Source organism: Carcharhinus amblyrhynchos, chromosome 24 (genome assembly GCF_965287045.1).
Source record: "Carcharhinus amblyrhynchos chromosome 24, sCarAmb.v2.hapA, whole genome shotgun sequence".
In the NCBI taxonomy this organism is placed as follows: domain Eukaryota; kingdom Metazoa; phylum Chordata; class Chondrichthyes; order Carcharhiniformes; family Carcharhinidae; genus Carcharhinus; species Carcharhinus amblyrhynchos.
In genome coordinates, this window is record NC_137347.1 from 35,177,270 (window position 1) to 35,321,448 (window position 144,179).

The 144,179-nt window shown below is 43.2% G+C and overlaps 3 protein-coding genes and 5 non-coding genes across 11 annotated transcripts; 7 read left to right on the forward strand and 1 right to left on the reverse strand.

The window, feature by feature from the left end:
* The first annotated feature begins 13,355 nt into the window (after positions 1 to 13,355).
* On the forward strand, positions 13,356 to 23,431 carry atp5if1b (ATP synthase inhibitory factor subunit 1b). The gene is made up of 3 exons (XM_080211348.1): positions 13,356 to 13,498; positions 18,047 to 18,159; positions 23,152 to 23,431. Exons 1-3 carry the CDS (start codon positions 13,430 to 13,432, stop codon positions 23,306 to 23,308), a joined length of 339 nt encoding a protein of 112 aa, XP_080067474.1. The 5' UTR covers positions 13,356 to 13,429; the 3' UTR covers positions 23,309 to 23,431.
* Positions 23,432 to 27,478: 4,047 nt separating this feature from the next.
* trnaw-cca (transfer RNA tryptophan (anticodon CCA)) lies at positions 27,479 to 27,550 on the reverse strand. Its single transcript has one exon. It is a non-coding gene; the product is annotated as a tRNA-Trp (tRNA).
* Positions 27,551 to 27,998: 448 nt separating this feature from the next.
* On the forward strand, positions 27,999 to 35,704 carry rpl13a (ribosomal protein L13a). Its single transcript, XM_080211311.1, has 8 exons — positions 27,999 to 28,111; positions 28,599 to 28,671; positions 28,858 to 28,923; positions 29,330 to 29,431; positions 31,632 to 31,717; positions 31,900 to 31,959; positions 34,387 to 34,509; positions 35,569 to 35,704. Exons 1-8 carry the CDS (start codon positions 28,091 to 28,093, stop codon positions 35,653 to 35,655), a joined length of 618 nt encoding a protein of 205 aa, XP_080067437.1. The 5' UTR covers positions 27,999 to 28,090; the 3' UTR covers positions 35,656 to 35,704.
* Positions 28,715 to 28,787, forward strand: LOC145358070 (small nucleolar RNA Z195/SNORD33/SNORD32 family). The gene has a single exon (XR_013889438.1). It is a non-coding gene; the product is annotated as a small nucleolar RNA Z195/SNORD33/SNORD32 family (small nucleolar RNA).
* Positions 29,067 to 29,143, forward strand: LOC145358068 (small nucleolar RNA Z195/SNORD33/SNORD32 family). The gene has a single exon (XR_013889436.1). It is a non-coding gene; the product is annotated as a small nucleolar RNA Z195/SNORD33/SNORD32 family (small nucleolar RNA).
* Positions 31,758 to 31,832, forward strand: LOC145358072 (small nucleolar RNA SNORD34). The gene has a single exon (XR_013889439.1). It is a non-coding gene; the product is annotated as a small nucleolar RNA SNORD34 (small nucleolar RNA).
* A 14,581-nt stretch (positions 35,705 to 50,285) lies between the features above and the next one.
* LOC145357952 (heterogeneous nuclear ribonucleoprotein R) lies at positions 50,286 to 83,193 on the forward strand. Of its 4 annotated transcripts, XR_013889394.1 has the most exons (15): positions 50,286 to 50,475; positions 55,083 to 55,254; positions 56,812 to 56,930; positions 57,170 to 57,277; positions 57,818 to 57,931; positions 60,614 to 60,790; positions 61,021 to 61,156; positions 64,469 to 64,674; positions 65,253 to 65,402; positions 66,050 to 66,171; positions 66,255 to 66,784; positions 75,543 to 75,633; positions 79,487 to 79,542; positions 81,125 to 81,194; positions 82,761 to 83,193. XR_013889394.1 is itself a non-coding variant. In XM_080211570.1 (11 exons), the coding sequence occupies exons 2-11, from the start codon at positions 55,095 to 55,097 to the stop codon at positions 66,865 to 66,867; spliced, it is 1,905 nt and encodes a 634-aa protein (XP_080067696.1). In that variant the 5' UTR covers positions 50,286 to 50,475; positions 55,083 to 55,094; the 3' UTR covers positions 66,868 to 66,981. The 4 variants fall into 4 exon arrangements, 2 of the variants coding, with proteins under 2 accessions (XP_080067696.1, XP_080067697.1); XR_013889395.1 differs by lacking the exon at positions 79,487 to 79,542; XM_080211570.1 differs by lacking the exons at positions 75,543 to 75,633; positions 79,487 to 79,542; positions 81,125 to 81,194; positions 82,761 to 83,193 and having other exon boundaries at positions 66,255 to 66,981.
* A 1,115-nt stretch (positions 83,194 to 84,308) lies between these two features.
* LOC145358040 (U1 spliceosomal RNA) lies at positions 84,309 to 84,476 on the forward strand. The gene has a single exon (XR_013889414.1). It is a non-coding gene; the product is annotated as a U1 spliceosomal RNA (small nuclear RNA).
* The last annotated feature ends 59,703 nt before the right edge of the window (positions 84,477 to 144,179 follow it).

The window sequence follows — 144,179 nt, forward strand, 5'->3', positions numbered from 1 at the left end:
ACTCATTAGTACATCTGGATGAATAAAAATAGTTGGAAATAAATGACGCCATTAACAGAATCCTTGCAGTGCAGCAGGAGGCCATTCTGCCCATTGAGATCACAACAACTCTCTGAAAGAGCATCTTACCCAAGCCCAATGCATCCCATCCGAGTAACCCTATGAATTTACAATGCTTAATCCACCTAACCTACACATCTTAGGACTCCAATGGGCAAATTAACACGGCCAATCACCTAACCTATATATATTTGAACACTACGAGGCAATTTAGCATGGCCAATTTACCGAACCCACACATCTTTGGGCACTAAGGGGTAATTCAGTATGGCCAATCCATCTAACCTGTATCTATTTGAACATTAAGAGGCAATTCAGCATGTCCAATCCATCTAACCTGCACATCTTTGGACTGTGGGAGGAAACCAGACACCCAGAGGAAACCCACATAGACACGGCGAGGATATGCAAACTCCAGGCAGACGGCGACCCAAGCCTGGAATCAAACCCGGGTTCCTGGCACTGTGAGGCAGCAGTGCTAACCACTGTACCACCCTTTACATCTATCATCTCCACATGAACAACAAATATAAACAACCTATCAAACTTTTTCTTTATTCTTTCATGGGGTTGTGGACATCTCTGGCAAGGCCAACATTTGATGCTCCATTAATTGAAAGGCTGACGAGACCCAGAGGGCAATGAAGAATCAACTGCACAGTGCAATTGAAACTACAATCAGATCAGCCATGATTTTATTGAAAGGCACAGCACACTCAAAGGACTAAATGGCCTTACTCTTCTTCCCTTGTCCTATGTTCCTGTGGATCTGGCATCATTTGTAGACCCGATCAGGTAAGGACAGGAGATATCTTCCCGAAAGGACAAATGTCATCTTATCTGAAGCTATGCTGCTCACGTCCTCACTCACTGCCCAAAAGGCTGGTAGAGACGGGAAGCCTCGTATCATTTAAGAAGCATTTAGATGAGCACTTGGGATGCCGTAGCATACAAGGCTATGGACCAAGTGGTGGAAAATGGGATTAGGATATCTTGATGGCTGGTGCAGACAGGATGGGTTGAAGGGCCCGCCTTTCTGAGTTGTAAAACTCTATGAGTGGAGCTTTATCGGCATGTCTGCCCGAAGTTTGTACGATCCCGCCCAAGGCCAACAGAAAATGCCATTCTCCGAACCGCGCCCACCCCCGGAATCGGGGCGGGCATGCCAGTAAAATTCCGATCTATGACTCTATAACTATTTGTCACTCTGTGTGCATAACCACTCGCCATGATTTCTGCACGCCATCAAGGATTGACAGAATGGACTTGGATTTTGGTTTGGTAGCCCTCGTGGTTGAATAGCCTGCTTGGCACATATACTCGGACAAGGTATCGTTGTAAAGCCATACCCTAACAAGGTTTAACAACATCAGCACAGGAAGGGATACAAATACACTGGAACATCCAATAAAGAATGAAAGACTTCCATTTCTATCACAATATTCACAACGTGAAGATGCCCCTAAGAACTTTACAGCCAACTATGCACTACAGTTTGACGAGTAGTTGCCATTGTAATGTTGGAAATGCACAATTTCCCCCCTAACTAATAAAAAATATCAATTTGTGAAAATAAATGTGCTCTGTGTATTTAACCATAGGGGTGCGGATTCAGTTAAACACTAGATTTGCACCTCAGGTGTCCTGATCCAAATTCACTCCAGGCTGATGGACCAAAAGTTTCAAATGTGTCCCACATGAAATGTGTTTGGCAGTCTCAGTGCAAGTCCAACAGGGTATGGATCCACAAGGGAGACTGATAGTATCACAGAAGGAAATCACAGGAGGGTTGGTGTAGAAAATGTAACAAACCGGTTTATTTCACAGCACTCCTTTTTTTGTTTCTTCATGCAAAATAGCAGCATTTATTGCCCATCCCTCATTGCCCCAGAGAAAAGGATGGCGGGTGCCTTGCTGTAGCTACTGCAGTCATTATGGTGAAGGCACACCTACAGCTAGTGGGAAGTTTGAGTCAGCATTGATAAAGGAAGAGTGATACAGTTCCAAGTCAGGATAGAAACATAGAAGATAGGAGCAGGAGGAGGCCATTCAGCCCCGGTCTGCCATTCACCATCACCACGGCTGATCGTCCAACTCAAAGCCTAATCCCGCTTTCTCCCCATAACCTTTGACCCCCTTCGCCCCAAGCGCTATATCCAGCCATCTCTTGACTACATTCAATGTTTTGGCATCAACTACTTCCTGTAGCAATGCATTCCACAGACTCACCACTCTTTGGGTGAAGAAATGTCTTCTCATCTCAGCCCTAAATGATCTACCCCAAATCCTCAGACTGTGACCCACAGGATGGTGTGTGGCTGGCGGGCATTGGTGAAGCACAGCTTTGGGTAGAGGAGAGGAATCCTTACTGGATATTTGACTGTGTTATACTTTACCTATAAGCGCTTTATGCTTATACTAAGTGCCTGAATGGAAAATGTTTAATCCCATAGCAGTATCATCCTTCATTGAAATGAACAGAAAATGTCAGAGAAAAGTTTCTTTTTTCAGATACTTCAAGGTTCACAAGTAACCATTTCAAAACAAATTATATAGCTCAAGAATAAGCCCTTACTTGTATCGACATGGTCATATCTCGAGAAAACTGCACTATCAGAAAAAGATACTGTATTTCTTGGCACTGGAGTTGATTACGACTTGACCAACCGTTAATGTTCTATACAGTGCTCACCGAAATTTGGAAAGAGAATTCCACTGATTAAGTCAAACTAACTCTCGATGAAGGAATTTGATACTTGGTCAATGATACCTGGAATAGCCATTGCTCACCTGATGTAAGTGTGGGAGCGGCTGCATTTCCATGAGCTCTGACGCTATTCATCTTTTAACCTTTTTATTTATCCAAATGCACAACCCATCATTATTTAGTCCTAAAGTGTATGTACTATGGGGGCAGTACGGTGGCACAGTGGTTAGCACTGTTGCCTCACAGCGCCAGGAACCCGGGCTCGATCCCCAACTTGGGTCACTGCCTGTGCGAAGTCTGCACATTCTCCTCGTGTCTGTGTGGATTTCCTCCGGATGCTCCAGTTTCCTCCCAGTGTCTGAAACACACGCCAGTTAGGATGCATTGGCCGTGCTAAATTCTCCCGCAGAGTACCTGAGCAGGTGGTGGAGTATGGTGACCAGGGGATTTTCACAGTCACTTCATTGCAGTATTAATGTAAGCCTACTGGTGACACTGATAAATAAGCTTTAAATGTTATGTACTTCGTATTATGTTCCTGGAAGATCTTGGTTAAATTTGTGCTGATGGGGAGCCAAGTTAAGTCAAGAAAATTGTCATTTGAGGCAGTCAGCGATGCCAGTGTGAGACGGAGTTCACCATGGCAGAACGCACTGGTGAGTGGGCTCACGCTCTGGCAATGCCGCTGGCGTCGAGATACTGACAGCCATTGACAGTAATGTTGTGGAGGACAGCCTGGCTCCCTGGTACAGATTATTGGTGCTCACGTTGATGGACTACAAATATCCATAAAAAAATGAGTGAAGCGGCAAAGAGAATCATGTCGGGCTAGATGCAAGTGGCAAAAAGGATGGTGAGCTGGCTACAAAATCCTGGGATTCCTGGGTGGACACTTTGCAAGGGTACTCATTTCTAATCACTACATTTCAATCCATACTGCATGTGTGTGTCTGCATGTATCTGTGTCTGCATGTATATGTGCATGTATGTATCTGCATGTGTGTTTGTCTGCATGTATCTGTATGTGTGTCTGCATGTGTGTGTCTGTCTGCATAAGTATATGCGTCTGCATGTGTCTGTATGTGTGTGGCTGCATGTGTCTATGTGTGTGTCTGCATATCACAGAATTACAGAATAATACAGTGCAGAAGAGGCCCTCCTTCAGCCCATTGAGTCTACACTGACACATGCCCTGACCTGCCCACTTAACCCTACTTGCCAGCACTTGGCCCATAGACTTGAATGTTGTGGCTGCCAAGTACTCATTCAAGTGCTTTTTAAAGGATGTGAGACATCCTGCCTCCACCACCTTCCCAGGGAGCACATTCCAGATCATCACCACGCACTGAATAAAAAGGTTCCTCCTCAAATCCCTCCTAAACCGCACCCCCCCATCCCATTTGTGTTTGTGTCTGCATGTGTGTGTGCCTGTACGTCTGTGTCTGAGCTCTGGGTGTCTAAGCTCTTGTGCGAGTCTAGTGAGGGTGGGGTCAGGCTGGCTGGAAAGGAATTCCCCTTCCTCTCCACCACACCCAGCAACAAGGTTTGACAGTTGGATATTAACCAGCTGGTTAATATCCACACCGGTTCTCTCCAAGTGATCCAAGCCCCCATATAGTCCTGAGGTTATTTTTCTGCAGCTGTTTATCCAATTCCTCTTAGAAAGCCACGATTGAGTCAGTCTCCACCCACTCGATGTCGCTTTGTTTCTTGCCCACTGCAAAATTGAGGCACACTCTTAAAATCTCAAAGAATTGCATCCACACATCTCCCAAGCGCACGGAGAGCGAAGGTTCATTTTGAGGAAGTGGTTTAAAGACAATGATTGTCATCAGTCTGCCCGGGTAATTTATAAAAGATAATGTCCACAAACAATAGGGAAACTGCGCAGGGAATATGGATTTATAACAAACAACAGCAGAAATGACTTGCTAATGTAACTAAGGTATAAGTTTATTTATTAGTCACAAGTAGGTTTACATTAACACTGCAATGAAGTTACTGTGAAAATCCCCTAGTCGCCACATTCCAGCACCTGTTCAGGTACACTGAGGGAGAATTTAGCATGAACAATGCACCTAACCAGCACGTCTTTCAGACTGTGAGAGGAAACCCGAGCGTCCGAAGGAAACCCATGCAGACACAGAGAGAACGTGCAGACTCCACACAGACAGTGACCCACGCCAGGAATTGGACCCAGGTCCCTGACGCTGTGAGGCAGCAATGCCAACCACTGTGCCACCGTGCCACCCCACAGCCAGCCAGCAAGGGAGAAATATGAATATTTAAATCTGAGACATTGCTAGTAGCTAAGATACATCCAGCCTCATGCACGTCTAATGTCCCTGTCAGATTCCTGGAATCCTTCCTTGAATCCCTCAGTCTCAGTGGGCTGCAGAACCCCAGTTCCAAAAACCTACATTCTCAAAAAGGAAATTCTTCAATTCAGTGGGTTCCAGAAACTGAGCCTGTTCCAGAAACAATCGGAGAAATCTTATCAATAAAGCCACGACTGGGGACTGGTTTGCAGCCACTCTGACCTTGTCCTGGAGATAAATTGTTTACATTTTGCATATTCCAAGATAATGTAGGAAAGAAGAGTATGCAAAGATGTCAGATATCATTTGGATGGTTATTGTTTTCATTTTCCTGTGGGCATTGCTTTGTTACAGAGCCATATTTCCAAGAGCACTGGTCACCCACCTTTCTCTCAACCAATTTTTTTTATTCATTTATGGGACATGGGACTCACTGGCTAGCCAGCATTTACTGCCCATCCCTAGTCGCCTTTGTCCAGGGGGCAATTGAGAGTCAACCACATTGCTGTGGCTCTGGAGTCACATGTGGGCCAGACCAGGTAAGGATGGCAGATTTCCTTCCCTAAAGGACATTAGTGAACAAGATGGGTTCATCTGGAAGTGGCCATTTCCACCCCATGAGACTGGTCAGTGAGTGTTTTCAGGTGCACTCAGGTGCATTGTGTGCCACAGCACACAAAGGTCAAAACCAACCGTACAGCAAATAAACTCCAGAATGGCGGAGAGATTCCTGTGCATTGTACTTCCCTAAAGAGGAATCTGATGAAAAGTCAGTAACCTAGATGTTAAATTCGTTTCTCTCTCCACAGACGCTGCCTGACTTACTGAGTATTTCCAGCATTTTCTGTATCTGTTCCACACAAGGAACCTTTGGATAGGTTATGTGCACCGAATCGGAGGTGAAAGTCCTATCTAACTGCGGGGTCCATTCTCCCTTTAAAATAGACGCAGGTCCAAAGTCAAACTTTGTTTATTGATTATCATTAACATAACAGAAACGAGAGAGACTGCTTTACTGGAGTAAGAAGAGAGAGAAGTGAGAGAGTGAGAAGGTGGGCCCAGAAAGCTGGTCCCAATACAGACTTGAACTTGATCAGGATTCAACACAACTGAACAGAGCATTATAACTTTTTCGTTATCTGTGTTATGAAGGAGCTGGGTACAAGCAGCCTGTAACTCTCAAAAACAATTCGCAGCTGTGACCAGGAAAGCTTGTTTGTGACAAAAACCATTTCTGCTAGCATTCATCTTCAAATGTAGTCCATTTCTAAGTTCATCCCAGGATTCACAGCTGAATCTTAAAATGAGGTCAAGTTAGCTGTAAAGCTGAGCATAATTAGTTATATAGGCAAAAATATCTTAAAGCCTTTTAACTAAAACAAACCATACAAAGGATCCCACACTAACTTAACAATAATTGGATAGTGGCTTTAAGGTCTTATGGTTGGGATGTTAAGTTGAGGCTCTGTCTCTATGATGGTGAAATAAATAAACGGCACAGTAATTAGCACTGCTGCCTCACAGTGCCAGGGATCCTGGTTCAACTCCCGGCTTGGATCACTGCCTACGTGGAGTTTGCACATTCTCCCCATCTGTGTGGATTTCCACTGTGTCCTCCGGTTTCCTCCCGTATCGAAAGACACTCTGGTTAAACATTGGCCACGCTAAATTCTCCCTCAGTGTACCCAAACATGCGGCAGAATGTGGCTAGTAGGGGATTTTCACAATAACTTCATTGCAGTGCTAATGTAAGCCTACTTGTGAGACTTAGAAGTCAACTTTAAAAGAGCAGGAAGTAAACTCAATGACTTGGCCAACATTCCTTCCTCAACTAAAACACCAAAAACAAGCTGAACTCTTCACTGACCTATTTTACAGCTGTGGAGCATGGTGCATGCTTATTCACTGTGGTGTGGACCATAGTACATTTATCTTGATTCCCATAAGGTATGAGTGAGTGGTTAGACAGCCAAATCACACTCGAGAAGTCAGACTAACTATAAGCAATGGCATGGTGGACATCCACCACGAACCCAAATAAACCCTACACTTGAAAGCATTGGTGCATTAGGAATGGCAATCTTAAAATGCAGCTCAAGCCTTAGCTAATATTCAGTCACTTCTTGCCTGACCACTTGATGGTGCTGTTCACATTGGAAGAGTAAGAAGTCTCACAACACCAGCTTAAAGTCCAACAGGTTTATTTGGAATCACGAGCTTTCGGAGCACTGCTCCTTCATCAGGCAGCTGCCCAAAAGCTCATGATTCCAAAGTAAACCTGTTGGACTTTAATCTGGTGTCGTGAGACTTCTTACTATGTCCACCCCAGTCCAATACTGGTATCTCTACATCACACATTGGAAGAAGCAAGTCGAATCAGATAAGAACATAAGAACATAAGAAATAGGAGCAGGAGTAGGCCATCTGGCCCTTCGAGCCTGCCCCGCCATTCAATAAGATCATGGCTGATCTGTCGTGGCTCAGTTCCACTTTCCCACCCTCTCCCCATAACCCTTAATCCCCTCTCTTATCAAAAACCCATCAACCCGCTTCTTAAAAATATTTAGCGAGGCAGCCTCCACCACTTCAACGGGCAGAGAATTCCAGAGATTCACCACCCTTTGAGTGAAGAAGTTCCTCCTCAACTCCATTCTAAACCGCCCCCCCTTTATCTTGAGGCTGTGCCCCCTAGTCCTACTGTCTTTTTTGAGTGGGAAGAGTCTCTCCACCTCTATCCTATCCATCCCATTCATCATCTTATACGTCTCAATGAGATCTCCCCTCATTCTTCTAAACTCTAACGAGTACAAGCCTAGTTTATTCAGCCTCTCCTCATAGCTCAACCCCCTCAACTCCGGTATCAGCCTAGTAAACCTCCTCTGCACTCCCTCCAAGGCCAAAATATCCTTGCGCAGGTGCGGCGCCCAAAACTGCACACAGTACTCCAGCTGCGGCCTCACCAATGCCCTATACAGCTGCAGCAAGACCTCCCTACTTTTATATTCAATCCCCCTCACTATGAAGGCCAGCATCCCATTCGCCTTCCTGACCACCTGCTGCACCTGCAGGCTGGGTTTTTGCGACTCATGCACAAGGACCCCGAGGTCCCTCTGCACCGTCGCCTGCTGCAGTTTTTCGCCACGTAAGTAATAGTCCTTCCTACCATTCTTCCTACCAAAGTGGACCACCTCACACTTGCCAACATTAAATTCCATTTGCCATTTCCTGGCCCATTCGCCCAGCCTATCCAGATCCTTCTGCAGACTCTCCACACCCTCCGCACAATTTGCCTTTCCCCCAATCTTGGTGTCATCAGCAAATTTCGACACCCTACACTCGGTTCCCTCCTCCAGATCATCTATATAAATGGTAAATAGCTGAGGCCCCAGCACCGACCCCTGGACACACGCAAACAGCTCAAACTGATAGTATCAATTTTCAATGTTAATGTACATTCCATATTTGAAAATGAAACACATTTGGGATTTTAAATTAGCCTGCACAGATCCGCAGTTTGCTAAGTTGCACATGGAGTTTCAATTGTTCATTATTGGATCAAGTTTTGTAAAAAGCTCCAGACTCATACAAAACATAATGAAGCAATTTCATTATGATTACATATCCTGTATAACTATTTCTCTGTTACAGTAGTTTTGCAAGGAGCATAGCTGCAAACTATCTAACATGTGCAGGCAATTTCCTTTCTCTTCACTTGAAGATGCTGACTCATATTTGTTTCTGTTTCATAGATTCCCTATAGTGCAGAAGGAGGCCATTCGGCCCGTTGAGTCTGAACCAACCACAATACCGCCCAGGCCCTATTTCCCCCAACCCCGAGATTTTACCCAAGCTCATCCATCTGACAGTAAGGGGTAATTTAGAATGGCCAATCCACCTAACCTCATATTTTGTGTGTCCATAAGATGGAAACTCTGGGTCAATTCACCTAACCTGCACGTCTTTCGGACTGTGGGGGAAACCAGAGCACCTGAAGGAAAACCATGCAGACATGGGGAGAATGTGCAGACTCCACACAGACAGTGACCCAGGAATCAAACGCGGATCCCTGGCACTGCGAGGCAGCAGCATAACCACTGTCCCACTGTGCTGCCCAATCAGGTATGAGGGCTCCGGTTAGTGTGCGATCATCCATAGATCAGGATCACCCTCTGTGTGAAAAAATTGCCCCTCTGGACACTTTTGTATCTCTCTTCTCTCACCTTAAACCTATGCCGTCTAGCTTTAGACTCCCCTACCTTTGGGAAAAAGATATTGACTATCTAGCTGATCTATACCCCTCGTTATTTTATAGACCTCTATAAGATCACCCTGAAGCCTCCTATGCTCGAGGGGAAAAAGTCTCAGTCTATCCAGCCTCACCTTATAACTCAAACCATCAAGTCCTGGTAGCATCCTAATAAATCTTTTCTGCACTCTTCCTAGTTTAATAATATCCTTTCTGTAATAGGGTGACCAGAAGTGTACACAGTATTCTAAGTGCGGCCTTGCCAATGTCTTGGTTTGTTTTTACCTGAACTAATGCTGTACTGCTGATTTTAGTGATTTACTCTGGGTTTTGCAGAGTAGGACTTGATTGAATTGATTAACAAAAAAATTAAGTGACTGGGTACATTTAGGCTTACACAGAGAAATTAAGGGCTGTTTAAAGAGAAGTCACTTTCTCAGTCTCTCTTTCTCTCTCTGGATTTAGTGACTGGAATCTGCCAGATAATATGTCTCTTTCTCTGAGAGTCTGCTGTTTGGGGATGGATCTTTCTCTGGAGGTTGCAGTGTGAGAATTAGAAGACAGGTAGCTGCCTGACTTCTGTCCAGAAGTGTTAAAAGTCTGGAAATCTAGCATCCATGTGAACATAATGGTTTTTTGGTGTTAACTTGTGGGTGGCACAATGGCACAGTGGTTAACACTGCTGCCTCACAGTGCCAGGGACTCAGGCTTGATTCCCAACATGGGTCACTGTCAGTGTGGAGTTTATACATTCTCCCTGTGTCTGTGTGAGTTTTCTCCAGGTGCTCCAGTTTTCTCCAAAAGTCCAAAGATATGCGGGTTAGGTGCATTGGCCATGCTAAATTGCTTCTTAGTGTCCCAGGATGTGTAGGTTAGAAGGATTAGCAAGTAAATACGTGGGGTTATGGAGATAGGGCCTAGGTGGGATTGTTATTGGTACAGACTCGATGGGCCAAATGGCCTCCTTCTACACTGTAGGGATTCTGTGTTTCTAACTGGTTCTGAAGAAGGGATTTATGGCCACGCTGCTTACAATTGGAACTTTAAAGAAAGTTAGCGAAGAAGAATTATACCTTGTCATGTTTAAGTATTTAAATTGGTAAAAGTTATGTCAATTCTTTTTGTTATGTTCTAACTGTGTTCTGAAATAAAGTTTGTTTGGCTAAAAGCTTCCCGGTGGGTCAATTGAATCATACCTGGAGTGAAACACCTTCTGCTCATCCTAATGGCAAAATCAAAAGGAAAAGTTAAGATTCAGTCTAACTTCATAATGTACCTTTGAGTTTCTAATCTGGTCCCTAATACATCTCATTTCTGAGGACTGTGTTGTATTGGTTGTATGGTACTTGAGCTGTGCAATTTGCATCCGTCTTCCCTTTTTATAATCCTGACATTTATAATGGTGGACTTTTTCTCCTGATATCCTTTAATATCCTTGAATTAAAATTATGGTTTAAATGAGCAGTGCTGATGCATGGAGATCAGCAAGTGGTTTAAGGTGGTGGGTAGGGCCCAATGAGTTTCACAGCAGATAAGGAAAACCCCCTTTGGGACTTCTGGGCTTGTACATTTTTTGTGTGTGTTGTTTTGGGGTTATAGATTCTCTAATTAACTCCTGTTATGGTACAGGCAGACTACTTAACCCAGGAAAAGGCATTGTATTGTATCATTGGTGCCTCCAAGGTTCCTGGCGTTGGTGGAAGCATCCTCCAGTTGATTCCCAAGTATGGTGCAAAAAGGCTTGGTGGTCTAACCATCATTTTACATGTGCTAATAACGTGTATTTTTATGAATGAATAAGCTAGGGCAGTGGGATTAATGAGGAACAAGGAAGAATGGAAAGGGAGGTTGATATACCATTGCTCAGAGCTAACTGAGAGTGATGCATGGACACAAGACTACGCCTGAGTGAGACATTTGGGGATTTGTTTCACATGGGAATTAGGGGCAAAGTGGGACAGAGGTTTTTCTACTTTTCCTCCCATGGTTCATGAGTTTCTTTCCTTGCTTTCAATCTAGGAGCCTAAGCTGGGATACAGTGCATTTTCTTTTCATCTTGGATCTTATGGAGACCTTGAATTGGATTCAACTGGAATTTGAATTTGGTTTTTGGAGCAAGCAAAGAATGTATTTGGGTCCACTCAGTTCATTCTGAGCATAGGCTTTGTAATTTTAAGAATGGAGTTTTCGGAAAAAAATCTAGGTGAGTGCAACTTTCTATAACTCTCTGTGTAAATTATTAACTAACTGACTAAACGAATAAAGGCAGCATAGAGGCACTGTGGTTAGCAATGCGACCTCAGTGCCAGAGATCCAGGTTTGATTTCAGGCTTGGGTCATTGTCTGTGTGGAGCTTGCAGTTTCTCCCCTTGTCTATATGGGTTTCCTCCAGCGCTCTGGTTTCCTCCCACAGTCTGAAACACATGCTGGTTAGATACATTGGCTAAAATTCTCTCTCTGTCCCTGAACAGGTGCCAGATTATGGTGACTAGGGGATTTTCACAGTAACTTCAGTGCAGTGTTAATGTAAGCCTACATGTGACACTAGTAAATAAACTTCAAAAGCTGGTGTGCCGTGGCTGCAGAATGTGGGAATGTCTGGAATGCACTGCAGTCCCAAACAGCCATATCTGAACAAAGTGTCTGCAGCTTAGGCAATTCCTGCTCCAAGGTGAGACAGAGGTCTCAGTTGTTCACAATAGTTTGTTCCGCACAGTTGCTACACTGTTGGGCAGAGTATTCAGGAAGAAATAAATGAGGTCTGTAAAAAAGGTATCACAATAACCAAAAAATTATAAAATCATAAAAGCACTACAGAAGGAGGCTATTCAGCCCATCAAGCCTGCACCAAAAATACCTTATTCCTGTAACCCCACATTTTTACACTGCTAGTCCTCTGTTACTAAAGGGCACTTTTGCATGGCCAATCAATCTAACCTGCACATCTTTAGAGACTTTAATCGGCATACGTCTGGAAAATGAGTTCATAGAACAGAATCGTAGAAACGCTACAGTGCAGAAAGAGGCCATTCAGCCCATCGAATCTGCACCAACCACAATCCTATCTAAACCCTATTCCCAAAACCCCTCACTGCTAATTCCCTTGACACGAGGCGGCAGTTTAACATAGCCAATACACCTAACCTGCACAACTTTGGACTGTAGGAGGAAACCGGAGCACCCAGATGAAAACCATGCAGAAATGGGGAGAACATGCAGACTCTGCACAAGCAGCCACCTGAGGCCCGAATTGTCACAGTGTTTTGGGGACAATTTCTTCAGGCAGTAGGTTCTAAAGCCAACTAGGGAAAAGGCTACCCTTGCACTGGCATTGTGTAATGATGTGGAGATGCCGGCGTTGGACTGGAATAAACACGGTAAGAAGCGTCACAACATCAGGTTAAAGTCCAACAGGTTTATTTGGTAGCAAAACCACTAGCCTTCATGACACATGACAATGCAGAGTCGCTGAGACTGACTGCCAAGTTCCGCACACATGAGGACAGCCTCAACCGGAATCTTGGGTTCATGTCATACTATCTGTAACCCTCACAACTTGCCTGGACTTGCAACATCTCAGACCGTCCTGTCTGAAGACAATACATACCCTTTTAACCTGTCTTAATGCTCTTTTCACTCACATTGTCTGTACCTTGAAGACTTGATTACCCGTAAAGACTCGCATTCCAACTATTATTTTGTAAATTGAGTTTGTGTCTTTATATGCCCTGTTTGTGAACAGAACTCCCTCTTACCTGATGAAGGAGCAGTGCTCTGAAAGCTAGTGGTCTTTGCTACCAAATAAACCTGTTGGATTTTAACCTGGTGTTGTAAGACTTCTGACATTGTGCAAAGAGATATTATCCAGAACCTCACAGCAAAAGAGCCTCTCCCGGGGGCGGGGCGCCCCCGTGATTGACAGGTGGGACATCACATGGCATGGGCGGGGCGTTTCTCCCTGATTGACAGGTAGGAGATCACACGGTGTGGGCGGGACTCTGCGCCTGATTGACAGGCGCCCGGAATCACGTGACGGGGAGAGTCACATGGGGGCGGACTCCGCTTGGCCGCCATTCGGTCACCCCAAGGACGGAGGCGATGGCGCGGCTGCTTCGGAGTCAGTTTATTCTCGCCTGTCAGCTGCGGGGCTATGGCGATAGCAGCCAGGTATCGGGCCCCGAGAGGGAAGGAGAGTGGGATTGGGGAGCGGGAATGAGGGAAGGGGGTGTCGCCGCTCGGTGGGCGGGCGGAGTGATACCCTGCAGGGGGGGGCGCCGGGTGACCCGCCTTGCGGAGGATGTCGGGCCCGGTGAGTGATGGGGCAGCTAGTCCCGGGGGTGGCGGGAGAGGGAGGGTCTCCCACCCGGGGCGAGCTTCCCACCCAGGGGCTGGGCTGGCGGTCTTCTCTTCTCCCAGGCCCTACTCTCATTGCCCAAGGTGACTGGGCCGGGTGCGGCCCACCCTCCCCGCTGCAGCGCCTGGTGTCGGGCAGTGGGGTGGGGGAGGAGGGAGGGGTGAGGGTCCCCAGCCTGGTTTGGGGGGCCGGCCACAGTGTTTGAGTTTGCTCTCAGTCTGTCTCTGTAATAACTCTCAGCTCCAGCTCTTCCTCAAATGCTGTTTTTGTCTTTAAATGTTCACCTCTGTGGGTAGCTGGGTGAAAAGTGGGGATAAGAGAAGGCTGAGCAAATTCTTCTGTCATTTAATGCTATTTCTGTCTGATTGCAAAGATTAAATTATTTGTCAAGATCATTTGAAATTTTAATTTTAAAAATCATTTCAGCTTTGACGAAGGGTCACCTGGACTCTAAACGTCAGCTGTTTTCTCTCCTTATTGATGCTGCCAGATCCACTGAGAATTTTTTCTTGTTAAATTATTTCTATTTGTTAATGGGCTGGTTAATGGCCATCAAGGTGAATGTTTGATGCCCACTTCCAGTTGTCCTTAAGTAGAATGCAGACACTGCAGAAAGGCTGTTTTGGCCTGTCCAGTCTGCGCTGACTTGGCAAAACATCATCTTATCTAGACCCACCCCACTGCCCTATTCCTGTAACCCTGTGACCAGGGTTACTATGACCAGTTTCCCTAATCTGCACATCTTGTGACACTAAGGGGCAATTTAGCATGACCAATCCATGTAACCTAGACATCTTTGGACTGTGGGAGGAAACCCATACAGACATGCGGAGAACATGCAAACTCCACATAGTGACCCAAGGCTGGAATTGAACCCGGATTCCTGGTGCTGTGATGCAGCTGTACCAACCACAGTGTTGTCCCATGCAGAAGGTGGTGCTGAGCCTTAGGATGGTGTGTGACTTGGAAGGAAACTTAAATTTAATAGGATATTCCCATGCATCTGCGGCCTTTGTTTAAGATGGTGGAGGTCATTGGTTTGGAATGTGCTGTTTAACTACTGACTTGGTGAGTTAATGACATTAAAAGTGTTGGCTAAACTGAGCAGGTCTGGCAGCATCTGCGGAGAGAATAGGAGTTAATGTTGAGAGTTCTTTGTGACCTTGTTCTGAATAAGAATCGTTTTAGACTCAAAACTGTTTCTGTTTCTGCTGATGCTGCCTGACCAGAGTTTTACAGCAGTTTGTTTTTATTTGAGCTTTCCAGCATCCTGCAGCAACTTGTAAACTGAATCAGTTTTGAACAGACCTAGCAATTCAAGACTGGGCATGAATGAGGCACTGCGGGCCATCAGCAGCAGAATTGTACTCAATTGCAGCCGATGACTTCATGGCTTGGCACATCCCCCCACTCTACCATTAGCACCAAGCCAGGGGATCAATCTTGCTTCAGTGAAGTGTGTGGGAGGGCATGCCAGGTGCAGCAAGCACCAGGCATACCTAAAAGGTGTCAACCTGGTAAAGCTATGACATGTGGCTAATTGTAATCAACAGCATTAGCAGGAAGTGATTAGAGCTAGACCACCTCCCAACCAATGGATCAGATCTAAGCTTTGCAGTCCTGCCACACCGTGAATGGTGGTGAACAATTAAATAAATCTACAAGAAGGCTTCACAAATATCCTTGTCCTCAGTGATGAGGAAACCCACTGCATCAGTAAAAGATAATGTTGATGCATTTGCTGCAATTACCATAGAATAAAATTATCACCAGAGTACTTTCAATGCAGAAGGATGCTGCTAGACCCATTGAGTCAACACCGAATCTCCAAAAGAGCATCTTATCCAGACCCAACATCCCCTGCCCTGGCTCTGTAACCCTGGATATTTACCATGGCCAATCCACCTAACCTGCACATATTTGGTTAAAGGCCAACAGGTTCATTTGAAATCACAAGCATTCAGAGAGTCTGCTCCTTCGTCAGAATGACTCACCTGATGAAGGAGCAGTGCTCCAAAAGCTTGTAGTTCCAAATAAACCTGTTAGACTTTAATCCGGTGTTGAGACTTACCACCCCAGTCGAATGCTGGTATCTCCACATTATGCACATATTTGAACTGTGGGAGGAAACCCACACACAAACTTGAAGAACGTGCAAATACAACACAGACAAGGGAATTGAACATGGGTCCCAAGCACTGAGACAGTGCTAACTATTGTGTGTGTACCCACACCATGTGGGCCACAGTGGCTCAATAAGGCAGTTGACCACCATCTTCTCTAGGGCAGTTAGAAATGGGAAATAAATGCTGGCTTAGCCAGCAATGTTTACATCCCATGAAAAAATGTTAAAAGTCTCAAGAATTTTTCTTTTTAGTGTTACTGAGGTTTGTGAGGCACAACCTACCCTTCACAAAGCTGTGTTGACCATCCCTAATCAAATTATTCCTTTCTAGATGTTTATAAATCCTACCTCTTATAATCCTTTCCAAAACTTTGCCCAGAGCAGAAGTAAGGCTCGCTGGTCTATAATTGCCAGGGTTGTCTCTACTCCCCTTCTTGAACAAGGGGACAACATTTGCTATCCTCTAGTCTTCCGGCACTATTCCTGTAGACAATGATGACCTAAAGATCAAAGCCAAAGGCTCTGCGATCTCCTCCCTAGCTTCCCAAAGAATCCTAGGATAACTCCCATCTGGCCCAGGAGACTTGTCTATTTTCATACTTTCCAGAATGGCTAGCACCCCCTCCTTATGAACCTCAATCCCGCCTAGTCTAATAATCTGCATCTCAGTATTCTTGACAGCATTGTCTTTTTCCTATGTGAATAGTGACGAAACATATTCATTTAGTGCCTCTCCTATCTCTTTGGACTCTATGCACAACTTCCTACTACTGTCTTTGGCCCTAATCTTACCTAGTTATTCTTTTATTCCTGACATACCTATAGAAAGCTTTGGGGTTTTCCTTGATCCTATCTGCCAAAGATTCTCATGTCCCCTCCTGGCTCTTAGCTCTCTCTTTAGTTCCTTCCTAGGTAACTTGTAACTCTCAAGCGCCCTAACTGAGCCTTCACGTCTCATCTTGACATAAGTCTCCTTCTTCCTCTTCACAAGAGATTCAACTTTATTAAATCACGGTTCCCTCACTCGACTACTTCCTCCTTGCCTGGCAGGTACATACTTATCAAGGATACGCAGTAATTGTTCCTTGAACAAGCTCCACATTTCAATTGTGTCCGTTCCCTGCAGTTTCCTTCCACAACCTATGCATCCTAAACCTTGCTTAATCGCATCATAATTTCCTTTCCCCCAGCTATAACTCTTGCCCTGCGGTATATACCAATCCCTTTCCATTGCTAATGTAAATGTAACCACATTGTGGTCACGATCACCAAAGTGTTCACCTACCTGAAATCTAACAGCTGGCCTAGTTCATTAGCCAGTACCAAATCCAATGTGGCCTCACCTGTTGTTGGTTTATCTACATACTGTGTCAGGAAACCGTCCTGCACACATTGGACAAAAACTGACCCATCTAAAGTACTCGAACTATAGCTTTTCCAATCAATATTTGTAAAGTTAAAGTCCCCATAACAACTACCCTACTACTTTCACTCCTATCCAGAATCATCTTTGCAATCCTTTCCTCTACATCTCTGGAACTTTTTGGAGGCCTATAGAAAACTCCGAATGGGGTAACCTCTCCTTTCCTGTTTCTAACCTCAGTAGATGAGTCCTCATCAAACGTCCTTTCTGCCACTGTAATACTGTCCCTGACTAACAATGCCACGCCTTCCCTAATCTTACTGGATGGACAATTATCAAGTGTTGAGCTGCACTCCTGATTTATGCCTTGTAGCTGAACAATACCACTATGCTACTGCCTTCCTGTCAGTGATACTTCTGTCAATTTGGCGAAACAGGTATTTTGTAAAGGAGCCCGAGTAGCCAACTTTTTCTACCAAGTGGCTTATGATTTTCAAAATTGCTAGTCATCAGTGGAGGATGAAGCAAAATGTCACAATTCCCCATTTCAGATCAGTTCTGTTTGCTCCCCACTGGTGCAGGCAGTTGTGCAGGTTAGGTAGTAACTATCACCATTTGGCACATCTGTGGTGACAGAATAGGAGATTGGTATCAGGGAATAACCTGGCATCTAACTTCATTGTTAAGATGGTGCTGATTTAGGTCCCTCTGCAATCTGTGCATTGTTAGCATTGAATGTGCTGCCAAGATGTCACTCTTCCAATTTATATACCAGAGCTGTATCATTTCCTGCAAAAGGTGGTGGTTTTTCACAAACAACTTGGATAATATTGTCTGTTTCTAACACTGCTGAACATAATCACTTTGTTTCAGTTGGGTGAACTGGGCAAGGGAGCAGGGAAAGGAGGCGGTGGTGGAGGAAGCATAAGAGAAGCTGGAGGTTCGTTTGGCCGAAGAGAGGCAGCAATTGAGGAGAAATACTTCAGGTAATTCTATAAGCAGTGAATTTAGTCATTTATGGCTATGCTTTGTTTCCTTTCCTAACGCTGATCATTCTGATAACCTGAATTAATGTAAATTATTCAGCGAGGTGTTTGAAGCTATTCTGATTTGATTCGAGGGCCTCCTGAATTGAGAGGAGTTAACTCTGGAATTGACAACATCTGAAAACTACTTCGTTAGCTGGTGCTTGCTGGCAAGAATGGTTAACTTTGGTTTTGTAATATTCCAATTTGACCCAAAATGAATGTTTTCACTCTGGTTGCATACTTCTTACATTGAATGTTACAGATGTTTTGATGTTCAGCCTTTTTAATTGATTACAATATTGTTCCCTTCAAACAATCAGGTCAAGTCACAGTTCTCTGAATGGTTGCTTTAATATAAGGTATAGTGAAGATCCTGGAAAGTCACAGGTCATTGTCTGTAACTAGCCAAAGTCCAGACACAGTTTACAGAAGAGGATATAGTTTCAAATTGTATTAAAAGTAATTAATGTACACCAAACAAGGTCTGAGTTATCTCTATTCACTAACAACTATTGAGTAAGGTTACATCATGCATTAGATATGAATGTTAAGCACCAATCCCATTGCGCGTTTGCTGAATTATAATATGTAATTTGCGTGAAGACTTAATCATGATGGCTGACCTAATTCATTATTGTTACAGACTATCCTTATCCCAGCTTGTGTCTGGGTTTGTGGATTTCAATCCTACCTCCCATGTCCAGATATCTGATTTAATGACTACTTCCAGGCTAGCCCCTTGCTAGACAAACAATTGTACACTCCTGAGTCTCCCTCCCTACGTTTATCTGAAACTACATCTGTTTTCTGAATGGTCTTTTCCTGTCTCCTTACCTGAAAACTAACAGCATACCGTTTGGTGACCTGGTATACTTGTGGTTAAAGTGTGTATGCTCTTCCCTTGGTTGTCTTTTTTTAACCCTTTTACTGAACATGATTATTAATATGGCAACTGGTCTCCTTTATAATTAACATGGATACTATCTGCCATCATTGACATTGGCTGTTGTAGACTTTCCGTGACATTTGAGTCAAAAGCTGATGACTGGGTCTATTTTAGTATGATGAATAAGGACTTCCTGGCTGTAGCTTTCTGTTTGGTGTAGTGTCCTTTCCAAATGTTCTATCCAGACCAGAATGAAAGGCATGTATCGTGGAAAATGACAGGACAGGAGTGGTCCGTTGAGTCTTGCCACTCCCATCTGTAACCCCACACATTTACCCTACTAGTCTTCCTCACACCAGGGTCATTTTAGCACAGCCAATCCACCTACTCCACATAGCTTTGGAGGAAACCCATGCAGATACAGGAAGAACTTGCAAACTCCACACAGACAGTGACCCAAGCTGGGAATCGAACCTGGGTCCCTAGCGCTGTGAGGCAGTAGTACTGACCACTGTGCCACCGTGCTGTCCTGCTGATGGTGAGTGGGCGGGTGTATAATAAATAAGCAAATAAATTCATATTTGAAATAAAAGTGAAAACTTTCATCACCCAGGGTTTCCTTCAGGCCCAGGTGAGGCCTAAATCATTGTGGGTGATTTACTCAACCATTTCAATAACTGCAGTTTGTTGAGGTGGGCATTTACCACACAGATATCCAAAGGGCAAAGTGGATTCTTGCAGGCTCTGAGTAAAAACACTGACATCTGTTCTAATTTCTACAGAGCCTAACAATTTAAATCACATCATTTCATTAAAAACAGAAGATGTTGTGCTTTTTTAAAATCTGTTAATTAAATCTGGCACTCCAGATAGCATGTTTATAGATGTATTATGCTCACCCCAACTTGAGTATGCAGGGATAGTGGGGCTGGGTGACCAATTGGCAGTCAAAAACAAAACTGGTAGATAGTGTGGGAGACCCCTGAGTGTATCCAACACTCCAGTCAGTGAGAGTGATGATCCATCTGGGGAGTGAAGCCAGAGACAAAGCCATGGCACTGTGGATGGCTCATTAGGGGCTTACAACAAAAACTGAAAGAGCCGTAGTGAGAGGTGACTCAGTACTTGGGGGAGAAGGTAGCCTATTCTGTGGCCACAGAAATGAATCCAGGATCGTTGTGGCCTCCCTGGTGTCATGATGAAGAATGCCATTGAGCATCTACAGTGCACCCTGAGGAGGGAAGGTGAACAGCCAGCTGTTGTGGTCCATATTGGTCTCAGTGACGTGGGTAGGAGGGAGGGATGTGGTCCTGCAGTCAGATTTTGGGGAGCTAGGTAGGAAATTAGCAAGTAGGGACCTTTAAAAATAGTAACCTCTGAGTTACTATAGTGGCACGAACAAGTGAGCTCAGAAAATGCATGGCTGGAAAAGTAGTGCCAGGAGAAAAGGCTATAGATTCTTGGGACAATGGGACAAGCTCTGGGGGAGATGGAGAGCTGTACAAGCTGGGCAAGTTGCATCTAAGTAGAGATGGGACTGAGTTCCTTATGCCTCGGTCCCTGGCGCTGTAAGGCAGCAGTGCTCACCATTGTGTCACAAATCTAGTTTTCCACATGAAGAATGGTCACACATAGAATATAGAAAAACTAGAACACAAACAGGCCCTTCGGCCCACAAGTTGTGCCGATGATATCCATACTTACTAGGCTTACCTATAACCCTCAATTGTATTAAATTCCATGTACTCCAGAAGTCTCTTGAGAAAACCCTATTGAATTTGCCTCCACCCCCACCGATGGCAGCCGATTCCACTCACCCACCACCCTGAGTGAAAAACTCACCCCTGATATCTCCTCTGTACCTACTCCCCATCAGCTTAAACCTGTGTCCTCTCATAGCAACCATTCCAGTCCTTGGAAAAAGCCTCTGAGAATCCACCCTATCTATACCTCTCAACATCTTGTACACTTTTTTTCAGGTCACATGCTAGACCTTCATAGATACCATCAGGAGAAAGGAAGAAGTGAGAAAGCTGTTCAGTACTTTCATGTGGCAACCAATTCCCTTTGCAGAGGAAAAATATTAAAGCTCCCTTAGCATTCCCCTTAAAATTAATAATTTGGAATTAATTCTTTCATTAAAAGTTATTGCAAAATATAAATAGATTTTACGAGTGTTGTTGAGGATGATTTAAACTAATTTGAGGTGCAAGAACCAGGAGACTATCAAAGTTCACTAAGTAGTAGAACAGAGCACAAGAATACAGAATAGTAAATCACTAACTGGTTTCAGAATGAGGGGGAAAATAATAGTCTAAATCAGGATTACTGTGCATGTACATGAAGGCATGGAATGCTATAAATAAGATTGATGCCTTACAGATGCATTTTGGGGGAAGAATATGGAGACAACACTAAAGAATACAATTTTAAAGAGGCTGCAGAAGCAGAAGGACCTTGGTATATATCTGTATGTCACTAAAGATGGCAGAATGGATTGAGTGGGCAGTTAATAAAGCATACAGTGCTTTGGGTTTTATCACTAGGGACAGAGCCATCTTGCCCTTGTACTCTATGTAGAACTTGTACAAACGTGAATTTGAACTTACTTCCTGGAGTATTGCCTCCAGTTCTATGTGAAGGAATTGGAAAGATTCTTGAAAATGGTTTCAATGATGAATTTCAGTTATGAAGACTGGTTGGGGGAGTGGGAACTGTTTTTCTTGGTGTGGGTTGCAAGGGTATCTGAGATCTGCTGTTCAAAATCATAGCGTGCCTAAATAGAGTAGACAAGGAGAAACTGTTCCCACTCGTGAAAGGTGCAGAGTTAAACATAATAAACAAAAGCAATATGAGTAAAACAGTAAGTGGTTCAGGTCTGGAATACATTAGGTGTGTGGTGAAGTCAGATTCAATTGAAACATTCAAAAAGGATTTAGACTGTTATTTGAAAAGGAAGAATGTGCAAGAGGTTACGGGGAGAAGGTAAGAAAATTGCACTAATTGTTGATTTGGAGAGTTGGCCCCCACCTGCACTGTGACAATTCTGAGATTCCAGTTCTGGTAAAGTCTATGTTAGTGTCTTTGTGATGTTTCTGGGATTGGCTTTCTGCTGGAGACCAGAAAGTAGTTGATGTGTAGATTGTTTAAATTGTTTTTCTCCTTTGTACCAACGGCCACGAAAATAAGCTTTGTCCAGAAAAAACCCCAAAGCAAATGTCATCATGCACTACCAAGGTACTTCCCTCTAAAATAAAAGCAAACTACTCTGGATACTGGCAATATGACATTAAAGATGTGAGCTGGAAAGATGCAGCAATTTCCAGCAGTTTCTGTGGAGAGAGCAAAACAGGAGTTAATGTTTCAAATCCAATGTGACATGAATTTTTAAGAGCATTTTGTTCTTTTTCAGTACTTCCCTCTGATCCATTCCACATTGAGATTGCTGGTACAGTGCCATATTAGGCATGGAGTTGTTCTATTTTCTTGTTGCTTTACCACTGGAATAAAATTGTTCAAACGCTCCATGTGAAGAGCCTTGAACTCAATAAGAGGCTAAACCCCAGATTTCAGAATACCTATTGGATAAGTTCTTCACCCAGCTGATTCATAAATCCAAAGACAGTAATATGTCTGATTTTTCACTTATTGAAATATTACTTTAGACACCCAGACAGATATGTAATGCATATTAAATTGCATCTAAATGTTGCGTGCTTCGATTAAATGAAATATTAAAAAGGATTTCAAGTTTTTTTGCATCACTGGGTCTTGAAGATACTGAGGTGTTTCTTTCTCAGTGAAAATGCAATTGCTCCTTTGTAACATTTTTTTGATCTTGTTTAATGCTACACTGCCTGATGTTTTATGGTGCCTGGTTTTTGGCTCAAACCTATTGTCAAACAGAAAGGGCTTTATGTTGTCAAAACATGTTGTGGTTTAACTATGGCTCAGGAAAAGCAATGGTTTGTTGTAAATAATTATTGATGAACAGCTTAGAACACCATGCTGTTTTATTTTCAATAGCTGAGCAGGTAATTCAAGAGATTTCTGTTTCGTTGCAGGGAAAAGGAAAGTGAACAGATTGAAAATCTGAAGAAGCATCACCAAGAGGAGATCAGTCACCATGAACAGGAAATACAGCGTTTACAGAATGAGATTAAACGCCACAAGACTCAGATCAAGAAACTGAAGCACACTGATGGCTATGACAGCGACTAGGATTTCTAATGGTCCTACCTACATGCCTTTGCATATCTCAATTATGGAATTAATGATTGCTGTTTATGTAATTGTTCTTCAATGTAAACTGTGCATCATGAAATAAAAATACATCTAGGTTCACTATCTCTGCCTTATTGACAGCTTATGCAAGGTACTAAAGGTGTATGTGCATATAGGTGGTTTCTTAATTGTCCACAACCAGCTGAGTCTTAATCTGGATTAAACTGAGTTATGTAAACGTTATTTGCCATTTTGACCATTCAAACACATCATTAAATAACCTATGACTTCACCAGAATTTGGTCATAGTTGATCTAAATGAAATTATGTTTTCTAAAATGCTGCTAAGATTCAGGAGCAAATGTTGACCCTGTAAGTTTGTAATTGTACTAACAAAGTGAGACTAATTTCTTTTCTAATTCTGAAGGCTTTCGTGCTCCTGTCAGTTTGCCATAAAATATTGCATTAGTGGTCATTTTTCCAAGATCCATAAAATCCTGCAGTAGGAGGCCATTCAGACTGTCAAGTCTGCACCAACAATAATCCCACATAGGCCTGTCCCCGTAACCCCCACACATATTTATCCTGCTAATCTCTCTAACCTATGCATCCTGTGACACTAAGGGACAATTTAGCATAGCCAATCAACCTAACCTGCACATCTTTGGAGTAAACAGGAGGAGCACCTGGCAGAAACCCATGGGGAGAATGTGCACACTCCACACAGTGACCCAAGCCAGGAATTGAACCCAGGTCCCTGGAGTTGTGTGGCAGCAGTGCTAACCGTTGTGCTGCCCAGACTATAGACTGAAACAGTATATCGAATGAAGGGGAGTTGTATGTTCCCCACTATTTAAAAAGGGAGGTAGAGAGAAATTGGGGAATTATAGACCAGTAAGTCTGATGTTGATAATGGAGAAAATGCTAGAAAAATTTATCAAAGATTTTATAGCAAAGCAGTTGAAAAACAGTGATAGGATTGGATAGAATCTGCCTGAATTTATGAAGGAGAAATCATGCTTGACACATCTGAAATTCTTTGAGGATGTTACTGGAGTTGAGTGGGAGCCAGTGGATGTGGTTTATTTAGACTTTCAGAAAGCTTTTGACAAAGTCCCACATAGTGTGTAAAATTGAAGTGCATGGATTAGGATAGAGTATGGAAATGGGTGGAAAACTGGTTCACAAACAGTACAAGTAAAATAAATGGGTTCTTTCCCAAATGGCAGGCAGTGACTGGTGGGGTAGTCGAGGATTGGTGCTAGGACTCCAGCTATTTACAGTATATCTTCACAATATCCCCAAACCTGTGACTCTCATCTCCGAGAAGGCTGAAAAAGCCAGATTTAGAGTAGAAGCCTACCATATCTTTTTAAAGTGAAGAATACAATTCCAATATAAATGGCTTCAAACAGCCAGGAAACTAGATGCCTCAACGATTAAAAATGCTAAAGAAAAGTTACAGTATTTGATCATGGGAAATATGGCTAATTGCATTTCTGACCAAAGAAATAAAATTAATGGAGACAGTTCTACATATCAGAAGTATACAATCCCAATGTATGTATATTTACAATAATGATTTTGTGCATTTGTTGATAAGATTGTAATGGATAGTATTTGTTTTTTTTAATCATTACAAATCCTTTACTTTCTAATGAACAATATTGGTGCTAAATAAATGTGCTTTACATTTGCATATTTACTGGTGTTCATAGTGAACATTTAGATAGGTTTAGCAGAGCATGTTAATGGAAGAGAGGCAGGGAGGGAATTCCAGAGTTTAAAGTCTAGTGGTTGAAAGAACCTAAGTGAATGGCTGAGTGATTACAATTCACAAAGTTCCAAGGGCAGAATCAGAGGAGAGCAGAGATCACGAAGGGTTGTAGGCCTGGGGGAGTTTGCAAAGATAGGGAGGAGCGAGACTATTGAGATATTTGAATACATGGGTGGGGATTTTAAATATAGTGCAGTTTATTTAACCTGAAGCACAGCGAGCAGGAGGGTGATGAGTAAACAGAACTTGAGTTGGGAAATCGGCTGTAGAGTTCTGCATTAATTCAAGTGTATACAAGGTGAACAATTGGAGATTAAGCAGATATATGTTGGATTTTTTTACCTGTATAGCAGGTGGTAAAATTAGTGCATTGTGCTAATATGACACTCGAGAACTCCAAGTTTTTAGGTGTCCAGATCACCAACAACCTGTCCTGGTCCCCCCATGTCATCACTATAGTTGAGAAAGCCTACTAACACCTCTACTTTCTCAGAAGAGTAAGGAAATTTGGCATGTCAGCTACGACTCTTAACAACTTTTATAGATGCACCAGAGAAAGCATTCTTTCTGGTTGTATCATACCTTGATACGGCTCCTGCTCTGTCCAAGACCACAAAAAGCGATAAAAGGTCGTGAATGTAGCCCAATCCATCACGCAAGCCAGCCTCCCATCCATTGACTCTGTCTACACTTCCCGCTGCCTTGGGAAAGCAGCCAGCATAATTAAGGACCCCATGCACCCTGGACATAGTGTCTTCCACCGTCTTCTGTTGGGGAAATAGATTAAAGTCTGAGGTCACATACCAACCAAGAACAGCTTCTTCCTTGCTGCTGTCAGATTTTCGAATGGACTTACCTTGCTTTAAGTTAAACTTTCTCTACACCCTTGCTATTACTGTAACATTCTGCACCCTCTCTGTACGGTATGCTTTGTTTGTATAGCGTGCAAGAAACAATACTTTTCACTGTATGTTAATGTGACAATAAACCAAATCCAATCAAAAAATCAAACTGTTCTAGCCATATGTGGTTATAGCCCGCAATTGTACCAGATTCAAATCTCAGGTTGTATTGCAAGATAGTAAATGTAAATTTGTGAACTGTAAAATACAGTTAATTGTTGAGAAAAGTAAACATTCACGCACCATCAGCCAAAGAGACAGAAAAAAGTATCTTTTCGGCAGTATCAGGGAATGGCCAATTGTGTTGTGCAATCTAAATTTTGGTCAAATTAAGGTTATAATCGAGAAGTTCTGCTTCAGGCTGCATCAGTCTGAATTGGCAGCAAATAAGAGTGTTTTCACAATAAAAGGAAATCCGATGCTTGAAGAAGTTTAAAAAAAATCTTTGCTGGATATGTGTGTGTGTCACTGGCCAGGTCAGCAGCTGTTGCCCAAGAGGTTAGTGTCATTGGTAGTGGCTTTGATACAACTGAATGGGGTGTAAAGTTTTAAAGTAAAGTTTATTTATTAGTCACAAATAAGGCTTACATTAACACTGCAATTAAATTACTGTGAAAATCCCCCTAGTCACCACACTCCGGCACCTGTTTGGGACAATGCATCTAACCATTTTGGAGGGTAATTAAAAGTCAACCACATTGCTGTGGCCCTGGAGTCACAGGTAGACCAGACTGGGTAAGGATGGCAGATTTCCTTCCCTATAGAACCACAGGGAATATTAAAGGTTATAGGGAATGAAATGACACAAAGCAAAATTCCAGAAGGGCGTTGAGGGGAAAGGTTAGTGGTAACTTTCTGCAGAACCTTTCTAGAGTGGGATGATTGAGGCAAAGATTGTTACACGTTCCGATGGAGAAGCGGATGAATATTTCTTGGTGAACAGGGGAGGTGAGCAATGTGATTAGTTTGGGATTTCTCCAGCAGAGAGGCAGCATTCGGCTTGGGGGTGGGGGGTGTGTTTCTGGGCTGGGATGTTTATGGGGCTATGTTTCTGGGGAATATGTTTCTGGGGTTTGTGTTTGTTTCTGGGTCTGTATTTCTGGAGTCTGTGTTTCTGGGACTGTGTTTGTTTCTAGGTTTCTGTTTCTGGGGTTTGTGTTTGTTTCTGGGTCTGGTTTCTGGGGTTTGTGTTTGTCTCTGGGTCTGTGTTTCTGGGTTCTGTGTTTATTTCTGGGTCTATGTTTCTGGGGTCTTGTGTTTGTTTCTGGGTCTGTGTTTCTAGGGTCTGTGTTCCCCACACCGAAGTCAAGGTGAAGGTCTTGGGGGAAAAAGAGCAGGATGTCTCTCATTTGGAAGCAAAGACACTGTGGAAAGTTCGGCCCGCTCTGCAATTTGCAAAATGCTTCCACTTGCAACCTGTAGGAAGACCCGGGAATGTTTTGGTATTTTTAATATATTTTATTACACGAAAGCAGAAAAAAAACTCCGTGACCCCGACGTGATTTGAACACGCAGCCTTCTGATCTGGAGTCAGACGCGCTACCGTTGCGCCACGAGGTCCTGACAGTAGCAAGCTCAATCCCTGCCTCTAATCAGCGGAGGGAATGTGTCCTCCTGCGGCTGCGCGAATCCAAAAGAGGTTGTCAATCATCTCATACGTCACACGGGGCGGGGCCTACCTCCCGCGCCGACGTCCCGCAGGGTCACACGGGAGAGAGCGGCACGGTCTGAGGGGGCGGGGTCTATGCGAACAACGACATTGGGGGCGGTCTACAGTTAGAAAAATCAAGAAGGGGGTGGGGTCTATGCCGATCGACATCAGTAGGGGCGGGATTTATGTCAGCGACTCCATGGTGGGCGGGGTCTACGCCGGTAACGTCATTGGGGGCGGAGTAAACGGTTAGAACAATCACGCGGGGTGGGGTCTATGCAAGATGACGTCAGGTGGGGGTTTACGGTCAGTGACGTCGTGCTGGGCGGGGTTTATACTAAGTGACCTGTTAGGGGCGCGGCCTATGCCCTAACGTCATTAGGGGCGGGGCCAGGTGGAGCCCCTCTCTTTAGCCCAGGAAACCCCGCACCTCTTTCCTTTTGCTCGCCATGGCGGACGGCTTCAACAAGGTAGTGTCGCTTGTGGCGCCTTGAGCCGGACCCCGCGCCTGGCGCCGCTTTCGGCCCGCTTCTCCCCATCCCCAACACCGCTACCGTTTAACCGGGAGCGGGGGGGTGTGGGGAACCGGCTGATGGTCGGCGGGTCAGTCTTTCGGGCCCTGTTCCGGGTGGGGCCTAAGCGGGTAGGCCGAGCTGGAGGCCCGGTGTTAGCGAGGGGTGGGGGCGGGAAGTGGATCAGCGCGGAGCCGCTGTCCGGGATGTGTGTGACTGGGGCTGAGGATAGGGAGATCCTGCCCTTTAGTATCCCAACCCTCCGCAGTAGCAGCCGCCTGGAGACCTGCTGTACCCAGAGGGAGGCCGCACTCAGGCCCCGCCATGTGCTGGTACCGGCCTGGGTGCTGGTGGAGATGTCCTGGTCCGCACGGTACGCCTGGCAGGCGGGTTGGATTATGTCTCTGCCGCATGCATTAACACCTTGCTCTTGTCTTCTCTGCAGGTGCTGATCCTGGATGGCCGGGGCCATCTCCTGGGGCGGCTGGCTGCCATCGTGGCTAAACAGGTCTTAATAGGTAAAAATAAATTCTTTAATCTGCCTTTGTAGCAACACTAATCATTGCCCATGATGAATGATTCCGTTTTGAAGATTCCATTGAGAATACCTACATGCACTACCATCTGAGGCATAGGTACACCAATTTACTTGTTCAAGTGTTAATTGTTTCAATCCTGCTGACTGGGGTTTCTCTTTTTAAAAGGCCACAAAGTGGTGGTGGTGAGGTGTGAAGGGATTAACATCTCTGGCAACTTCTACCGAAATAAACGTAAGTGTCTTTCTCATCTTTCTTCCCCAATGACAGAATTTTACTTTTATCAGTCAAATCTATTTACGCTGGAAGTAATTCAATCAGATCTCATTTATTGCCAAATTAGTGCTCTCAGCTTGTAACTGCAATTTTTTTTTGTTTCTGTCCGTGATGACTTAATGTGTTTTGAGTTTCTCGACAATGAGAATATCTCACATGCACTACCATCTGAGACGCATCATGGTAAACTTGTATGTTTGATTTCTGATTCAGTTGAATCAAAAAAAAGTTGTAGGCAGGATATGTATGTATTGTAAATCAGATGTCTTTACACTTTTTTAATATAATTTTAACAGGTTTAAATATTGTTTGTATAGTCAGATGGTGTTGAATTTATTCTACACAAATATTCCTCTCCATGTAGTTAAGTATCTTGCTTTTTTGCGCAAGAGGATGAATACTAACCCATCTCGTGGCCCATATCACTTCAGAGCACCAAGTCGGATCTTCTGGAGAACTGTAAGAGGTAATATTTTGCTTTAAGTTGAGTTAAGTTTTGTTTTAAGGTATCAGTGCAGTGTTATAGCTGTGGAAAATTGGTTGTACTGACCAGGCATTAGAACATAAATAGGAGCAGGAGTAGGCCATCTAGCCCTGCAAGCCTGCCCTGCCATTCAATAAGATCATGGCTGATCTGAAGTGGATCAGTTCCACTTTCCCGCTTTCTCCCCATAACCCTTAATTCCCCTGTCTATCAAAAACCTATCTACCCGTGACTTAAATATATTTAGCGAGGTAGCCTTCACCAGTTCAACGGGCAGAGAATTCCAGAGATTCACCACCCTTTGAGTGAAAAAGTTCCTCCTCAACTCTGATCTAAACTGCCCCCACTTATCTTGAGGTTGTGTCTTCTAGTCCTGCTGTCCTTTCTAAGCGGGGAGAATCTCTCTACCTCTACCCTATCTATCCCTTTTGTTATCTTATGCGTCTCTATAAGATCCCCCTGCCATCCTTCTAAACTCTAACGAGTACAGACCTAGTCTATTTAGTCTTTCTTCATAGTCCAACCCCCTCATCTCCGGTATCAGCGTAGTGAACCTCCTCTGCACTCCCTCCAAGGCCAATATATCCTTCCACAAGTGCAGCAACCAAAACTGCACACACTACTGCAGCTGCGGCCTCACCAGTACCCTGTACAGTTGCAGCAAGACCTCCCTGCTTTTATATTCTATCCCCCTCGCTATAAATGCCAACATTCCATTCGTCCTCTTGATCATCTGCTACACCTGCAGACTGGGTTTTTGCAATTTGTGCACAAGGACCCCCAGGTCCCTCTGCACTGCAGCATGCTTTTTGCTTTTTAAATAATAATCCCTCCCACTATTATTTCTGCCAAAGTGGACAACCTCACACTTACTAACTTGTGTTGTTTGAGGACAGCAGATGGGATACATTGACAAAGGCTGGTCTTTATGTCTGCCTGTGTGGGCAGCATGGTGGCACAGTGGTTAGCACTGCTGCCTCACAGCGCCAGTGACCCGGGTTCAATTCGGGCCACTATCTGTGGAGATTGCACACTCTCCCCGTGTCTGCCTGGGTTTCGTCCAGGTGCTCCAGTTTCCCCTCAGTCCAAAGAAGTGTGTGTTTGATTGATTAGCCATGCTCCCCATAGTGTCGGGGGATTAGGGTAAAATGGCAATAGGGCCCAGGTTGGATCGTGGTGGGTGCAGACTCGGGCTGAGTGGTGACCTCCTGCACTGTAGGAATCGTTTAAAAAATATATTTTAAAAATCTTGTACCAATTTGCTTGTGGTTTAGGTGATAATCTAGAACCTACCATTTTTAATTTTAATTTGGACCCCTAGCTGCTCATAATCCCTAAGCAGGATTTCTTTCCCAGTCCTGTCAATGTCACTAGTTTCCATGTGGACCTTGACAACTGTGTCCTCCTCCTCCAGCTCAGTGCAAATATATAGAACCCTGGCACTGGGCAAGTAAACTGAGTGTGTGCCTTTCTATGCCCTGTTTGTGATCAGAACTCCCCACTCAGCTGCTGAAGGAGCAGTGCTCTGAAAGCTAGTGGTGTTTGCTACCAAATAAACCTGTTGGACTTTAACCTGGTGTTGTGAGACTCCTTACTGTGTTTACCCCAGTCCAACGTCAGCATCCCCTCAACCAGGGGCAAGTGACACAGTTTCTGGACACTGTGCTGCAGAGAACTGTCTATCTGCTCTAACTGGCCTGCTCCCATCATTTGAATGGCTTCCTGTACCACCACAGTGACACATTTGCTTATCTACTCTGTAGGCCACACTGTCCTTTTGTAAAAGCTGCAACAACAGTGAACCTCTTGAGCAATTGCAAAGGTTGGGTCATTTGTAGTCACATCCTCATGCCTAACTGCAGAGCAGCTCTATCCTCAGGAATGTGACTGTGACCTGGTGTACTCTTCATTTTATAATGCTTTTGTGAAACACTTTGAGGTGTTTTGCTGTCCTAAAAGGCTGTGTGTATGTGGATGCGGTTCTAATTATTGCTGGGTGTTCTAGTATTGGTTTGTAAATGCTGTACTGTTTAAACCAATGGTATATCAACCTTTCAATCTGTCTACATTTTGAGCACTGTTCACATTTTCAGGGATACGGATCCTAGTTGAAAAGTTGAATGTTGTTTTGCATCAAAACGCTGTATGCAGGAACATTTAATTGGACTGTGGTTACTTCAAGGTATGCTCCCCCACAAGACAAAGCGAGGTCAAGCTGCTTTGAACAGACTGAAGGTCTTTGATGGGATCCCTCCTCCGTATGATAAGGTGTGCAATGTTACAGTTTCTCAATAATTCATGTTTCTCTTCTATCACTGATGAATTATTATTACCTACATTGTTTGATTTTTGTAAATGAGAACAAACTTGTTACTGAGATAGACCAGATTCTTCTGAACTAGTCTTTTGTTATTTTGGCTTGTTTTAATCTATGAAATTTGCATTTGCAGAGGAAACGTATGGTTGTGCCAGCAGCCCTGAAGATTGTACGTTTGAAGCCAACTCGTAAGGTAATCCTGAACATTGCAACTGGTTTGAGGAGCAGTTTTTACTTTGAATCCACAGCTTACAGAAACTTCGGGTACAGCACAGGAGGGGGACCATTTGACCTGTCAATCCCTGATGGCTGTCTGCAACAGTAATTTCAAGTCCCATAAGCCTGAAAGCCTTTCCCTTCAATATTTTCAATTCCCTGGTAAAGCTGCCTCTCTCACAGCCAGCAGTGCATTTCAGATATTAAGCATTCAGTACAGTTCCTAATATCTTTTGGTGCTTTTGCCATTCACCCTAGCTCTATATGCTCCTGTTCTTGGCCCTTGCACCAATGATGATTTTATCTATTCTGGACCCCTCATTGTTTTGCATATCTATCAAATTATCTTTCGTCTTCTTCTAAGGATAGTCCAGCTTTTCCATTCTATGTAACTGAAGCTCCTTTTCTTGGAACCATTTTAATGAATCTTGTCAGCACCTTCTTCAAACTGATGTTCAGATTTGGGCAATATGATTGAGGCTGAGCTGATGTTGCAGAAAGGTTCATTGTAATTTCCTTGTCTTAGTACTCTAAAAAAGATCCTATATGCTTCATTAACCACTGCCTCAACCTTCCATCTAAGGATTAATTCTGAGCTGACCATGACCCTTAGTGCAATGTAGGGGCAATTTTTTCAGAGGGTGGTGAGTATCTGGAACAAGCTGCCAGAGGTGGTGGTAAAGACTGGTATAATTTTGTCTTTGAAAAGCATTTAGATAGTTACATGGGTAGGATGGGTAAAGAGGGATATGGGCCAAACTTAGTCAAATGGGATTAGCTTAGTGGCCTTTTTGAAAAAAAGGCAGCATGGACAAATTGGGGCCAAAGGATCCGTTTCCATGCCGCATACCTCTGACTCTAGGTGACAGTGACATGGATCTGTACATCATCTTTAGTATCAGATGTGTTCCAGTGTTCTTCACGGGCATGTGTTAAAGCAGAGTTCTACAACAAGTAGTGAGGGCAGATAGCTGAAGGCTGAAGAGAGATTTTAAGATGTTGAAGAAATAGGCGGTGAGGTTAAGGGGGAACATTCCAGATTTGGGGGCCTTAGAAGCACATCCTCCAGTGGCAGTGATTTTAAGATCAAGGGGCCTTGAGGTCAGAATTAGATTGAGTACAAAGTGATGGACCAGCTTAATTGGCTACTTGAACAGTATATTTCTCATGATTCTCATTGTAACGCAGTGGTTAGCATTGCTGCATCACAGTGCCAGGGACCCTGGTTCAATTCCAGCCTTGGATCACTGTCTATGTGGAGTTTGCACGTTTTCAATGTGTCTGTGTGGGTTGTGCAGCTTAGGTTGATTGGCCATGCTAAATTGGGAATAGGGCCTGGATGAGATTGTGGTTGGTGCATACTCAATGGGCTGAAATACCTCCTGCAATCTAGAGATTAGAGTCATAGAACCCTACAGTGCAGAGAGGCCCTTTGGCCCATCAAGTCTGCAACAAACACAAGCCCTACCCCCATATCCTGACATATACCCACTAATCCCTCTAACCTATGCATTCCTGGAACCTAAGAGGCAATTTCTTAGCTTGGCCAATCAGCCACACCCACACATCTTTGGACTGTGGGAGGAAACCAGAGTACCTGGAGGAAACCCATGTAGACACAAGGAGAATGTGCAAATTCCACACAGACAGTGACCCAAGCTGGGAATCGAACCCAGGACTCGAGCTGTGAAGCAGCAATGCTAACTACTGTGCTACCATGCCGCCCTATTCTATGATAACAATAGGCCGGTTATCCTCATCTACTTTTTGTTAAATGTTGGAATCCATTATTAAGGAAGTAGTAGTGGCACGTTTGGAAAATCATAATCTAATCTAGAGTCAGTGTGGCTCCATGCAAGGAAGTGTCGACCAGAGTGTAGAGAAGGGAACCAGTCGATGTGTTGAGGGGTTTGACAGTATAAATGCTGAGAGGATGCTCCCCTCATGGGAGAGTCTAGGACCAGAGGGCAGAGTCTCAGAATAAAGAGGTGCCATTTTAAGACTGAGATTAGGAGGAATTTCTTTCAATGTTGTAACTCCTTGCCACAGGGAGCTGTGGGGGCACAGTCCTTGTGCATATTCAAGGCTGAGATAGATTGTTGATCAGTGCAGGAGTTCAGGGGAAAGGGTGGGGAGTGGAATGTGAGGGATGTTAGATGTCAGAAGGTTCGAGGGGCTGAAAAGCTTACTCCTGTTCCTATTTCTTGGTCTTGTAGCGTAATGTAATACCGTGTTCCATCCTCTAACCAAGAATGCTGAGGCTATAGCAGTGGGCACCTTTATTAGCCTTTTTGGCTCATTTATTTGCAGAGTATTTGGGAATGCAGTTGAGATCACTGGAGAGATATTTACCCTTCAAACAGGGAATAGTGTCCTTGACCCTGGACAATTTGTTTCCTTGCAGTTTGCTGTTCTTGGTCGCCTTGCTCATGAGGTTGGCTGGAAATACCAGGCAGTTACAGCCACACTTGAAGAGAAACGGAAAGAAAAAGCCAAGCTTTACTATGAGAAAAAGAAGAAAACTTTAGTAAGTAATGATTATGTTGTTATACCTGTCAGCTTATTGTAATTATCCAATTTGAGTCTGATGTACCCTCCCTGAAAGAATGCTGCTGCCTTCTGCAGTTGCCTTGATCATAAGGCACATGAGTACTGTCAGCATTGCACAATATATCTCCCTGCTGGTCATGCTCTCTCAGCCTACCTGAACTGAAATTGGGAATTCTGCACTAGTATCCAGCATAGTTCATGGAACTTGAGTTGCCGTAAATGTGGTAAGTCCTGTTTTGGGCTGACACTGTTTTCCATCTCCCAAAGACTATCACGGGGTCACAAAATCCCTGCAGTACAGAAAGAAGCCATTTGGCCCATCAAATCTCCCACAGAACATCCTATCCCTGTAAGCCCACATTTACTCTGCTAATCCCCCTAAGCTACACATCTTGGGACACTGGCCTTGATAAATTGGCCCAATCAACCTAACCTGCACATCTTTGGACTATGAAAAGAAACCCATGCAGACATGGGGAGAATGTGCAGACTCCACACAGTCACCCAAGGCTGGAATTGAACCCACGTTCTTGGCACTGAGGTAGCAGTGTTAACCACTGTTGCCCTGATGGAATCCCCAAGAGGCATTCTGTTATTTTAAGGGTGTAAATACAAATGATTGTTTTGCATAAATGTGTAAATCATTCAAACAAATTTGAGTTTTTTATTGTATATAAGTTTATTCAATTAAAAAGCCAACAAATGCTGCTTCATATCAGAAATGCACATTCTCTCTCTCTCTCTCTCTGAACTCTGCAATCTACCTCACTCCACCAGCTGGTTACCTTCACTTGCATGGGATATTTCTTATTGACTTTGCTGCAATTTTTAACTTGCCCAGGCAGACACTGGTTTCAGCGTACTGGGTTGTGATGACTGACTAGTGCACACTTCGGTGGTCAGTAGTGTGAAAGCCACCTTTGGGCTTGCAGAAAGACAGCTTTTTTTGCACTTTAAAGCGTTAGAAGTTAAACTGGTGCTTATTTGTGAAATAGTCTCATGCTTTATCAATGATTTTTGCAAATTCTCTTCACAGAAACTGAAGAAAATAGCTGAGAAGAATGTTGAAAGCAAAATTGCCAAGTACACTGCAGTTCTGAAACAATATGGTGTTCTTGTTTAATATATTCACTCAGAGACATTGACAATAAAAGCTACAGAAAAATGGTTTACATATGCCTTTTTATTATAGTTGAAAATCTGCAGTGGAGGAACTCTCCGTTTGCCTATCCATCTGTGCCTTTTGATTTTTGGCATTATACTCACAGAACAGTGCAGCACATGATTATCTAAAAGTCTGCTAAATGCCCCTCCCTGCAACACTACACCTGGCAGCATGCTGCAGACACCTACAACTCAGCAGTGGTTAGCACTGTGGCCTCAGCAACAGGGATCCTGGTTCAATTCCTAGCTTGGGTCACTGGTCTGTGTGAAGTCTGCACGTTCTCCCTGCATCTGTGTGGGTTTCCTCCGGGTGCTCCAGTTTCTTTCCACAGTCCGAAAGATGTGCTGGTTAAGTACATTGACCATGCTAAATTCTTCCTCCACGTATCCAAACAAGTGCTTGTTATGGATGCAGTTCGGTGGCCATCAAAATCAAAAGGGTGCAACTTGAACCTGGAGCTTATGGCCACTTGCCATCTGACCTCCAGAAATTTCTTAGCCACTCCCAAGTCCACTGCACAATTTTTGCTAACCCAGCACAGTCCTAAAACTTGAGAAAGCACAGGCTCTTACTGGAATTTTTTTACACTTCTGGCTAATTAGTGGAACAGCCCTAATTTAATTGGGCCTGTTGAGTTTTGCTGAATATCACCACTCAGAATGCCACAAATAACAACTGTTGCACTGGAAAGTACAAGGTTCTGGTTACATCCTTGTTTGTTGTCTATAAATTCTTCTGTTCTGACACTTGTAACTGGAGACACATGTCTGGATGTTGGTATCTTCTTCCCTGCTACTATTACCAATTGCCTGCTTGCCACATAACCAAGGATGTAGGGTTGTGAATCTGTGGAATTCCCTGCCCAGTAAAACAGTTGATGCTACTTCATTGAATGTTTTTAAGGCAAGGATAGATACATTTTTGAACAGTAAAGGAACTAAGGGTTATGGTGAGCAGGTGGGGAAGTGGAGCTGAGTCCACAAAAAGATCTGCCATGAAACTTATTGAATGGTGGAGCAGGCCTGAGTGGCCAGATGGCCTACTCTTGCTCCTAGTAATGTTCTTACATATACCTACATTGTCTCTGTTGCTCCAGTGCCCACATGCTTCTGTATACTAAGATAAAAGCAAATTATGAATGTTGGAATCAAAGGCAAACAGAAAATGCTAAAAAATCTCAGCAAGTCTGACAGCATCTGTAGAGTGAGAACAGAGCTATCGTTTGGGTCTAAATGATTTCTTCAAAGTTTAAAGATAACTGGAAATTGTTCTTTCCACAGATTCTATCAGACCTCCTGCAACTTTCTAGCATTCTCTCTTCCTTATGTACACGTTCTGCTGCGGATTCCCAGGAACCGGCATGTTCCGTGTTCCAGCAAATGCTGCCTCAGTGCCCTATCTCAGGATTGACCCTCTAATGTTCCTTCACCACACATCTTTGTACAGCTATGTGCAGTGACTACATGAATGGTAGTATTTTCTGTTACAATAACTACCTACTAGTGAACCTTTCATAAAAGCTACTGCTTCACAAGTGTAAATCACACAATTCAACTTAAAAATAGCATCAACACTCCCACTATACGGCAATAGAAACAAGATGTAATCTTAGTCAATCTCTAAATCAATGGATTTCTACACAAACAGTGATCTACAACAAAGCAACGACTGCTGTATTTTCTACACGAGTTTCATTGTCTGCACTTTGACTGATGGGATTGGAAAATGAACTCCAGAGAATATATTAACATGAGCCCAGCTGTTTTAGTTTCTTGCTTGACAATATATAAGTGAATATGTAATTCAATGCCTGCAGAGGAAAACTTAAAAAAAAGACATATAATGAACTGTAGGTCCACAGCAAACAATAAAAAAATCAATCCGATGGGAAGCTTATTGGCTGAGAATTCAGCAGCTTTCTAATTTCTTGGCTGAGCCACAGGTGGATGTGTTTTACAAGGGATCCCACTAATATAATTTTTACATTTGAAAGGTTTCATTTAGGGAGTTGAGGTGCTGGTTTTCATTAGTAGGACCTGGCTGGAATTCTGTCCCAAAAGGATGTTATTACAGCCCTACTGAACAGCTGTAAAGTCCCCTCAGTATAATGAATTTGGCAGTCTCATGTCAGTTCCTTTTGTGCACCAGTCTAGACACAAATTTGGCAGCCACGAACAGAAAGGCCAGAGGAATACCTGTTATGTCACTTAAACACTGGATGAAGGTAACGAAAGAGTTCAACATTATGTCGAGCCTGGAATTCGTTGAGGTGGAGATGTAAGGAAACAAAGCTGAGTCCTCTCACTCTCTACCTCCACCTTTTGAGTAAAGAACAATGATGTGGAGATGCCGGCGCTGGACTGGGGTGGGCGCGGTAAGTCGTCTCCCAACACCAGGTTAAAGTCCAACAGGTTTATTTGATATAACGAGCTTTCAAAGCACCGCTCCTTCATCAGATGGTGGTGTGAGACTACTTACGGAACAATACCTGTGCTGTACAGTACTGCACTATAATTTGTCCTGGACTGTCATTGACAAGTTTTACATCATAAAATGCCTACACTGCAGAAGGAGGCCATTTGGCCCATCAAGCCTGCACCAACAACAATCCCATCCTATTCCTGTAACTCCACGCATTTACTACTCATCCTGATATTGAGAAGCAATTTATTATGGCTAATCAACCTAACCCGCACTTCGTTCTTTCTTACTTGTGTTAGCAAACAATCTTTTTTACTTAGAAACAGTTTTTATTGTTTCTTTTTCTTTAAAAAATTACATTTGGGGATTGCTGCACCCCCTCTATAGCAAGGAAATCCTTCCTCAGATAAGGATACCAAAACTGTACATAATACTCCAGGTTGGCATCACCAATGCCCTATACAATTGCTGTAAAACATGCATATTCCTATAGTCAAAGCCTCTCGCTAACATCTCAGCAGATTGGTGAGGAACATGTGAAAGACACATCGCACAAAGAAAGAATATTGTTACATCTCTGGATTATGTGATATTTGTAGATATTGGGAACTAAGGCCTGAGTGTAAGAATTTCAGAACTGATTATTACTGTCCTTGAGAGGTGTAAGTGGTGCTCTGAGGAGAGTTTAAACAAAATTTGCAGGGGCAGAAGAACCAGAATGAAGCAAGGTGAGGCAAGATGCAGAGGGGATTGGGTGAGGCAAACAGCATTAGAATAAATAGTCCAGAAGGAGAATGGATCAAACAGTGGAGCAACAGAAGTCCTAGTCAGTCCCAATTTTTCCTCCTCCCTCAAGTATTTAATTCCTGTTTGGAAATTATTACTGAATTTGTTTCCGCTATTCTATCAGGCAGTGCATTCCAAATCCTATCTACTCAGCGTGTAAAATCTTTCCAGATCCCTCTGGTTCTTTTGCTATTCATTTCAAACCTGTCTCTTCTGGTTGTCAGTATTTCAGCCACAGTTTCTCTTTATTTACCCCGATTTAACCTCTTTGGCATATACCCAATTACTGAACATCCACCAGACTCTCCCTGGTGCATAGAATTGCAAAGATTCACAAACAAAGATTGGCAGGTTAGACAGTTAATGAGCAATGGGGGAGGCCTTCCGTTGAGGTACAAGTCAAACATGTTCCTGTGAGAAGGAAAGGCAAAAATTTCCCAACTCTGTCCTGAGAGGGCAAATCATTGTCCTGAGACTATGGTACCTTGTTCTTGACTCTCTCTGGCTAAACAGGCCAGAAAATGGGTCCATTCTATTCAAGTTCTCTTCTCTATGTCTGTGTGGGTTTCCTCTGGGTGATCTGGTTTCCTCCCACAGTCCGAAAGATTGCTAGTTAGTACGTTGGCCATGCTAAATTCTCCCTCAGTGTACCCGAACAGGTGCCGGAGTGTGGCGACAAGGGGATTTTCACAGCAACTTTCATCCCAGAATCTAGTAAGTGGATGCACCATGAAAAAGGTTGGTGAGGCTGCAGGCATAATTTGTCCCATGAAGTTATGACGTGATTAGTTTTTTTTTCATTAATAGGACATGGGCATCATTGGCTGGCCAGCAGTCATTGCCTATCCCTAATTGTCCAAGGGCAGTTGAGAGTCAACCACATTGCTGTGGCTTTGGAGTCACGTCATCCAGACCAGGTAAGTTTCAAGATCACCAGGAGATTCTTAATTCTCAGTATTTTTCATTGAATTCAAATTCCACCATCTGCTGTGGTGGGATTCGAACCTGGGTCCCCAGGACATTAGCTGAGTTTCTGGATTAATAGTTTAGCGGTAATATCACCAGGCCATCGCCTTCCCTTGGTACAATAATACAGGAAGAGAGGCCTAGCTCACATAAGGCCATAAATGGAAACATAACATTCCTGGCTACATGCATTCATGAGGGATATGGAAGTAATAAAAAATGGGTTGGGGAGGGTGGTAGCAACATTAATTAAAGGTACTGTTGCATTAAAAAGGAATTGCAAGCCAGATAATGAAATGCAGAATCAGTTTAGATTTGGAAGAGAAGGTGTTATGCTGTTAGTTCTATTTTATAAAATATTAAATAGCCACTTGATAGTACCAAACTTCAATATTGCTGAAAATCTACAAGATGCACAGCAGAAATTTCAAAGATCCCTAGACAGCATCTTCCAAATCCAGGACAACTCCCATGTAGAAGGACAAGGGCAGCAGATAAATGGGAACACCACCACTTGCAAGTTCCCCTCCAAGCCACTCACCATTCCTGACTTGGAAATATATCGCTGTTCCTCCACAGTTGCTGGGTCAAAATCCTAGAATTCCCTTTCTAATGGCATTGTGGGTCAACCCACAGCACATGGATTACAGTGATTCAAGAAGGCAGCTCACCATCACCTTCTCAAGGTCAACGAGGGATGGGCAATAAATGCTGGCCAGCCCGCGATGCTGATGTCCCACAAATGAATAAAAAAAAGGCACGCACCAGCATTCTGGTGCATTCTCCACGGCAATGTCTCAACCAATCAAAGCTGACTTGCCAGCTAATTAGCACCCTTCTCTCATGCAGTAAATTGTTACTCCCTTCGAAATTTGACACTCTTGTATCTACCCTGATGAGTGCAAGTCAAAAAGCTTTAACAGTATGTTTCTTTAGTCAGCGATACTCAATAACTATTAAGCAGTGAGAAGGAACTTGAGGGGCAAATATGTGAACTATTTAAGATGTAGAAGTAATGAAAGGTCTTCATTTTTTTCAGATACAGGCAAAGGGGAAGGAAAGTGCAAGGAGCAAGATGCGAATGGTTTTCCTAAATGCAGCCAAGAGAACTTTTTGATCAGTATATTTTGCACTCAAATCTAGTTCTACAAAATGGGGGAGTGGCAAGTGGAATATTTTTCATTGTGAGAGCATCAGGAAACTATAACAGGTCTAGAGTGACACCAGGACAGCACGGTTGCACAGTGGTTAGCACTACTGCTTCACAGCGTCATGGGCCGTGGTTTGATTTCCTGATTAGTTCACTGTCTGTGTGGAGTTTGCACATTCTCCCCATGTCAGTGTGGGTTTCCTCCAGGTGCCCTGGTTTCCTCCCACATTCTGAAAGATGTGCTGGTTAGGTGCATTGACCCGAACAGGTGCCGGTCTATGGCGACGAGGGGAATTTCACAGTAGCTTCATTGCAGTGTTAATGTAAGCTTCACTTGTCACTAATAAATAAACTTTAGATTTACAGCAGAAATGGAAAGGGACAAAACACAACCAAAGCACTCAGCCGGAGCAGGTGGCTAATTTAAATGGGTTTTAAGAGGATCTCTTCCAGTGTACTGGAAACAAAGATTGGCAAGTTAAACAGTTAATGAGCAATGAGAGGTCTTCAGGAAGGAGCCATTCAGGCATAAACTAAACATGTTCCCATGAGAGGGAAAGGCAGGTATCTGAGCTAGACAGAGTTCCCTTGGTGATTAAAGAAATTGAGATTAACATACAAAGGGGAAAGGAAGCTTATGTTAAAGGTCTGGTTCATTAAACAGTAATTAATCAGAGTACAAGAAGTACAAAGGAGGACTGCAAAAGGAAATAAGTTGGGCAGAGAGAATGTATATCGCAGTTAAGGGAGAGGGTTAGGGTAATAATGAGATATTTCTGGAGACGTTAAGAAAACTGACTCTTTGGAGCAGAGTAGGTTGAAAGGAATTTTAACAGCTGTTCAAAATTATTAGGGACTTTTCAATATAGAAAACTCTTGGCTGGCACACCATGGGTATCTTAGGAGCACAGATCAATTGACAAACTAATCAGATAGGAGATGAGGGGAAATAGGTTTTATGAGTTGTTAGGATCCTTTCAGAAAAGGTGATGTAAACAAAGTCAAGGAGGAATCCTCCATGAAAGGGTTCTGTTTTGCTATAGGGAAAGTGTGGGCGGGGAGAGGTGATTTGACAAAGCCTTCTTAAAAACATGGTGGGCCAAATATCCTCCTTTTGTGTACTACAATTCCATTTGAAAAGTTGGCTGTTCTCAAAGACAATGGGGGACAATCTTACCAGCTTATCCCGCCTGTTGATCAATGTAGCAAGCTGGTATGATCGGACAAGCAAATTGGGTTCGTGCCTGATTTTTCAGCTTTCATGATGTTACTGGCACTGATTTGCCGGCAAAATCAGCTTTGTGTCCATGAAGCCAATTTCAATATGCATTAGATAATTTACATATAATTAGTCCCAGATGCTATCGACCAGGCGCAATTGCTCTAACCTGCTCGCCAATCAAGGTCCTCACTGGGCAGTCCCCCTTGGGCAGTGCCAGCTTGGCACCCTGGCAATGCCAAGGGGGCAGGCCCTGACAGGGCAATCATATAGAATCATAGAATCCTATGGTGCAGAAGAAAACCACACGGCCCATCGAGTCTGCACTGACTACAATCCAATCCAGGCCCTATCTTCATAACCACATGCATTTACCCTAGCTAGTCTCCTTGACACTAAGGAACAATTTAACATGGCCAATCCACTTAGACTTCGCATCTTTGAACTGTGAGAGGAAACCGGAGCACCCGAAGGAAGCCCACGCAGACATGGGGAGAAAGTGCAAACTCCAGACAGTGACCCAAGCCGGGAATCGAACTCGGGTCCCTGGCACTGTGAGGCAGCAGTGCTACCACTGGGCCACCTGTTGTGCCACACGTGACACAGGGGTCACTGGGGGTCGGAGAGAAGAGTGTACTCTGCGGAGGGTGGGATCAGGAATGTCTAGTGTGGCATTCGTGGTGAGGGGGTGTGGGAGAATCAGCAATGTCTGTGCACTATGCACACTGGGAAATTGGGGCACCTGCGCAATGGCACCCCTGGAACTCAGCAGCCGGCAAGAACAGGCTCTGCCCCATCCCCTATTGGTGAGAATCACATCTGGGCTTTTCTTTTCCAAGTGCCATACACAATGCCAGATTTAGGCATAAGCTAAACAAGCTATAGCTTAGGGCCTCACAATCTGTAGGGGCCTCACAAAATTTCAGAAGGTTTACAATGAAGAGAACATTTAAGAGCGGATACCAGAAAAGAAAAAGAAAACACCAACTTGAAGAGCAAACTGTCCGCACTTAGCATCATGTGCGTAGAAAGTGATGAGCTGCGTAGCATATCATTTGAGAATAGAATTCATGATTAGCTTTTGAGAAATCAAGAAAGAAAATGTTTTAAGTTGTGTCTGATATCAGTTTTCTGATTTTGCAAACAATTTCATTGTTACTTATATTAATAAAAGTGATCCTGATTACTTATTTTGTCAGCATTTTGTATGTATATTAATGTATCTTAAAATTATTTTAAAAATTACATTTAAGTATTGTTTCCAGGGTGTACTATATTATAATCTATGAGAGAGATCAAGACAGCAAATGATAAATGTGTAATCAGTAAAAGCATTCATTGGAAAATAATTTGTATTTTTCATTTTAAATACCTTCCTATTAAATAATTAAAAGGCATAGTTATGTTTTCAATTTTTTTGTGGCGACCCAAGCTCCTGTTTTGTGAGACTTTGGGTGTAACTTTTTAACAAGGGTCCTCCAAGCTTTACATAGCTTAGGGCCTAAATATGGCACTGGCCATACGATTGCGATTGGAAGTTCACCCAAAAGATGGGCACAATTCTCTCCCGTTTTTGCGCTCATTTATTACCAATTTATTTGGTAAGAATAACCCCCAGTAAGTTGCCCACGCTGATTAGAATGCATCCGAGGTTGTGGAAGGAATTGGGGTACAAATAGCAATAGGCCCAACCACAATCTTTCAATTTTCCTCGGCTATGGGGGTGGTGCTTGAGAATTGGGGAGTGTAATATGTGACACACTTGATCAGAAAAGTGGAGACTGTTAAAGTCAGTACCTGCATGTCTGGGGAGTCCTTGTCCCCATCTCCCTCCCATTCTCTCTCTCGCTGTCCCTATCTTCCTCTTTCCCTCTCCATCTGTCTTTCCTACTAGCTTCTCCCCTCTCCCTCTCCTTTCCTCTGTCTGAACCAGGGTATTGTGCTAGGGAGTAAGCGGGCAGTGCAGCAGCTGTGTGGACACAGGACTGGCCAAGAGACAGGAAGCATACAGATAGTAATGGACACTTGTAATACTGACTGAGGGTCCAGTGTGGTCCCTGAAGGGTTAGTATTCAAATGGCTGCTACTTAGGACATATATTGATGACTTGGATTTGACTTGTGCTGGGGGCACAATTTCAAAATTTGTAGAGGACAAAACTGGAAGAGCTTCCTTGAAGAACTCATTGACAAATTGCTAAAATGGGCAGACGTGTGACAGGATGTTAGAGAGGAGGGAGGAAAAAGCAGAAACTCTGACCATCATTTTCAAATCCTCTCTGTCTATAGGCATGGTACCGGATGACTACTGGTGGTTGTACCGTTGTTTAAAAAGGGAGAGGATAGACCGAACAAATATAGGTCCACATTATTGGACATGTGTAAAAGCTATTTACAAAAATATAGATTAATCAAGGACGAGCAGCATAAATTTGTGAAGGGAAGATTGTGTTTGATTGTCTTTTTTTAAAGTGGTGGAAGGAGGATAGGTCAGGGCAGTAATCCACATGGAATTTGTTTTCCCAAGATGAATCGCAAGTTGGATCCCAAAATTGGCTCACTGGCAGCTAACAATGGGCTTGATGGATGTTTTTGTCACTAGAATTCTGTTTCTAGTCTAGTGGGCACCCTTGGGGTTCCTTGCTCACTCTGGTACATATCTATGATTTAACTGCAGTCCAAAGATGTGTGGGTTGGGTTGATTGGCCATGCTAAAATTGTCCCTTAGAGTCCTGGGATACATAGATTAGAGGGATTAGCGGGTAAATGTGTAGGGATATGGGAGTTGGGCCTGGGTGGGATTGTGGTCGGTGCAGACTCGATGGGCTGAAGGGCCTCTTTCTGGACTGTAGGGTTCTATGATTCTATAACCTTATATATAGGACATGATTATGGAAGTTTGCAGATGATAGAAAAACATGTAGTGTGATTGATGGTGACGAAGGAATCTGTAAACTGCAGGAAATTATAAGTAAATTGGTTAGGAACTTGGCATGCATGTCCACGTACCACTGAAGAGAGCAGGACAGGTAGATAAGGTGGTTATGAAGCCTTGCAGGATACATCTCTTTCTAAGCTGAAGCATAGAAAATGTGAGCAGGAAGTTTGTGCTAGTATAAAACAATAGTAGCACAATAATTAACACTGCTGCCTCACAGCACCAGGGACCCAGGTTCAATTCTGGCCTCGGTCATTGTCTGTGTGGAGATTGCACTTTCTCCTCATGTCTGTGTGGGTTTCCTCTGGGTGTTCCAGTTTCCTCCCACAGTCCAAAGATGTGCAAGTTAGGTTGTTTGCTAAATTGCCCCTTGGTGTCAGAGGGACTGGCAGGATAAATACACGTGGTTACAGGGATAGAGCCTGGGTGGGGTTCTTGTCAGTAAAGGCTCGATGGGCCAAGTGGCCTTCATCTGCACTGTAGGGATTCTATGATTCTGGAGTATTACACACAGATCTGGTCACCCCATTACTAGGATATGATTGCACTGGAGATGATACAGAGGAGGTTTATAAGGATGTTGCCAGGGCTAAAAAAAAACTTCAGCTGGAAGGAAAGCATGGATCAGCCAGGGTTATTTTATTTGGAACGGAGGTGGCTTTGAGATAATTTGAGATGTATAAAATTGTGAGATGCCTGGATTGAGTAGATAGGAAGGATCTATTTCCATCAGCTTAGGGATCAATAAATAACTGGGGCATTGACTTAACATAACTAGCAGAAGGATTAGGGAGGAATTTATTTTTCACCCAGTGAGTGGGTGGTTGTCTTGAATTCAGCTGCCCCCCTGGAACGGGCAGTAGAGGCAGATAAAGGCATGGTTAAAAGTCCTTGTATATGCACATGGAACTGCCATTGCCTGTAAGATTGTGGAGTGGTTGCCTTCTGTGCTGTGCACTCCAATGACTATGATGTTTGATAAAGATTTGTGAAATGAAGTGTTTGCAAAAATAAACTAAGAGAGGCAAAATTTACTGAATGGCACAGTTTATAAAAGTCTGCAAATGCACAAATCATGGAAGGTGCAAGACAAGTAATAAATGTTAAAACTGCAGTTATGCCAAACTTTTATAATGGGGTAAAATGACCCTCTTACCCCAACTCTGTTTTCTATTAGTTAGCCAATCCTCAATCCATGCTAACATACCACACCCAACACAACGGGCTCTTAATTTATTACCTTATCAAAGACCTTTTGGAAATTCAAATACATTATATTTACTAGTTCCCCTGTATCTAACCTGCTTGTTACCAACCCAAAGAACTCTCATACATTTGACAGGCATGATTTTCCCTTCACGAAGACTCTTGTCTCAAGAGTTTACTCTTGTAGTTTATTGTCTCCTTCTTTATTATTTTTTGGTCATCTTTTGTTGGTTTTTTAAAACATTCCCAATCTTCTGGTTTACCACTACTTTTTGCCACATTGTATGATTTTTCTTGCATTGAGTTGCAGTACAGAAAGAGCCCTGCGGCCTACTGTGTCTGTGCCAGCCATCAAGCACTATCTATTCTAGACCCATTTTCCAGCACTTGACCTGTAGCCTTGTATGCTATGGTGTTTCAAGTACTCATCGAAATACGGAAATATTGTGTTTCTGCCCCTATTACCATTTCAGGCAGATTTGGTGTAAAGGTCTTTCCTCACAACTCCTATAAACACCCTGCCCTCAACTTATATCTATGTCCCCTGGTTATTGACCCCTCTGTTCAGGGGAAACGTTCCTTCCTATCCACCCTATCTATGGCTCTCAATTTTATACAGCTCAGTCTTCTCTACTCCAAGGAAAACAATCCCAGCCTATTCAGTCTCTCTTCGTAGCTGAAATACTCCAGCCCCGGCAACATCCTGATGAATCTCCTCTGCAGCTTCTCTAGTGCAAATCACTTCCTTCCTATGGTTTAATACTAGACTGAACTTCCTCAGATAATATTGATTTAGCCCCTTCCAAGAGTCCTTCTTCTTTACTGGGATACATCTTTGTTGTGTCATTAACTACTTTCTCCCATTCTTCCTCTCATTGCCGTCATCAAGGAGGAAATAGCGAGGCATCTTGAGGGGAATTGCTTGATAGAGCAGACGCAGCACGGTTTCGTTAAGGGGAAGTCGTGTCTGACAAATTTACTGGAGTTCTATGAGGATGTGTCTAGGGCGGTGGATAGAGGAGAGCCGGTGGATGTGGTCTTTCTTGATTTTCAGAAGGCGTTTGACAAGGTACCTCACAAGAGGTTATTGCAGAAGGTCAGGGGACGTGGAGTTGGGGGTAGGGTGTTAGAGTGGATAGATGACTGGTTGTCAAATAGGAGGCAGAGAGTGGGGGTCAATGGGTGCTATTCGGATTGGCGGTTGGTGACTAGTGGAGTGCCTCAGGGGTTGGTGCTGGGGCCTCAGCTATTTACCATTTATATAGATGATCTGGAGGAGGGAACCGAGTGTATGGTGTCGAAATTTGCTGATGACACCAAGATTGGTGGAACGGCAAATTGCGCGGAGGGTGTGGAGAGTCTGCAGAAGGATCTAGATAGGCTGGGCGAATGGGCCAGGAACTGGCAAATGGAATTTAATGTTGGCAAGTGCGAGGTGGTCCACTTTGGTAGGAATAATGGTAGGAAGGATTATTACTTACGTGGAGAAAAACTGCAGCAGGTGACGGTGCAGAGGGACCTCGGGGTCCTTGTGCATGAGTCGCAAAAACCCAGCTTGCAGGTGGTCAGGAAGGCGAATGGGATGCTGGCCTTCATAGCGAGGGGGATTGAATATAAAAGTAGGGAGGTCTTGCTGCGGCTGTATAGGGCATTGGTGAGGCCGCAGCTGGAGTAGTGTGTGCAGTTTTGGGCGCCGTACTTATGCAAGGATATTTTGGCCTTGGAGGGAGTGCAGAGGAGGTTTACTAGGCTGATACCGGAGTTGAGAGGGTTGAGCTATGAGGAGAGGCTGAATAAACTAGGCTTGTACGCGTTAGAGTTTAGAAGAATGAGGGGAGATCTCATTGAGACGTATAAGATGATGAATGGGATGGATAGGTTAGAGGTGGAGAGATTCTTCCCGCTCAGAAAGGACAGTAGGACTAGGGGGTACAGCCTCAAGATAAAGGGGGGGGGCGGTTTAGAATGGAGTTGAGGAAGAACTTCTTCACTCAAAGGGTGGTGAATCTCTGGAATTCTCTGTCCGTTGAAGTGGTGGAGGCTGCCTCGCTAAATATTTTTAAGACGCGGGTTGATGGGTTTTTGATAAGCGAGGGGATTAAGGGTTACGGGGAGAGGGCAGGGAAAAGTGGAAGAGTATAGAGGGAGGGACAGAAAAGGATGGGCCATAGAGGAAAGATGGGGGCAGAGTGGGAAAGGATGGCAGAGGGAGGAAGAGGAGGTCTTATTATCTCTTTCCCTCTCCTCAGCCTCCTCTCTTCTCCCTCTGCCCATCCTTTCCCACTCTGCCCCCATCTTTCTCTCTCTGCCCATCCTTTTCTGTCCCCTCCCTCTATCCTCTTCCCACTTTTCCTGCCCTCTCCTTGACTTTCTCCATCCTCTCTTTTTCAGTTACTTAATTGCAGTGTTAATGTAAGACAACTTGTGATCAATAAGTTTTACTTTCCCTCCTCCCCCTCTCTAGCTTCCTTCTCTATCCTCCCTCTTCCCCCTCTCCTTCTAGCCTCCCTCTTCCGTGTCTCTTTACCCTCTGTCTCTCTCTACCTTCTCTCTGTCTCTCTATCATCCTTCTCCCCCCTCTCTATCCCCCACCCTATCTATTTCTCTCTGTACCCTCCCTCTCCCCGTCTGTGTCTCTCTCTCCCCCCTCTTCCTACTCCCCTTCTCTTTACCCTTCCCCCTCCCTCTGCCCCCTCTTTCCATATCCTCCCCCTCTCTCTCTTTCCTCCCTCTTCCCCCTCTCTCTTTCCTCCCTCTTCCCCCTCTCTCTGTCTCTCTACCCTCCCTCTTCCCCCCCTCTCTGTCTCTCTACCCTCCCTCTTCCCCCCCTCTCTGTCTCTCTACCCTCCCTCTTCCCCCCCTCTCTCTCTACCCTCCCTCTTCCCCCCCTCTCTCTCTACCCTCCCTCTTCCCCCCCTCTCTCTCTACCCTCCCTCTTCCCCCCTCTCTCTCTACCCTCCCTCTTCCCCCCCTCTCTCTCTACCCTCCCTCTTCCCCCCCTCTCTCTCTACCCTCCCTCTTCCCCCCCTCTCTCTCTACCCTCCCTCTTCCCCCCCTCTCTCTCTACCCTCCCTCTTCCCCCCCTCTCTCTCTTCCCCCCCTCTCTCTCTACCCTCCCTCTTCCCCCCCTCTCTGTCTCTCTACCCTCCCTCTTCCCCCCCTCTCTCTCTACCCTCCCTCTTCCCCCCCTCTCTCTCTACCCTCCCTCTTCCCCCCCTCTCTCTCTACCCTCCCTCTTCCCCCCCTCTCTCTCTACCCTCCCTCTTCCCCCCCTCTCTCTCTACCCTCCCTCTTCCCCCCCTCTCTCTCTACCCTCCCTCTTCCCCCCCTCTCTCTCTACCCTCCCTCTTCCCCCCCTCTCTCTCTACCCTCCCTCTTCCCCCCCTCTCTCTCTACCCTCCCTCTTCCCCCCCTCTCTCTCTTCCCCCCCTCTCTCTCTACCCTCCCTCTTCCCCCCCTCTCTCTCTACCCTCCCTCTTCCCCCCCTCTCTCTCTACCCTCCCTCTTCCCCCCCTCTCTCTCTACCCTCCCTCTTCCCCCCCTCTCTCTCTACCCTCCCTCTTCCCCCCCTCTCTCTCTACCCTCCCTCTTCCCCCCCTCTCTCTCTACCCTCCCTCTTCCCCCCCTCTCTCTCTACCCTCCCTCTTCCCCCCCTCTCTCTCTACCCTCCCTCTTCCCCCCCTCTCTCTCTACCCTCCCTCTTCCCCCCCTCTCTCTCTACCCTCCCTCTTCCCCCCCTCTCTCTCTACCCTTCCTCTCACCTCCTCTGTCAGCTCACACCTGCCGCCCTCTCTTATCGCGACTGCCGATTGGCGGGCGGCCCCGGACTATGGAGGCCTGTGATTGGCGGGGAGTGTGTTGCTGAGGGTGACGGTGGAGGCGGGCCCGGGTCCGTGCGGGTGGCGCCGGGAAGCCCCGTGCCGCGCCGGGAGCGGGCTCCATGAGGCGGCGGCGGCGGCCATTTTAGAGAGCGAGCTGGCAGCGCGGTAAACACCCCCCCACACACAGCACAGCAACACCGAGCGGGGGGGTAGAGAGAACGGCACGAATCACACCGGCCAGCCGGCAGCCCGGTGGGGGGGAAAAACACACGGTAAGAAACGGAGAGGAGAGCGGCCCGTGGCCGGACGGTGCGCTGAGGTCGCGGCCGAGGTTGCCCCGGGGACGGTAGGCCGCGGCCTGGGCCCAATGTGCTAGGGAGGGATTGCCGATCCTCTCCCTGCTTGCTCGGGTGTGTGAGGGGCCCGGACCCGGTTTACCCGATACGGCCGTCGGCGGATTCACTGCTGAGGCTGGGAGACAAAATGAAGGGTGCGTGGAGGCCACAACTACAGCGCGCTGCTTCTAATGGCTACCCCTAGCCTCCGCTCTCCTTCCCGGGGGGGCTTTTAAATCATTATCGGGACAAACACAACCCTCCCACCCCAATTATTTATCCCCTTTTTCCGCCATCCGGCCTTTGTTCTTTTGTTAAAATGTTTAAATCGATGTTTTACCCTCGCAGGCAGAGCGGGGCTGTCTTAATGTCTTATATTTATTTGTTCCAACTGCACCAGTTTTCTTCTGATCTTTTCCACAATATCGCCTGCAAAATACTTTAACCAGCCGAGGAGAAAAGTGGCGTTTTTATTTTAATTATGTTTGCACACCTTGATTCGACTGTATTTTGGAAAAAAGTCATAATTATTTTATTAGACACTTTTAATGTCTCAATCATATCCATGAATTATTTTTTAATGTCTCATAATATCTATGGGTATCAATCCAGTGCTGCTTCATTGACATTTTCTATGAAATATGTTTTTTGTTTGGACGGGGAGAGGGGTAATGAATCTAACACTAACAACAAATTAGTTTACAAGTAAGTTTCTTAAACTTGCTCTTTTTATGATGTAAATCACGAAGTTGCACTGAGAACTGAATATCCGTCTGCATTTTTTCCTATGTGACTATTTGTACTGGAGTAGGTTTTCATTTGGTGTGGTGACTGTGGATGCAACATGTGCCTTCGCCTTCATTGTTGGTGTGAATTGACGCACGAGTGAACTGGGCATTTTAGTACACGTGGATTAAATAGTATTTTTTTTGCCCGGTGATCAGGGCGCTTGTAGTTTTCCTTTTTGGGGGCAAAGAAGTTGTGAGATTTGTCTTGCATGGGAACTTTAGGCCCACGTGGTTTTGGAATCTCATGAAGCTTTTGGAACCTGCACATTATGAATTCACCGCTCTACTTCAATGTCCAAAACACCCTTTGTTACTGGAAAATGTCCCACTTGGTTTCCATCTATCCAGGGTACACTAAAAAAACGTTGCTTTGTGCTGATAAGGGTATAAAAACTTGTATAATAGATCCTGCGTTTTCCAAAGTAGTTTAAAATTTTAATTTGACTACTTTTATTGGGCTATGTATCTAATGTATTTCAGTTAGCTTAGGCACTGGATAAATCTCTCCAGAGACTTGATATATTTGTGATGCCTATGGGACACCTGAAACTGCCAGTGATTTATTAAATTACTACCAGATTGGAGGTGAAAATTTTGTAATTTTTGCTGCATTGCTGATTTATTATTTGAAATAATTTGACTTTAACCTAAGTGTTCAATCTGAAATACCAAGCCATATATATGTAAAGGTTTTATTGGATTCATCTTGAATTTCAACTTGCATGTTTCATTTGTGATGGTACAGTTTGTTTTTATTATAGTTTGGAAATTGTGCACTTGATACCAGAGCTGGAGTAGTAATATCCGTAGTGGAGCGTTCAAATTGACAATTTGAAATGTTCTTAATTCTACTCAACAGTAATCGATATGTATGTCTTTGAAGGAAAAATCACTGGAAATCATATTATGTTTCCCCTACGTGGTCATGCCATCAAGAGTAATCAGTTGGCCATGATGTGCTTCCAGACACAGGTCATGAAAGGTGCTTTACTGATGAAAATAAACATTTTCTAATAGCTTGTTTAAAAATGGTTACTGGGAGATGTAAATCCAAATTATGTATTTGTGTTTTGTCAGAAGTGATTTAATTCATATAACTTCACAAATCAGGTTACATCCTATGTTTTTTTGCATATAGCTATATTAAAAAAATCATGTGAAAATAACATTTCACACCCTTGAGGTATATTTGGTCATTGCAGACATTATATCCCTCCAAGTAATCGGCCAGTGAATCATGATCACAATATACTAACTTGTTAGCTGTACATATTTTCTGAGATTAATTTATGGCATAGTTCACAAAATCACTTGGCCTATTATGCATAATAAGAAACCTCAGGACACCAAGTTAAAGTCCAACAGGTTTATTTGGCAGCACGAGCTTTTGGAGCATTGCCCCATCATCAGGTGAGTGATGAAGGGGCAGTGCTCTGAAAGCTCATGCTCTCAAATAAACTTATTGGACTTTAACCTTGTGTTGAGACTTCTTAACTTTGGCTACCCCAGTCCAAAGGCAGCATCTCCACCCCATTATGCGTGTAGGGGTTCTTTTGAATGAGTTATCCGATTTCTGTCTTCCCTTTACCTTTTATCCTCCTCCCTCCATTGTTTTGCAAGTTAGGCACATGTCCTATGGCTTACTCATTGATATATGTGCCACCTGGGAAAAGTTTATCTCATTTGCTCTATTAAACTTGCTCATAGTTTTGAATACCTATTAGATTCCCCCTCACCTTTCTTTGCTTTAAGACAATCCCAACTTGTCCGATCTCTCACCATTATTCAAACCCCTTTCCCTGATATTTTTATAAATCTGCATCCTTTCCAAGGCCTTGGCATCCTTCTCTAAAATATGACTCTAGCTGAGGGCTAACCATAGTGATGTATAAACCTTATTTGCATTTTTACTCTGCTTCTGTTTACAAAACCAAGGATCCTCATACACTTAGCAACTTGTCCTGCTGCTTTTGAGATTTCTCTGTTCCTGCATGCCCTTCATCTTTTTATTTAATTCTGGAATGTGGGCTTCTCTGGATAGACCCATTCCTAATACCATTCTTTCCCCCAAAATGTACACCACCTAGATTGAATTTGATCTGCTATTATGTCTGCTCAGTTTATCAGTCAGTCCTTCTATAGGTGTCCACCATCCTGCTTGCTGTTTATTACATTTCCAAGTTTTTTTGTCATCTGCAAACATAGAAATTGCTGCCTTCATGCCCACATCCAAATCATTTATATATGTATGTATATAATTGAAAGGAACAGTGGTTTAATATTGATTCCCAAAGAGCATCACCATATACTTGTTGTGAAGTGTTAACTCTGATGCTTTTTAGATGTCTGTACATAATATTACTTGCACTATCTTTGACAATCCTCTCAACTTTTGCTTTGAAGGATTCTATTGGGTTTTCCTGATAGGGCTACCTGTAACAAATTGTGTCGGTGTGATTCATTAATCCATGTTTTTCCACATGGAAATTAATTTCCCTATGATGGTGTTAGATTGACAGGCTTGTCGTTGCAGGGTATATCTTTATTTCTTTGGATGTGTAATGTTTGCAGCAGTCTGGGCTCTGGCACCACTTCCATTTCCAAGGATGATTGAGAAATTGTGGGCATAACCTCTGAAATTTTTAACCCTACTCTTTTCAACAACTTGGGATTTATTCTATTTGGTTCATGACATTTTTCTTTTGTGAGCAAAACTGCCAATGTTTAAGTACCTCTTTCTATTTTTATCCTGTTGCAATTCTCTAGCCACCTTCCTTTCCTGTGGCATTCATATGGTCTCTTTTTGAAGAGCGATTTGCCTTTGAAAAACAGTTGCAAAGTACTCTACAGTACTTCAGTCACAATCTCTGCTTGTGGAAAATGATTTCCCTTTTGGATCCTAATCGGCCCTTTTTACTACCCTTGTTGATCTGTCTTGTCTTATTCTCCGATATGTGCCATTCAGAAATAAAGGTTACGCAAGTGTGGTTTGTGTGAAATCTTTGGCTGGTTACTAGGAATGTGGGTCTGGATAGTATTTATTTTCTTCCATTCAGTATAAAAGTGCTCTGAAATTGAGGTGTTCATTCAGTTATATGCTTATGCACTGATTTGGAATTATAGTTCCAGAGGTAATAGAACTCAAACTTTGCTGCCCAGGAGCTGTGACCTTTACGTTAGGTATAAGTTTTTGTTCACTAGCTTGTGCTCATCAATAGGAGTGGTGATCAGGTTCCTATCTATTATTACAGAAGAGTTAAATAGCCGTTCTGGATACATCTTTGCTGAGATAACACAGTACTGGAAGATTCTCCTCTGTTCCAAGTACCAGCATCAAGCACCATCAGGTCAGATATAGTTCTAGTTGGCATTGAGCCCCCTTTCTGCAGATTTGATAAGGTGCCTGACGACCAAGCTCACAGGACCCCTGCTGAACCAGCGTGACATTTCCATCTCCTGCACTAGCCATCTCTGTTGCTGAGTGGTGAATGAGTGGGCAGTTTTTGTATTATGGAATTCAGTCCATTGGGGAATTCCCAAACGCATTTCACTTAGAGCCCTTTAGCATAGAAGAAACTTTCATCTTGTTTATTTGGGCTAGATTTAAACTCTGATCCCAGAGGTGACGGAACAGTGTTTTAGCCCACTGTACCATCCCAGTTCCCAGTGTTTACATAGCATTTTGCAATAAAGCCTTGTGACAATCTGATATGCAGAGGAGAAAATGGTCTTAAATAGTATTTTTTTTCATTCCAGCTGTAATTAGAAATGGCTACTGAGGTGAATGGAAATGCAGCGCAGGTGAAGGAGGAGGAAGAACCCATGGATACCTCATCTGCTGTCACCCATTCAGAACACTACCAGGTGCTAATAGATGCTGGCTTGCCACAGAAAGTAGCAGAAAGGCTAGATGATATCTTTCAAACAGGTATATTATGCCCTGACCTGTGGCTTTAGTAGTCCAAAATATTGCTTTAATCTGAAAATGATATGTAACTGGAAAACTCCTGACTTGCTGCTGACAAATTTTAGAGATGGATTTGACACTTGATGCATTTGTTGAATTCAAAAGATATTGTATGTAATTTTTGCCAGCTTTTGTAGTGGTATTGGTAGTGCGTTCTTTTGTCATTTGTTTACGTAGAGCTCAAAATTAAAGCAGTTGATTATAGAGAGCCGAAGCAATGGCTGACAGCCATTGTCTGCTGAATTAATTGTTTGAAACAAGTTTGCTATATCTTTTACAGGTGGAAGTGGTACATGCAAAGCAAGCACAAAACATGAATGTGTAGGCAGTTATTGGAAGAATTTTAATATTAGTATGTGCTTTTTGGTTAATTGTGTATTTATCTTAGTACATTTCCTAATTTTGAGCCCTACCTAAACCACTAATGGCTATTTAACTGCATCATGAAGCATTAAAATTGTGCAGCGTGCTTTAGTGCCTGCTGAAGGTGATAATCAGTGGATTTGATCTGCTTCCAGTAATACACTCCTTGTTTAACTCGACCTGTAGCGTTGCATCAAATGCCCAGAGGGGTTAAGTGCTGTATATCCTACTCTTAATTGCATCATGTTTTCCCCAGAGCTGGAGCTAAGTCAGCTGTTATGCTATTTAGATACAGGTATTAAGTGCACAAAGAAACACAAAAAAACACCTTCAGGAGGTGTTGGTTATGAAATATTACTTCCAGATCAGGAGAATGGAATAATCCAGAAATGTAAATATAAAATAGTAAACTGGAATTTGACGTTAATGGCTTTCACCTCTGAAACATTCTGCCTTCCATTTTGAAAATACCATTGCTATGAGATAAAATTGCCATAGCTGGTTATTGCTGTAGAACCTGTACCTATTAAATTGTTGTTCAGTTGAGTTTCCAGCTTTTCATTTTAGTGTTTATTGATTAAAAATTTGAAGTACATCTAAAATTTTAAGTAAACACCCTTTTTAGAACATTATTGTTGGTGGTCCAGTGACTTAATTGTGTGTGTAAGATAAATGAGACAGAATATATAGTTAAATTGTAACCAGTTGGTGAGGTACAAATGGTATATAAAAGAATTGCTTGTGTATACATAGCTCACGCATGAATTATAACTAATTAGATTGTTGTACATGTGCTGAAGGGTCTTCCTTTGTTTATACAGTATTAAAATATTCACATATCTAAAGTAAGCATCAGAAACTCTAAGAATATAATTTTTGTGTTAGACACTTCATGGCAGCTTTGGCAGAGGCTGAAATTGACATTAAATTGTCCCAACGAATGCCCACACTGATCTGAACATTTAAGTAAAGCAAAAACAATTAATGTTATTGCATGTTGTCTGTCTTTTAGTCCCTGGTTCCTTTCTAATGTTAACTTGAATATAGTTGCATAAGTTGTGTAAGTAGATCATGAAATTGGTACACTTTGAGTGTATATATTTAAAATTTATTTGACTTATTATCTAACAGTGAAGCTTCACATTTTGTTTGCAGGGTTAGTTTCTTACGCTGATCTTGATGAGAGAGCCATTGATGCCCTCAGAGAGTTCAATGAAGAAGGAGCACTGTCCGTATTGCAACAGTTTAAGGAAAGTGATCTATCACACGTGCAGGTAATATACAAGTTTGCACTTCTGATATATTGTAGTGATAGGGGATGTTTGGAGGGAAGATAAAAAAAAGGAAAATCCATTATGTTAAATGAAGTGTGACTATGGAAGCGAAAGAGTAGAATGAAATAAAGGGATGCAGTTTTTAACATTTGTCCTAAAACAAAATTTTAGTATTTGACTTGAATTTCAAATCATCCAGTATTGCAGTCTCATGTTATTGGTTCAACCTTTCCTTTCAGAATAAAAGTGCCTTTCTGTGTGGAGTAATGAAGACCTATAGACAGCGGGAGAAACAAGGCAGCAAAGTACAGGATGCTACAAAGGGTCCAGATGAGTCGAAAATTAAGGTATAGACACATTTTAAGTGCAAATGTAATTTACAATTGGAACAGGAATCATTCTTGATATGAGTTGAGGAAGGTAGTCAAATAATGTGGTTACACTGACGTTTTGAAGACGCAAAGAGGAAAAAAGGATGTAAATGCAGGAGTCAAAAATCTGGGGGCCTTGGACCTTTTTTAAATATGCTTATTTTTTTCAATTTGAGAACTGGAAATGAAAGTGTGTGTCCATTGAAAACAACACTCCTAAGCTTTTTACAGAAGAGTTGGAGATACTTAAAGTTCCTTTTGGGATAATGTAAGCCTACCTTTTATTTTGGACAAAATTGAGGCAAAGCTGTGTGGTGCTCGAAATAAATCAAAATCATAACAACTTCTAAAAGAAGTATATAACGAGAGTAACCAGTTAAATTGGTCAGTTGGTTTGACTAGCTTAGTGGGTTTGTGACTTTATCTGTTTTGAAAGGCTTTTGAGGTAAGAATCTTGATGCTAATTGCATTATTTCATGTGTCAAATTCACCATGAATTGTTAATGGATCATTTAGGCATTGCTGGAACGGACAGGCTACACTTTAGATGTAACTACAGGACAAAGGAAGTATGGTGGTCCTCCCCCTGACAGTGTGCATTCAGGTCCACAGCCTGGAATCGGAACAGAGGTCAGTAACGTACACTGATGATCAATCGTTGAACTAGTTCGATAATGTTCAAGATATGTTGCAATGTAGAACATGAGGATTTTCAACTAGTACTTGACCTGTTGCTAATGGAAAGTGGGTGTATCTTGATTTCAGTACTTGAATGTAAAAAGAAAATAAGTATGCAAAGAATTCATGAATGTGAAATCACCACATAATGTTTCGAAGGGTTAGAATTTGTGAATCTGACAATTACTCAGTCTCCAAATCCCTTGTGTACTTTGTGGCACAATTCTTATGCCAGCAGTAAGTTTACTTTACAAAATTGTTTGAATATAAGCATGAATTCAGAATATAAATAATTTGAAGATTTAGTGAATGGGATAATTGAATTAACGGGTAAACTTTAGTTGCATGACTAGTTTGTATTAGTGGGATGCTGTGGAGGGAATTGCATTAGTCAGGATGCCATCAGATGAGCTTTCACATTCAAAGGATGACATATCTGAATCTAGCTTTCATTCAGTATCTGTCTAGATCTGGAATCAATGTCCAGATCCTGGAGTGAGGATTTAGTGCACAAATTTGTGACTCGGATGAATGTGCTGCCATTTAATCCAGTGAGGTTGTGTTCCTGTGTAAATGCCTGGTAGGACAGAAACAGTCGCAGTTGCAATACGTACTTAGTGAAATAGTATATTAAATGCTCGCTATCGCAATGTGGTCATGAAATGTGACTTCTTGAAAAAAAATCACAGGATCACTTCTACCTGTGACACTGTAAATCAGCATAAATTCATAAGAAATAGGAGTAGGTCATTTGGCCCATGAGGCCTACTCTGCCATTCGATTAGGTCATGGCTGGTTTGATTGTGGTGTTAACTCTACTTTCCTGCCCGTTACCCGTAGCTCTAAATTCCCTTGTTAGTCAAAAATCTAACTCCACCTTGAATACATTCAATGACCCAGCCTCCACTGCTCTCTGTGAAGAGAATTCCAAAGACCAGTGAGCCTCCGGGAAAAAATTCCACTTGATCTCCATCTCAGATGGGAAAGATCTCGTTGAAACCTCTTCCTTTCTGCTCGTACGTTTTCATTGTCAAAAAATGTGTATTCCAATGCCCAATAATAATTTTTTGCTCCTTTGCTGGATATTGGCATTTTTATTGCCTGTACCCAGTTGCTCTTGAGAAGATGGTGTTGAGCTACCTTCTAGAAGTACTGCAGTCCATACTGTGTAGGTGTACACGCAATGCTGTTAGGGAGTTTAATTTCAAAAATTGTAAGCACCTCATTCGTTCTTCAAATTATTGATGAGTGGAATTTTTTCCCCTTTTTCAGGGAATGTGGGGTTGCCACCAAGGCCAGTATTTGTTGCCCACCTCCAATACTCTTGAATTGAGTGGCGTGATAGGCTATTTCTGAGAGTCTGGCATCATATGTAGTAAGAAGTCTCACAACATCAGGGGTTCAAGTCCAACAGGTTTATTTGTTGGACTTTAACCTGGTGTTGTGAGACTTCTTACTGTGTTTACCCCAATCCAACACCGGCATCTACACATTATATGTAGGGAAGACCAGATGAGGATGGTAGGTTTCTTTCCCTGTAGGATATTTAAGTGAACCAGATCTGTTTTTAGAACAATGATGGTTTCATGGTAGCCACCACTGAAACTTATGTTCCAGATTTATGGATTTACTACTGTAGTGGGATTCAAACCCATGTTCCCAGGGCCTTAGTCTGGGTCTGTGGATTACTAGTTCACTGACATTGCCACCATCTTCCCCATCACTTAAGTGGCTTGTAAAGAAGTTTGAGGTAGTGTTAACTTGTGCATAAGTCAATGTTTAGTGAAGGACAGAAAAATATAAATTGAACAAAGCTAATTTTCCATAATTTAAAATATCTAAATATACAGTTCAGCATTGTTGCATCCCAGTCCGGGCTTGTATAACTTTTTATTATCTAAAGGACCCTTGCATAACTCAAAGCCCAATTTCCTGACAGCAGGTGGAGAATGATGAAGTAACAGAAAGAGGACAAAAATATTTGGATATGCACATTATTTGATTGGCTAATACACAGAATAATTGTTAAGGAATTAAGAGTGGGTAAGGAGCTGAGTCCACAAAAAGATTAGCTATGATCTTGAATGGCAGAGCAGGCTTGAAGAACCAAATGGCCTCCTCTTGCTCATGGTTCTTATGTTCTTATTAACTGCTCTTTGCTGCTCTTATTTAAAGTTTTCACTGCACCTTGAATGTGCAGTGAAATGTGTTAAATCGTTAACCAGTTAGCTGTCTTCCGTATAGGATTGATCCATAAATGAAGACGACTAACTGACCCAGTAATCACCCTTAATGTTGAGGATTCATGATCCTGATTTACATGTAATTTTATAGCAGTGTCTAGTTGACCCAACTATTCCATGCTGGTGTTTAAGGTCCACATTTGCCTCCTTCACATTATTTCATCTATTCTGTTCTTTTCTCACTTGACTACGTATCTAGCTTCCCCTTAAATACACCTATGGTGTTATTTCTCAATCAACACTGATGAAACAAAGAATTGTATAAAACCAGTTTTTGCTATTAATTGATTTTGTGGTATGTTTGTTATTCGTTGAGCCAAAATATACTCAGGTGCGTCATGGTAACATTTTCTCGCATTGTATTTACTAATTAATTGCTTTGATACTTCAGGTATTCGTTGGGAAGATACCCAGGGATTTGTATGAAAATGAACTTGTTCCTTTGTTTGAAAAAGCTGGTTCTATCTGGGATCTGCGACTAATGATGGACCCTCTGTCTGGTCAGAACCGTGGCTATGCTTTTGTGACTTTCTGTAACAAGGATGCAGCACAAGAGGCTGTCAAACTAGTAAGAATCACTTTTAAGTTTATGCTATCACTTCAAAACCCATGCTTAAATACAAATTAGAATTTTACCTAGACTGAAGATTCTTTAGATTCTTTTCAAGCAATCTTTCCTACTCAACGTGTAAAGCTGTGAGTTTCGATTGAACATTCACAGTGCTTGATGTATCTAGGTTAGAAAGAACCACTCCACAAATTTTAACAAAAGTTGAACCTCTATCTCTTCTTTTGTAGTGTGATAACTATGAAATCCGTCCTGGCAAGCACATTGGCGTTTGCATTTCTGTGGCCAACAACAGGCTGTTTGTTGGCTCTATTCCAAAGAACAAGACCAAGGAAAACATAATGGAAGAATTCAGCAAAGTCACAGGTTAGGACCAAGTTCATCCAGATGGCAGAAAACAATTTAAACCATTTTTTAAAAATTGGTTTTATTTCTTCTGTGTGCAACTTGGGGTTGGGACGAACTTGTGTCCTCTCCATTGTCATCCCACCACTTCTGTTTCCTGATTTATTCTCCAAATAACTGCTGTTGACATTTTCTTCACCAAGCAGTGACATTTTGAGAACAAAATAAGCATTACTGTTACTTTTTTTGGAGGTTCCTGCACTCCACCATTGCCCGTCCCCACTGCTTCAGCACATTACTGTGTGCTGCAGCGCCAGAGGTGCTACCTTTCAGAAAAGTTAAATCATGCTTCTGACAACTGCCTTTAGATGGATGTAAAACATGTGGCGGTGCCAGCGTTGGACTGGGGTGGGAACAGTAAAAAGTCTCTCAACGCCTGGTTGAAGTCAACAGGTTGAACAAACAGGTTTGTTTGGAATCACGAACTTTCAGAGCGCTGCTCCTTCATCAGGTGAGCTGAGAGGTGTTTGTGAAACCTACCTCTCCACTCAACTGATGGAGTAGTGCTCCGAAAGCTTGTGATTCCAAATAAAACTAATGGATTTTACCTGGTGTTGTGAGACTTCTTAGTTTGGATGTAAAAATTAACCGTTGCAGTATTTTGAAGAATATTAAGGAACGTTCCCTGTAGACATGACCAATATTTATTTCTCAACCATCACCACCAAAGCATCCTGGGGATTGTCATGAACCAGAAACTGAATTAGATCAGCCATATAAATACTCGATAGGAGCAAGTTACAGATGGGCAATTCTCAAATGATAAACATCATCTGATTCCCAAAAGCCTGTTCACCACCTACAAAGCCAGTGATTATGATGGCTACTCTCCACTTGCCTGGATGAGCTTAATCCAACAATACTCTATGCTAAACACCATCCGTGACAAAGCATTATCAGAACTCTTCCACCATCTTTAAAATTTACTTCCTCCACCACTGACGCACAGTGGCAGCAGTGTGTCTTGTACGCAAGATGCGCTGCAGTAACTCCTGAAGGATTCTTCATTGGCACCTTTTAAGCCCGTTAGTTCTGCAGCTTAGAACGACAAGGGTAGCAGACTCATGGGTGCACCATCACCTGCAAGCTACTCTCCAAGCCTTACGTCACCATGCCTTGGAATGATTTTGCTGTTCTTTCATTGTAGCTGGGTCAAAATCCTTCCTGACCCCCCTTCCTGACAGCACTGTGGATGTACCTACACCACATGAATGCAGTGGTTCAAGAAGGTGGCTCACCACTCCCTCAAAGACCCTTAGGAATGGACAGCAAATGCTGGCCTGGCTAACGAGACTCGCATGGCATAAAAGATTTAAAAAAAAATTCAGGTCCCTTCTCTTGGGAGTATGCTGTGCATGTATTTGTGTTACAGTAGTGACTAAAAGTATTTTGTTGACTGCAGAGTGCATTGGGATGTTCTAAGGTTGTGAAAGGTGCTACAGTTTTTTTTCAGATATCATTTCTTAAGAGGCTAGAAAAGGAGAAAGTAGGACTCAGGATGACACAAGGACAGTGATGAGGCAGGATCTTGGTTCAGGAGGCAGAAAACAAATGGGTGGAGATTAAAAATAAAAGTCAGAAAATACTGGTGGGTGTAGTTCACAGGCTCCCTCACAGTAGCAGTTGATCTTTTAGGCAGGGGTTTAGAGTTCAAGAATAAGGAAGTCCTGCTACAATTGTGTAGGCTTTGGCGAGGTCATTTTTGGAGTATTGTGCAGTCATTGTTTCCATATTTGAGGAAGAATATCTTAAGGTGATAACAGCGCAAATCCACTAGGTTGATACCACAGATAAGAGGCTGAGTAAACTGAATGAGGGGTGATCTCATTGAAACATATAATGAAATATGTAAGATTGCCCTGTTCACAGGAAATTGAGAATGGGGTATACGCTGCAAACTTTTGAACAGTTTAATTTTGGATTCAGTTATAAAGAAATTGAGAATTTTTTTCCATATAGCAAGGGAAGTTGCATGGAAGATTAAAACTTTTTGGGCTCAAAATGTGGCCAGCTGGGCACGCATAGCTGCTGTTTTACTGCCTAAAAGCATCAGCCAAAAACCTTGGGCAAGTATGTCATGTTGAATAATGTTGACTAGGAAAATTTTCTATACTAGCCAGTCAGTGCCAAGTGATTTTGCTTCAGTTTGTGCTCAAGATTGTGATTGGCCAAATTAATTTCACTTCAAAGTTCCTAATGCTCATGGATATTACTGGAACTTGTATTTGCCCCAGATGTAAAAGAGCTGTCTTTAATCTGTGCCAATCCCCTCATAAGTTGTGAACTGGTTTCATAGCTGTTGCACCTCATTCCACTTTTGACCTTGAGCAAAAGATTAAAATATGAAGTATTGTGCCAAATATATTAAGCATGTAGGAAGATTTCTCATCAGATGGAGAATGTACACGGTTTAACAACTTGTGACCAAGGCCGTAATCACATTACTTTTCTGGCTGTGACATTGACATATTCTGCTAATACCCTTAGTTGTTGATGTTAGAATTTCTGAATCATTTCTCTGTTTCTTATCATTCAGTCAGACCATTGCATAGTTGATCTTGGAGCGCAAGCTGATGTAGACACCTTTCAGGGCAGGCGGTGAAACAGCGTTATTGTCACTGGACTAGTAATCCAGAGTTTCAGGATAATGCTCTGGAGACCCAGCTTCGAATCCCAATCCATTTGGTTCACCAATAAGCTTTAGGGAAGGAAACCTGCCACCCTTACCTTGCCTGGCCTACATGTAACTCCAGGCCCACAGCAAAGTGGTTGACTCTTATATACCCACTGGAATGGCCTAGCACTCAGTTCAAGGGCAATTGCAAATGGGCAATAAATGCTGGCGCAGCCAGTGACGCCCACATCCCCTGAACACATTTTTAAAAACCCTCCGAATGTTGCTTTAATGAACAATAAAACAATAAAATATAAAGCTTTATTGACATCAGGCACTGAATGAAAAGACAAAATGTGTGTTTCGTTCTTTTAGGACCCCCAATAACTGCTTCCTAAGCATTGTTGAAAATTCAGCTTTTCTTTGAGTAGTCACGTTCTGCCTTACTAGTTGAATGAACAAAGTGTATATTTCAAAGGGTTACTTGTGACAATCAGTGGTTTTAACTATTGTAATTTTTGTTAGGTAACTGTTTTAAGGTGTTGTGCCTACTTGGACTTGATACATTGGGACACATAGTAGATGAGAGAGAATAAATAAATGATAGATTCTACTTTTTGGCACAAATTTGTTCCGTCAAATCCATTTTTCTTTTGCAGAGGGTCTCACTGATGTTATCCTCTATCATCAGCCTGATGATAAGAAGAAAAACAGAGGCTTCTGTTTCCTAGAATTTGAGGATCACAAATCTGCTGCTCAGGCCAGACGAAGATTAATGAGTGGCAAAGTCAAAGTCTGGGGAAATGTAGTCACTGTGGAATGGGCAGATCCAGTAGAGGAGCCAGATCCAGAGGTGATGGCAAAGGTAATACAGCTAAGAAAATTACTCTATTAAGCAGGCATAATACTGACTTTGATATCTTTATCCATTTATATTAGGTGCCAATTGCCTCAGGATTTGTTATTCTCGATGAAACCTGGAGCTTGCTTATATCTTGTGTTTTGTACATAAAATGACGATGTGAAATGCTCGGTTTGATATTGTAAACTCGGCATGCTGTTTAATTTGAATGTAACATCTGTGAAACTGAGATGTGTGTTACACTGACATCCATTAACAAGCTGTGTGAGCGCAAAGTTTGACAATGGAAAATTTTTTTAAACAGTTTAATTGCTACTATGCAAAGTAAGCTGCGAATGTCATGGTTTTTTATTTTCCAGATGACACTGAAGCTTTTTGGGGATCAAATTTTGAAGTTGTATCATTTATCCGTGCTTGTCCAATGTCTTCCTCACCATTGTGAAAGGCCCCAGCATTAACTATAATTGCCATGGCATTTACCAATATAGTAACAGTTTTGCTGGTAGTACAGAATTGTGTTCCATTTTGAAGTTGAACTCATCTTTAGCATTTGAAATTTTATTTTCACTTTCCTACTGCAGGTCAAAGTGCTGTTCGTCAGGAACTTGGCCAGTTCTGTAACAGAAGAAATACTAGAAAAGACTTTTAGTCAGTTTGGAAAGCTGGAGCGGGTGAAAAAGCTGAAAGACTATGCCTTTGTTCATTTTGAAGACCGTGATGCAGCAGTCAAGGTTTGTGCCAGTTGAATTCGTCTATTTCAGCTGACAAAACATTCGTAGAAATTGCCATATCACTTGCAAGTTTATTGATGAATGGCATTTTTGCAACATCAGCTTATTCAGAAAGTCAAATAAATGATCACTAATGTTTAGGATAAACTAACAGATAAAAGTTCAGAGTTAATAGGGACAATTTTTTGTCCATCCCTTTGGTCTTTGTCACTTGTCACTGAATGCTGTTACCATGTTCCTCATTTGATTTCCCTTTCTGTAAACCACAACCAGTGGATTACTGTACTTGCTCCTTGGCATTTAAAACAATTCTTAACAGATTGCATAGGACATATGGCAACCTGAGCCATTTGACCCAGCTAGTCCATCTTGGCATCTGTGGTTCTCTTGTATATTTCCTCATCTAAAATCTATCACTGTAACGCTCTATTTCCATCTTCTGAAATTCCTGTTGAGCCTCTTTAAATGCACCTGTTCTATACACTTAAACCGCTTTCTGTGATAGTATTCCATAACCCCACCAATCAAAGTATATTTGTGAATGGAGCGAGGGGTTGATGTGTAGAATCTGGCTGGATAGCTCAGACGAGTCAAATGGCGTGTCTCTTTCATCTTGTAATATGTGGTTTTTGTTTCGCCTGTCATAGGCGATGGACCAGATGAATGGAAGAGAAATTGAGGGTGAAAGCATTGAAATAGTTCTTGCCAAGCCACCAGACAAGAAAAAGAAGGAACGTCAGGCACAAAGGCAAGCAACACGAACTCAAGTGTAAGTTCCTTTATGTCAGGAAGTAATGCGACTAATGAATGCCTTTTGTAATAATTTATATCTAACAAAACTTTCTCTTCTAGGTATGAAGACTATTATTACTACCCCCCACCACGTATGCCACCTCCAATCAGAGGCAGAGTCCGTGGAAGTAGAGGTGGTAGTTATGGCTATCCCCCAGATTATTATGGCTATGAAGATTACTATGACGATTACTATGGTTACGATTATCATGATTATCGTGGTGGATATGAAGATCCATACTATGGTTATGATGATGGATACCCAGTCCAGAGGGGAAGAGGTGGAAGGGGCGGTAGAAGTGCAATTCCCCCTCCCAGAGGTCGTGGTGTGCCACCACCCCGAGGAAGGGCAGGATATCCTCAACGTGGAGCACCAATGGGACCTCCAAGAGGTGCTCGGGGTGGTAGAGGAGGCCCGCAGCCGCCACAGAGAGGACGTGGAGCCCGTGGTGGCAGGGGTAACCGTGGTGGTAACGTTGGAGGAAAGCGAAAAGCCGATGGGTACAACCAGCCAGATTCCAAGCGACGCCAAACCAACAACCAACAGAATTGGGGCTCCCAACCCATCGCTCAGCAGCCTCTGCAGCAAGGTGGTGATTATTCTGGTAACTATGGTTACAATAATGACAACCAGGAGTTTTATCAGGATACTTATGGGCAGCAATGGAAGTAAACAAATTGGGGTTTCAGTGAGTTTGTTGAGACCCGATTGGCTAAACTCTGCAACCTTCAAATCTGATTGGCTTAACTCTACATCCTTCAGTACAGATTGGCTGCCACTTGCATTTTGCTGACATCAAGAATCACTATTGTATATACCAGATTTTTTTTCATAAATGCACTTGGACATTTCTGGCTTACATTTTCCCTTAACAATTCTTTGGGGGAATGATGCTTTTTATTTTGTTTTTAAGCTACTTTTTTAGCAGTTTGAAAGGAAACTTTGGACTTTGCTTTCAGATGTTGGGCACAATTTTCAATCATGGTTTTGCAGAATTGACTGGTATTGGACAGTTTCACTGGTTTATGGCTTTGGGATTAGACTGCCATTGGAGTATGCTGTATATAAGTAAATGCTAGTGTTTTGTCTTAGTAGTTTTAAGATGAGCTTGCAGTTTAAAACCATTTTTAAGTTTTCTTGTACTGAAAGTAACATTTAACTGTGTGTTTTGCATTTGTAGAGTAGGTAAATTGTGTTTTTAAAAAAAATGTTAGCTTCACACCTTTAAGAATCTGCCCTACAAAATTTGGTTTGGCTTAATCGTACAACCCGTGGCGTTCTGTTCATTGATGTGATTGTATTTACAATTTATTGTTCATGTCAAATTTCAATAAAACTTAAAACTATATTATCCGAAAATTCATGATTCAAATTCAATTGTGTCCTGAAAATTTGATTGATTAGGAATGTGGTTACCTTCAAACCAACAGCTTTCCCCAAAAAAAACTGCTTATGTGAGTGATCAAATGAATAGTTTGACTTTTCATATAACCTTGTTTTTCACTGAAGGAAGAGGGATTGAAAGTGTAGAGTTAGTGCAAGATATAAAGTCTTTTCATCAGTTGTGCAATTTGGAATAAACCTGCTTAATAGTTTTGAAAATTATCAGAAAGCAGGCTTTTAAGCTTCTGCACATTTAATTAGTTTGCAAATAATGATGTAAACTGTTGTTGGGACACTTGGCAGTTGGAGAATTTGTGATGTACTTAGCCACTTGAAAGATGTTAATGATCAAATGATGGGTGTCTTGCATGGATGGTTCGATTACCATCTGACTCCCTTCACTGGATCAATGTATTTTTCCAGAATAGGTTTTTAAAAATGCATTTTGTATTCCCGTTGGGAGCTGGTAACATTATTGGCGAATGCTCTTGAAGCTGCTGTATTCAGCTATGTTAGATGTGTTTAATAGGATTTGAAATGAACAGTGCCTTCGCCACTGGTTACCTCAATAGTGAATAGCTGAACCACAAGCTTCACCATCAGTTTGTGGTGGGTTAGCTGGAGCGCGGCCACAAAGACAGTCAAGTGGCTATAATTGGCCCGAACTGTCGTGTTAGGGAGATGAGTCACGTACCCTGCTCTTGACTGTTACACAGTAACTTACTGGAAGTGTTTGTGCACACCTGTCCACAGCGTGAACAGTTTCAGATTTAACATGACATCTCGCTGTTGAATTGCTTCCTAAAAGTCACTGGCTAGGCAAGAATAATGACTGCAAGGGATCCAATGCCAAATAAGGAAAAAGTTGATCCTTTTAGAACAGGAGAGTGGCTTAGGGAATGGGGAGGGGGTGTAGGATAGTTGTAGAAACTGGCAGAGATAAAATTGTCCATTGTGGTCTTCTCAGTTATGCAGTTTAGATAAGGGATGCATATTTTCGTTCATTTCGACATTTAAACATTCAAAAAAATCCAGTTTTTTAATAAGAAAAAGAGAAATGATGGTACTTGTTTCTTTAAACAGAAGCAGTTTTGATTGTTCTATTGAAGCTTCCAAGGAACAAATTGACAGTAAAATTATCTTCAAATACCATGAGTGAGAAATGAAAGGATATTCCTGTATAAGGCTAGAGATTGAGGTAACAGAAAATGGGTGCCACTGACAAGATTGTATAGCTGGAAGCTCTGTTGTGTTAACCGTTGTCATATCTGATGAACTTTTGAGGTTGGTGGGAGGGGAGAAGAGGCCTTTTCTATATTGCTATGTACAGTAATCATTAATTGGGGGAAGAGGATGGCATGTTCTGTCACCCTGATTTTGAACATAAAAATATCAACTAAACCATAAACTGTATAATTGTTAGTTGTTTTAAGAGCTATTAAAGGAGTTGTGCAGCTGTAGGCATACTGATCTAACTCACTGCACTAACAAGTTTTTTTTAAATTGTGGCTATTTTGAGTTTCTTTGCTTCAGGCAAAAGTTAAATGGAATCAATGTTAAGTATTGCTAGCAAAAGACATGTTGAAGCTTTTCGTCTTGCACTCAACAGGACACTTGAAGGATACAAACATGAAGGGAAAGCAATAATTTATACTCTGGGGAAAGAATGTCGGTTGGTTGGCAAGTGGACTTTGGTGGAGGCATGGCATTGAGAATACAGCAGTTGATGGTGACTGATAGGAAATCAATATTGTGTATTTAAGATTGAAACCATTTTGTTAGGAGCTAAATTTTAAAAACAGGAAAATAATCCTGGCTTTGATGAATGCCCTGGTTGAGATTTCCGAAGTAAGTGTAGACATCAGTCAGATTTGGGACTTTCCTAGTCTGTGTGGCTTGAGCACATGTTGGATAAACTGAGCCTTTGGTGGCTGTCTTTCACCACACTTCTTTAACTAAGGAGGATACAGTAAAGCTAATTCTGATGTGGTTGTCACAGTGGAATTGTAGATTTCAGTAATAGGGTGAAGAACCTGTTGGATTCAGGCTTATTAAATCTAGCTTTCAAATGCTGTGGTTTTGCTGTAGAATCCCAGGATCCCTAATTAAATCTCAGCCTGCAGGGTGTGGGATTGAATATCAGGGTGCAATCCAGGCATCAATATTGTTTGCATTCTGTAGTGAGAAGTTCCCTGTTTTATATGCTTCATAATTACCTGGGGTTTGACACACTGCATAGATTGTAAATAGCAAATTGAGATATTACATTGGACTATTTAAGTAGCGTTGTTTGCAGTTGTTAGCAGCCTAATCTGAAGGTCTTGATTCCATGCTTTTTTGTAGACTTACAACTGTAAGGAGTTCTGACTTCGACTGGAATCTCCGGCAGTTCAAAATGAGTTGTTAGTAACCAGGAACTAGGTTTATTAATCTTTTGAACTTGATTATCCCAGCAGTGTGGTCGTGGTTTCACATTTGAAACATTGACCACATGAATATAACAATCCATTTTTATTTGACTGCGTTTTCAAACCATTGGTCAAACGTCACCTTGTGTTTCTTGGAGATATTAAAGAAAGGCACTTGATGCTTATAATAACCTCTTAAGGTTAATGAAAAGTTAAATTGTTTGCTAAATTGAAGGGTGGGGGGAATTCAGAATTGGAAATTTTCAGACAGAACCACACTCAGATGTGGAATAAACTACTAGGAAAATGAAAATGGTATAAACATATGCAAAGCAGTAGGTAGTTGAGGTTGTTTTATCAGTGAGATACATTTGTTAACCTTTTCCTGTTTTTTTTGTATGTACCTAAGCATTGACAACTCCTAGAGTAACTTGAATGTTTTACGTTTTTTAAATATCGATCGTGATCTTTACTTCCTAAAATCTTTAATTTTTTAATCCCCATAAATAATTTGCAGCACAAGCATGAATTGGATAGATGCTTTGACATTTCCCTGTTTTATTTGTTTTAGATTTGAATGAAACAAAACAATATCTTGTTTATTTGGGGAACAAACAGCTTTAGTTTCCCTGTTGAACATGTACCATCTGGTCTTCTGTTAAGTGTAATAACAATGCGTGAATGTGCAGGGTAATTATTGGTTCAGATGATATCACCGAGTGCAAAAGTTAAGTCCCATGACATCTCCAGATGTTTGGACATATACCTTTAACAGTGACTGTCTTCCAAACTCAAAATTTATTTCCAGGATTATAAAACCCAATTGAAGGGCATTTGTGTGTCTGAAGCAAAACTGGATTGTCTTCATTGTTAAAAGAACATTAAAGTGAGACAGTACGTTGGCTCTTTTGTATGCAATATGCTGAATGTTGGAGTGTTGACGATTTGGCAGATGGCAACTCTTAAGCAGCCTTTACTTTTTCCAGTGTGGTATAATGATAGAAATGAAACTACAACCGTCTTCCTAAATGTCATACATGTAGTGTTAAAAACAATTGAACTCCTCTGCAGCAAACAGCAGGAAACTAAAAAATTAATACCGACAAGTAGTGAGCTGTGAGCAGGAATCACCCTTTCCTTCAGTTTGATCACAATATGAAGCTTTCCCTTTGACTATTATGTGTACACAATTTTCACTGATTTATTTATCCCTATCATGCACATGATGCACAGAATGCTTCCTCTCAAGATGGCAGAGCCTTGAATTACACCTATTGTCTGGTTTCAGAGTGAGTTCTATAGAGGGCGTTAACAAATCTGTCAACTAGATCAACCAATCTCTATCAAGGGATGGAATACAGAATCTAAAATTGAAAATAGTTTCTCTGTCCCTTATTGGAGTTTGAGAGTTTTGATCAATATTTGTAACAGTAACCTCCACTGAAAAGCTCAAGCAGTCAGTGAAGGCGAGGAACTTTGCTGTATTCTAATCTTGTAATAGTCTAACATTCGTGAAGTTGGCCAACTCAAAGACTGGCTACTTAGTAAAAGTACAGCAAGACTCAGCATCTATATTCACCATCTTCAGAAGATGGTGGGGGAGGAGGGTGGAGATAAGAGTTTGCATACTCTGTCCTTTATTTGATTCCATGTTCTGAATAATTTAAGTTGGATTTTTGTATTGTGTTTCATGCACTCATTGCAACCTCTGGATGTTTGGAATGCTAAATATAGGAATCTATAAATAAGATACGAACAGGCAGTTGTCAGCATAGCTGTACACAAAATACTAAAGTGGAATTAATTATTTTAAATTCAGTGAATCATTTTCAAGGTTAACTTTACTGAATTCGCGTCATAGATCTGTGAAGCTTGAATATATTGGCATGAATCATCCTTAATTATCCATTCTTCAATGCCCCAAATAAAATCGTATTTGCATCTATAATTGTCAACTATAAATATTTCAAAAACTGGCATTGAATTAATTTGAAAGTTTTAAAACAAAAAATCAGGCTTCAAATGTTATTTTATAGCCAACTGGCTATTCAAAATAAGCCAAACTAGGGTTATTGGTCCATGAGCAGAAAAGTAGTAAATTTGCTCTTTGTACTGTGCAACTTGAATAGTCATACCATAATAATTCATGCTAAATCAAGTTAAGTTGAGGAACATAAAATTTAAAACTAGATAATGCTTGTTTAGTTAGTTTTTGATGGTCTTGGGTTGGGGGTAGAGTAGTGGAGGGTTTTCACTGAAACTGCTTCCATTGTTTCTGATCCCTGCCACAAACACCATTCCCATTCCATTCACTCTCCCTGGCAACTGCTTGAGATTGAACCAGGCAGTTTGCAAGCTTGGTGTCAAATTTGACCCCGACATGAGCCATTTCAACTACATGTTTGTGTCATCACTAAGGCTGCTTATTTCCACCTCTGTATTATCACCGATCTCTGCCTTCGTCTCAACTAATAACACTTCTGTATTTTTAAAAATAATTTTGCATTCTCACGTTTAAAAAAACAATTAGAGACAAAGTACATGGCGAAAGATAGCTTTTAGAAAGTAAAACATTTGAGTTGCTGAAAAAAATTGTCTAAGCTTTTCATCTTGTGTGCATTGTGATATTTTGCAAGTATACAAATTCAAGGGAGATTTTTTTTGATTTGATTAATTATTGTCATGTATTAACAAAGTATTGTTTCTTGCGCTATACAGACAAAACGTACCGTTCCTAAAGAAAAGGAGAGAGTGCAGACTGTAGTGTTATAGTCATAGCTAGGGTGTAGAGAAAGATCAACTTAATGCAGGGTAAGTCCATTCAGAAGCCTCACAGCAGCAGGGAAGAAGCTATCCTTGAGTCGGTTGGTACGAGACCTCAGACTTTTGTATCTTTTTTCGAAGGAAGAAGGTGGGAGAGAGAATGCGTGGGATCCTTCAAGCTGCTTTGCTGAGGCAGTGGGATGTGTAGACAGAGTCAATGGATGGGAGGCTGGTTTGCATGATGGATTGGGCTACATTCCAAATCGTTTGTAGTTCCGTACAGTCTTGGGCAGAGCAGGAGCCATACCAAGCTGTGATACAACCAGAAAGAACACATTCTATGGTACATCTGTAAAAGTTGGTGAGAGTAAATTTATACTGTATGGGAAGAGAGTGCTGATCAGTTAGCAAGTGGTCTCTGACTGGTAGAGGCATTGCCATAAAGAATGCAACAGTTGATGATAACTGACAGATAACTGTCAGGTATTGTTTGAGATTTAAACTCTAACTTGACACTGGTCGAGGCACTGCAGGGAAAAGAACTAGTAAATGATCCATTGCGCCTGTTTCAGTGAAATAAAATAAATATGTGTACTTGGTTTTCCTGTCTGCAATTTGTTACAGAATTTGTTATCTCCCTTTGATTTGTATTCTTGTGAAATATTCTGATGAGTGCAAGTCAAAAAGCTTTGACCAGTGAAAACATTTTTTCCAACAATGTTCAAGTAAAACGCTTCAATAATATTAAAATAGTTATAAGGATTTCTCTCAAGTTGAATGGGAGGAAATAAATTTGTTTTTTTTAAAAAAAACCTCAACTACAGAATGAACAACTGATAAATTTGCATTTTCAGTTACTGCCTTCCCTACTAAAGGATTAATAGAGGAATTAAACTAGTTGACTTTGCGGGAATTTCTTACTCTGTATCAATGGGTACAAACTGAATAGTTAGAAAACTGGCTGGCCTGAGAAAAATATGTCTTTGTAAATCTTCTCCCCCTAGTGGTGGGGAAGTTATGGAAAAATTTACCTGAAGTGGACTTAATTCTTGGGGGAGGGGGAAGGGGGGTGTACATAACAATATCCAAAGGATAGTATTGTTCTGTTGCCATAAGTAGGAATGCTGTTTATGATTCACATAAACTTTAATGAAGAATTTGAAATATTCAGTTAGCAAAGTTTCATGCATTAGCAATCCAGAAAATGCATTTGTTCCTCTGACTGAGGTTTTCCATTCACTAGCCTTAACTGATCCTGCGTGTGTTGGTGATTTGTAAATCTGGTGTTACCTTTTCCGCTCCATCTTAGTTCTGAGATTGTGGGGCAGTCTTGGTTCTGGCTTTGCTCCTCTGGGTGATCAGCTGAGTGTGTTTGAATAGCATGTTTTCTCTAGGCTGGTTGCACTAGCAACCTTGTGAAACTAAAATTGAATCCCGTGAATTATTTTCAGTTCAGTATTTAAAAAAATTATCTCCCAAAATGTTCTTGTGTGTAAGGAAGAATGTGCAAAATGTATGCATAGCCAGCGCTCTAGAATTAGAACTGTTGCATTTTTTTCCGCAACTTCAGATTTAGAACAATGAGGTACCTTTGATCACTCATTTGCAGCAGTTTTGCATTTTTATCCAGCTTGTTGGTAGTGGGAATGAAGGCTATCCTTCAATTGACTAATCTTTATAGAATATATATAATTGGAAGAAACCTCTACTTGGTTTCCTTAACTATGCCAACTCTTGGTACAAAAATAACAATAGTTGAATCAAACGTGTCAATGTCTAAAATCTGATACCTTCAATCCTCTGACTTTGTTTTCAGATCTCAAAACACGAGCTAAGTTTACCCAGTGATATTTGATTTTGATCAACTGAAGTATGTACTTTTGTGAATAACAGCATGCAAAGAGAATTTAAGTCTCTTATCTGCATAAGTTTGAAGATCTTTTTGTCCTGGTTCGTGCCATTTCTGAATTTGCCCGTCTCAAACACTGTCTTACTGAAAATATACTGATGACGTTATAATGGCCAAATAGGGATGGCAAATTTTTGGACAACTTGTTAATGCAAACAAAAAAATCTTTTTGCCAGGTACATTTTGCTGTAATGGTCCAAGTTGCATTCCTAAACAGATATGGTTTTACAAACAAAAGCCTTTTGTGATGTTAACAATAGATTGGTTATTTCACCGTCGTCTGTTTTAAAATTTACATATCTGGAGTGAGTGCTGAATGCTGATCACTGCAAACAATTCCTTATTGTATAACCTGGTACTAATTTTTTTTATGGTAAATTGTGCTATAAGCAAAGATTCTGTGACTCACTTATGTTTGTGACATCCCTATTGCAAGGTTGGCTACTACAGTATAATTTCTGTACAACATGCATCGATTAGAACAAACTGGCACGAATGGCAGATTTCTTGAATTTAAAATTGAAAATTATCCAAACAAAACAGACAAAATATACCTGATGCTGATCTATCTACCTCAACTAATATTTATTAATAAATGCAACATATATCACATCTGTGCTGTGACCTGTCCAATGTCACTAGCACTTTGTCATTGGCTACTGATTAGTTCTAACCATTATTTTTTCCTTTTTTAGCCTTTTAAAAAAAACACAGAAAAAAAATTAAGTTGGAGAGTTGTGTTTCCAAGGTAAACAATAGGGTGTAGACAATGAGAAATTTCTTTGTATTGCTGTTACTAAATATTCTGGTAAATAGCCACAAATTGTATTTCCGTTTTAGTCTCTTAAGTTTTAACAAATATCCTTTTGTCACCTGACTATCAGGGAAGCGTGGTTGAGGCTGGCCCTGACCTGTTGTCATGACACCAACATCCTAGGTGGGGGCTGTACAGGAAGCTGCTGTTGGAGTGATATGGTAAGACAATTTCTGTGCCAAGTTTTTCCCAACCTACATAGTATGTTTTGGCATCTCATCTGGCAATAGACCTGGGAATTAGTGTCTGATTAACATAGTCAGTATTTCATAGGGTCCCTACAGTACAGAATGAGGCCACAATCCCATCCAGGAACTGTTCCGTAACCCCCCACATTTATCCTTTTCCTCTAAGCGGCAATTTAGCATGGTCGACCTACATAACCGGAGCACTGGGAGGAAATGCACACAGACACGGGGAGAACATGCAAAGTCCGCATAGCGACCCAAGCTGAGAATCAAGGGGTCCCTAGTGCTGGGAGGCAGTAGTGCTAGCCACTGTGCCAACTCGGTGTTGTCGAGTCTGCACCGACAACAATCCCACACAATCCCTATCCTTGTAGCCCCACGTTACTCCCCCGCCCCGTGTCACTAAGGGGCAATCCCACCCAAACATTTTTTAAAAGGTCACAGCTATTTTAAAAGTAATGTGACTGTCCTTTTCTCTAGTTCACCGGAAACTGCACTGTTTATTCAAAGGAAATTTTACTTCACTGAACAACATGAAAAATAATACTGAATTTTGATTCGAACACTTTTTAAATACCGATTCGGAACTGAATGTATTTCTGCATGTGAAATACTTCGATTATGGATGGATTTGTGCATCTCTTCCTCAAGATAAGTACCTGTGTGGTCCAAGATGAGGAATGGCAAGATCCCAGCGTTAATTAAAAAACAGAGCATTAGCTTTCACAATAATTACAGACCATTTGACTGATTAAAAGACTAAAATATAATTTTGGGACAATGTCATCCTGTCCAAACAATTTGTGTGCAAGTAATAAGTGAAGACGAATGCATCTGGAGTTTTGACATGGGACTTGGAGCTTTGAAATCGCTCTTTTTCATTATGCCTGAAATGTATTAAGTTCTCATGCATTTGGTTAATTTTCTGTGCAGATATTGGTGAAAGCCATTAAGAGATGGTGTAGTTTATTCCCAGAGCATATTGGAAAATTTTGACCTTATTGCTCAAGACTTGCAGATAAATAGCGTAAAGTTAAAGTATTCTTACGAATAATTTTGTGCCCAGATTTAGTATGTTTTGACTGAAGATTCTCATGTTTGGTTTTACCTTTTAAAAGAGAGCTTCCAGTTTTTCAGAATGATTCTCTAAAGTGTGTTTCTGCATAAAAGTGTTAGGAAAATCTTAACAGTTGCTGACAATCTTAACTTGGTTTTTGCAGGTGTTTTAGCTCACTTGTGTAATCTACATTTTAAAAAAAAGACCACATGTAACCTGGAAAAAGGACTAAATTCAAACTAAGATATGTTCAATTTCAAAAGTATAAGCAATTTGGTTTATGAACTGCTTTTGAATTTCTTAGCTTTTTATCTAGCAAACTATATAAAGAGAACGTTTGAAGTAGGAAGAATTCCTTATGTGTCACAATATTGAGTTTGACATCCCCTCAAAGTTGAGCAGTAGCATCGTGTTTGTACAGTTGGAATGTGTTCCTGCTCAGTAATGATTAAATAATGGTTTTATCCTGCATATAATCTGCAGCATCAGAATTATTTGCCAGGTTAACGGTGCTTTGGACAGGCTGCAGTTAGGAAAGTAGAAACATTGCTGCAGGAAATTTTCTAAACTCGGCTTAGGAGAGCACATTTAACATAATAAAAAACAGAACAGTTTTGGTTTGAAAATAAACACATATTAGATCTTCCTGCAGAGAATTTCAAAATTGACGCCAACTCTGAAAACTAGATCATGTGACCTTCCACTGCAGAATATTTAGTTTTTAAATAGAATTCTTCAGAAGCAAACTTGCATTCTAAAGCCAACACTTTTCCACTACACCTACTGTGCACCATGAAATGATTTGTGATTTGAATCCTTAATTGTAAATTAGTTTTAAGTGAGCGTTCCTATCCCAGTTTATCACAACAAAAGGCATGTTATGTATTTTGTTAAACACAATCCATAATCCTGCACTTGCACAGCGATATACAATGTCACACAATATACAAAATCACAATTTGTAGCAGTGATCTGATTAAATTTTCTTATGCAGTTGCTCTGTTGCTTAATAGCTGCCTCTCTGTTTTTTTGATATCAAATGCACAAACTTGAATGAATACGTCCTTTACTGGCTGAACGTTTGCTATAAGTAATTGTGAGAGAGAGAGCTGTCCTGCCTTTTCCTTTGAAGTTTTACAATTTAGTGACTCCATGTTGAAAATGAGAAATGTAAGAATCTTGAACCTTTCATTGGTTTTATAAATGCCATTGGCTGTGTGACAAGTGATCTACTTGAATTTAACTTCCTAAATTGCATCCTGTTCCTGAGTTGGACTTCCACAATTAAATTGCAGCTGATTTAATATGTACCACATTATTGGACAAAACAATGAAAGTGAAAGTCCTTCTGAGTTGAATTTCCTGGTCTGTTGAAAACAAAGTTGACAATTGATAGTAACTGATAGCGGGTGTTGTCGTTCTAGGTAAATAGCAGTGACTGCAGGGGCATATTTGTGGGTTATAATTAGTATTTTTGCTTTGTTTGACATGCACAAATGTGGAAGATAGAAGGCCTCTCAGGTGAGGATTGCTTGTATAAGATTGTGGTATTTGCTGCACTTGGAAGCTAAATAAGGCTGCAATGAACGCCCCTTTGTTTTTACCATTGATGCTTTGCAAGCAATAAAATCACATCACGTAAGATACACAGCAGACTATGCATGTCATATACAGAGTTGAGCTGTATATTTTGCTGGCATTCCTTTTGTAAAATGTATCTGTCAAAGAAATTCTATTTCTTCTGCTTCCTACCATAAAATACACATTCAGATCCTGTATGTCCATGAGGTGATCATCAAACAGCAAATTATTGCATTGATTAGTAAATGAAAAATGGTGTGTGCCGGCAAGTGCTTCTAACAGTTCAGATTTTTTGGCAAGTGAGAATTAACAGCATGCTAAGTCAGATTTTCATTTGCTTTTTCCTACCCGCCTTATCGGTAAGGTCAGGCCGCACTTTGGAGCCTCATTGCCTTTGTTACATTGTGTTTATGGCAGCGTGGCCAAGGCTAACAAAAGAATTGGTTCTGATCGATGCAGAATGGTGTTCTCCTTTTAAATTGAAGAAAGACAAAAGTGAAAATTTGATCATGGAGCAAGTTGATGATGAAAAAGGAAGCTTAAATAAAAAGATTGAATTGGAGAGATAGTACTTTTGTGCAGTTTTGAAGACTTGAGTGGAAAGACTTTTAACTAACAAAATTTACCGAAAGTGGAATGAAATGGACCAAGTGACTATCATTGCCCTACACTTCAATCTTAACCATGCACATGTGTTTCTATTTGATTTTAATAGATACAGTGTTCAGGAAAATGCCTACGGATCAAAAGACTGCTTCCTAATACTTTGTCAAATTTTAATTTAAAAAAATTAATCAGTATTTGAATTCTCTGTCTAGATCCACAGTACAGAAGGATATCTCTCCGTAGCAAAAATCATTTGTCTCATAATGGCTAGCTCAAAACGCTCACATTCCAAACAAAAATGCTGAGTCCTTGGTTTTTAAAATAAACTTTTCCTTGTGTAACTAGGGTTTAAAGCAAAAACTGAAAATCTCAAGATTCTTTGTTGCTGTTCTTTGTGCTACTCTGAAAAACGTGCAGTGAAGTTGAAGAAGCTGCTTTATTGGTGGCAAACTTTCACTGCCCTAGTCATTGTTGTAACAATGCATAATACCATATCCTATTACGTTTATAAAGTTCTAATACTGCACAGTTGTGATCAGGTTTTGTTTTAATAAACTGGTTATATCTGGCATGTTTAAGCAGATTCTGAATTGCCTACTGTTGCCATAGAGTGGACACAATTCTTTGGAGCTTAATAGGTAAGTTTTACACCCTCTGGTTACCTTTTGTGAACGCATGACCACTGGTGATTAATTACGTGGGCGTTTAGAGAACACGTTATCATTGGGAGCAATTATAAAAAAAATTCTGAATTTCATTCCATTTTTATAAAAGCAAAATACTGTGGGTGCTGGAAAGCTGAAATGAAACCAAAAATGCCAGAAAAATTCAGACCTGGCAGCATCTGTGGAGAGAGAAACAGAATTAATGTTTCAAGTCTGTAAGACCTCAGCTCAGAGGAGTCGTCATGTTGGACTCGAAACACTAACTGTGTTTCTCTCCGCAGGTGGTTGCTGCCAGACCTGCTGAGTTTTTCCAGCACTTTGTGTTCCTTACATTTTTATTCACTACTGAGTGTGATTTATTTTGCGTGAAGGATTGAAGACAATACTGAGACCCCTGCTGCTGCTTCATTCAAGTGATCATTCTTAGTGTAGGAGTGTGGATGATGTTGGCAGGTGATATGAATGTGGCAAGACATCAAAACCTAGTTTTCTTATACATTAGTGGTCTTCCACAGTGTTCTCCAGACAGTTACCCAGATAGTTTTTCTTTCTCAAAACTAGTATTACATAATTCCTACAGTGCGGGAGGAGGTCATTTGAGCCTGCACCGACACTCACCCAGTCCCTATCCCGTCACCATAAGACATAGAAGTAGAATTAGGCCACTTGGCCCATTGAGTCTGCTCTGCAATTCAATCATGACTGATTTTTTTTTTCCCTCATCTCCATTCTCCTGCCTTTTTCCCATAACCCCTGATCCCCTTGTTAATCAAGAACCTATCTGCCTCTGTCTTAAAGACACTCTGACCTGGCTTCCACAACCTTCTGCAGCAAAGAGTTCCACAGATTCACCACTCTCTGGCTGAAGAAATTCTTCCTCATCGCTCTTTTAAAGGATCGTCCCTTTAGCCTGAGCTTGTGCCCTCTGATTCAAGTTTATCCTACTAGTGGAAACATCCTCCCCACGTCCACTCTATCCAGGTCTTGCAGCATCCTGTAAGTTTCAATAAGATTCCTCCTCATCCTTCTAAACTCCGAGTACAGACCCAGAGTCAATTGTTCCCCATGTATTTACCCTGCTAATTTACCTAACACTAAGAGGCATGGCCAATCAAACCTAACCTGGATTGTGCAAGGAACCTGGAGCACCTGGAGGAAACCCACACAGATACAGGCAGAATGTGCAAACTTCACACACACACACACTCAACCAAGGCTGAAATTGAATCTGGGTCCCTGGTGCTGTGAGGCAGCAATGCTAACCACTGTGCCGCTCAAATGGAAATGTCAGGAGTGGAATTTATTGAAGTCTGACATCCCCATCATGTTTCTGACCAGTATCAGCAAACTAAACGCAGACTGGCAGTCAGAGCTGGGAACTTCCTTTCTGCATGAACAAGTAACCCACCATGTACTTTGACTGATGTCAGGGAACCTACACATCACTGTTTGATAACTTAACTCATTTGAAATGAAGCATAGATGGTTGCTTGCAGACAAACTACGTTCTGTTGCATTTTATATTGACAACAATTGTACTGTTTCTCTTTTGCAGCACCAAACAATGTGAACACGGTGAATAAATACATACATGAGCGCTGTTTACCACTGGCGTAGACCTCTGTGTAAGTACATTGCCTGGTTAGAACTTCGCATCCACCTTGATGGTACTTCTAGCTGCAGAGGCCTAAAGCTATTTTCTCTACCCTCTGGGTCAATTTGACGATTTAAGATTAAGATTGATAAATTGGGTACCATCATAACAGTGCAGAGAGAGACCGCTCAGCCCATCATGGCTGCACTGGCCCTTTCAAACCAGTTAATAATGTTCTGCTCTTTCCCCTGTATTCCTGTAATTCCCCTTTCAAGACAATTGCAGCATAGCCTATTCCAAGGACTTTGAGACTAGTTTCATTTTCCTAGCTGAGACAGACTAGGAATTGCATCAGTTTTGGTGTCTATTGTGTAGTGGTGTACCCAGTAGAACTATCGAATCTTTTAGCACAGGAGACCATTTGTCTTATTATGCTTGCACAGGCTGTTTGAAAGAGCCGTTTGATTATTCCTGCTCTTCATAACCATGTAAATTCTTCCTTTTTCAAGTGTATGTCCAGTTCCCTTTGAAAGTTGCCAATGAGTTTACTTCCACAGCCCATTTAAGCAATGCTTTCAAGATTATCACAAATCAATACACACAATATTTCTAATCTCCTCCCCATCCTTTTTTCCACTAGGCTTATGTAACTTTGAATAGATTCTGGTAGTTAGTACAACAATATAACCTCATTTGGCTCGTTATGCCATTTTGATAAATCTGAATAATCCAGTCTGATTGTCTGATTTTTAAAAGAGGTGCCTTAAAGTATTGCAAAGCTGTAACATTTGTCACTCAACAGTTTGAGTGGCTTTCACATCAACTGAATTGTTGTACTGGTTTGCAGCTCATGATTCAAGCCAGTTGTTTCTCAGATATGTAACATGTAATATTCTGCTTTAAAACGAAGAACAATACAGCACAGGAACAGGCCCTTTGGCCCTCCAAGCCTGTGCTGATCACGTTTACCTACCTAAACCAACCGCTTATATCCCCCTATTTCCTGTTTGTTCATATGCCTATCAAGATAAGACTTAAATGTGGCTAACATAACTGCCTCAACCACCTCATTTGGCAGTGCATTTCCAGGCCCCCATCCATGTGTAAAAAAAAACTTGCCTTGCACATCTCCCTGAACCTTTTTCCCCCTTTTGAACTTGTGTCCCCTTGCAATTGTCATTTCTGCCCTGGGAAAAAGCTTCCAACTGTTCGCCCTATCTATACCTCCCATAATTTTATAAACTTGTGTCAGCAGCGCTCCCAAAGGCCTGTTGTATCAGATAGCTGGGATCATGCAATTTTTTTTTTGAGGCCAAAATGAGATCCAAGCAAAGAATAGAATTCCATGTGGTTGGAAAAGGCCATCAATGTTGGAAAAACAGTGTTAAGTGGAGGAATGAAGATTGACTACTGGTGACAATTTATTTAAAAATAATTTTACATTTCAATGTTTTTTCCCAAAAAACTTCATGAAATTTGAGGATCTGTCATACGTGTAACCAACTTCATTGCCAGTATTCCTCGTATCTTGTTTTTAGAGTTTAAATGGTATATGTGTAACATTATTCTCACGCCTAATCTGTTGCATCTAAACTAGGTTCTGCTGAACTGCTGCCAACTTGCTGAGTGGAAACATGACCCAAGAAGTAACCCATTTTCACCACTGGATGGCAGTCTGCACTCACCAGCTCCATTGCCTTAAGAGAAGTGGACCATTATAAATGTTCTTTGTAAAATAGGGGCTTTTGTACTTGGTGGATAGCTCTGAAAGTCAGCACAAGGTCCTTTTTATATATGTTAGGTGGATTTTATTGTTCAGATGTTTACTATAATGTTCCCTGCTTAAATGAAGATTTTCTTCCCCCTCTTAAGCTATAGAGACAGAGAAGCAGTCATTTTTAGACTCAGATGAGCGATCTTGCAGAAAATTACTTGTACAAAATTCATAGCAGATATTAAAGAATGGGGATATTTGTCAATGCCTGTTATTGTTTAGTGCTAGTGCGTTAAACACTTTGTACTGTCTTTAATAAAATATTGATATATGCTGCCACAGTTTTATTGTTTTCATTTTATGCAATGCAATTCAGCAACATTTTTGCTAATAAAATGGGTGGGTGTATTTCTTTTCTACTGGCTCTGGCTTTGAGTTCAGCTAGTTGGTCACACATTGCTATTTTTCACCTGGACAAGGAGCAGTGGATCATAAAATCACAGAAGGCAGCACAGTCCATGCTGACACTCTAAGAGCAGTTTAGCTAGTCCCACTCAAGTGCCATTTTCCTATATTCATCAGTTGTTTTTTGCATTAGAATGCCAGTGATTTTTCCTCTTCTAGCATTAATGCTTAAGATAATGTTACTGGCTGGGTAAATGAGTGTCTTGATGGTAATAGCTGATTAATGATGAAATGAAGGCATAGAATAGATTGTTAATATTTAGAACGATCGTGGCATTTACCCACTTTTTCTGTAGTGGCTGTGTCTTCCTGCTGATGGCCAAAGGCAGTAGTCAATTATTGCAGTAAAAGATGTAATTTTGCCATCAGTGCAAATGTTTCCCGAAAGGCTGTAGATTTACAGGTAGCAAAACAAAAAAAACTGACCATTGCAATTTCTAATAAGCAATTATTGCATAATAGAGCATGATATTTGACAACTGACTCAAGGTGGTGCAGTAAGTGATGAACCAGTTCCTTTGTCAAATCCAGAACTTAAGAGTTCAACAGTGTTACGTAGGCCATTGGGGTGTAAGTACGAGTGATTGAAGTGCTGGATGGGAGAGAAAGCAGGCGGGACTGTGTGTGGATTCAGGAGCAAGGGTGCGGGGCAATGGAAGAGGAGGAAGGATGTTGATTTGGGACAGACTTCAGCCAAACCCAGGGAGTTTGAGTTTGAAGAGCAGGCACCCCAAGCAGTGAAACATGCACCAAGTCCCATCAGTAGTTGGATCCTTGGAGAAGTGAGGAGGGAATGAGCAGAAGGTTGGGCCATGCATTATTGGCATTGCCTTATTGAAGAAATTTGAATTTGGTGACCAAGGACAAAATGGCATGAGGTAGTAGGGGCACCACAAGCAGAACAGAAGGTAGTAGGAGAGAGTGGCCTTTTCCGGTGGTTATAAAACTATATGCTAGGCACTTCCTAGCTTTACCTGGCAGGGGAGAGTCAATGATGAAGCAGCTTGGGTTGATCTCCCAGGTTGAGGCTATCCCATCGCAGTTATGATGTGCTGAAGCCTGTGATTTCCCAAGTGAGGGTTACTCAATTGCAGAATTTGTAATAATGAGGGATTGTGTTCGTGTTTTTTTTACCCTGATCTGCAAATCTTATGTGGCATGATGGCACTGTGGTTAGCACTGCTGCCTCTGAGCACCAGAGACCTGGGTTTGATTCCTGGCTTGGGTCACTGGAGTTTGCACATTCTCCCAGTGTCTACATGGGTTTCCTCCAGGTGCTCCAGTTTCTACAGTCCAAAATGTGAGTTGGTTAGGTGCATTGGCTATGCTACATTGCTCCTTAGTATATCTGAACAGGTGCTGCAGTGTGGCAACTTGGGGATTCTCAGTAACATTATTGCAGTGTTAATGTAAGCCTTGTGGCTCTAATAAATAATTCAATAAGATGTCCTATATTTGTACGTGCCTTTATTTTTTGAAATAGTCATTGTATGTGCAGTAAGATGGATCACCCAAACCTTTTGGGATTAGTTATATCATGTGCAGTGTTTGTTCATCTTCACCTGGGGTCATACCCAATTTCAGATCCCTGCCAGTGAGATGTGATTTAGGCTCATTTTCTGTTTGATTTTCGCTTTTCATAGCCATTCAAAGGTCTTTTCAAAGGTGTAGTCCTGATCCTGGTTTCTGCTTCCATTCCTGCACGCACTGGAGTGGAATATCTGGCAGATCATAACCAAATTAGAGGATGTATAGAAATATTATCCTGCAGACCTCTTCCAGGTGCTCCTTCATTCATGTGCTGTAGCTGCTAAATCTTTGGAATGCTGGGACTTGGATTGAGGACTGTTGGTTACACTGATGGAGTGAAATGTGTGGAGTTGCCAACTGCAGAGGAAGTTTGATCAAGCTCATAAAACGTTGAAGATTGAGGCAAGGGGAAGAAAGTGAGTGCTTATAGTTTCTTTCTCTTGTCGAATAAAGCAATGTGGCATCAAATAAATGTAATGCAGCAGAGTGAGCAAAACAACTAACAAATAGATAGCTAGGTATGGCTACGGTTATGCTGATCCAATCGTGGGTTGTCAACATTACTGGCAAGGCTAGCATTTGTTGCTTATTAATTGCCAACGAGCTGCTGCCCTGAATCGTTGCAATCCGTCTGTCATAGGTATACCCACGGTGTGACTAGAAAGGGTTTCTAACCCAGTGACGGTGAAGGAATAGTGATATAGTTCCATATCAGGATTGAGCACCCAAGATAGAGATGACATTTTTCAATCAGTTCTTGATCTGAGGTTATGGGTGAACTTAATCTTTATTACCTTCAAATTAAAGGCAACAATTTAACAATGTACTTTAGTGATTAATTCCTACAGTGGCTAGCACTGGTTTGATTCCTGGCTTGGGTCACTGTGTGGAGTTTGCATGTTCACTGTGTCTGCGTGAGTTTGCTGCGGTTTCCTCCCACAGTCCGAAAGACGTGCTGGCTAGGTGCATTGGCCATGCTAAATTCTCCCGCAGTTTACCCGAACAGGTGGCGGAGTGTGGCGATTGGGGAGTTTTCACAGTAACTTCATTGCAATGTTAATATAAGCATACTTGTGACACCAATTAACAAACTTAAAGCTTAAAAATTTATAGTTGCAGACTAGTAAAGGAAAGATTACATAATACAAAGGAATGATTGTGATGAAACTGTTTAATGTTGAATCAATGTACTTATTTAAAAAATGTATCCCTTACCATCTGATCTCAGGCTAATCAGATGCAGGCCTGGTACTGCACATCTCTTCTGGAATACCAGCTGCAGTCAGCTTTTCTTGCCAGCAGAGGCTGCCATAAATCAGCTAACAATCCTTTTGTTGCCCAGCCTTGTGTTTGTACATTCGAACTGTCTCGCTTGCGGGCTTCCCTCAGCTCATTCGCTTATAGACTAATTCCCTGTTGGCCAAATTGTGGCCATGGAAAGCACCAACAGGTGTGCAGAACGGGTGACATCTGGTGACTTGAATTGGGGGTGGGGTGGGTGTTGAGTTTTTAAAATGAGCAATGAGGCGAAACGGTTCCCTGTGGGGTGATTGATAGAAGTTAGACTGAGACAATAAGTGACTTGACAATTAAGGACATATTAATTAAGCTAGTTTATTGAGTCAATAACTAAAGCAGGTAAAAAGGGTCCTTGCAACAACAAAGGCTCCAGAATGCAGGATGTTCAAACCATTCTTGAAGAATACCCTGCTGCCATCAGACTTTTGACTGGACCTACCTTGCATCAAAGTGATTTTTCTCTACACCCTAGTTGTGACTATAACACTACATTCTGCATTGCACAAGAAGAGCAAGTACCCAAGTCCCCTTTTGAACTTGTGGAAATGTCCACTTTCCTAGGAATTGTTCCCATGATGTCCAAGATCCAGTCCATTTGACTTCTACAAGAGCTAGAATAGAGAAATTTGGGGCAGAAAAGGCCCATCAAGTCTGAAACAAAAGTAAGTACCACTCAAGTTGCACTAACCCCATTTTCCAGCACTTGTTCCACACCCTTTGAATGTTATGATGATTCAAGTACTTGGAAGGTTTCCAGCCTCCATTATTTTCTCACCATCCTCTCAATGAAAAAAAACGTTTTCTAAAATCCCCTCTAAATCTCCTGCCCTTTACCCAACATTGTTTTCCCATATTAGCACAGCTGAATCTGATACATGAAACAGAATGTTCGCTGCCGACTGAATGTTTGTGTGAGCAGAAGGTGAAAGCCCCCAAAGGTGCTGGCCAACAACCAAATTTGATCCAACCTGTTTCTGACCTTTTACCAGAGCATATTTGGAGGTAAGTGGGTAAACTCCTTGGAGCTTTCTGATTACCATTTCCTCTCGTTGCGTATACCATCCACTATTTGTGCTGTTTCTCCTTAATTAGTGGATGTGGAGAGGATGTTTCCACTTGTAGGGAAAAACTCGAACCAGAGGGCAGAACCCCCAGACTAAAGGGATGATCCTTTAAAACAGAGATGAGAAATTTCTTTAGCCAGTGAGTGGTGAATCTGTGGAACTCTTTGCCGCAGAAGGCTGTGGACTTAGGTCATTGAGTGTTTTTAAGAAAGAGATTAGATAGGTTCTTGATTAATAAGGGGATTGGGGTTATGGGGAAAAGACAGAAGAATGGGGGTGAGAAAAATATCAGCCACGATTGAATGGCGGAGCAGACTCGATGGGCTGAGTGGCCTAATTCTACTATATCTTATGGTCCTATGGTCTTAACTAAAATACCTGCATTGTTGTGAAGACAAACAGGTAGTCATTATGAACCATGCTGACATCATCTTTCACACACAGTTTACCTTTCTGGCCTCACTCCTTCAGTTTTATAATTGCCCTTTATGTCTTTATAGATTACATTTGGATTTTCCTCAATTTTTACTTGCAAATTCTTTTTGTGCCCTCTCTTTGTGTTCCTAATCTATCTTAATATCACCCCTGCATTCTCGCAACTTGGCTCTCAGTATTATTGAACCCTTGGTATCTGAAACACAAGGTTCTGTCAATGAGCCATTGCCACTGCAACATAAAAGATTTTAAGTACATAATATGCAACACCAATCCCACCCATGTCTATCCTTGTAATACCATGTATTTACCCTACTAATCCCCTGACACTAAGGGGTAATTTAGCATAGCCAATCCACTTAATCTAAGAATTATGAGACCAGAACCTTGTTGTAAAAAGTGGACATGGAGGAATGGATCATTTGTAAGCACGTGGACCACTTGAGGAGCAGGGATGCTCCAGCAGTCAGTGTTCCCATTGAAGTACCTGATCAACCTGTTATAGACATAACTGACGTCTGCAGTGAGCAAGTAGTGATGAACTGCCTGTGCCAGAAGGGGTACCGTTATTGTCATTCATATTGATCTTGTGGAAACATCTCAGTCTACAGGACTATGCCGTTCTACAAAAAACAGAAAAACCCCTCAAATTCTTAACTTTAACTTTCTTAACTTATTTTGTTGGAATCTGGTAGCACGGTGGCACTGCTGCCTCACAGAGCCAGGGACCTGGGTTCAATTCGGGCCTCGAGTCACTGTCTGGAAGGAGTTAGTACATTATCCTCATGTCTGCATGGGGTTTCCTCCCACACACAAAAGATGTACGGGCTAGGTGGATTGGCCATGATAAATTGCCCCTTAGTGTCAGGGGAATTAGCAGGATAAATATATGGAGTTACGGGAATAGAGCCAGTGTGGGTGATTATTGTCGGTGCGGGCTGAATGGTCTCCTTCTGCACTGTAGGGATACTATGAATTAATTTAGGTCTGAGACACATAGGGAGCTAGGTGCAGCCATGAAACTGCTGTTTTCTTCTTAATACATCCTTTTGTGTTCACAAATGAAATCTATGACAGTGCATCATTACACGTGTTTCCAAATTAATCCGTACAAGACATAAAACACAAATCACTCATGAGGGATTTAATAAACATATTGTGTGTTCATTTAGTAAGACTAGGCACGTGAGAACAGATATACATAGTTACAAAGCTTGAAGACATCATTACTGTGGCTCTGCTCAAAGCAAATGTGAAACTAAGACTGGGTCACATTACACATTCCCCTTCTAGTGATATCATGCTGATATTTAATCAAGCGTGTTATTGCCAAGTTAGAATATATAGTAAGTGTTATAGATGGGAGGAGGAAGGTACAACAGGACTCAGACTAATTAACTGGATGGGCAGAATTATGCAGATTGAGTTCAAACTGGAAAAGCCAGCATGGATTCCTAAAATGGAAATCATAAACTCCATACAGTGCAAAAGGAGGCTATTCAGCCTATTGAGTCTGCACCGACCTCAATCCCACCCAGGCCCTGTTCCCATAACCTCACATATTTACTTTGCTGATCCCCCTGACACTTGAGTCAATTTAGCATAGCCAATCAACCTTGACTAACTTGCTAGAGAGTTTGGAGGAGGTAACAGAAAGGGGTTGATGTAGGTGATGCAGTCGGGCATTCAGTAGAGTGCCACACGGCAGACTTGTGGGAAAAGTTATAGCTAATGGAACAAAAGGCACAGTTGCGACACAGGTACAAAATTGGCTGAAAAAACAGTAATGGTCAATGGATACTTTCCAGGCTGGAGGAAGGTTTGTAGTGGAGTTCTCCAGGGGTCGGCATTGGGATCCCTGCTTTCCCTGATATATATTAATGAGCTAGACCTTGGTGTGCATGGGACAATTTCAACGTTTGCAAATGATACAAAGCTTGTGAGTATTGTAAACTGAAGAGGACAATGTGGAACTTCAAAATGACGTGTACAAGTTGGTGGAGTGGGCAGATAGGTGGCAGATGAAATTCAAGGTGTGAGGTGATGCATTTTGGCAGGAAGAGCATAGGCGGACAATACAAAATAAAGGATACAGTTCTTACTGGGATGCAGGATTTGATTTGATTTGATTTGATTTGATTTATTATTGTTACATGTATTAACGTACAGTGAAAAGTATTGTTTCTTGCGCGCTATACAGACAAAGCATACTGTTCATAGAGAAGGAAACGAGAGAGTGCAGAATGTAGTGTTACAGTCATAGCTAGGGTATAGAAAAAGATCAACTTAATGCAAGATAAGTCCATTCAAAATATTCAAGGTAGGTCCATTCAAAAGTTTGACAGCAGCGGGGAAAAAGCTGTTCTTGAGTCAGTTGGTACGAGACTTCAGACTTTTGCTTCTTTTTCTTGAAGGAAGAAGGTGGAAGAGAGAATTTCTGGGGTACGTGGCATCCTTGATTATGCTGGCTGCTTTGCTGAGGCAGTGGGAAGTGTAGACAGAGTCAGTGGGTGGGAGGCTGGAGCGGAGGAACCTGGGTGTATATGTGCATTGAATGTGGTAGGATGAGTGAAGAGAACCATTAATAAAGCAAATAGTGTTCTGGGTTTGTTAATAGAGGCATAGAGTACAAGGACAAGGAGTTTATGCTGAATTTATACAACACATCAGTTAGATCTCAGCTGGAATATTATGTATAGCTCTGGGTGCCACACTATAGAAAGTGCAGAAATGTTTACAAGAATGATTCCAGGAATCATTATTATTAGAAGGAAGTATTAGTTAAGAGGATAAATTGGAGAGGTTGAGAATGTTTTCCTTGGAGAGAAGAAGGCTAAGAGGAGATTTGATAGAGATGTTCAAAATTATAAGGGGACTGGACAGAGTAGACAGGGAGAAACTGTTCCCACTTATAAAAGGATGAAGAACAAGAGGGTACAGATCTAAAGTGATTTTCAAATGAAGCAAATCTGACGTGAGAAAAAGCTTTTGCATACATGTAGTTTGTGTTTGGAATGCACTGCCTGGCATTCAAGAGGGCATTAGTTCAGCCAGGGCATTCAAGAGGGCATTAGGTGAATACTTGAATAGAAACAATGTGCAAGGATATGGGGAAAAAGCAGGGAAATAGCACTAAGTTATAAATCTCACTCCCAGTGCCGATGCAGACACGATGGGCTGAATGGCCTCCTGTGCAGTGGCAATTCCGTGATTCTGTGTAAAGCCTTCAGAACTGAGGAAGACACATTGGAATATTTCTGTAATGGTGAGAGAGTAGGAGCTCTGGTGGAACAGAGGGATTTAGAGATCCATGAACATATGTTACTAAAATCTGGTGTCTAGTACAAGTAAAAAGTGAGGAGGTGATGCTTCAACAGTACAGAGTCTTGATTAGTCCCCATCTGGAGAACTGTGTTCAGTTTTGGGCCTGATATTTCACAAAGGATATATTGGCCTTAAAGGTATATACTGCAGATTCAGCAGATACCAAGGTTCAAAGGAGTGATTGAAAAAATACATTATATTCCTTTGGTTTAGATATTTCAGAAATGATCTAACTGAGATGCTCAAAATATACTGAGATTTGATACATAGATACAGAGAAGCTATGGTATTACTTCACTACAATGAAAAAGGAATTAATTGGAAGGGTTAAATTGGAAGTCAAACATTGACTCCTGGGCAGGTGAATAAAGAATGGGCAACTGCAGTGTCTGCTCTTTCTTTCAAAGCTGTGGTATTGAATAGTTTATAATTTGATCTGATTTATTATTGTCATATTTATTGGGATATAGTAAAAAGTATTGCTTCTTGCTATACAAATAAAACATACCGTACGTAGAGAAGGAAAAGAGAGGGTGCAGAATGTAGCATTACAGTCATAGCTAGGGTGTAGAGAAAGATAACTTAGTGCGAGGAAGGCCCACTCAAAAGTCTGATGGGAGAAGAGAAGAAGCTGTTCTTAAGTCGGTTGGTACATGATCTCAGGCTTTTGTATCCTTTTGCTGATGGAAGAAGGTGGAAGAGAGAATGTCCGGGTCGCGTGAGATTTTTGATTATGCTGGTTGCTTTTCCGAAGCAGCAGGAAGCTAGTCAGAGTCAATGGATGAGAGGCTGGTTTGCATGCTGGTCTGGGCTTCATTCATGACCCTTTGTAGTTTCTTGCGGTCTTGGGCAGAGCAGGAGCCGTATCAACCTGTGATACAACCAGAAAGAATGCTTTCCATGGTATATCTGTAAAAGTTGGTGAGAATTGTACTGGACATGCCAAATTTCCTTGACCTTCTGAGAAAGTAGAGGTGTTGGTGGACTTTCTTAACTATAGTGTTAGCCTAGGGGGATCAGGACAGGTTGTTGGTGACCTGGACATCTAAAGCCTTGATGCTCTCGATCATTTCTACTTTGTTTCCATTGGTGTAGACAGAGGCATGTACTCCACTACACTTCGTGAAGTCGATGACTGTCTCCTTTATTTTGTTGACATTGAGGGAGAGATTATTGTTGTTGCACTAGTTCACCAGATTCTCTATCTCTTTCCTGTACTCTGTCACATTATTGTTTGAGATCTGACCCACCACGGTGATGTCATCAGCAAACTTGAAAATCGAGTTGGAGGGGAATTTTGCCACACAGTCATAGGTGTATAAGGAATGTAGTAGTAGGCTGAGAGCACAGCCTTGTAGAGCATCTCTGTTGAGGATGATCATGGAGGAGGTGTTGTTGCCTATCCTTACTGATCGTGGTCTGTGGGTTAGGAAGTTCAAGATCCAATCGTAGAGGGAGGAGCTGAGGCCCAGACCACGGAGTTTGGAGATGAGTTTTGTAGGAATAATAGTGTTGAAGGCTGAGCTGTGGCCAATAAATAGGAGTCTGACATAGGTATCTTTGTTATCCAGGTGTTCCAGGGTTGAGTGCAGGGCCCGGGAGATAGCGTCTGCTGTGGACCTGTTGTGGTGATAGGTGAACTGTAGTGGATCCAGATAGTCCGGGAGACTGGAATTGATTTGTGTCATGACTAACCTTTCAAATCACTTCATAATGTTGGATATCAGAGCCACCTAACTTTCCTTTGGTACTGGGATGGAAGTTGTCTTCTTGAAGCAGATAGGGACCTCAGTTTGGTGTAAAGAGAGGTTGAAGATGTCCGTAAATACCCCCGCCAGCTGATCCACACAGGATCTGAGTGCTCATCCAGGTATTCCACCTGGGCTAGTCGCTTTCCGTGATGTAACTTTGAGAAGGTTGTTCTGATGTCTGCAGTGGTGACCCCTGGTATAGGTTTGTCTGAGTCTTCCAGGGTGGAGGCCATGCTCTCGCTGGCCTCTTGCTCAAAATGGGTATAGAATGCATTGGGCTCATCAAGGAAGGGTGTATTTGTGTTGGTGATTTTACATTCTTCACCTTGTAGCCTGTGACACCTTGCAGACTTGTCATAGTTGGCGGGGGTTCGTGTGGCTAACCTGGGATTCTAACTTGGTCCAATACTTTCAATTGGCATCTTTGATGGATCTGCTTAGATCGTATCTGGCTTTGTTGTATAAGTCAGGGTTGCCTGCCGTGAACGCCTCAGACCTGGACTTCAGCAAGCAGCGGACATCCCTGTTCATCCATGGTTTCCGGTTGGGAAACACACGGATTTGTTTCTTTGGACACACAGTCTTCTACACACTCACTAATGAAGTCAGTTACTGGAATTCAGGCTGGTCGCAGAGTTTTTAAATACCAACCAGTCTACTGATTCTAAGCTGTCCTGTAGGAGATCACCCAATTCCTCAGACTTTTTTTGATGGATTCTCCCATTTCAGTGTTTACTTGTGCTCTGATTTGCCAAAGTGTGGGTGGGCGATGGAGTGATAAGCATGCTTGATATTTGTGTAGCAGTGGTCTAGGATGTGTGGACTTCTGGTGGAACAGGAGCCATGTTGTGGTACCTTGGGGGGGGGCAGAACTGTGGTACAGTGGTTAGCATTGCTGCTTGACAGTGCCAGAGACCTGGGTTCGATTCTCGGCTTGGATCACTGTCTGTGTGGAGTTTGCACATTCTTCCTGTGTCTGTGTGGGTTTCCTCCGGGTTCCCTGATTTCTTCCACTGTCTGAAAGATGAGCTGCTTAGGTGCGCTGGTCATGCTGAATTCTCCCTCAGTATACCCAAACTGGCGCCGGAGTGTGGCCACTAGGGGATTTTCACAGTAACTTCATTGCAGTGTTAATGTAAGCCTACTTGCGACATTGAGGAATGAACTTAATTTAAATTGAAGGAAAGTCATTGAGTTTTAAGAATACATTGAAAGATATTTTTGAAGTTTAAGAGACAGGTAGATTCCGATGGAGGAAATCTTTTATAAATGTTTTATCATGGCACAGATAAATATGATTAATTGTGCTTTATCCAAAATGGTTTGGGGATGGGTAACAGCAGATGTTATGAAGTGTTGAGAGAGAAAGTGCCTGGGAGGAATGAAAAGCGCTACAGACTGATCAGAGGATCGAGACAACACTGCAGCCAGGGTAGGTTATAACCTAAGGAGGAAATTAAAGGAGGAATGATCTGTATTTTCTTGGATTTTGGTTTGTTCAAGGAGATGAGACACTGATATTTCTACGCTATTTTAATATTCATAAAGTCCTACTGAAGGAGGCCATTCAGCCCGTCGAGTCTGCACCGACTACAATTCCACCCAGGTGCCATCACCATAACCCCATGCATTTACCCTAGCTACTTCCCCTGAGACTAAGGGGCAATTTAGAATGGCCAGTCCACCTAACCCACTCATCTCTGGACTGTGGGAGAAAATCAGAGCACCCGAAGGGAACCCACGCAGTCATGGGGAGAACATCCAGACTCCGCACAGACAGTGACCCAAGCTGGGTATCGAACCCCGGGTCCCTGGCGCTGTGAGGCAGCGGTGCTAACCACTCTGCCACCGTGCCCCCTCCCAAAACTCCTCTTCCGGATAGGAACTTTGCCTGTGGCATTTCCCGAAGTTACATCCTGACGCAGCCCAGAGAGCAGTGTGGGTGAAGTTTAATCATCCCCAATAGGTTGGATTAGAATTGATACTGGTTCCAAACAATTGTTACGATGACTGTGCAATGCAAATTGTGGGAGGAAAAACATAGCTACCTGGTCAGTGCGTGGGAAGGCTGGTGAGATAGTCTCTGGTTATTTGTGAAAAATATAAACCATTTTAAAGATTTAGATACAGAGGTTGTTTGGAACCACGTCACAAACGGAGAAAAAATTAATTGACTGGGGCATTTTTTTAGATTATGGCTGTCAGAGAAGTTGATAAAAATGAAGTGATGCAGTTAGCGCACTGTTTAATGTGGCAAGATTTATAATTCTATAGCTGAACAGAGTGCAGTCTGGGAGGAAAGAATATAAAGTGGGACAAATATTAATTTAATTGAAGGAGGATGTCTGAGTTTTAAGGATACATAGAAAGAGATTTAAGAATGTTATTCTGGAATAGGTTTTTTAAGTTTAAGATGTGGAGTTGCCAGTGTTGGACTGGGGTAGGCACAGTAAGTAGTCTCACAACACCAGGTTAAAGTCCAACAGGTTTATTTGGTAGCCTGATGAAGGGGCAGTGCTCCAAAAGCTCGTGCTCCCAAATAAACCTGTTGGACTTTAAGTTTAAGAGACAGATAGATTCCAGTGGGGGAAAGCTATTATAAACGGCAGCAGAAGTTTAACCAATGTTCACTATTGGTACAGTTGTAAGGGACAAAGAAAAGTACAGCACAGTAACAGGCCCTTCAACCCTCCAAACTCGTCCCGATCATCATACCCTAACTAAATTAAAAAATAAACCTGCTCTTACTTGGACTGTATCTCTCTATTCCCTCCTTATTCATGTACCCATCCAGATGCCTCTTAAATGTGCCTATTTCCACCACCTCCTCTGGCAGTGCATTCCAGGCACACACCACTCACTGCATGAAAAACTTCCCCGCACATCTCCCGTCTCACCCTGAACCTGTACTCCCCTTGTAATTCCACCCTGTGAAAAAGCCTCTGACTATCCATCCTGTTTATGCCTCTCATAATGTTGTAGACCTCTGTCAGGTCTCCTTTCAGCTTTCGTTTTTCCGGTGAAAACAATCCTAGTTTATCCAACCTCTCCTCATAGCCAACACCCTCGAGACCAGGCAACATCCTGGTGAACCTTCTCTGCGCTCGCTCCAAAGCTTCCACGCCCTTATATTGCTTAAAACAAGTCTCGTTTACTTTCAGAAGCTAATTATGGTCGGGTACTTGGATCAGAGACCAGTTCGGAATACCACACTCAGCCTTAGAATCGTACATTACAATACGAAAGAGGTCCTTCAGCCCATCAAGCCTGTAGCGACAAACCTACACTAAATCTACACTAGTCCCGCTTTCCAGCACCTGGCCTATTCCCTTGAGTGGGATTTTCTTGCCAGCAAAGGTTGCCCTCAGGCTCTAAAAGTTCATTCAACAGCCAGTCTTGGTGATCACTCAGCGGTTTGAATAAACAGGTGCAAACAATTGGGGCAGGATTTTCCAGCCATGTTCACCCTGAAACTGGAAAATTCCGCCCGAGGTTAACAGACCTTTCCATGGTCCGCGCCCCCCCTCCATGTCCCTCCCCCCCCCAACCCCACCTGGTAAGATTCCCGATGGCGGGAAGAGTGGGAAAAATCACCCCCCCCCCTTGAAATGTCAGGAATTTCCAAGGCAGCAAAGGATGATCCAAAAGTTGATAAAAAGTTTAAAAAAAAGCTATATGCTATATGTTTCAGATGCTCCCGTGTCTGTGTGGGTTTCCTCTGGGTGCTCCGCTTTCCTCCCACAGTCCAAAGATGTGCAGGTTGGGTTGATTGGCCACTGAAAGTTGACCCTTAGTATCAGGGGGATTAGCAGGGTAAATATGTAGGGTTATGAGAATAGGGCCTGGGTGGGATTGTGACTGGTGCAGCCTCGATGGGCCAAATGGCCCCCTTCCGCACTGCAGGATCCTATGATTCTATGATATGACAGTAAACCAGATAATCGCCAGAGATTTTGCAGGTATTAAAAAGGAGAGCGATCAAATCAAACATTGATCCCTTTGAATCAGAGACAGGAGAATGTGAAGACGGCAGAGACATTGATCAAATATTTTGCGTCTGTCTTCACGTACATGCCAGAAATAGAGGTATTAATTTTCCCCACTCTTATTAGAGTTAGGAAAATTAATATCAGCATATAATAATAATGATGAGCAAAGAAGCTTAACATCAGCAGAGAAAAGGTATTGGAGAAGCTTAAGAGACTAAAAGCCAACAAATCCCCAGGACCTGATGGCCTTTATTCTGTGGTTCTGAAACAGACAGCTGCCGAGACGCAGGTTTTGGATTTTCCAGATTCCTGTAGATTTTAAAACAATCCTCCGGATTGAAGGTTAACAAATATTACCTCGCTGTCAACTCTGGAGGAGAGAAAGAAACAGTCAGCTTACTATCATTCCTTGGGAAAATGCTGGAATCCATTATTAAGGAAGTCTTAACAATGCATTTAGAAAATTGTCATAGTGCACACCAGATGAAATCAACTTGATCTCACCAAGGGGAAATCATACTTGACAAAGTTATTAGCTTTTTGATGATGTAACTAGTAGGGTAGAGGGGAACCTGTAAATGTAATATAATTGAATTTCCAAAAGGCATCCGATAACATTAAAAATGTATAATCACAGAATCCCTACAGTGTAGAAGCAGCCCATTGAGTCTATAACAACTCTAACCTGCATATTTTTTGTCTGTTGCAGGAAACTGGAGCACCCAGGGGAAACCCACGCAGACACGGGGAGAACATGCAGCCTCCACGCAGACAGTGTCCCAAAGTGGGAAGCAAACCCGGATCCCTGGTGCTATGAGGCTGCAGATGTGCTAATCACTGTGCCACCGTGCCACCCAAATGACTCATGAAGATGGGGGTGATATCTTAGCATGGATTGGTTAACACACAGGAGACTGATTGTAGGGGTAAGAGGCATTTCCAATTTGGTAGGCTGTAACTATTGGAGGGCTGTGTGGATCTGTGCTACTGACAACTTGTATACATAAATTAGACTAAGAGATCGGGAATAATGTATGCAAGCTTACTAATGCTACAAAACTGGGTAGCTGAGTCCATGTGGATCTTGGCCCTAGTGCCTCTAATCTTCCTGAGGCCTTCTTGGAGTGTTTTGGGGTACTTCCCAAAGTCTTTGTATAAATTGCCTCTACCCATTTTAAGGATCTGTTGCCAATCCAGGTGGGTTTTCTGTTGCCAGTCCTTTCCCAGAAGGCTGGGTCCCAATCCTATTAGGGGGAATCAGACTGTCTGTTGCCTGTGTATAACTGGGGTTACAGAAATCCCAACAATATATAGGATCTCCCCAGTATAGGTGGCCAATCTAGCCTTGGTGTCTCACAAGGTTAAAGGCAAGATATCCATTCAGAGTTGCCTAAAGATTGAAGATCAGCCTCAACAGACTGGGATGATATTCATCTGAATTCAGAAGAATGAGGGGAGATCTTATAGAAACAAGTAAGATTATGGAGTGGAATGATAAGATAGAAGCGGGAAGGTTGTTTCCATTGGCAGGTCAAACTAGAACTAGGGGGCAAGGCCTCATAATAAGGGGAAGCAGATTTAGGAGTGAGTTGAGGAGGAGCTTCTTCACCCAAAGGGTTGTGAATCTGTGGAATTCCCTGCCCAGTGAAGCAGTTGAGGCCACCTCATTGAATATTTTTAAGGCAAGGATAGGTAGATTTTTGAATAGTAAAGGAATTAAGGGTTATGGTGAGCAGGTGGGTAAGTGGAGCTGAGTCCACGAAAAGATCAGCCATGATCTTATTTAATGGCGGAGCAGACTTGAGGGGCCAGATGGCCTACTCCTGCTCCATGCTCTTATTCACTGTCGCAGCGAGTAGGATTCCTTGGCTAATCAGGAAAACATGTTCTTTACTTTCTCACCTTCTCAGGGACACTGAGAAAAGTTACAGCTTCCAACGTGGTCCAGTGCTAAACTTGGCAAGAAACTCCAACCAAACCTGGCTACTTCTGAACTTGGACACCAAATACCGGCTTCATTATCTGAACAAGAAGAAGGGAAGAGGTAGTTCTGTTATAAATTTCATTTTCATTTTAATAACACAATTGAGCTGTGTTCATATCTTACCCTTGTATCAATGAATGAGCGCAACAGGAGATGCATGTATATTATTAAAAATTCTCTGAACGTGAGTGTCATTGGCAAGATTGAAATTTATTGCCAATCTCAACTCGCCCTTGAGCTACTGGTAGTGGACATAATAAGATGTTGTGACTGGCATTATAATAGAGTTGTGGTGCATGGATTGAATTTAACTTTTCTTAAAAATAAGCTTCTTTTGATTTAGCCCACTTTTTGTTGCTTATTTTTTGTCTGATGTCAGCATTACAAATGGTGGCAAAATTATTGAAGTGCTTGTGAATTATGTTAATCTTTATCCTCCTTAACTATCCAATCACAACAGCTGCAATGCACACAAACAGGTCAGGATAAAATAGGGGGAGCTGGTGGTAATCACTAGACCAGGAATCTAGAGATCCAGGGTAATGCTCTGGGGATCCACATTCAAATCCTACCATGGCAGATGGTGAAATTTGACTTTAATAAAAAAAAGGAACTAGAAGTCTAATGAAACCATCGTCACTTCTCATAAAAACCCATCTGGTTTTTAAAGGACTCAATGTCCTTTAGGAAAGGAAATCTGCCATCCTTACCTGGTCTGGCCTACATGCGACTCCACGCCCACAGCAATGCAGTTGACGCCCTCTGAAATGACCTAGCAAGCCACTCACTTCAAGAAGTGCCCTTCGCAGTGACATCTATATGCCGTGAAAGGATAAAGAAAAAGCAGTCAGCACACCAACTGATATAAAATGAAATATAGAAATGAGACTATCATCTACCCCTTCCCGTACAATGTGCCACCATATAAGTAGACTCAAAATGGAGGAAAGTCACCTGAGCTTAAATAGTTCTTTGCCTTTTTGGATATCTCAAGGCTTGTCACCATGAAGATTGAATTAAAGTTTTGATGATTTCTTATTTGACTCCCAAGTCTCCTGGCTCCAATTTGTCCTCTTGCTCTGGACGTCTTGTGGCACAGTAGATAGCATCCCTGCCTCTCAGCCAGGACCTCCAGGTTCGACTCCACGCCAGCAATTGATGGCTGAGAAAAGTGTGTTTATAATACGGCCAATTCACCAAAGATCCTCAAGCAGCACCTTCCAAACCCACGACCACTTCCATCCAGAAGAATAAGGTTAGCAGATACATGGGAACACCACTGCTTGCAAATTCTGCTCCAAGTTATTCACCATGCTGACTTGGAAATACGTCGGCCATTCCTTCGCAGTCGCTGGGTCAAAATCCTGGAATCCCCTCCCTAACGGCATTGTGGGTCAACCTGTAGAACATGGACTGCAACGATTCAAGAAGGCAGCTCATCATCATCTTCTCAAGGGCAACTAGGGGTGGGCAATAATTGCTGGCCAGCCAGTGACACCCATGTCCCATAAATGAATAAAAAAAACAGATTCAGTGTTAACCTGCAAATCCTTCCAATCACACACAAATAGCAGGTGGTAAGAGACCAGGAGAACTTCCTGGTCAACCGTATGATGGAAAACGAGTTGGAGCCTCCACTATCGCTATCCGTAGCTCCAAACTACAACATACGTGTAAAAGTGCATGTTGCCATAGCAACTCGGACTCGCTAAGTGAAGGGTAATACACAAATCCTTTGCTCTGGAACTTATAATTGATTCCTGATGCAATTTCTCACTAAACAACAAATTTGGAGAGAGGGGAACCATTCAGAGAATGTGTTTTTATATTGTTTTTGTAAGCTAATTTTTCCATGCTATTAACTGGTGTGCAATGGCATGCTACAACAAAGCAAAATTGAAACCTATATTTGTATAGTGCCTTTCATCACCATGGACCAGAATGACCAGAAATATTTATTTTATTCATTTGTGGGACTTGGGTGTCGCTGGCTAGCCAGCATTTATTGCCCGTCCCTAGTTGCCCTTGGGGAGCAGTTGAGGGTCAACCACATTGCTGTGGCTCTGCAGTCATATGTAGGCCAGACCGGGTAAGGACGGCAGATTTCCTTCGCTAAAGGAAATTAGTGAACCAGATGGGCTTTTCCAAAAATTGGCAATGGTTTCACGGTCATCAATAGATCCTTGATTCCAGATATTTTTCATTGAATTCAAATTCGACTATCTGCCGTGGAGGGAATCGAACCCGGGTCCCCAGAAGTTTAGCTGAGTTTCTGGATTAATAGTCAAGCAATAATACCAGTTGGCCATCGCCTCCCCCTACAGCCAATGAAATTCTTTTGAAGTGTTGGTGCTGTAATGTAGGAAAAATAACAACTAATTTGTGTCACCTAAGCTTCCACAAAGACAGCAATGTGATATTAAGCAGACCCTATTATAGAAAGGATTTTATTAAATTAGAAAGAGTGCAGAAAAGGTTTATTAGAATGCTACTGGACTTGATGGTTTGAGTTATAAGGAGAGGCTGGATAGACTGGGACTTTTTCCTCTGGAGGTAAGGAGGCTAAGGAGTGATCTTATAGAGATCTATAAAATAATGAGAGGCATAGATCAGTTAGATAGTCAATATCTTTTCCCAAAGATAGGGGAGTCTAAAACTAGAGAGCATAGGTTTAAGGTGAGCGGGGAGAGATACAAAATGGTACAGAGGGGCAATTTTTTCACACAGAGGGTGGTGAGTGTCTGGAACAAGCTGCCAGAGGTAGTCGTAGAGGTGGGTACAATTTTGTCTTTTAAAAAGCGTTGAGACAGTTACACTGGTAAGATAGGTATAAGGGGATATGAGCCAAATGTGAGCAATTGGGACTAGCTTAGGGGTTAAAAAAAGGGACGGCATGGGCAAGTTGGGCCGAAGGGCCTGTTTCCATGCTGTAAACTTCTTCGAATCTCTGATTCTGTAACACTGTTCTCGTGTTATTGATCAATGCATGGATACTGACCGGGGCACTGAAGGTGCGAGTGGAGAGAGGATTAAACGCAGGTTAATGAGGTGTGTAATGTCTCCAGCCAGGATAGTTAGTGAGATTTTGCAAACCCAGGCAAGCCGTGGGTGTTACAGATAGTGTGACGTGAGCCCTAGATCTTCAACCCTCTCGTGAATTCAAAAACATGAACCCTCTCTCCACCCACATTGTCTACATCAGTAAAGACTTGATTACCAGTTAAGACTCACATTCCAACCCATTATCTTGAAAATGGAGTTTGTGTCTACAATATGCCCTGTTTGTGAACTGAACTCTTCACTCACCTGACGAAGGGGCAACGCTCCAAAAGCTCGTGCTACCAAATAAACCTGTTGGACTTTAACCTGGTGTTGCGAGACTGTTTACTGTACCTACCCCAGTCCAACACTGGCAACTCCGTACAAGAGTGTCATCAGATCCTTCACGTCCACTTGAGAGGCCGGAAAAGTCCACGGTTCAACACCTTCCCTGAAAGTCAGCACCTCCGACAATGCAGCATTCCCTGAGTGCTAACTATCTGACTTAAGGCAACAGTTTCATCGATTCACAGCTGCAGCATCATTTGCATTCGAAGAGAAGGTATTATTTAAATCCTGCTCCGCTCTCCTGGCTGAATTTTTAAAAAAAGTCTATCTAAATTATGACATTTAATTTGATTTAATTGTTTCACTGACAAGAGATAGTAATTATGTTTATATAATTATGTTTCAGTTTTATCTGGTTTGGTATTCTTCCATTTGTCACTAAATTTATTATGATTTTACCTATTCTTTCTATAAAAGCTAATTGGAATTCTAATTTAGCAGGTGCTTTTTTGCCCAGTTTCAATGGAAATGTGGAGAGGATTATTAATTGCACTGCTAACCTTGTACGTAAATTGATCAAACAAACCTAACATTTCTGCACTATTTTCCCACTTGACCGAGGGTAAGCCAACCTTCATGTCTTTTCAAGATGGGATGCACATTCTCTGTGATGCCCAACCCTAGATGGAGTGGGCCCATGGCTAAATGAGGCTGAGAGAGGGAGTTTGAAAAGAGTCTGTTTGAAAAGACTCCTACCAATTCCAGCGCCCGCACATCTCACTCCCCCATGGAGATCGTCGCAGACTTTTCAATCATCTCATCAAGCAGCAAGTTGGTGAAACTTAGTGAAATGGGTGGCACGGTGGCACAGTGGTTAGCACTGCTCCCTCACAGGACCTGGGTTTGGTTCCTGACTTGACCCACTGTCTGAGTGGAGTTTGCACTTTCTCCCCGTGTCTGTGTGGGTTTCCTCTGGGTGCTCCGGTTTCCTCCCACACTCCACAGATGTGCTGGGTTGGGTGCATTGGCCGTGCTAAATTGCCTCTTAGTGTCCCGGTATGCATAGGTTAGAGGGATTAGCAGGGTAAATATGTGGGGTTATGAGGATTGAGCCTGGATGGGATTGTTGTCAGTGCAGATTCGATGGGCTGAGTGGCCTCCTTCTGCACTGTAGGGATTGGATCCCATGAAACATTCTAACAGGTTTACAGCTTAACTTGAGCCAGTTGGGGGCAAGTGAGAAGAAATGACTCGTTTCTCTGGTTGCACTCTGCTGTGTACAAAGAAAACATTCCCCATCTACTTTGAGCTGTCTTTTCAGGGAAGTGATAGTCTGGTGGTATGTTATTATTCCAGAAATAGAAAAGAAAAATACTGCAGATGCTGGAATCTGAAGCAAAAACAGAAAATGCTGGAAAATCTCAGCAGGTCTGACAACATTTGTGGAGAGCGAACAGAGCCAGATGTGACAAAGGGTCATCCAGGCTAGAAACATTGGCTCCATTCTCTCTCCACAAATGCTGTCAGACCTGCTGAGATTTTCCAGCATTTTCTGTTTTAGTTATTAATCCAGAAACTCAGCTGATGTTCTGGGGACCCGGTTTGGAATCCCGCCACAGCAGTATGTGGAATTTGAATTCAACAAAAAATATCTGGAATATCTGAATCTACTGATGTCCATGAAACCATTGTTGATTATCGGGAAAACCCATCTGGTTCGCTAATGTCATTTAGGGGAGGAAATCTGCCATCCTTACCTGGTCTGGCCTACATGTGACTCCAGAGCCACAGCAAAGCTCTCAACTGCCCTCTGAACAAGGGCAACTAGGGATGGGCAATAAACACTGACCAACCAGTGACACCCATGTTCCACAAATGAATAAAGAAAAAATCTGCTTCATTTTAAAGTTTATTTGTTAGTGTCACAAGTAGACTTACATTTACACTGCAATGAAGTTACTGTGAAAATCCCCTAGTCGCCACACTCCGGGAGAATTTAGCACGGCCAATGCATCTAACCAATACGTCTTTCGGACTGTGGGAGGAAACTGGACCGCCCGGGGGAAACCCATGGAGACGCGGGGAGAACGTGCAAACTCCACACATACAGTAACCTAAGCTGGGAATCGAACCTGGGTCCCTGATGTTGCGAGGCAGCAGTGCTAACAACTGTGCCACTGTGCCGCCCATTACGAGTCCAAGAGAGAACTGCTCGAACCTGGCTGAGATGATTAGCTTTCACTGGGGGGGTTTTTGCCTTTCTAAGGGGGCAGGGATGATAAAGCCAACTTGCTGCTCATTGAACAGTCACTGGGTGACACAGTCAGTGCTTATTGAAGAATGTCAATGTGTGCAAATTTTCCAATTATATATCGCAAGTGCAAACATGAGATTAGAAGCAAAGACATTTTTTTATTGAATGCATTTCCCTAATTCTCTCTCATCGAGCTCACCTTGCACACAGCAGAGGAAAGGACAGTCCAAAGTTCTCTGTGCGGCTGCTGATCAAGACCCTCAAGACTTTGCAATGTATTTACGATCAGAATTAGAATCTGACTGCCCATTGTAATTAGCTTATCTTCCCATTTATTGCACATTTTTCATTTTGTTTTCTCCACATTATTCTGAGGACTGTTCTTAACCTTTCATTCTGATGTAGTCAGAGGGGTTTGTTATCTGATGATTGCCAGTGATGTCGAACGCTGAAGGAATTGTCCCCAGTGGAAAAGGGACATAGCGGCAAATCATCACTTAAAAGCTAGGCCCGAGGCTGTCCTCACCCTGAAAGAGCCAGTGACCCATGCCCCTCGGCTCCTCTTAAAGTATTGTGGTGTTATGCGTTCTGACAGGCAGATTCCCTTGTGGAGGTCTGATGGACATTGAAGGTGACTTGTCTCCATGAGGTGTGTGATTTTGCATGCACCGATTGATCGAAAGGCAACTTGGAGAGATGCGATGTGAGTTATTTTGAGATGTACTGTGATGCATTAGCAAATTGGTCAGATAATGAGGTGTCAGTCTTTATTAGAATGATGGCCGAGTGTGCTCTCTCTGTTTAGGCCCATTTGTAACCGCGTGCCACACTTTTTGCTTCCATGGCGATGTGCGCAGGGTACAAGGGTGAGCCCTTGTGTTTGTAGATGATTTTGTTTTGTTCGCTACGGGCCAATCATACGCTTAGGCGAAATATTCATTTGCGCAGCTGTAATCTTGGGTCGGTGGATGGGTCAGTCAAAAGCATCAGCCTAATTATTTACTTCAGTGTCCAGCCTCGCAAAAAACTGCACAAAGCAAATGAGCAGGAAGAACGATCCCTGAATAGGAGGAGCTCGGCATATCTCTTGGTTCCACTTCTGCATCCACTTTGTGGCACGGTGGCACAGTAGTTAGCCCTGCCACTCACTGCGTCAGGGACCTGGCTTCAATCCCGGCCTTGGGTCACTGTCTGTGTGGAGTTTACACATTCTCCCCGTGTCTGTGTGGGTTTCCTCCGGGTGCTCCAGTTTCCACCCACACGTCAAAGGTGTGCAGGTTAGATGGATTGGTCATGTTAAATTACCCTTTACTGTCAGGGAGATTATCAGGGTAAATACAAGGGGGTGACAGGGGTAGGGCCTGGGTGGGATTGTTGTTGGTGCGGACTCGATGGCCTCCTTCTGCACTGTAAGCATTTTATAATTCTGCATCCCAGTTCATGAAAAATGTTCCCCTGTTCTTTAAGATCATGTCATATCATAGAATCATAGAGCCCTACAGAGCAGAAATAGGCCCTTCGGTCCATTGAGTCTACACCGAACACAATCCCACCCAGGCCCTACCGCCATATCCCTACATATTATACCCACTAATCCCTCTAACTTACATATCCCTGGAAACTAACGGGCAATTTCTTAGCATGGCCAATGGACATGATCTTTCTAGCCTTCCTAGCTGTTCAGTCAGCATCACGGAGATACCTCAAGTCTGGGAGGGCGGATTTCTAGAGAGAAAGACTCACATTTATGTGATGCCCTTCATGATCTCAGGACATTCCCCAAGCACTTCATACTCAGTGACATATTTTTCAAGTAGTAATCATTCTTGTTTATAGGAAATATGGCAGCCGATTTATGCCAACCTGTGACTTCTATTGCCCAGAAGGACAAGTGCAGCAGGTACCATGGCAACTCCACCATCTGCATGTCACACACCATTCCATCACCGACCCCTCCAAAGGTGCTGTGGATGTACTTTCCTTCTCCATTCTCTCTCAAGAAGTCGCTTTGGATTGAGGATGACCTGCATCCATTCCGGTTCAAAGGACTTAATAAACCGGAAAGATATTGATAAACTGGAAAGAGTGCAAAGAAGATTTACGAGGATGTTGCCAGAAGTGATGGGCCTCAGTTATAGGGAGCAGTTGGCCAGGCTAGGGCTTTACTCCTTGGAATGTAGGAGAATGAGGGGTGGTCTTATTGAGGTGTATAAATTCAGGAGCGGCATCGGTAGGATGAACGCACGTAATCTTTTTCCCAGGGAAGGCAAATTGGAAACTTGAGGGCCTACGTTTAAGGTGAAAGGGGAAAGATTTAAAAGGGTCCTGAGGGTGACTTCTTCATGCAGGGGGTGGTGTGTAGATGGATTGAGCTGCCAGAGGAAGTGGTTGAGGCAGGTACAATAGCAATGTTTAAATAGCATTTGGATAAGTACATGGATGGGAAAGGATTAGCGGGATGTGGGCCAAACGCAGGCAGCTGGCCCTAGCTGGGAGGGCACCATGGTCAGCATGGGCCGTTTGGGCTGAAGGGCCTGTTTCTGTATTGCTCTCTGACTCTATAACTTATCAGCCATTTCAGAACCCATTGTGCGATTTGCAGACTGTCACAAGTGGGACAAGTGAGGGGTTTGGAAGTTTGTGCGCTTTCTCTCTCTGTCTTTGCCTCTGCATTCCCATGAAGGCTTTCCGTGTGTTCAGCCCCTTCTTAAATAGACCATCACCATTTTGGTCGGTCACAGGCCAGGCCCCTCCATGGGTAGGTGGGGATGTTTGAACTCTTCAAGGATGCAGTGAAGATGCCCCCCCCGAGGTGTAACCACACCACGTGGACCGCAGCAGCTCACTACTACCTTCTCAAGGGCAATAAAGCCTGGGCACCAAAAGCTGGAGTAGCCAGTGACTCTCAGGCCTCATGAATACGTATTTAAGGTCCCATAAAGAGAAATGTGACAATGACCAGATAATCTGTCATGTTGGCCCAAGGATAACTCTCCAAATAGTGCCATGGGATCTTCTAGGCTCACCTGAGAAAGGAGACAGAGTTTTTGGTCTAACCTCTCATCCAGCGAAGACTCTAAGGATCGAGCATTCCCTCAGTTCTTGCCAGGTGTATCAGTTTGAGAGGGCGACTTGAATTCACTGCCTTCTACCTCAGGGGCACCTGAGCTAAGTGCTGAACTGTAGCTGACATTTGAAGGCACCAGCAGTCCACCTGCTGGGGAAACTTCTGATCTTAGAAAGCAGTGGCAAAGCCAGAAACATCTCAGTAATCCAGTTTATGCTGGGTGGCGTCAGGCAGCAGGGTCTGCCAGTGTTGGGATGGCACGGTGGCACAGTGGTTAACGCTGCTGCCTCACAGCGCCAGGAACTTATAATTCCTGGTAATTATAGGCCAATTAGTCTTACTTCGGTGGTTGGTAAGTTAATGAAAAGGGACTTGAGAGAAAGGATTTATGACCATTTGGAAAGATGCAGCTTAATCTGGAATAGTCAGCATGGTTTCGTGAGGGGTACGTCCTGCCTCACAAATTTGATTGAATTCTTTGAGGGGGTAACTAAGTGTGTAGACGAAGGTAGAACAGTTCGTGTCATATACATGGATTTTAGTAAGGTGTTTGATAAGGTTCCCCATGGTAGGCTCATGAAGATAAGGAGGTGTGGGATAGAAGGAAATTTGGCCAATTGGATAAGTAACTGGCTGTCTCATAGAAGACAGAGGTAGTGGTGGAGGAAAAATTTTCAGACTAGAGGCCAGTTACCAGCGGTGTACCACAGGGGTCAGTGCTGGGTCCTCTGCTATTTGAGATTTTTATCAATGACTTGGAAGAGAGGGCTGAAGGGTCGGTCAGTAAATTTGCTGATAACACCAAGATTGGTGGAGTGGTGGATGAGGTGGAGGGCTCTGGTAGGCTGCAAAGAGACATTGATAGGATGCAGAGCTGGGCTGAAAAGTGGCAGATGGAGTTTAACCCTGATAAGTGCAAGGTGATTCATTTTGGTAGGACAAACTTGAATGTGGATTACAGGGTCAACAACAGGGTTCTGAAAAATGTGGAGGAACAGAGAGATCTTGGGGTTCATATCCACAGATCTCTGAAGGTTGCCACTCAAGTGGATAGAACCATGAAGAAGGCTTATAGTGTGTTAGTGTTTATTAACAGGGGGTTTGAGTTTAAGAGCCGTGGGGTTACGCTGCAACTATACAGAACCTTGGTGAGACCATATTTGGAATATTGTGTGTCGTTCTGGGCACCTCACTATAAGAAGGATGTGGAAGCATTGGAGAAAGTGCAGAGGAGATTTACCAGGATGCTGCCTGGTTTGGAGGTCTCATGAGGAAAGGTTGAGGGAGCTGGGGCTTTTCTCTTCAGAGCGGAGGAGGATGAGAGGTGACTTAATAGAGGTTTATAAGGTGATGAGGGGGATAGATAGAGTGGATGTGCAGAGACTATTTCCTTGGGTGGATGTAGCTGTTATTAGGGGGCATAACTTTAACATTCATGGTGGGAGATATAGGTGGGATGTCCGAGGTAGATTCTTTACTCAGAGAGTGGTGGGGGTATGGAATGCACTGCCTGCTGTGATAGAGGATTTGGACACTTTAGGAACTTTCAAGCGGTTATTGGATAGGCACATGGAGCACACCAGAATGATAGGGAGTGGGATAGCTTGATCTTGGGTTTGGACATAGCTTGGCACAACATCGAAGGCTGAAGGGCCTGTACTGTGCTGTACTGTTCTATGTTCTATTTCTATGAACCCAGGTTTAATTCCGGCCTCAGGTCACTGTCTGTGCCAAGTTTGCATGTTCTCTCCGTGTCTGCTTGGGTTTCCTCCGGGTGCTCCGGTTTCCTCCCACACTCCAAAGATGTGTGGGTTAGGTTGATTGGCCATGATAAATTGACCCTATTGTTGGGGGATTAGCAGGGTAAATATGTGAGATTAGGGGGACAAGGCCTGGGTGGGATCATAGTTGGTGCAGACTCGATGGGCCAAATAGTCTCCTTCTGCACTGTAGGGATTCTATGATTCTATTCCATGATAGTTAAGGTGATACGTGATGGAAAATAAATATCTTACTGATTTCACTGAGAGTATTAAAAATAACTAAAACAAAGGAATCTATGAATTGGTACAAATAGAGACGTGAATATAATTTGTGTCCCAGCTGAGTTTGCTTGTACGGAACACAAGTCTATTTCTGAATATTTGTGTCCCTCTGTACCTCTGACAAAATGAACTTGTTCGTTGCAGGTAGGATATGTGAAAAATTACAATGGGATTGAAGCACTAATTAAAAATTCCGAGCCACCGGCGGGTAAACATTTACCTTTGTCGCCGATCGGTGCTAAGTTTAGTCGTTTCGCTAAATTTAGGGGACGACTGACGAGGAAGAGTTTTGATTGTGACTGATGATTCATCTCAGGAGGGAAGCATTGAGGCAAACAGGTTAAACTGCACTGTGAAAATTACAGAGCGGCTGCATCTGTGTGTGCCTGTGCATTTTGTCCGAGGTTGCGTGTGCTGTCGCTGCTTTGGGCTAACCAGCGAGACAGATATAAAACCACATTAGATTCTTTCATGATTTACTTAATGAAAGCAGCACTGAGCTCCACAGAACTATGTTACTGATAGAGCACAGAAGAAGGCTACTTGGGTGTGCTCTTTGACAGAACTAGCCCCAGTTAGCCCCAGCCTGCTCTTTCTTACATTGTTACATTTATAATGTATATAAGATTATATTTTTGGACTGTATCTTTAAATTTAGGGTATAATAAGAACATAAGAACTAGGAGCAGGAGTAGGCCATCTGGCCCCTCGAGCCTGCTCCACTGTTCAATAGGATCATGACTGATCTTTTTGTGGACTCAGCTCCACTTACCCACCTGCTCACCATAACCCTTAATTCCTTTACTGTTCAAAAATTTATCTATCCTTGCCTTAAAAACATTCAATGAGGCAGCCTCAACTGCTTCACTGGGTAGGGAATTCCACAGATTCACAACCCTTTGTGTGAAGAAGTTCCTCCTCAACTCAATCCTAAATCTGCTCCCTCTTATTTTGAGGCTATGGTTCTAGTTTCACCCAGCAGTAGAAACAATTTCCCTGCTTCTATCTCATCTCTCCCTTGACCCTAATGAAAGGGCGGGGCACATGTGATCTGTTCTGACAGATTTTCCAGACAGTGAATCAGCGTGGTTTGATTGCTAGAAGCCAAAGGGAGGTTTAGATTTTTTTTTTGGGAAGACAGTGCAAGGTATTCATCATTGGAAACAATGACAACATCCTGTGTGAGGAGACTGAGGGGGAAATTTTCCAGTCCCACCTGCCAAGGCAATCATAGCAGCTGAGGTGGGGGGGGTGGCCGGGGGGGGGGATGTTGGGGCAGGGAGCAGACCATGCAAAAGTCCATTGACCTCGAGTGGGATTTTCCAGTTTTGGGACGAGCGTGGCTGGAAAATCCTACTCCATGTCTTCAAATTTCCAGAAATTGTTGAGAAAGTTGATTTGTAAACAATTGTGCTTTAAACAGTCCATTTAATTCCAAATGAAAGGAAAGTTGTGCTCTCAAGGATAACTAATTAGCATTTCTACCTAGATACAATGCCCAGATGATTCAGATTGTCATGGGGAGTGCTGCAATGGGAGCTATTGTCAAGATTGGGTTACAGATTTTCTTTGAATATCACTGCCGCTCTCATACAAGCTGTTTTATTCTTCTTAGATTGAGGAGAAAGGGAACAGTTAGTAACCGGAATCTACATAGTTTTCCAAATGGGAAAATGGAGTTCCTGCCTGGATAGAAAAGATCAAATTTATGAGGAGTTTAAGTGAGACTGGAAGAGCTTGGGCCGGAGGGAGAGTCTCCAGAAAAAGAAAATCTCACTGCAAGAGACAACCCTAAGATTGGAAGTTACCAAGTTGAGAAAAAAAACTGGAATGAACTTCTGGAGCTACAAATCACATTGGATTAATTCTGGGAAAAATGAATGGACAGCAAAGGATGGTGTAAGTGTTAGCTATGACGTGTGTCTATTTTTGTCTGGGTCAAAAGCCTGAGGGGTGGTATTTGGTTCTGTGGTGTTTGGTGGAAGTTGCTTCCAGTTTTGAGTCAATGGTGCTTTCAGTCTATTGTTACAGTAAACACCTAAAAACGTGGAATCTTGATGTATCATTTTATCAGCTATTAACTAGAAGTTCAAATTTCTTTTTAAAAATTATTGGACTCTACAGGAAGTGTCACAATAGTCCTGTTCGTATTGCCCTTCAAGTATTTATCCAATTTTCTTCTGGAAGTTATTGAATCTGCCTCTAACGTCCTTTCCACATCAATAACTTGCTTGAATTCTTCCTGTTGCCCCTGGTCCTGTTGCCACTCAGTTGATTCCTGTGTCTGCTGGTTATTGACCCTCCTATTTCCAGAATGTTTCTTTTCATTTTTAATCAAAACTGTTCATGTTTTTGAAAACCTCTTTCGAATCTCATTTTAACCTCCATTCCTTTAAGGAGAACAAACCCAGCTTCTCGAGTCTCTGTGCATAAATAAGGTTCCTCACCCCAGAGACCATTCCTGTAAATCTCTTCTCCATCCCACCCTCAACACAGACCTTGTCTAAAGTGTGATGACATAACCAATAATACACGCATACACGTAAACAAATACAAGGTCTGGGTGTTCATCCGTCAGTAATGATACTTCAGTAGCAAGCAGTAAAAGAACGAACTTCACAAAGTAAATCAAAGAAAAAGATTTAATAAAATAAACTATGTTCCACCAACATTCTATACCTTGCCATGTCCTGGACCACACAAACTTCCCACAATCCCAATCTGCTTTCTATTTATACTGGGTCATGGTCAGCTGACCACCACATCATTTTACTATTGGTTACATTGCCTACTGGGTCAGCTGGTCTGCTGACCCTCACAGTGTGATACCATTAGTTGCTTTACAACAGATTCCAATGTTGTCATGGGTTACATTATAACACTGGATGTTGTAAGGTAATTAGCCATAGTCCGTGTAGGACCTAGGCTATTTCTCTCCATTACAGTAAAATAATTGGATGGAGGGACACCATTCCATATCGAATGTGGAGTAAAGTAAGGAAGCAGGCCTCCATGAATAGTAACATTGTGTGACCAGGGTCTTCATGGAGGTTTTGGAGATTATCTGCTCTCCCAAAGTATGCTGCTTTAAACTATAGTTTCTCAAACCCATTTACTCTTTATTTACAGCAAGTGTTTACACATTTGGACCTCGACACTAGATCGGAACTCCTCCTCCTCAACGATCTTATTCGCTTCTCAGTCATGTGATGGGACATTGTTATTACAGCAGCGTCGTGCATGCTTCTGATGTTAACCCTTTAGTCCACAGCTGGTATGGGGATCGAACTTGTTGCTCGATCCGTGTTGGTCTGATGAATTCCCATTGGAGGAGTCGCCTCTGTGCTGCAATTACTGACAATTACTCAGCACTCCTGGGTTAAAGGGATGGGAATGGGATGGGGGCAGAGCAGCAGTGGGCTGAGGGTGTGGGGAGCAAATCAAACCCGGGACCCGGTGCTGTGAGGCAGCAGTGCTAACTGCATATAACAAAATGGCACTGTGTATCTGTGTATGTAATTACTTACGGGGCGAAAAACTGCAGCAGGCGACGGTGCAGAGGGACCTCGGGGTCCTTGTGCATGAGTCGCAAAAACCCAGCTTGCAGGTGCAGCAGGTGGTCAAGAAGGCGAATGGGATGCTGGCCTTCATAGCGAGGGGGATTGAATATAAAAGTAGGGAGGTCTTGCTGCAGCTGTATAGGGCATTGGTGAGGCCACAGCTGGAGTACTGTGTGCAGTTTTGGGCGCCGCACCTGCGCAAAGATATTTTGGCCTTGGAGGGAGTGCAGAGGAGGTTTACTAGGCTGATACCGGAGTTGAGGGGGTTGAACTATGAGGAGAGGCTGAATAAACTGGGCTTGTACTCGTTAGAGTTTAGAAGAATGAGGGGAGATCTCATTGAGACGTATAAGATGATGAATGGGATGGATAGGATAGAGGTGGAGAGACTCTTCCCGCTCAGAAAGGATAGTAGGACTAGAGGGCACAGCCTCAAGATAAAGGGGGGGCGGTTTAGAACAGAGTTGAGGAGGAACTTCTTCACTCAAAGGGTGGTGAATCTCTGGAATTCTCTGCCCGTTGAAGTGGTGGAGGCTACCTCGCTAAATATTTTTAAGACGCGGGTTGATGGGTTTTTGATAAGAGAGGGGATTAAGGGTTATGGGGAGAAAGCGGGAAAGTGGAACTGAGCAGCAACAGATCAGCCATGATCTTATTGAATGGCGGGGCAGGCTCGAAGGGCTAGATGGCCTACTCCTGCTCCTATTTCTTATGTTCTTATGTTCTTATAATTTGACAGGTGTTTTCTTTAATTGATGCAGGTGAAGGTGGTTGCAGTATATCTCTGGATAACAGTCTACTTTCTTGATTTATTATTGATGTGGAGATGCCGGGGTTGGACTGGGATGGGCACAGTAAGAAGTCTCACAACGCCAGGTTAAAGTCCAACAGGTTTATTTGGTAGCATAAGCTCTCGGAGCACTGCTCCTTCATCAGGTGAGTGCCTGATTTATTATTGTCACGTATTGGGATACAGTGAAAGGTACTGTTTCCTGTGCGCTATACAGACAAAGCATACTGTTCATAGAGAAAGAAAGGAGAGGGTGCACAATAAGGGAAACATTTAAAAAGTCAACTGGGCTGGATTTTTAAAAAAATAATCACCAAATGGACAATTGAAAGCAAAAGTTTTCATGAAGCTGAGGTGACAAAAAGGTCAGTAAATGCAGTTAACTAAAACATTAAATAAACGACTGAAGCTGGGTTCCAACAGATACCCTCTCCTGGATCTCATTAAAGTTGGTTTTATTCCTCGTGGAGAGCCTTGTCCACGTATTGTCCCAGATATCCATTTATTTTACTGTGTTAAAGATCAAAAGCATAAAGCTTCCAAAGAACATTAAAGGCAATCCAACCACTTCCCCTGCCACCACTCCCCTCCCTTTAAGTGAGTTCCTTGAGTTCTGTTCAACTCATGCTTGCCTTTGACTCTTCAATAGAACCCGCTTGTTGTGTGATTTAATGTGTAAGTGCTCGCCAGTAAAAGCGGAATGTTTTTCAGGGTCCTACCCTGGCAATCATCTTCAATGTCACCAACGTGAAATGCTAAATGTCACATCTGTGCTGGGCCACGATTTCAATTTATTGCACTTTGCGCAGGTCAAAGACCAGTTTAAAAAAGGAATGACATATGTCGACAAATCACTCAGTTTCTCCTTTCAAATGTCAAGCGGACTATGAGATGGTGCTGATCTTCTGTGGCTTTCTTCAGCTGGAATGGTAAAGGTGAAACCGTTTGGGGTTCAGCGGCCTGGTGGCTTTGGTAGTTGTATCCCAGAGGTTGAAGACAACAATTTGCATCGATACATTTTTTTGTTCATTCATGGGATGTGAGTATCGCTGACCGGTTTAGCATTTATTGCCCATCCCTAGTTGCCCTTGACAAGGTGGTGGAGCTGCCATCTTGCACCTCTGCAGTCCCTGAGGTGTAGGTGCACCCACAGTGCAGTTAGAATCATAGAATCCTTACAATGCAGAAAGAGGCCATTCGGTTCATCAAGTCTGCACCGAACACAACCCCATCCAGCCCCTATCCCCGTAGCCCCATGTATTTACTCACTAACACTGACACTAAGTGGAAATTTAGCATGGCCAATCCGCCTAACCCACACATGCTTGGACTGTGGGAGGAATCCAGAGCACCCGGAGGAAACCTACGCAGACACGGAGAGAATGCACAACTCCACACAGACAGTGATCTGAGGCTGGAATTGAACCTGGGACCCTGGTGCTGTGAGGCAGCAGTGCTAACCACTGTACCACCGTACTGCCCGTGTTAAGGAGGGAGTTCCAGGATTTGGACTCAGCAACAGTGACAGTGTTTAAGAAAGATGATTATCTTTAGCCTTTGTATAACGAAATGGTACTATTTATCTGGGTAAATGTTAGTTTTTATATCTAATTTGATAGGTCTTCTCTTTAATTCATGCAAGTGAAGGTGGTTGCAGTATCGCTCCTGCTAAGTTTAAGGTTAATTTATTAGTATCACAAGTAGGCTTACATTAACACTGCATTGAAGTTACTGTGGAAATCCCTGAGTGGCCACACTCTGGTGCTTGTTCAGGTACACTGAGGGAGAATTTAGCATGGCCAATGCACTTAACCAGCATGTCTTTTGGACTGTGGGAGGAAACCAGAGCACCCGGAGGAAATTCACGGGGAGAACGTGCAGACTCTGCACAGATAGTGACCCAAGCTGGGAATCGAACCTGGATCCCTGATGGGGTGAGAGACCAGTGCTAACCGCAGTGCCACCCCTACCGTCAGCTACTAACAGTCTACTTTCTGAGCTTTCATAATTAAAACAAGCTCCCATAATTAAGGAATCAGGATGGTGAGTGACTTTTGGAAGGGAACTTGCAGGTGGTGATGTTCCTGTGCATCTGCTGTCCTTGTTCTTCTAGCTGGTACTAGTCCTGGGTTTGGAAGGTGCTGTCAAAAGAGCCTTGGTGAGATCCTGCAGTGCATCTTGTAGGTAGCACACACTGCTGCCACTGAACATCGATGGTGGAGGGAGTGAATGTTTGTGGATAGCGTTCCAATCAGTGGGTTGCATTGTCCTGGATGGTGTCAAGCTTCTTGAGTGTTGTTGGAGCTGCATCCAGCCAGGAAAATGGAGAGTATTCCATCACACTCCTGTCTTATGCCTTGTAGATGATGGAGAGGCTTTGGGCTGTCAAGAGGTGAGTTACTCACCGCAGTATTCCTAGCCTTTGACCTGATCTTGTAGCCACGTAAAGAGATATTAGAACAGGGAACTGAAAGCGTTCTCAAAGAGGCTGTTTTAACAGAGTATCTTAAAGGAGAGGAGACAGGCAGAAAGATTTAAGGAGGGATCTCCAGAGTTTTACCTCACACAGTTAAAGGCACAGTGGCCAATGGCAGAGCGATTAAAATCGGACATGTGTGAAAGGCTAAAATTAGTGGACCTTGAGGCTAGAGATATTACAGAGAGAAGGAGATGTGAGGCCCTGGTGGAATCTGCAAACAAAAGTTCACTCAGTATAAAACTGAATCGGGAAGATAAAGACTATACTATGGGCTTACTATTGATATGTTAACGTAATTCAGGGAAGGAACCTGCTGCCCCTGTCTAGTCTACCCTATGAATGAGTCCAGTCCCACTCTACAAAACTGGCTCTTAAGAACTTAAGAAGGCAAGAACTAGGAGCAGGAATAGACCGTCTGGCCCCTCGAGCCTGCTTCGCCATTCAATAAGAACATGCCTGATCTTTTTATGGACTCAGCTCCACTTACCCAACTGCTCACCATAACCCTTAATTTCTTTACTGTTCAAAAGAGTATCTTTGCCTTAAAAACATTCAATGAGGTAGCCTCAACTGCTTCACCGGGCAGGGAATTCCACAGATTCACAACCCTTTGGGTGAAGAAGTTCCTCCTCAGCTCACTCCTAAATTTACTTAATACCTTCAGGGTGGGTAAGGATGGATAATAAATGCAACCTTGCCAATATCACCCATATCCCCAAGGACATGTGTTTGGCTTTTCTTGCATTGGAAATGTTTATTTGGAGTTTATCTGTTAGTGCAGTACAGAGTTATACTTATATTTATACCTGGTGGCCTGGTATATGGTTTCATTGAATCATGGCTGGTGACCACTACCATCTGCAAAGACAAGTGCAGCAGATACATTGGAACACCACCACCTGCAAACTCCTCTCCAATCCACTCACCATCCTGACTTAGAAATATATCACCGTTCCTCAACTGTTGCTGGGTCAATTTCCTCTCCCTAACTGCACTATTTTAAAGTTTATTTATTAGTTACAAATGAGGTTTACATTAACACTGCAATGAGGTTACTGTGAAATCAGGGTCTGCAGAGGTTCAAGATAGGTACACACCACCAGGGCAATTTATGGGGAGACGATGGCCTACTGGTATCATTGTTAGACTATTAGTCCAGAAACTCAGCTAATGTTCTGAGGACCCGGGTTCGAATCCTGCCACGGCAGATGGTGAAATTTCAATTCAATAAAAAAAATCTGGAATTAAGAATCTAGTGATGACCATGAAACCATTGTCGATTGTCAGAAACAACAATTTGGTTCACTAATGTCCTTTAGGGAAGGAAATCTGCCATCCTTACGTGGTCTGGCCTACATGTGACTCCAGAGCCACAACATTGTGGCTGATCCTCAACTGCCCTCCAAGGGCGACTAAGGATGCCAGCCAGTGACACCCGTGCCCCACAAATGGGTAAAAACAAACTGTGGCTGGGTATACCTACACCTCAGGGACTGCAGTGGTTCAAGAAGGCAGCTCACCACCAACTTCTTGAGGACAATTAGGGACAGGCAATAAATGTTGGCCTAGCCAGCGACGCCCACATCTTATGACATAACTGAAAAGAAACTTTTGCCTGTTGATCCAGTGCTATAGAATGTGTGATAATAGGGTATAGCATCATTTTCTGCTACTGTGGCTTTATGGGGAGAAATGAAGGTTATAAAAGTAAAGCTGCTTATCAAACAGCTGTATTGTGCTGAATACTATAGGGCCACATTACTGCAGGAATGATGTTAACAGCAGGACAGATTGAGAGAATAATGTTCACGTGTTGTAGGGAGGGTATTAGCTGCGAGGAGAGATTGAATAAACTGGGATTGTTCTCCCTGGAAAGACAGAGGCTGGGGGAGGGGGGGACCTAATAAAAGTTTATAAAATTATGAGGGGCATAGATAAGTTGAACAGTTGGAATTTTTTTCCCAGGGCAGAAATAACAAACACAAGGGGGCACAAGTTCAAAATAACGAGGGAAAGGTTCAGTGGAGATGTGTGGAGGAAGATTTTTACATGGAGGGTGGTGGGGGCCTGGAATCCACTGCCAAATGAGGTGGTTGAGGCAGATACATTAGCGACATTTAAGACTTATCTGAATAGGCACATGAACAGGTGGGGAATAGAGGGATACAGGCACATGAACAGGTGGGGAATAGAGGGATACAGGCACATGAACAGGTGGGGAATAGAGGGATACAGGCACATGAACAGGTGGGGAATAGAGGGATACAGGCACATGAACAGGCAGGGAATAGAGGGATACAGGCACATGAACAGGTGGGGAATAGAGGGATACAGGCACATGAACAGGCAGGGAATAGAGGGATACAGGCACATGAACAGGTGGGGAATAGAGGGATACAGGCACATGAACAGGCAGGGAATAGAGGGATACAGGCACATGAACAGGTGGGGAATAGAGGGATACAGGCACATGAACAGGCAGGGAATAGAGGGATACAGGCGGTTGGTCTAGTTAGGACAAAATGATCGGTGCAGGCTTGGGGGCCGAAGGACCTGTTCCTGTTCCTTTGTTCTGTAGAGCCTAAACACCAGGACATTATTTCTCAACCCCTAAAACAATCACTAAAATGAACAAACAAATCTTGCCCACAATGGAATTGAATCCCTGCTTGCTTTAAAAAAATGTTCATGAAACATGGGCACGGCTGGAAAGGCCAGTAATTATCGCTCATCTCGAAATGCCTTGGAGAAAGTGATGGTGAGCTGCTGCCTTGCACTGCTGCAGTCCAGATGCTGCTGTAGGGAGGGAGGGAGTTCCAGGGTTTTGGCCCAGTGATAGTAATGGAATGGTGATTCTGGTTCCATTAGTGTTTGATTATTCTGTGTTTGATTGTGCAAATCCATTTATCATTGATATTCCCTGTGCTTGGCTGGTTAAACCTGGTGCAGGGTGGAATAAAAGTAAACTAAGCTGTAGAAGGAACTGAAACCGTAGCTGGAAGCAATGGAGTAGATATTTTAAAGTGTAGTGAATAAAATCTCTCACACATGTAGAAATGAGTACATCTCTGTACAATTCATATAACATGCACAATAAGATCCAAGTCAGGTTGGTGATTGGCTTGAAGGGGAGCTTCCAGGCGGTGGTGTTCCATGTGTTTTCTCCCCTTGTCCTTCCATGCAAGGTAGCTGAAGGCTAAGGAAATTTGGCACGTCCGCTACGACTCTCACCAATTGTTGTGCAGTAACCTTTCTGGTTGCATCACAGCTTGGTATGGCTCCTGCTCGATCCAAGACTGCAAGAAACTGCAAAGGGTCATGAACAAAGTCCAGTCCATCACGCAAACCAGCCTCCCATCCATTGACTCTGTCTACACTTCCAGCTGCCTCGGCAAAGCAGCCAGCATAATCAAGGAGCCTACGCATCTTGGACATTCTCTCTTCCACCTTCTTCCATTGGGAAAAAGATACAAAAGTCTGAGGTCACGTACCAATTGACTCCAAAACAGCTTCTTCCCTGTTGCTGTCAATCTTTTGAATGGACCTATCATATAGAAAGCTGATTTTTCTCTACATCCTAGCTATAAATGTAACACTATATTCTGCACCCTCTCCTTTACTTCTCTATGAATGGTATGTTTTGTCTTATAGCGCGCAAGAAACAATATTTTTCACTGTATTCCAATGCATGTGGACTATAATAAATCAAATCAAATCAGGTCATGGGTTTGGGAGGTGCTGTCCAATGAGCTCCATTCACTCTGCAGTCCCTCACCCTGATGGGACATCCTTCTTGTGCGAGTCTAGGCAAGCTTTCAGACCATGCCTGTTCATGAATGAGCTTAATCCTCCTGCGGCTCTCATTATCCCAAACATACTTCCAAGAGATTAGCCAACACAGCGCAGCTGGAGGATGGGACACGCCAACCTGCTCACTGCTTTAACAGACTACTCCACAAGGGGGAGCTTGAAGGTAGCACTCAGCCAGACTTGAGAGAAGAGAGTGCCACTTTGTGTGGTTTACAATTCATCTTTATGCCAACGTTAAACACAGTTTGGACGTAACACAATCCTAATGAAAATATTATTTATAATTCATTCATTTTTGGCACACTTTCGTTTCAGTTTCAATAGAAATTACAATGTGGAAATAGGCTACATACAAACAAAGTACAGCACAGGAACAGGTCTTTTGACCCTCTAAGCCCGTGGCAATCTTTATGCCCTAACTTAACCAAAAAAATCTTCTGTCCTTACTCGGTCCATATCCCTCTACTCCTTCCCTATTCATGTACCCATCCGGATGCCTCTTAAATGTTGCTAATGTGTCTGCTCCCACCATCTCCTCTGGCAGCGCGTTCCAGGCACCCACCTCTCTCTGTGTGGAAAAACTCCCCCCGCACATCTCCCTTAAGCTTGCCCCCCCTCACCTTGAACCTGTGCCCTCTTGTAATTGACACTTCTGCCCTGGGGACAAAGTGTCTGACTACCCACCCTGTCTGCGCCTCTTATAATTTTGTAAACCTTTATCAGGTCTCCTTTCAGCCTCTGTCTTCCCAGTGAAAACAATCCTAGTTTATTCAACCTCTCCTCATAGCCAACACCCTCAAAACCGGCAGCATCCTGGTGAACCTTCTTTGCACTCTCTCCAAAGCTTCCATGATCTTTTGATGGTGCGGTGACCAGAACTGCACGCAATACTCCAAATGTGGCCTAGCCAAGGTTTTCATATAGCTGCAACGTGATTTCCCAACTCTTGTACGCAATTTCCTAACTCCTGTATTCTGTGTTCAGACGGGAATGGTTTCATTTGGTGGCATGGATTTTAGGAGTTTAGAAACAGACCCCCTTCAGCAAAAATGGGAAGGATTCCCTTGGGAACGCCTTTTCCCCAGTCGATGGTTCAACGCAAGAAAAGAGGACATTGACAAAACTCAGCAGACTTAGCAGCAGCTGTAAGGAGAGAAAGCAGAGTTAACATTTCGAGTCTTTCTGCCTCCACGTCAGAACTGAGGAGAGGGAGAATGTGCTGGATGTGAGAGATTGCAACAAGATGTAGCAACTTTATGAACAAAGGACAGATGGCCTGGTTGGGATGTTGGGGGTGGTTGGGGTGGGGGGATGGATAGGGTGTGTGTGGGGGTATGGGGCGGGGTGAGGGATGGGGTGGCAGTTACATTGAGACAATATATGTAAAGAGGGTTTAGGATGGGAGAGCAAGGTCACAATCTAAAGCTGCTGGACTCTACCTTGAGTCCTAAGGGCCATAACGTACCTTTATCTAGATAAGGTAGATAGTCAACATCTTTCCCCAAAGGTAGGGAAGTCTAAAACTAGAGGGCATGGGTTTAAGGTAAGAAAGGAGAGATACTAAAGGGCCCAGAGGAGAAATCTTTTCACTCAGAGGATCTGGAACAAGCTGCCAGAGGTAGTAGTAGAGGCACGTACAAATTTGTCTTTTAAAAAGCATTTAGACAGTTGCATGGGTTAAATGGGAATAGACGGGTATGGGCCAAACATGGGCAATTAGAACTAGCTTAGTTGTAAAAACTGGGCAGCTTGGACAAGTTGGGCCAAAGGGTCTGTTTCCATGCTGTAAACCTCTATGAGATACTGCAACTCCACTTTGTGTTGGGCTTCACTGGAGCATTGCAGCAGGCCAAGGACAGACATGTGGGCATGAGAGTGAGGTGCTGAATTCAAATGGTAAGAGGCAGGGAGGTTGGAGGTCATACTTGTGCAGTGAGTGAAGGTGTTCCATAAGGCGGTCACCCAGCCTGCGTTTAGTCCCCCTAGTGTAGAGGAGACTGTATTGGGAGCAGTGAATATAATGAGACCAAATTCGTGCAATGCCTGAGTTGCATTGAATTTGAATATTGTCCTTTCATTTCTGGGATCCAACTCAGTCTAAATGGACACCACGGATGTGGAACTTCAGCTGGGCGGAGAGGCTTGAGAAGTTAACATTGCCCTCTTCTGAGAAGGTTCAGGGGAGATTGAATAGGAATATCCAAAATTATGTAGAGTCTTGATGGAAAAAATAAAATTGAAATAGTTTCCACTGGCAGCATGGCCCCGAAAGCCAGAGGCCACGGATGTAAGAAAAACAGAATAAGAACCAGGGAGGAGAGGCTTGTGTTTTAAACAGTGAGCAGTGATCTGGAATGCACTATCTGCAAAGGTAATGGAAGCAGATTTAGTCACACTGTTCAAAAGGGAGTTGGATACATCGGTGTGAAGGACAGATTTACACATCCACAGGGGATGTGCAGGGGAGTGGGACTCATTACTTAGCACTTTCAAAGAGGCAGCATGTGAGCGATGGCAGATTGGCCTCCTTCTGTGAGGCCGTAGCCTTAGGATAAGGGGTAGCAAATTGAGTTGAGGAGAAACTACTTCTCCCAAAAGGGTGTGAATCTGTGGAATTTGCGACCCCAAATTGCGGCGGATGCTGGGACAGTGAATAAATTTAAGGAAGAGTTGGGTTTTTAATTGGTAATGGGTTGAAGGGTTACGGGGCGAAGGCAGGAAAATGGGGATGAGGAGAGTATCAGCCATGATTGAATGGCGGAGCAGAGCCGATGGGCCGAATGGCCTCCTTCTGCACTGTAGGGGTTCTATGATTCTATATAATAATATGATGCATCAGCGAAATTGTTGGATTTTCGATGTGGGAGAGACGTTACCATTCATTTTCAGGCAAGTGATATGAAGTCACATGGAGTGAGGAGTCTCTCACTGCTTCAACGCGAACTTGGCTTGTACCTGGTCCAACTTGTGTCGAGTTTATCTCCAAAACTTGTGAAGAGTGGATGGTGCTCATTGCTGGCAATGAAATATAACCTGTGTTCAAGGGAAAGGTAGATGAACACAAGGGGAGTAAGGAAGGGAAGCTTAGGGTTGGAAACAGTAGGATGGCTGGGGACTGGCTTGGAATATAAATGCCAGTGTCAATCAATTGGCCCGAGTGGCCTGTTTCAGCGCTGTGCATTCTGTGGCCTACTTTTTGTATCATAGAATCCCTACAGTTCAGGAAAAGGCCATTTGGCCCATCGAATCTGCACTGACCACAATCCCACCCAGGTCCTATCCCTGTATTCACCCGTTAATCCCTCTGAACTGCCCATCTCAGCACACTAAGGGCAATGTTTTTTAAGCATGGCCAATCAACCTAACCCACACATCTTTGGACTGTGGGAGGAAACCGGAGCACCCAGAGGAAACCCACGCAGACATGAGGAAAATGTACAAACTCCACACAGTGACCCAACCTGGGAATCGAACCCAGGTCCCTGGAGCTGTGAAGAAGCAGGGCTAACCACTGTGCCACCGTGCCACGGCAGTAATGATGATGAAATTGTCAGTGTTTATCATAACACCTCTGAAATTAGCAGCAGTTTCTGGAATCCATACTTGCTCAATAAACCATGGAAATCCAGACATTGCTGTCAGTGACTCTACACTTCTCTGTAGGGTGCAACAGACCAAGATTGCAATTACTTAGAAATCACTGAACTGTTGAAAACTTGCCCTCATACATTATTAGTCCTTCAGTAAAAACCTGTGTAAATGTTGTGCTATGAGGAGTAATTGGGTTTTTAAATGAAGTGCAATGTATTACTACCAAGAATCCTCTCTGGCCCTGAAAACAAAATTTTATAATTGTGGAATATAAATTTTCTTAGTTATGTTAAAAGAAATTCTATGTACTTTTAATAATTTATTTAAAACATTTGGCATTTCAGTTTCATCCTTAACCTCAATAATATTATTTAGCCCTTTCAAAATTTCATTTAATGTTATGGACATTTAGTGCGTTTTACTTCCTGAATTACTGTCTGTGAGAATGCTTCCTTGTGATTTGTCACTTACACTACTTGTGACATCTCTATGGCTGGACGCCTGGAGATAGCCCTTGACCTGTTGTGTGATTTTAAGAAGAGGTTAGATATAGGATTTGAGGCTAAGGGGATCAAGGAATATGGGTGGGGGGGGGGGGGAAGGTGGGATCAGGATGTTGAATTTGGTGATCAGCCATGATGGAGATGAATGGCGGAGCAGGCTCAAAGGACCGAATGGCCTACTCCTCCCTCTAGTTTCTATGTTTCTATGACCTGGCATCAGACTCAAACTGACATCGCAAAAGGAGAAAATCATGTGATAGAGACTACCAGATTTTGGTGGGAAGCTTTCTTCAAGGTCATGATGTGGAGATGCCGGCGTTGGACTGGGGTGAGCACAGTAAGAAGTCTCACAACACCAGGTTAAGGTCTAACAGGGTTTATTTGGAATCACAAACTTTCAAAGTGCTGCTCCTTCATCAAAGGAATCATAGAATCCCTACAGTGCAGAAGGATGCCATTCAGCCCATCGAGTCTGCACTGACCACAATCCCACCAAGGCCCCAACAAGGAAAATATAACAATATTTCCCTTGTTAATCTCCTGACACTAGGGTCAATTTAGCATGACCAAGCAACTTAACCCACACATCTTTGGACAATGGGAGGAACCCAGAGCACCTGGAGGAAACCCACGCAGACACTGGGAGAACGTGCAAACTCCACACAGATGGTCACCTGAGGCTGGAATCGAACCCGGGGCCCTGGCGCTGTGAGGCTGCAGTGCTAACCACTGTGCCACTGCACCGCCCCAAAGGTGAGTGACTCACCTTCCAAATAACCCTATTGGATTTTAAGCTGTTGTTGTGAGGCTCCTTACCGCTCTTCAAGGTCAGCTGTGTGAAGGCCGATGCTTCGTCACTGACAATCATATCCATGGAATTATGGACAGAACATTCCTGTCCTGTCCACCATGAGAATTGTAGCGGGCGGGACACGAGCTATGCAAAGATCCATTAATCTCGGGCGGGATTTTCCAGGCTTGGAGCGAGCGCGGCTGGAAAATCCCACTCTTTATCTTAACCAATCGAAAGGTGAGGCAGGACTGATATCGATTGGATCCACTAAAGTTGGTTAGACACTTATTTATGGTACTCCATTCAGGACTCTGCCAATTTGGTAATGCACAGGAGTTTCACCAGAGCCACATCCTATCGAGAGAGGTGGACCGAAAAATCTGAATTGGGAAGCTTTTACAAAAAAGCGCTGAGGTTGTTACACCGAAATGAAGCTTCTTCACCCAAGGATTCCTTTCCCAGGTAGCTCTGGGTGTGTAATTTAGGTGACAGGACTCAAACTGACTCACTTATTTTTGAGATTCTCCCCACTGCTGCCTCACAGTAGGTAATGCTGCTTCTGTCAGGCACACAGTGACTGCCTCACACAACTCCAAGCTGGCTGCTGTCACCTCTTTACATTTTACCCGATGGAAAGTGATGCTTTGAGCTGCTTGTCAGTTTTCCTTTCTTCTCTCCCTGCGCTGGTAAGTTTTTTTTCGGTGTTGCTAGGCAGCCTGGGTTTGGTATTCGTGAACAACAGCCTCGCAGACGGTGAAAGCATCGCCGTCAAAAAGGCTCAGTTGCAATGTTCAACGGGTTGAGAACAAGGTCCGTTACTGTGACTTCTGAGCTAGTGATTAGCACTATAGAATCCATAGAATCCTACAGTGCACAGGAGGCCATTCAGCCCATCGATTCTGCACACAATCACACCCAGGCCCTATCCCCATAACACCATATATTTACCCTAGCTAGTCTCCCAACACTAGGGCAATTTAGCATGGCCAATACCCCTAAGGGTGGCATGGTGGCACAATGGTTAGCGTAGCTGCCATCCAGCACCAGGGACCTGGAGTCAATTCCCAGCTTGTGTCACTTTCTGTGCAGAGTTTGCACATTCTCCCCATGTCTGCGTGGGTTTTCTCTGCGTGCTCCTGCTTCCTCCCACAGTCTGAAGATGTGCTGGTTGGCCATGCTAAATTCTCCCTCAGTGTACCTGAACAAGCGCCAGAGTGTGGCAACTAGGGGATTTTCACAGTAACTTCATTGCAGTGTGAATGTAAACCTACTTGTGACTAATAAATAAACTTTAACTTTAACCCGCACACCTATGGACTATGGGAAGAAACCACAGCACCCAGAGGAAACTCACGCAGACACGGGGAGAGTGTGCGGACTCCACGCAGACAGTGACCCTCCTGCTAGCCAAACCAGTGCGCATGTGTGCAGACTGCCGGCCCATGTCCACTTGCGTACTGTGCACGTGCAAACTCCTTCAGCCCTGAACTGGGTTCAGGCAGCTGATGGACATGAGAGCGTCTGAGGCTAGAAGTGAACCCGGGTACCTGGCGCTGTGGGTCTGCAGTGCTAACCACTGTGCCACCATGCTGCCCAGTGAGAACAAGGGGCTTCTGAGTGGAATTCCTTTCCACCAAAAGCTCACACTTTGGTAGCAATTATTCAGAAAGTTTATTAGCATTTATCACCATGACATTCCACATATGCAGCACTGATCACTAACTGAAAGGCAACTTATTTACTCTGGCGCAGGCTCGGAGATAAAGTTTAATGTGAAATTTATCATATTTAAACACTTGCTAGTGGAATTCTTCAAGGTGACTGTGATAAAAGTAATAAATCCACACTCCAGCAGCAGATACGCTTGCAGCACTTTCCACAACTGCAGGGATTCCTATCTTTTCCATTGCTTGGTCTCCAGTGATGATGTTTGTTATGTTCCGATACGAGCTGAAGGACCCAGTTATGTCTACGTTGAAACGCTGTAATTAAAGTCACAGGTTTGTGGACGAGCGAATCGAGGAAGACTGCAGAGTTTACTTTGATGTCCGTCTTGCTGGCTCAACCTGTACTGAAAAGCAGAGATGGATTGATCGGGTGCCACGATTGCACTCTGTCCTCATTGGCACAGGTTTCACCTCGCTGGCAGCCGTTTTAAATTAAGCCCAAGTTGCGGGTTTCCCCAGGGTGCGAGAGAGCAGGATGTAGACTTTCCTGTGTTGGCTGAATGGGTGTGGAAAGCCTGAGATGGGGAGATCTCACCCTCCTATGATTGCAAACAGAATGGTATCTCTTTTGATATGGGATGATTCTCTGACCTCGCTGAGCCTGGCACAGATCGCGCCAGTCCTGGAGAATAGCGTGTGGACCTAAAAACCTGTTTCGTACAGGGCACCAGACACTTTACGATTCTCCTGGTGCCTTCCTAATGGTGTGGATTGGATTGTGCGCAGAAAGTGCATGAGGTCTATTGGCATATGTAAAGTAGCATTTAAAATGCCACTACCGGGCAGCACGGTGGCACAGTGGTTAACACTGCTGCTCGACAGACTGGAGGGGCTGATTGTGGACAAGTCCCCAGGACCGGATGGAATGCATCCGAGGGTTCTGAAAGAAATGGCGGAGGTGATAGTGGATGCCTTGGTGGTTATTTTCCAGACGTCGCTGGATTCCGGGGAAGTGCCGGAAGATTGGAAAACGGCTAATGTTACGCCGTTGTTTAAGAAGGGTGCCAGGCAAAAGGCGGGGAATTATAGGCCGGTTAGTTTAACGTCTGTGGTAGGTAAAATGTTAGAATCCGTCATTAAGGAGGAAATTGCGAGGCATCTTGAAGGGAATTGCTTGATAGGGCAGACGCAGCACGGTTTCATTAAAGGGAAGTCGTGTCTGACAAATTTACTGGAGTTCTATGAGGATGTGTCTAGGGCAGTGGATAGAGGAGAGCCGGTGGATGTGGTCTTTCTGGATTTTCAGAAGGCGTTTGACAAAGTACCTCACAAGAGGTTATTGCAGAAGGTCGGGGGACATGGAGTTGGGGGTAGGGTGTTAGCGTGGATAGAGGATTGGTTGTCAAATAGGAGGCAGAGAGTGGGGGTCAACGGGTGCTATTCGGATTGGCGGATGGTGACTAGTGGAGTGCCCCAGGGGTCGGTGCTGGGGCCTCAGCTTTTTACCATTTATATAGATGATCTGGAGGAGGGAACCGAGTGTAGGGTGTCAAAATTTGCTGATGACACCAAGATTGGGGGAACGGCAAATTGTGCGGAGGGTGTGGAGAGTCTGCAGAAGGATCTAGATAGGCTGGGCGAATGGGCCAGGAAATGGCAAATGGAATTTAATGTTGGCAAGTGTGAGGTGGTCCACTTTGGTAGGAAGGACTATTACTTACGTGGCGAAAAACTGCAGCAGGCGACGGTGCAGAGGGACCTCGGGGTCCTTGTGCATGAGTCGCAAAAACCCAGCTTGCAGGTGCAGCAGGTGGTCAGGAAGGCGAATGGGATGCTGGCCTTCATAGCGAGGGGGATTGAATATAAAAGTAGGGAGGTCTTGCTGCAGCTGTATAGGGCACTGGTGAGGCCGCAGCTGGAGTACTGTGTGCAGTTTTGGGCGCCGCACCTGCGCAAAGATATTTTGGCCTTGGAGGGAGTGCAGAGGAGGTTTACTAGGCTGATACCGGAGTTGAGGGGGTTGAGCTATGAGGAGAGGCTGAATAAACTAGGCTTGTACTCGTTAGAGTTTAGAAGAATGAGGGGAGATCTCATTGAGACGTATAAGATGATGAATGGGATGGATAGGATAGAGGTGGAGAGACTCTTCCCGCTCAGAAAGGATAATAGGACTAGGGGCCACAGCCTCAAGATAAAGGGGGGGCGGTTTAGAACGGAGTTGAGGAGGAACTTCTTCACTCAAAGGGTGGTGAATCTCTGGAATTCTCTGCCCGTTGAAGTGGTGGAGGCTGCCTCGCTAAATATTTTTAAGAAGCGGGTTGATGGGTTTTTGATAAGAGAGGGGATTAAGGGTTATGGGGAGAGGGCGGGAAAGTGGAACTGAGCCACGACAGATCAGCCATGATCTTATTGAATGGCGGGGCAGGCTCGAGGGGCTAGCTGGCCTACTCCTGCTCCTATTTCTTATGTTCTTATGTTCATAGCTCCAGGGACCCTGGTTCGATTCCCATCTGTGTGGAGTTTGCACATTCTCCCTGTGTCGGCGTGGGTTTCGTCCGGGTGTTCTGGTTTTCTCCCACAGTCCAAAGATGTGCAGGTTAGGTAGATTGGCTTTGTGTCAGGGGGAACTAGCAAGGGTAAATATATAGGGTTATGGTGATAGGCCCTGGATGAGATTGTGGTCAGTGCAGACTCGATGGGCCGAATGTCCTTCTTCTAAAATGCACGGTCCATTCAATCCCAGTGCACAGAATCTTCTGGCCTTCAGGTGCGGCGCAATAACAGCGAGAAACACTACTGATCTCCAGTGGCAGAGACTTGTCACCCGAATACTCTGAAGACAGGTTCACCGCCGTGTCTGGGCCCCACTTCTCCCCAGCACTGGTGTGGAACTCCCAATTCACCAAAAAAGTAACAGAGAACTTCAGGAAGCATAAAGGAGAACATACCCCTGTCCACATCAACGGGGATGAAGTAGAAATGGTCAAACGTTTCAAGTTTTTAGGTGTCCGGATCACCAACAACCTGTCCTGGACCCCCCATGCCAACACTATAGTTAAGAAAGCCCACCAATGCCTCTACTTTCTTAGAAGACTCAGGAAATTCAGCATTTTTGCTATGACTCTCACTAACTTTTACAGATATACCATAGAAAGTATTCTTTCTAGTTGTATCACAGCTTGGGGTGGCTCCTGCTCTGCCCAAAACTGCAAAGAACTACAAAAGGTTGTGAATGTAGCCCAATCCATCACACAAACCAGCCTCCCAAACGTTGACTCCGTCTACACTTCTTGCTACCTCTGAAAAGCAGCCAGCATAATTAAGGACGCCACACACCCCGGACATTCTCTCTTCCACCTTCTTCCATTGGAAAAAAGGTCATGTCCCAACAGACTCAAGAACAGCTTCTTCCCTGCTGCTGTCAGACTTTTGAATGGACCTACCTCGCATTAAGTTAATCTTGCCCTACATTCTAGCTTCGACTGTAACACTACATTCTGCACTGTCTCCTTCCCTTCTCTTTGAACGGTGTGCTTTGCCCAAATCGCGTGCAAGAAACAATAGTTTTCTTTGTATCTGACAATAATAAATCAAATCAAATCAAATCACAATGTGGTATATTGTGTGTCCGCGAGACCAGCACGGATCACTCCGCAATTCTCGCTGTTATGACACTTTGAAATTTTTCGGGAGAGTTCTGCCCCGTGATTCTAACCACGCTGAATGTTACCTCCCTTTGCTGACCCTGTCATGTAACATCTGCTCCTTCATCAGGGACCTGCTGGGAGCACAGGTTTGAAGAGTGGGGATTTCTCTCCCTTAACCATTGAAATACTGCTGGTTTAAACACAAGGGGTGGTAGATGTGAACTCAATTGCAAAGTAAACTGGATGGGAACTTGTTTTACTTCAGGGCTATGTTGGAAGAGGAAACAGTCTGACCTAATTGAGGAGCTGCACTGAATATCAAGCACACAGCAGGATGGGCTCAATGGCCTCCTTCCGTGCTCTAAGCTTTGGTGATAAGGGACGCAGTTATCCTTGCGTCTTCATCAAAACATCTCGCTATAATGAAGCACTAATTCTGGACGTACGTGGCAGTAAGTTGTTGTCACAAACCAGAAGCTAAGGTGGGGGATCGTCCACTCCTGCCACAAGTCAGTGGATTTTGGGTTGGCCGCCACATTTCCCATGTGGATCCTGTCATATCAAGGCTGGAAAACCCCAGCTTTAACCTGCAACAAGACTTGATGGAAATGTTGCTTAGGTTTTCCTATTTTTCGTAATTATTCTGCACAGGGAATTTTTAACCATCAACCGTCCACCCAGTGGGAGGTCCAGGATGGGATTTTCCAACCACACTCATCCCAAGACCGAAAGATCTCACCAGAGGTCAATGGACCTTTGCATGGTCCACCCCCTGCCCGCTACGATCCCTGTGGCAGGCGGGACAGGAAAATTCCACACCCGTTGGATGCGAAATGTATTTTTAGTCTGTTTTGAGCACTTGCTCTCATTAAGATACGGCCAATAGGTTGCACAGCTAAATAGACAACCTCCTGGAGCTCGTGGGGCCACGGAAATATTGAATAACCTGGAAGTTGGCTGAGCCAGTGGAGGGTTCGGTCTGGGATGGTGGGTGGGGCAGGCGCTCCAGGTAATCATTTACCTGGCGTGCCGTCATCAGGTGACCTCTGCCATGGAGGCATTGACTGGAAGCAGTCATTCCTAATGTAGAGTACAGGAAGCACTTGACTGAGCTCCTAACGGTAAAGGGTGGTGGAGGTATGCTTGGGGGGGGGGGGAGGGGGGGGGGAAGGGGGGGGGAGGAGGGGGGGAAGGCGGGGAAGGGGGGGGGAGGAGGGGGGGAAGGCGGGGGAGGAGGGGGGGAGGAGGGGGGAAGGGAGGGGGGGGGGGAGGAGGAGGGAGGGAGGGGGGGAGGGAGGAGGGGGGGAGGGAGGGGGGGAGGGAGGAGGGGGGAGGAGGAGGGGGGGGAGCAAGAGAGACATGCCTGAACACTGTTCCTCATTCCCCAAAGAAAGTCATTGCAACAGTGTCCTTATCTTGCGGTCAACAAGGAGACCGCTTGGCTCAGTGTGACGATACCAGCTCTTTGAAGATGATATCCAATTGTTCCCCTGTACTGCTGCATTTTGTACTGTGTAGCCCCGCAATTATCTTTCCCCTTCAAGTACTTGTTCAATTCCTTTTGAAAGTTATTTATTGAATCCGTTTCCACCACTCTCTTACAGGGTTTGGTTCTTCCCCCTCCCTCACCCCACCACTTATCTTGGACCCACAGCTGAGTTTCTCTCAGCTTCACATTGCTCGTGCATTGTCAGGGGAATGGATACCCAGTGGTAAACAAGCGCGGCGCTGCAGAGATCCCCTTTTGTGTTTCGAATACCTTGCCTGTTAGAGAGCTGATTGGGATCAATGCAGTACATCTTCAAATCAGGAGAACCTCCTCCTTCACGTAAAAGGGCTCTGCCTAAAATTGTTGAGCCCACTCGCACTAAAAGCAGCAGATGCTCACCCGATTCATCTTAAATCCGAGATCTGGAAGGCAGGAAAGAAAATAGGCCCAAGGTAGGCGGATAACAAAGAACAAAGAAAATTACAGCCCAGGGACAGACCCTTTGGCCCTCCAAGCCTGCACTGATCATGCTGCCCAACTGAACTAAAACCCCCTACTCTTCAGGGGACCATAAGACATAGGAGCAGAATTAGGCCAGTTGGTCCATCACATCTGCGCCGCCATTCAATCACGGCTGATATTTTTCTCATCCCCATTTTCCTGCCTTTTCCCCATAGCCCCCGATCTCCTTATTAACCAAGAACCTATCTATCTCTGTCTTAAAGACACTCAATGGCCTGGCCTCCACAGCCTTCTGCGGCAAAGAGTTCCACAGATTCACCACTCCCTGGCTGAAGAAATCCCTCCTCGTTATCACCCCACCATATTCCTCTATTGCCGTGCTATTCATGTATTTGTTAAGGCGTCCCCCTTGAAAGTCATTTTGATAACATTGAGAAATTGGCCAGTTAAGTTTCCACTGAAAGAGTAGAACAGCCTCGAAAAGCTGAATTGCCTCCCCTTGAAACACATTGCGGATGTTAGAAATTGCAGAGTGCTGAAATAAAGGAATGCTGAACATTTTTCAATTACTGCTTGCAAATGAAGAAGGTGGCTCTGAATTAGAACCGCCGCTTTTAGGGTTTCCTCGGTACTCTGAGTTCGCAATTTCACCTAACGGCTGTTGCATAATGTTTTGGATTTTTCATTTTCACAGCAAGGAATAGTCCCTGGATATTTACATAATGCCACACTCATTTGGCATAACTCAAACACATGAATTTCCTGGGCAAATTGCACAATGTTACAACACAGCAGTGGAAAGATTGATGATTGCCTGGGAAGTCACCTCATTTAATTAATTGACCATTTCCAGGGGACTGTACATAAGAACATAAGAACTTAAGAAATAGGAGCAGGAGTAGGCCATCTAGCCCTTCGAGCCTGCCCCGCCATTCAATAAGATCATGGCTGATCTGTCGTGGCTCAGTTCCACTTTCCCGCCCTAAACGTTGTGTAATAACTGCACACATTGGGCAGCCTGTTACAATAATGTGGATTAATATCAAAGCTTCGCTTGTCTTTAAAGCCGCACATAATCTTCGTTCTTACTTTTGTTAATTATTTTTTTATCATCAGTGAATCAGCCTTGCCGAAGTAGTTAGGATTGTTCTGCCGAAAGGTATTTTTGACTGAGGAGCATGGACCATCTGGGGAGGCTGAATGTTGCTTTATCCGAGGCAGTTATTTAGTTGAACCGTTCCTGTGGTATGTTGAGCAACATTAAACATTAAAAGGCATAACATTAAATGACAAAAAAAAGTATGATAATGTTGTTTTCTCTCTGTAGCCCCTGCAGCTTTTGTGCAAATGTTATTGTTCAGCTTCTTGGAATGAACTCAACGAGCCAGTTTGGAAAATAGGCGTTGAATCTGTAAAAAAATGTCAAAGATAATAGTGGACCCTGACCCCCCCGCTCGGAGTCGACCTGCTGCAATATTTGAAGTTTTTGCCGACATGATATGGTTTATCTCGGGGTGAGCAGGGCGTAGGTCAACGTTATGGTGAATCATCAAGTAATTCCGCGGAATCCATTACAGGTCCCCTCATATGGACGCCAACTCACAGTAACCCACACACGATCCTGGCAGGCTGATTCACTGTGGCAGGGGCTGGTTTTGTTTGGCGAGCCTTGCCGGCACACGTGCGCCTCCTGTGGCCAAGAGGTGGTGGCTTCAAGCCCCACGCCAAGACTTGCTGGGCCCAATGCTTTTGGCATGGTGTTGCAAAGGCATCTCTCAGCAGAATGATGTCGCGCCTGGGTGCTGACTGTCTGTGATGGCAAAGCATTAAGAAGAGTAGGGAGTGCTCTGATGAAGGGTCATCTTGACTCTAAACGTTTGCCGGAATTTTACCTCTCCACCCAATGCAAGAACAGGAGCCGGAGGGGAGCGGATAATTGAAAGGTCTATTGTAAAGAAAGAAGATAGGAGTAGGAGGAAGCCATTTGGCCCTTCGAGCCTGCTCCATCATTCGTTACGATCATGTCTGATCGTCCAACTCAATAACCTAATCCCGCTTTCTCCCCATAACCTTTGATCCAATTCGCCCCAAGTCCTATATCCAGCTGCCTCTTGAATACATTCAATGTTTTGGCATCAACCACTTCCTGTGGTAATGAATTCCACAGGCTCACCACTTTTTGGGTGAAGAAATGTCTCCTCATCTCCGTCCTAACTGTTCAACCCTGAATTCTGAGACTGTGACCCCTGGTTCTGTATTCTCTCACCATGGGAACATTCTCCATGCATCTACCCTGTCTAGACCTGTTAGAATTTTATAAGTCTCTATGAGATCCCCTCATTCATCTGAATTCCTGTGAAAACAATTCTAACCTCGGACCGTTGACTTTGGGTGGGATTTTACAGTTTCAGGATGAGCGAGGCTGGAAAATCCTGCCCATTGGCTCTGTTATCTCTCTACCGATGCTGCCAGACCTGCTGAGATTCTCCAGCATTTTATGTTTTTGTTGTGTGAGGGGGTGCTCCCATTGGCTTACCCAAAGTTCTCCACCAAACCAGCACCAATCTCAAGCCGGATGGTGGGGTAGGAAAGTGAACAGAATCCATTTCCTGATAGTAGCTTTATTTATAGGATGCAGCGTTCTATGTGCATAACTCCCACCTGCCCAGTGTCCCAGCAAGTCCCTTTTTATACTCCTTTCAACATTCAAATAAACAACTGAACAAATAATTAAATTAGCAACACTTGTAACAAAAATAAAAATTAAAAGGAAGCGTCTTAACATTTAGGGTGGCACGGTGGCACAGTGGTTAGCAATGCTGCCTCACAGCTCCAGGGACCCGGGTTCTATTCCAGCATTGTGTGACTCTCAGTCTGCACGTTCTCCCCATATCTGCAAGGGTTCCCTCCGGGTACTCCAGTTTCCTCCCACAGTCCAAAGGTAAAGCAGAATTAAAGCTTACTTATTGGTCACAAGTAGGCTTATAGTCACACTGCAATGAAGCTACTGTGAAAATACCCCTACTTGCCACATTCCGACTCCTGTTCGAGTACACTGAGGGAGAATTTAGTGTGGCCAATTCACCTAACCAGAATGTCTTTGGACTGTGTGAGGAAATCGGGGCACCTGGAGGAAACCCATGCAGACACGGGGAAAATGTGCAAACTCCACACAGACAAGCCGGAAATTGAACCCGGGTCCCTGGCGCTGTGAAGCAGCAGTGCTAACCATTGTGCCACCATGCCGCCCCCAAAGATGTGCGGGTTAGGGTGATTGGCTGCACTAAATTGGCCCTTAATGTCCAAAAATGTGTAGGTTGGGGAATTAGCCATGGTAAATGCATGGGGTTACAGAGATAGGGTGGGTGGGCCTGGGTAAGATGTTCTGTTGGAGAATCAGTGCAGACTCGATGGGCCAAATGGCCTTCATCTGCACTGTTAGAAATAGAAGCTATGGAAATTAGAATGTTGGGTTGGGGGCTGATGATACATTTCAACCCCAGTGATGCCCACCAGTTATGGAAGGCCTCGAGTGTACCAGTGGGCATCACATGCTCCCTCTCAAGGGAAGCACCTGAGTTACACAAAAGCGGTAGGCAGTTGAATCAGGAGACCTCTCAACGCCTGCTGCTTGGACCTGTTAATGGCCGCCTTGACCAGGTCCAAGGTCAGCTTCGATACCCAAGATAATCAGCCATTACACTCCATTCTTTATTCTTAACCTGAACAATTAACAATCAGCGCTGACCAAAAAGAAGCTAATTGGGCCCAAACCTCTCGGAGATGTTTGTCGGGCGGATTGAGTGCCAAATGGAAATCATGTCTCCTGATGGAACAGTAGGTGAGTACACAAACACAGAACAGAAATGGACGTAGTTGAACAAAAAAAGACATAAGGTACACCCAGTCCACCTTTGACAAAGGCTCATCCAGGCTCGAAATGTTGGATCTATTCTCTCTCTCCACAATTGCTGTAAGAAGTCTCACAACACCAGGTTAAAGTCCAACAGGGTTATTTGGTGGCACGAGCTTTTGGAGCGCTGCCCCTTCATCAGGTGAGGCAGGAGACTCCTCAACCTCAATCTCCTGACCTCATGAGTCAACCGCTCACCTGACAAACGGGCAGCGCTCCGAAAGCTTGTGATACCCAAGAAACCTGTTGGACTTTAACCTGGTGTTGTGAGACTTCTTACAGCATCTGTGGAGAGAGAATAGAGCCAATATTTCGAGCATGGATGAGTCTTTGTCGAAGGTGGGCTGAGTCTACCTTACGTCTTTCTCCTGGTGGAACAGCAGGAGACAGTACCTCATATCTCCTGGTGGAACAGCAGGTGAGTGCACAAACACAGAATAGCAATGGAAGTAGTTGAACAAAAAAAGACATAAGGTACACTCAGCCCATCTTCAACAAAGGCTCATCCAGGCTTGAAATGTTGGCTCTATTCTCTCTCCACAGATTCTGGAAGAATTCTCACAATGCCAGTAGGCAGTGACACGAGGTGAAATCCAGTAGGTTTATTTGGTGGTACTAGCTTTTGGAGTGCTGGCCCTTCATCAGGTGAGTCAACCTCCTGACCTAATGAGTCAACCACTCACCTGATGAAGGGGCAGTGCTCCGAAAGCTCGTGATACCAAATAAACCGGTTGGACTTTAACCTGGCGTTGTGAGACTTCATAGTGTGCCCACCTCAGTCCAACGCCAGCATCTCCACATCATGGCTACCAAAGATGTTGTCAGACCTGCTGAGATTTTCCAGCATTCCCTATTTTTATTCAATCTTCTTGCATCTGGGTATGACTAATCATCGCCATTAATCCCTTATCAGTGGGTCTATAACAGAGAGCCAGACAGAAGGTGTGGCAAACCCCAGTAAAGGAAACATATTTCAGTTGACCCATTGTAGAATTGACTTGCTGCTCTCTGTCTGGGGGTCAGATTGTACCAATCGTTGTATACCGAGAGTTTTCAAGTATTTGTGAAAAAAGTGTGAAGCTGCTTTCCGAATAGAACATCTTCCGTGAGTAATGTGCATGTCATGCAAAAATCTCTCCTCCTGTCATGTTTCTCGATAATGTCACGCATAATGGAGCAAAAGTGACAGCAGAGGAGTAAATGGATGAAAAGGATTAGCTGTCACATACGCTGATTATGAAAATCCATGAATAGGATTTATATTTGGGAGGAAGATGAGCTGTGAGTAATGGGCAGTGACACGAGGTTTGATAACATTGTACGCTCCAGAATCTAGGTGATTAGGATGAATGGGCAAATTCATTGTGGTAGACTTGTGCAGGGGCAATCCTAGGCATTTTCTTCCTACTCTTTCATGGGCTTGTGGGTGTTGCTGGCTGGGCTGGCATTTTTATTGCTCATAAGAACATAAGAACTAGGAGCCAGAGTAGGACATCTGGCCCCTCGAGCCTGCTCCGCCATTCAACAAGATCATGGCTGATCTTTTTGTGGACTCAGCTCCACTTACCCGCCTGCTCACCGTAACCCTTAATTCCTTTACTGTTCAAAAATCTAACTATCCTTGCCTTTAAAACGTTCAATGAGGGAGCCTCAACTGCTTCATTTGGAAGACATCACCTCTGACAGTATCGCACTCCCTCAGCACTGACAATGAAACGCCAGCCTGGATTGTGTTCAAGGTCTGAATTTTACTGCCCCCCCCCCCCCTCACTCCCCTGCAGGGTTCTGAGGCTGGAGCGGGGTAGGTGGGGATGGGGTTGACAGTGTTTCCCTACACAGCCTCAAAATTGTGTTGGAGGGTAGTTAGGGGGAAATGTATAAATGAGCCCCTCCCTCCCTCCCTGCCCTCCAGTCTCAGAACCCATCAAGGGATGAGTGGGGGGGTGGTGGTGGGGAAGCATAAAATTCAGGCCTTGAGCACAAATGAAGGCTGGAGTTTCAGTGCCGATACTGCGGGAGTGTCAGAGATGATGTTTTCCAGATGAAACTGTCGTCCTGTCTGCTTTCTCAGGTTACATCTCATGGTTCTTGGGAAGAAGTAGGCCAGGGAGGGGGGAGTGGGTGCGGGGTGGGAGTTGGTTTGCCTCCATCAGAAGCTCCCTTCTGACTAAGGGCACCCTCCCCACAAATCTCGGTGACCTCCAGCCTTCCCCCCAGTAAGAACAGCCCTTTATGAAAATAGATCATGACTCACAACAAGGATATATCCCAGCGAAGAAGAATGATTCTGGGAAGCAGATGAATCAGCCATGGTTAAGCAAGATGGTTAAGGATAGTATTAAACTGAAGGAAAAAAACATACAATGTGGCAAAGATCAGTGGATTGGAAAAGCTTTAAAAAGATGATCAAAGAGGAAGAAGATAAAATATGAAAGTAAACCAGCAAGTCATATAAAAATGGACAGTAAGAGCATCTTTAAATATATAGAAAGGACGAGAGAGGCCAAAGTGAACGTAGGTCACTCAGAGAAAGATTGGGGAAGTAGCACTGGGGAATCAGGAAATGGCAGAGGAGTTAAATATATAAATAATGTAAAAAAAAACAAATGACTGTGGATGCTGCAGTCTGAAACAAAAACAGAAAATGCTGGAAAATCTCAGCCTGTTGAACAGGGAACAGAGCTAACATTATGAGTCTGGATAGCTCTTCATCAGAGCCCACCTTACCGGGATAATAATAGTTAAATAGTTTGTGTTAGTGTTCACAGACATCAATAACCTTCCAAAAATACTAGGTAATCAAGGGGCAAAAGGGGATGGAGGGGGGATTAGATAAACTAAATCTCACTAGAGAAAAGGTACTTGGGAAACTAACGGGGCTAAAGGCTGATAAGTCTCCTGGACCTGATGGGTTGCATCTAAGATATTAAAGAAGGTCGGTACAGAGATAGTGGATGTACTGGTAGTAATCCTCCAATTATAGAATCATAGAATTCCTTCAGAAGAAGCCATTCAGCCCATCGAGTCTGCATTGACTCACTTACAGAGTATTTTACCCAGGCCCTCTCCCTCGCCCTAACCCTATCGCATTTATCATGTCTAATCCATCTAACCTGCACATCTTTGGACTATGGGAGGAAATCGGAGCACCCAGAGGAAACCCATGCAGTCTCATGGAGAATGTGCAAACTCCACATTCTAAGAATCCTTAAATTCTGGGAAAGTCCCAGGGGGTTGGACAACCTCCAACGTAACACACCTACACAAGAAGGATAGAGACAGGTAACTACAGGCCAGTTAGCTTAATGTCTGTCACTGGGGAAATGTAGGAGTTCATTATAAAGGATGTAATAACAGAGTATTCAGAAATACATAATATAATCAGACTCAGGATGGCTTCATGAAGAGAAAATCATCTATGTCAATTTTATCAGAATTCTTTAAAGTAGTAATGAGCAGGATAGATGAAGGGAAACCAGTCGGTGTAATATATTTGGATTTCCAAAAAACATTCGATAAGGGACCTGGATTCGATTTCTAGCTTGGGTCACTGTCTGTGCGGAGTCTGCACGTTCTCCCCGTGTCTGCCTGGGTTTCCTCCCACAGTCCGAAAGACAGGTGGATTGGCCGTGCTAAATTCTCCCTCAGTGTACCCGAACAGGCGCCGGAGTGTGGCGACTAGGGGATTTTCGCAGTAACGTTGCATTGTAGTCATATAAACCTACATGTGACTAATAAATGAACCTTAAATTTTATTGTATTCCTTGGAGTATGGGAGGTTAGAGGTGATTTAATTTGAGGTTTTGAAAGAAATTGATATGGCAAATGGAGGGAAACCCTCCCTGCTGATGGGCGGAATTTAGGTCTTAATATTAGAGCATTCAGGAGAGAACTTGGGAAATATTCCTTCACACAAAGAGTGGTCTCCCTCCAACAAAAAGCAGTAGATGGCAACTCAGTTGAATTTAAACCTGAGATTAATAAACAATTGCTAGCCAATGTTAGTAAAGGATATGGAGCTCGATGGATAGATAGAGTTAGGATGTAGATCAGCCAACATCTCATTGAATGCCTGAATAATTTTGAGAGGCTGAACAATCTCCTTCTGTTGACATTCCCAATGGAAACAGTGGCAGGTCTTTATATACAGTGATAACTTCCAATAGTCACCGTCGCAATGAACGCTCTTTCCTCTCCACCAGTACTGTCTTTCTTACAGGTAACAGAGAATTACTAACCAATCTCGAACTTTGTACCATTATTATTGTGATGAGTCAAGGCTGTTGCTTAATAAGGAAAAACAAAATGCATTAAATCAATCAAAGTTACAGAAATTGAAATATTACAGGGAGAATTGCATTCATTTTTGAGGTAATAAACACACTGTCTGCAACATATATTTGCAAATAGATTTATCGATTTTAAGTTATCCACTCTGTCAGATTTCCATTACTTCCAACCTTTCTCCATTATGCAGTTACTCTGACAGCAAAGAAACATTATCTATCCAGTGCTATTAGAAATGAACTGGAATAACCCCTGTGAGGTCCAAATTAGACATTTATTTATTAGCGTCATGAGTAGGCGTCCATTAACACAGCAATTTAGTTACTGTGAAAATCTCCTAGTCACCAAACTCCGGTGTCTGTTCGGGTACACTGAGGGAGAATTTAGCATGGCCAATGCTCCTAACCAGCACGTCTTTCGGACTCTCTCTTTGGGCAATCTCTAATTGATCTCCCTGTGGGGTTTGTTTAACATGAGTTCCCTAGGCAACAGGCAACAGCCTGCCCAGTTGGAACTTGCCCTTTATAAGGCAAACACCAGGAAGGGTCTACAGAATGGTTGTCCTGGTTGGGACTGCTGTATATTCACCATGGAGTAGTGGCTTTGCTTTATGTTCAATAATGAATACTGTTCCTTTCCAGTTGGGCTTCCTGAATTTTTGCATGAAGGTTCATGTGATCTGTTTTGAAGATCCACTCTGAAGCATTTCCAAGTTTTTTCCGCAGAGAATGAATTATTTCCATGTGAGATGATTGCCCTGGTAGAGAAATCACAGCAATCTGTTCACCTCCAGTTTCCACAGCCAGAAACGAATACATAATTTTCCAATTTGGTTTTGTGGGGTTGCTTGCCTGAAGGTTGGCAAGAAAACCTGGAGATCTCCCTGCTCTTCTTTGCAATCACGATGTAAAAATCAATAACCGTAACTGGCGGCCAGAGGCCTTGGTTTATGTTTTAGCCACAAGGAGGGCGCCCGTGACAATGCTGCTCCCCTGCAGTGCTGCACTGGAATGTTCACCCTCAGGTCGGGTGCCTTCAACCCATCACCCTTCTGACTTTGGGGCTGGCGGCAAAACCTTTCCAATTGAACCAAGTTGATGGATTTGCCATTTCACTTTGTCACTTCTCTACAGTAGAGAGAGAATGAAAAGCAGGGTGCAAAGCTGGAAGTGATCAATATTGCATGGTGGGCAGCGGCACGGCGGCACAGTGGTTAGCACTGCTGCCTCACAGCGACAGGGACCCAGGTTCTAATCCTGGCTTGGGTCACAGTCTGTGTGGAGCTTGCATGTTCTCCCATGTCTGCGTGGGTTTCCTCCGGGTGCTCTGGTTTCCTCCAAATATGTGTGGGTTAGATCGATTGTCCACACTAAATCGGCCCTTAGAGTCAGGGGGATTAGCAGGGTAAATACGTGGGGTTATAGGGATAGCGCCTGGGTGGGATTGTTGGTGCAGGCATGATGGGCTGAATGGCCTCCTTCTGTACTGTCAGGATTTTATGATCTTTCTATGATTGCTGCAAGTATTCCCAGGTCCCCAGTTCATTGCGTATCTCCCCTCCACAGGCACTAACTAAACTAGAGTCTCAATGCTGCACCCAGCTGAGTTTGTGATGAACTATCCATGAGTAGTGAGGCTAAAATAGCGAGGCCACGGGTTTGATTCCTGACCCATGCTGGGACGGTGGTAGGGACTCTGCATTCCTAGTTTTCCTGCATCCAGAAAATGGGAAAACTGACCAGTTTTGTCTTCTGGAAATACATATAAATGATTCCTTGTGTGAGGATCACAAAGATCAAAGAACAATGCAGCACAGGAACAGGCCCTTCACCTGCTAAACCAATGCTAACACACGACACCTTCCTAAAGACCTTTTGCCTCTATGCAGCCCGTATCCCTGTCAATTCATGTATCAGTCAACATGCCTCCTGGGTGTTGGGTAAGTGATCCAACCTGTCAATCAAAACGTTTCAATGGAGACAGACATGAGATGCTATTCGTTCAATATTAAAAGGAAATCTCCCCAGTGAGTCTGACAGCCTGCTCTCCGTCAAAGCTCTTTAAAGAGGTTTCGGAGCAGCTGAGGACAGCCTTAACCAGGATCTTGGGTTCATGTCACACTACATGTAACCCCCACTTTTTAGCCTGGGCTTGCAAAATGTCCTGGTTTGAGACATTTCACACCTCTTTAACCTGTGATTATCTCTCTCTCCACTTGCACTGCCTGTACCTATAAAGACTAGACCATCTGTAAAGATTTGCATTCCAACCATTATCTTGTGTCTCTGTCTATATATGCTGTGTTTGTGAACCCAAATCTCCAATCACCTGATGAAGGATCAGCGTTCCGAAAGCTCGTGATACCAAATAAACCTGTTGGACTTTAGCTTGGTGTTGTGAGATTTCTTCCAGAGAAGCTGGGCATTATGAGAGAAAGCAAAGGGGTCTTTCTGGTAAAACTGACTGGTCCTTTTGACAAGCGTTTTAAGGTCATTTGTTGTGTGATTTCAAAAAGAAATTAAACATAGCTCTTGGGTTAAAGGGATCAAGGAAATGGCCAAGTGGCCTACTCCTGCTTCTATGTTGTATGTTTCTATGTAAAAGCGCAAAGAACAGTACAAACTGAATTGTGTTCAGCTGAGATGCCACTACAGCCAAATTGCCTGCCAATGAAATTGTTTCTAGTCTCCCAAATTTTAAAATTGTAATTGGGATAGAACTTGGGCCGTTTGGAATTTCCCACCATAAAGGGTTAACACCAGGAGTATCTAAACCTGGTATAACTACTGAGATAACTATGATGCGATGTCACACCACTAAGAGACTGCCATCTGGAAAGAATCAGAACTATAGCCTTGTGTAGTGTATTGGGGTGCACATAGAGCTGGAAATAAATAAGAACTTTTTTTATGAATATGAAGACCAGTCCAAACCTACAACCATTACCATCTAAAATGAGAACAGCAGCAGATATCTGGGAACACCACCACGTGGAGGTTTCCTTCCAAGCCACTTGCCATCCTGACTTGGAAATGCATCACTGTTTTTTCACTGTTGCTGGGTCAAAATCCTGAAATTCCCTACCTAACAGCACTGTGCATGTACCTACACCTCAGGGTCTGCAGTGGTCCAAGATGGCAGCTCACTGCCACCTTCTGAAGGGTAAATAGAGATGGGCAATAAATAACCCACCTACCCCCATTCTGTCTGCCTTCCTGTCCCCACCTCCTCCTTCAAGACACTGAGTAAAGCCCCAGCCTCTCGCTAAGTTTGCTTACCCCTCCTAATCTCTCCATCTTTGACTCCTTTATCTTCCTCACACCTCAGAAGTGCCTGGGAGAGTCTTTGTGTATGTTAAAAACACTTGCCATTAATGGAAGTTGTAAAATAAGGGTGTATTGTTTCCTTACTAAATTGAAAGTTAGGCTACATTCTGTTTCTTGCCTTTCTTTTTGGAACTCCATCAACTGTTTAATTTAACAGCAACATTATTTGAGTTATTTTGTTCATGTAACTCGAGGCAACAGTGTGGCACGGACATTATTTACTCCATTACACTGAATCTGCAATAATGTGAAATGTGTAACAATATTGAAAACATTAATCATTATAATTACCATTCGCTGGTTCCAAATTCTGGATATAGGATAATGAAAGATCAGTTTGAAATTAGACTCCATTAAGGGCCAATTTCTTTCCTTGCACTGCAAACCACCACCAATAAGTTAGAAATAGTTTGACCTTTCTGATTTGGGGGAACAACAGTTATTGGCCTAT

Excerpts from the sequence above, each read along its gene's own strand:
- atp5if1b (XM_080211348.1), top strand. The coding sequence starts at position 13,430 with ATGGCGCGGCTGCTTCGGAGTCAGTTTATTCTCGCCTGTCAGCTGCGG. Across the intron at positions 13,499-18,046 it reads GCTATGGCGATAGCAGCCAG|TTGGGTGAACTGGGCAAGGG; the intron begins GTATCGGGCCCC and ends ACTTTGTTTCAG. Across the intron at positions 18,160-23,151 it reads ATTGAGGAGAAATACTTCAG|GGAAAAGGAAAGTGAACAGA; the intron begins GTAATTCTATAA and ends GTTTCGTTGCAG.
- rpl13a (XM_080211311.1), top strand. The coding sequence starts at position 28,091 with ATGGCGGACGGCTTCAACAAG. Across the intron at positions 28,672-28,857 it reads GGCTAAACAGGTCTTAATAG|GCCACAAAGTGGTGGTGGTG; the intron begins GTAAAAATAAAT and ends TCTTTTTAAAAG. Across the intron at positions 34,510-35,568 it reads AGAAAAAGAAGAAAACTTTA|AAACTGAAGAAAATAGCTGA; the intron begins GTAAGTAATGAT and ends TTCTCTTCACAG.
- LOC145357952 (XM_080211570.1), top strand. The coding sequence starts at position 55,095 with ATGGCTACTGAGGTGAATGGAAATGCAGCGCAGGTGAAGGAGGAGGAA. Across the intron at positions 55,255-56,811 it reads AGATGATATCTTTCAAACAG|GGTTAGTTTCTTACGCTGAT; the intron begins GTATATTATGCC and ends TTTTGTTTGCAG. Across the intron at positions 57,278-57,817 it reads CAGATGAGTCGAAAATTAAG|GCATTGCTGGAACGGACAGG; the intron begins GTATAGACACAT and ends TGGATCATTTAG.